This window comes from Leptodactylus fuscus, unplaced genomic scaffold, assembly GCF_031893055.1.
Source record: "Leptodactylus fuscus isolate aLepFus1 unplaced genomic scaffold, aLepFus1.hap2 HAP2_SCAFFOLD_124, whole genome shotgun sequence".
In the NCBI taxonomy this organism is placed as follows: domain Eukaryota; kingdom Metazoa; phylum Chordata; class Amphibia; order Anura; family Leptodactylidae; genus Leptodactylus; species Leptodactylus fuscus.
Window position 1 is genome coordinate 96,507 of NW_027440077.1, and position 144,179 is coordinate 240,685.

Below are 144,179 nucleotides of genomic sequence, written 5' to 3' on the forward strand. Positions count from 1 at the left end.
GGTCTAGTCTGGAGAAGAGTATATAGTGGACTAGTCTGGAGCACAGTATATAGAATTATAGGAGAGGACTAGTCTGGGGCACAATATATAGAATTATAGGAGAGGACTAGTCTGGGGCACAGTATATAGAATTATAGGAGAGGACTAGTCTGGAGCACAGTATATAGAATTATAGGAGAGGACTAGTCTGGGGCACAATATATAGAATTATAGGAGAGGAATAGTCTGGAGCACAGTATATAGTATTATAGGAGAGGACTAGTCTGGAGCACAGTATATAGAATTATAGGAGAGGACTAGTCTGGGGCACAATATATAGAATTATAGGAGAGGACTAGTCTGGAGCACAGTATATAGAATTATAGGAGAAGATTAGTCTGGAGCACAGTATATAGAATAATAGAAGAGGACTGGTCTGGAGCACAGTATATAGAATTATAGGAGAGGTCTAGTCTGGAGCACAGTATATAGAATTATAGCAGAGGACTAGTCTGCAGCACAGTATAGAATTATAGGAGAAGATTAGTCTGGAGCACAGTATATAGAATAATACAAGAGGACTAGTCTGGAGCACAGTATATAGAATTATAGGAGAGGACTAGTCTGGAGCACAGTATATAGAATTATAGGAGAGGACTAGTCTGGAGCAAAGTATATAGAATTATAGGAGAGGACTAGTCTGGAGCACAGTATATAGAATTATAGGAGAGGACTAGTCTGGAGCACAGTATATAGAATTATAGGAGAGGTTTAGAATGGAGCACAGTATATAGAATTATAGGAGAGGACTAGTCTGGAGCACAGTATATAGAATTATAGGAGAGGACTAGTCTGGAGCACAGTATATAGAATTATAGGAGAGGACTAGTCTGGAGCACAGAATATAGAATTATAGGAGAGGACTAGTCTGGAGCACAGTATATAGAATTATAGGAGAGGACTAGTCTGGAGCACAGTATATAGAATTATAGGAGAGGTCTAGTCTGGAGCACAGTATATAGAATTGTAGGAGAGTTCTTGTTTGGAGCACAGTATATAGAATTATAGGAGAGGTCTAGTCTGGAGCACAGCACATAGAATTATAGGAGAGGACTAGTCTGGAGTACAGTATATAGAATTATAGGAGAGGTCTAGTCTGGAGTAGAGTATATAGTGGACTAGTCTGGAGCACAGTATAAAGAATTATAGGAGAGGACTAGTCTGGAGCACAGTATATAGTATTATAGGAGAGGACTAGTCTGGAGCACAGTATAGAATTATAGGAGAAGATTAGTCTGGAGCACAGTATATAGAATTATAGGAGAGGTCTAGTCTGGAGCACAGTATATAAAATTGTAGGAGAGGACTAATCTGGAGCACAGTATATAGAATTATAGCAAAGGACTAGTCTGGAGCACAGTATATAGAATTGTAGGAGAGTTCTTGTTTGGAGCACAGTATATAGAATTATGGGAGAGGTCTAGTCTGGAGCACAGTACATAGAATTATAGGAGAGGACTAGTCTGGAGCACAGTATACAGAATTATAGGAGAGGTCTCGTCTGGAGCACAGTATATAGAATTATAGGAGAGGACTAGTCTGGAGTACAGTATTTAGAATTACAGGAGAGGACTAGTCTGGAGCACAGTATATAGTATTATAGGAGGGAACTAGTCTGGGGCACAGTATATAGTATTATAGGAGAGGACTAGTCTGGAGTACAGTATTTAGAATTACAGGAGAGGACTAGTCTGGAGCACAGTATATAGTATTATAGGAGGGAACTAGTCTGGGGCACAGTATATAGTATTATAGGAGAGGACTACTCTGGAGCACAGTATTTAGAATTACAGGAGAGGACTAGTCTGGAGCACAGTATATAGTATTATAGGAGAGGACTAGTCTGGAGCACAGTATATAGAATTATAGGAGAGGACTAGTCTGGAGCACAGTATATAGAATTATAGGAGAGGTTTAGTCTGGAGCACAGTATATAGAATTATAGGAGAGGACTAGTCTGGAGCACAGTATATAGAATTATAGGAGAGGTCTAGTCTGGAGCACAGTATATAGAATTATAGGAGAGGACTAGTCTGGGGCACAATATATAGAATTATAGGAGAGGACTAGTCTGGAGCACAGTATATAGTATTATAGGAGAGGACTAGTCTGGGGCACAATATATAGAATTATAGGAGAAGATTAGTCTGGAGCACAGTATATAGAATAATAGAAGAGGACTAGTCTGGAGCACAGTATATAGAATTATAGGAGAGGACTAGTCTGGAGCACAGTATATAGAATTGTAGGAGAGTTCTTGTTTGGAGCACAGTATATAGAATTATAGGAGAGGTCTAGTCTTGAGCACTGTATATAGTATTATAGGAGAGGACTAGTCTGGAGCACAGTATATAAAATTGTAGGAGAGGACTAATCTGGAGCACAGTATATAGAATTATAGGAGAGGTCTAGTCTGGAGCACAGTATATAGAATTGTAGGAGAGTTCTTGTTTGGAGCACAGTATATAGTATTATAGGAGAGGACTAGTCTGGAGCACAGTATATAGAATTGTAGGAGAGTTCTTGTTTGGAGCACAGTATATAGTATTATAGGAGAGGACTAGTCTGGAGCACAGTATATAGAATTATAGGAGAGGACTAGTCTGGGGCACAGTATATAGAATTATAGGAGAGGACTAGTCTGGAGCACAGTATATAGTATTATAGGAGAGGACTAGTTTGAGCACAGTATATAGAATTATAGGAGAGGACTAGTTTGAGCACAGTATATAGTATTATAGGAGAGGACTAGTCTGGAGCACAGTATATAGTATTATAGGAGGGAACTAGTCTGGAGCACAGTATATAAAATTGTAGGAGAGGACTAATCTGGAGCACAGTATATAGAATTATAGGAGAGGTCTAGTCTGGAGCACAGTATATAGAATTATAGGAGAGGACTAGTCTGGAGCACAGTATATAGTATTATAGGAGAGGACTAGTCTGGAGCACAGTATATAGAATTATAGGAGAGGACTAGTCTGGAGCACAGTATATAGAATTGTAGGAGAGTTCTTGTTTGGAGCACAGTATATAGAATTATAGGAGAGGACTAGTCTGGGGCACAGTATATAGAATTATAGGAGAGGACTAGTCTGGAGCACAGTATATAGTATTAAAGGAGAGGAATAGTTTGAGCACAGTATATAGAATTATAGGAGAGGACTAGTTTGAGCACAGTATATAGAATTATAGGAGAGGACTAGTCTGGAGCACAGTATAAAGAATTATAGGAGAGGACTAGTCTGGAGCACAGTATATAAAATTATAGGAGAGGTTTAGAATGGAGCACAGTATATAGAATTATAGGAGAGGACTAGTCTGGAGCACAGTATATAGAATTATAGGAGAGGTCTAGTCTGCAGCACAGTATAGAATTATAGGAGAGGTCTAGTCTGGAGCACAGTATATAGAATTATAGGAGAGGACTAGTCTGGAGCACAGTATATAGAATTATAGGAGAGGTCTAGTCTGGAGCACAGTATATAGAATTATAGGAGAGGACTAGTCTGGAGCACAGTATATAGAATTATAGGAGAGGACTAGTCTGGAGCACAGTATATAGAATTATAGGAGAGGACTAGTCTTGAGCACAGTATATAGAATTATAGGAGAGGTTTAGAATAGAGCACAGTATATAGAATTATATGAGAGGATAAGTCTGGAGCACAGTATATAGTATTATAGGAGAGGACTAGTCTGGAGCACAGTATATAGAATTATAGGAGAGGACTAGTCTGGAGCACAGTATATAGAATTATAGTAGAGGACTAGTCTGGAGCACAGTATATAGAATTATAGGAGAGGACTAGTCTGGAGCACAGTATATAGAATTATAGGAGAGGTCTAGTCTGGAGCACAGTATATAAAATTGTAGGAGAGGACTAATCTGGAGCACAGTATGTAGAATTATAGGAGAGGTCTAGTCTGGAGCACAGTATATAGAATTGTAGGAGAGTTCTTGTTTGGAGCACAGTATATAGAATTATAGGAGAGGTCTAGTCTGGAGCACAGTATATAGAATTATAGGAGAGGACTAGTCTGGAGCACAGTATATAGAATTATAGGAGAGGACTAGTCTGGAGCACAGTATATAGTATTATAGGAGAGGACTAGTCTGGAGCACAGTATATAGTATTATAGGAGAGGACTAGTCTGGAGCACAGTATAGAATTATAGGAGAAGATTAGTCTGGAGCACAGTATATAGAATAATAGAAGAGGACTAGTCTGGAGCACAGTATATAGAATTATAGGAGAGGTCTAGTCTGGAGCACAGTATATAAAATTGTAGGAGAGGACTAATCTGGAGCACAGTATATAGAATTGTAGGAGAGGATTAATCTGGAGCACAGTATATAGAATTATAGGAGAGGACTAGTCTGGAGCACAGTATATAGAATTATAGGAGAGGTCTAGTCTGGAGCACAGTATATAAAATTGTAGGAGAGGACTAATCTGGAGCACAGTATATAGAATTGTAGGAGAGGACTAATCTGGAGCACAGTATATAGAATTGTAGGAGAGTTCTTGTTTGGAGCACAGTATATAGAATTATAGGAGAGGTCTAGTCTGGAGCACAGTACATAGAATTATAGGAGAGGACTAGTCTGGAGCACAGTATAGAATTATAGGAGAGGGCTAGTCTGGAGCACAGTATATAGAATTATAGGAAAGGACTAGTCTGGAGCAAAGTATATAGAATTATAGGAGGGAACTAGTCTGGGGCACAGTATAGAATTATAGGAGAAGATTAGTCTGGAGCACAGTATATAGAATTATAGGAGAGGACTAGTCTGGAGCACAGTATATAGAATTATAGGAGGGAACTAGTCTGGGGCACAGTATAGAATTATAGGAGAAGATTAGTCTGGAGCACAGTATATAGAATTATAGGAGAGGACTAGTCTGGAGCACAGTATATAGAATTATAGGAGAGGACTAGTCTGGAGCAAAGTATATAGAATTATAGGAGGGAACTAGTCTGGGGCACAGTATAGAATTATAGGAGAAGATTAGTCTGGAGCACAGTATATAGAATTATAGGAGAGGACTAGTCTGGAGCACAGTATATAGAATTATAGGAGAGGACTAGTCTGGAGCACAGTATATAGAATTATAGGAGAGGACTAGTCTGGAGCACAGTATATAGAATTATAGAAGAGGACTAGTCTGGAGCACAGTATATAGAATAATAGAAGAGGACTAGTCTGGAGCACAGTATATAGAATTATAGGAGAGGACTAGTCTGGAGCACAGTATATAAAATTGTAGGAGAGGACTAATCTGGAGCACAGTATATAGTATTATAGGAGAGGACTAGTCTGGAGCACAGTATATAGAATTATAGGAGAGGACTAGTCTGGAGCACAGTATATAGAATTGTAGGAGAGTTCTTGTTTGGAGCACAGTATATAGAATTATAGGAGAGGACTAGTCTGGAGCACAGTATATACAATTATAGGAGAGGACTAGTCTGGAGCACAGTATATACAATTATAGGAGAGGACTAGTCTGGAGCACAGTATATACAATTATAGGAGAGGTCTAGTCTGGAGCACAGTATATAGAATTATAGGAGAGGTTTAGTCTGGAGCACAGTATATAGAATTATAGGAGAGGACTAGTCTGGAGCACAGTATATAGAATTATAGGAGAGGACTAGTCTGCTGCACAGTATAGAATTATAGGAGAAGATTAGTCTGGAGCACAGTATATAGAATAATAGAAGAGGACTAGTCTGGAGCACAGTATATAGAATTATAGGAGAGGTCTAGTCTGGAGCACAGTATATAGAATTATAGGAGAGGACTAGTCTGGAGCACAGTATATAGAATTATAGGAGAGGACTAGTCTGGAGCACAGTATATAGAATTATAGGAGAGGTCTAGTCTAGAGCACAGTATATAGAATTATAGGAGAGGACTAGTCTGGAGCACAGTATATAGTATTATAGGAGAGGACTAGTTTGAGCACAGTATATAGAATTATAGAAGAGGACTAGTTTGAGCACAGTATATAGTATTATAGGAGGGAACTAGTCTGGGGCACAGTATATAGTATTATAGGAGAGGACTAGTCTGGAGCACAGTATATAGAATTATAGGAGAGGACTAGTCTGGAGCACAGTATATAGAATTATAGGAGAGGTCTAGTCTGGAGCACAGTATATAGAATTATAGGAGAGGACTAGTCTGGAGCACAGTATATAGTATTATAGGAGAGGACTAGTTTGAGCACAGTATATAGAATTATAGGAGAGGACTAGTCTGGAGCACAGTATATAGTATTATAGGAGAGGACTAGTCTGGGGCACAGTATATAGTATTATAGGAGAGGACTAGTCTGGAGCACAGTATATAGAATTATAGGAGAGGACTAGTCTGGAGCACAGTATATAGTATTATAGGAGAGGACTAGTCTGGGGCACAGAATATAGAATTATAGGAGAGGACTAGTCTGCAGCACAGTATATAGAATTATAGGAGAGGACTAGTCTGGAGCACAGAATATAGAATTATAGGAGAGGACTAGTCTGCAGCACAGTATAGAATTATAATGGAAGATTAGTCTGGAGCACAGTATATAGAATAATAGAAGAGGACTAGTCTGGAGCACAGTATATAGAATTATAGGAGAGGACTAGTTTGAGCACAGTATATAGTATTATAGGAGGGAACTAGTCTGGGGCACAGTATATAGTATTATAGGAGAGGACTAGTCTGGAGCACAGTATATAGAATTATAGGAGAGGACTAGTCTGGAGCACAGTATATAAAATTATAGGAGAGGTTTAGAATGGAGCACAGTATATAGAATTATAGGAGAGGACTAGTCTGGGGCTCAGTATATAGAATTATAGGAGAGGACTAGTCTGGAGCACAGTATATAGAATTATAGGAGAGGACTAGTCTGGAGCACAGTATATAGAATTATAGGAGAGGACTAGTCTGGAGCACAGTATATAGAATTATAGTAGAGGACTAGTCTTGAGCACAGTATATAGAATTATAGGAGAGGTTTAGAATGGAGCACAGTATATAGAATTATATGAGAGGACTAGTCTGGAGCACAGTATATAGTATTATAGGAGAGTTCTAGTCTGGAGCACAGTATATAGAATTATAGGAGAGGACTAGTCTGGAGCACAGAATATAGAATTATAGGAGAGGACTAGTCTGGAGCACAGTATATAAAATTGTAGGAGAGGACTAATCTGGAGCACAGTATGTAGAATTATAGGAGAGGTCTAGTCTGGAGCACAGTATATAGAATTGTAGGAGAGTTCTTGTTTGGAGCACAGTATATAGAATTATAGGAGAGGTCTAGTCTGGAGCACAGTATATAGAATTATAGGAGAGGACTAGTCTGGAGCACAGTATATAGAATTATAGGAGAGGACTAGTCTGGAGCACAGTATATAGTATTATAGGAGAGGACTAGTCTGGAGCACAGTATATAGTATTATAGGAGAGGTCTAGTCTGGAGTAGAGTATATAGTGGACTAGTCTGGAGCACAGTATATAGAATTATAGGAGAGGACTAGTCTGGGGCACAGTATATAGAATTATAGGAGAGGACTAGTCTGGAGCACAGTATATAGTATTATAGGAGAGGACTAGTCTGGAGCACAGTATAGAATTATAGGAGAAGATTAGTCTGGAGCACAGTATATAGAATAATAGAAGAGGACTAGTCTGGAGCACAGTATATAGAATTATAGGAGAGGTCTAGTCTGGAGAACAGTATATAAAATTGTAGGAGAGGACTAATCTGGAGCACAGTATATAGAATTGTAGGAGAGGACTAGTCTGGAGCACAGTATAGAATTATAGGAGAGGGCTAGTCTGGAGCACAGTATATAGAATTATAGGAGAGGACTAGTCTGGAGCAAAGTATATAGAATTATAGGAGGGAACTAGTCTGGGGCACAGTATAGAATTATAGGAGAAGATTAGTCTGGAGCACAGTATATAGAATTATAGGAGAGGACTAGTCTGGAGCACAGTACATAGAATTATAGGAGAGGACTAGTCTGGAGCACAGTATAGAATTATAGGAGAGGGCTAGTCTGGAGCACAGTATATAGAATTATAGGAGAGGACTAGTCTGGAGCAAAGTATATAGAATTATAGGAGGGAACTAGTCTGGGGCACAGTATAGAATTATAGGAGAAGATTAGTCTGGAGCACAGTATATAGAATTATAGGAGAGGACTAGTCTGGGGCACAATATATAGAATTATAGGAGAGGACTAGTCTGGAGCACAGTATATAGTATTATAGGAGAGGACTAGTCTGGAGCACAGTATAGAATTATAGGAGATGATTAGTCTGGAGCACAGTATATAGAATAATAGAAGAGGACTAGTCTGGAGCACAGTATATAGAATTATAGGAGAGGTCTAGTCTGGAGCACAGTATATAAAATTGTAGGAGAGGACTAATCTGGAGCACAGTATATAGAATTATAGGAGAGGACTAGTCTGGAGCACAGTATATAGAATTATAGGAGAGGACTAGTCTGGAGCACAGTATATAGAATTATAGGAGAGGTTTAGAATGGAGCACAGTATATAGAATTATAGGAGAGGACTAGTCTGGAGCACAGTATATAGTATTATAGGAGAAGATTAGTCTGGAGCACAGTATATAGAATAATAGAAGAGGACTAGTCTGGAGCACAGTATATAGAATAATAGAAGAGGACTAGTCTGGAGCACAGTATATAGAATTATAGGAGAGGACTAGTCTGGGGCACAGTATATAGAATTATAGGAGAGGTCTAGTCTGGAGTAGAGTATATAGTGGACTAGTCTGGAGCACAGTATATAGAATTATAGGAGAGGACTAGTCTGGGGCACAGTATATAGAATTATAGGAGAGGACTAGTCTGGAGCACAGTATATAGTATTATAGGAGAGGACTAGTCTGGAGCACAGTATAGAATTATAGGAGAAGATTAGTCTGGAGCACAGTATATAGAATAATAGAAGAGGACTAGTCTGGAGCACAGTATATAGTGTTATAGGAGGGAACTAGTCTGGGGCACAGTATATAGTATAATAGGAGAGGTCTCGTCTGGAGCACAGTATATAGAATTATAGGAGAGGACTAGTCTGGAGCACAGTATATAGAATTATAGGAGAGGACTAGTCTGGAGCACAGTATATAGAATTATAGGAGAGGACTAGTCTTGAGCACAGTATATAGAATTATAGGAGAGGTTTAGAATGGAGCACAGTATATAGAATTGTAGGAGAGGACTAGTCTGGAGCACAGTATATTGAATTATAGGAGAGGTCTAGTCTGGAGCACAGTATATAGAATTATAGGAGAGGACTAGTCTGGGGCACAATATATAGAATTATAGGAGAGGACTAGTCTGGAGCACAGTATATAGTATTATAGGAGAGGTCTAGTCCGAAGCACAGTATATAGAATTATAGGAGAGGACTAGTCTGGAGCACAGTATATAGAATTATAGGAGAGGACTAGTCTGGAGCACAGTATATAGAATTATAGGAGAGGTCTAGTCCGAAGCACAGTATATAGAATTATAGGAGAGGACTAGTCTGCAGCACAGTATAGAATTATAGGAGAAGATTAGTCTGGAGCACAGTATATAGAATAATAGAAGAGGACTAGTCTGGAGCACAGTATATAGAATTATAGGAGAGGACTAGTCTGGAGCACAGTATATAGAATTATAGGAGAGGACTAGTCTGGAGCAAAGTATATAGAATTATAGGAGGGAACTAGTCTGGGGCACAGTATAGAATTATAGGAGAAGATTAGTCTGGGGCACAATATATAGAATTATAGGAGAGGACTAGTCTGGAGCACAGTATATAGAATTATAGGAGAGGACTAGTCTGGGGCACAATATATAGAATTATAGGAGAGGACTAGTCTGGAGCACAGTATATAGTATTATAGGAGAGGACTAGTCTGGAGCACAGTATAGAATTATAGGAGAAGATTAGTCTGGAGCACAGTATATAGAATAATAGAAGAGGACTAGTCTGGAGCACAGTATATAGAATTATAGGAGAGGTCTAGTCTGGAGCACAGTATATAAAATTGTAGGAGAGGACTAATCTGGAGCACAGTATATAGAATTATAGGAGAGGACTAGTCTGGAGCACAGTATATAGAATTGTAGGAGAGGACTAGTCTGGAGCACAGTATATAGTATTATAGGAGAGGACTAGTCTGGAGCACAGTATATAGAATTATAGGAGAGGTTTAGAATGGAGCACAGTATATAGAATTATAGGAGAGGACTAGTCTGGAGCACAGTATATAGAATTATAGGAGAAGATTAGTCTGGAGCACAGTATATAGAATAATAGAAGAGGACTAGTCTGGAGCACAGTATATAGAATAATAGAAGAGGACTAGTCTGGAGCACAGTATATAGAATTATAGGAGAGGACTAGTCTGGGGCACAGTATATAGAATTATAGGAGAGGTCTAGTCTGGAGTAGAGTATATAGTGGACTAGTCTGGAGCACAGTATATAGAATTATAGGAGAGGACTAGTCTGGAGCACAGTATATAGTATTATAGGAGAGGACTAGTCTGGAGCACAGTATAGAATTATAGGAGAAGATTAGTCTGGAGCACAGTATATAGAATAATAGAAGAGGACTAGTCTGGAGCACAGTATATAGAATTATAGGAGAGGTCTCGTCTGGAGCACAGTATATAGAATTATAGGAGAGGACTAGTCTGGGGCACAATATATAGAATTATAGGAGAGGACTAGTCTGGAGCACAGTATATAGAATTATAGGAGAGGACTAGTCTGGAGCACAGTATATAGAATTATAGGAGAGGACTAGTCTGGAGCACAGTATATAGAATTATAGGAGAGGACTAGTCTGGGGCACAATATATAGAATTATAGGAGAGGACTAGTCTGGAGCACAGTATATAGAATTATAGGAGAGGTCTCGTCTGGAGCACAGTATATAGAATTATAGGAGAGGACTAGTCTGGGGCACAATATATAGAATTATAGGAGAGGACTAGTCTGGAGCACAGTATATAGAATTATAGGAGAGGACTAGTCTGGAGCACAGTATATAGAATAATAGAAGAGGACTAGTCTGGAGCACAGTATATAGAATAATAGAAGAGGACTAGTCTGGAGCACAGTATATAGAATTATAGGAGAGGACTAGTCTGGGGCACAGTATGTAGAATTATAGGAGAGGACTAGTCTGGGGCACAGTATATAGAATTATAGGAGAGGACTAGTCTGGGGCACAGTATATAGAATTATAGGAGAGGACTAGTCTGGGGCACAGTATATAGAATTATAGGAGAGGTCTAGTCTGGAGTAGAGTATATAGTGGACTAGTCTGGAGCACAGTATATAGAATTATAGGAGAGGACTAGTCTGGGGCACAGTATATAGAATTATAGGAGAGGACTAGTCTGGAGCACAGTATATAGTATTATAGGAGAGGACTAGTCTGGAGCACAGTATATAGAATTATAGGAGAGGTCTCGTCTGGAGCACAGTATATAGAATTATAGGAGAGGACTAGTCCGGGGCACAGTATATAGAATTATAGGAGAGGACTAGTCTGGGGCACAGTATATAGTATTATAGGAGAGGACTAGTCTGGAGCACAGTATATAGAATTATAGGAGAAGATTAGTCTGGAGCACAGTATATAGAATAATAGAAGAGGACTAGTCTGGAGCAGAGTATATAGAATTATAGGAGAGGACTAATCTGGAGCACAGTATATAGAATTATAGGAGAGGACTAGTCTGGAGCACAGTATATCGAATTATAGGAGAGGACTAGTCTGGAGCACAGTATATAGAATTATAGGAGAGGACTAGTCTGGAGCACAGTATATAGAATTGTAGGAGAGTTCTTGTTTGGAGCACAGTATATAGAATTATAGGAGAGGTCTAGTCTGGAGCACAGTATATAGAATTATAGGAGAGGACTAGTCTGGAGCACAGTATATAGAATTATAGGAGAGGACTAGTCTGGAGCACAGTATATAGAATTATAGGAGAGGACTAGTCTGGAGCACAGTATATAGAATTATAGGAGAGGACTAGTCTGGAGCACAGTATATAGAATTATAGGAGAGGACTAGTCTGGAGCACAGTATATAGAATTATAGGAGAGGTTTAGAATGGAGCACAGTATATAGAATTATAGGAGAGGACTAGTCTGGTTGTTGTTGGTTCTTCTCTAGAGATGAGCGAACAGTGTTCTATGGAACTCATGTTCGATCGGATATTAGGCTGTTCGGCATGTTCGAATCGAATCGAACACCGCGTGGTAAAGTGCGCCATTACTCGATTCCCCTCCCACCTTCCCTGGCGCCTTTTTTGCTCCAATAACAGCGCAGGGTAGGTGGGACAGGAACTACGACACCGGTGACGTTGAAAAAAGTAGGCAAAACCCATTGGCTGCCGAAAACATGTGACCTCTAATTTAAAAGAACAGCGCCGCCCAGGTTCGCGTCATTCTGAGCTTGCAATTCACCGAGGACGGAGGTTTCCGTCCAGCTAGCTAGGGCTTAGATTCTGGGTAGGCAGGGACAGGCTAGGATAGGAAGGAGAAGACAACCAACAGCTCTTATAAGAGCTAAATTCCAGGGAGAAGCTTGTCAGTGTAACGTGGTACTGACGGGCTCAATCGCCGCAACCCAGCTTTCCCAGGATCCTGAATGGAATACACTGTCAGTGTATTCCCGTATACCCGATATATACCCCCGATACCCGTTCCAACGGTGTGCCCCCCCACCTTCACCCCAGAAATACCCTGCAAGTCCCCTAGCAATAGAATTGGGGCTATATACACCCACTATTTTTGCTACTGCCATATAGTGCCATTGTCTGACTGGGAATTCAAAGAATATATTGGGCTTACATATAACTTCAATTCCAGGGAGAAGCTTGTCAGTGTAACGTGGCACTGACGGGCTCAATCGCCGCAACCCAGCTTTCCCAGGATCCTGAATGGAACACACTGACAGTGTATTCCCGTATACCCCATATATACACCCCAAATCCCCGTTCCAACGGTGTGCCCCCCCACCTTCACCTCAGAAATACCCTGCAAGTCCCCTAGCAATAGAATTGGGGCTATATACACCCACTATTTTTGCTACTGGTATATAGTGCCATTGTCTGACTTGGAATTCAAAGAATATATTGGGGTTATGTGCACCAGTGGCGTAACTACCACCATAGCAGCGGTAGCAGCTGCCACAGGGCCCGGGACATTAGGGGCCCGGTGACAGCTGCTACCGCTGCTATCATTATTCTCTGAGGTCTTTTCGGACCCCCGAGTATAATGATCGGGGCCCCCTGTTGGTGGAATACTTTCCACCAACAGGGGGCCCCGAAGCTGCAGCAACGGCTGCGACACAGGAGCTGCAGCTCGGGCTCCTGTCAGCGCTGCAGGACGCTCCCCCTCTCTCCCCCCTCCCTTTCTCTGCTGTCCTCTGCCCACCAATGAGAGGAGGAGGCGGGGCTTATCGTCCAGCACAGAAGAGAAGAGGAAGAAGCTGCTCCAGGAAAATGACACTGAAGCTACACAGGTACGTACTGGGGTTACTTATTACTGTCAGGCATATGGGGGGATTACTTGTGTTTTAGTAACTCCATGTGCCTCATAGTAATAGCAGTTAACCCCATCATCTCCCTCATATTAACCCCTGTGTGCCTCACCATAAGAGTTACTGATATGTGAGACATATGGGGGTAATAGTAATGAAGATACTTTATTATTACCTCCATGTCTCTCACATATCAGTAACTCTAATGGTGAGGCACACAGGGGTTAATGTGAGGGAGATGATGGGGTTAACTGCTATTAATATGAGGCACATGGAGTTACTAAATTGTAATGCACAGGACCAGATTTTTTTTTATCCACAATTTGTCCTGGTATAGCGGTCAGCGGTGACAGTATTTAGTCCTGTAGGGGCCACTAAGGGACATAATACTGTGTGCAGGGGCCACTATGGGACATAATACTGTGTGCGGGGGCCACTATGGGACATAATACTGTGTGCAGGGGCCACTATGGGGTATAATACTGTGTGCAGGGGCCACTATGGGACATAATACTGTGTGCAGGGGTCACTATGGGACATAATACTGTGTGCAGGGGCCACTATGGGGGATAATACTGTGTGCAGGGGTCACTATTGGGTATAATACTGTGTGCAGGAGCCACTATGGGACATAATACTGTGTGCAGGGGCCACTATGGGGGATAATACTGTGTGCAGGGGCCACTATGGGACATAATACTGTGTGCAGGGGACACTATGGGACATAATACTGTGTGCAGGGGCCACTATGGGGTATAATACTGTGTGCGGGGGCCACTATGGGACATAATACTGTGTGCAGGGGTCACTATGGGACATAATACTGTGTGCAGGGGCCACTATGGGACATAATACTGTGTACAGGGGCCACTATGGGGCATAATACTGTGTGCAGGGGCCACTATGGGGTATAATACTGTGTGCGGGGGCCACTATGGGACATAATACTGTGTGCAGGGGCCACTATGGGGTATAATACTGTGTGCGGGGGCCACTATGGGACATAATACTGTGTGCAGGGGTCACTATTGGACATAATACTGTGTGCAGGGGCCACTATGGGACATAATACTGTGTGCAGGGGCCACTATGGGACATAATACTGTGCGCAGGGGCCACTATGGGACATAATACTGTGTGCAGGGGCCACTATGGGACATAATACTGTGTGCAGGGGCCACTAAGGGACATAATACTGTGTGCAGGGGCCACTATTGGGTATAATACTGTGTGCAGGGGCCACTAAGGGACATAATACTGTGTGCAGGGGCCACTATTGGGTATAATACTGTGTGCAGGGGCCACTAAGGGACATAATACTGTGTGCAGGGGCCACTATGGGACATAATACTGTGTGCAGGGGCCACTAAGGGACATAATACTGTGTGCAGGGGTCACTATGGGGGATAATACTGTGTGCAGGGGTCACTATGGGGGATAATACTGTGTGCAGGGGTCACTATGGGGGATAATACTGTGTGCAGGGGCCACTATGGGACATAATACTGTGTGAAGGGGCCACTATGGGGGATAATACTGTGCGTAGGGGTCACTATGGGGGATAATACTGTGTGCAGGGGTCACTATGGGGGTTAATACTGTGCGCAGGGGCCACTATGGGGGATAATACTGTGTGCAGGGACCACTATGGGACATAATACTGTGTGCAGAGGTCACTATGGGACATAATACTGTGTGCAGGGGCCACTATGGGACATAATACTGTGTGCAGGGGCCACTATGGGACATAATACTGTGTGCAGGGGTCACTATGGGACATAATACTGTGTGCAGGGGCCACTATGGGACATAATACTGTGTGCAGGGGTCACTATGGGACATAGTACTGTGTGCAGGGGCCACTATGGGACATAATACTGTGTGCAGGGGCCACTATGGGACATAATACTGTGTGCAGGGGCCACTATGGGGGATAATACTGTGTGCAGGGGCCACTATGGGACATAATACTGTGTGCAGGGGCCACTAAGGGACATAATACTGTGTGCAGGGGCCACTATTGGGTATAATACTGTGTGCAGGGGCCACTATGGGACATAATACTGTGTGCAGGGGCCACTATGGGACATAATACTGTGTGCAGGGGCCACTATGGGGGATAATACTGTGTGCAGGGGCCACTATGGGACATAATACTGTGTGCAGGGGCCACTAAGGGACATAATACTGTGTGCAGGGGCCACTATTGGGTATAATACTGTGTGCAGGGGCCACTATGGGACATAATACTGTGTGCAGGGGCCACTATGGGACATAATACTGTGTGCAGGGGCCACTATGGGACATAATACTGTGTGCAGGGGCCACTATGGGACATAATACTGTGTGCAGGGGCCACTATGGGACATAATACTGTGTGCAGGGGCCACTATGGGACATAATACTGTGTGCAGGGGCCACTATGGGACATAATACTGTATGCAGGGGCCACTATGGGACATAATACTGTGTGCAGGGGCCACTATGGGACATAATACTGTGTGCAGGGGCCACTATGGGACATAATACTGTGTGCAGGGGCCACTATGGGACATAATACTGTGTGCAGGGGCCACTATGGGACATAATACTGTATGCAGGGGCCACTATGGGACATAATACTGTGTGCAGGGGCCACTATGGGACATAATACTGTGTGCAGGGGCCACTATGGGACATAATACTGTGTGCAGGGGCCACTAAGGGACATAATACTGTGTGCAGGGGCCACTATGGGACATAATACTGTGTGCAGGGGCCACTATGGGACATAATACTGTGTGCAGGGGCCACTAAGGGACATAATACTGTGTGCAGGGGCCACTATTGGGTATAATACTGTGTGCAGGGGCCACTAAGGGACATAATACTGTGTGCAGGGGCCACTATGGGACATAATACTGTGTGCAGGGGTCACTATGGGACATAATACTGTGTGCAGGGGTCACTATGGGACATAATACTGTGTGCAGGGGTCACTATGGGGGATAATACTGTGTGCAGGGGCCACTATGGGACATAATACTGTGTGCAGGGGCCACTATGGGGGATAATACTGTGTGCAGGGGCCACTATGGGACATAATACTGTGTGCAGGGGTCACTATGGGATATAATACTGTGTGCAGGGGTCACTATGGGACATAATACTGTGTACAGGGGCCACTATGGGGGATAATACTGTGTGCAGGGGCCACTATGGGGGATAATACTGTGTGCAGGGGCCACTATGGGGGATAATACTGTGTGCAGGGGCCACTATGGGACATAATACTGTGTGCAGGGGCCACTATGGGGTATAATACTGTGTGCAGGGGTCACTATGGAACATAATACTGTGTGCAGGGGCCACTATGGAACATAATACTGTGTGCAGGGGCCACTATGGAACATAATACTGTGTGCAGGGGCCACTATGGGGTATAATACTGTGTGCAGGGGCCACTATGGGGTATAATACTGTGTGCAGGGGCCACTATGGGGGATAATACTGTGTGCAGGGGTCACTATGGGGTATAATACTGTGTGCAGGGGCCACTATGGGGTATAATACTGTGTGCAGGGGCCACTATGGGACATAATACTGTATGCAGGGGCCACTATGGGACATAATACTGTGTGCAGGGGCCACTATGGGACATAATACTGTGTGCAGGGGCCACTATGGGACATAATACTGTGTGCAGGGGCCACTAAGGGACATAATACTGTGTGCAGGGGCCACTATGGGACATAATACTGTGTGCAGGGGCCACTATGGGACATAATACTGTGTGCAGGGGCCACTAAGGGACATAATACTGTGTGCAGGGGCCACTATTGGGTATAATACTGTGTGCAGGGGCCACTAAGGGACATAATACTGTGTGCAGGGGCCACTATGGGACATAATACTGTGTGCAGGGGTCACTATGGGACATAATACTGTGTGCAGGGGTCACTATGGGACATAATACTGTGTGCAGGGGTCACTATGGGGGATAATACTGTGTGCAGGGGCCACTATGGGACATAATACTGTGTGCAGGGGCCACTATGGGGGATAATACTGTGTGCAGGGGCCACTATGGGACATAATACTGTGTGCAGGGGTCACTATGGGATATAATACTGTGTGCAGGGGTCACTATGGGACATAATACTGTGTGCAGGGGCCACTATGGGGGATAATACTGTGTGCAGGGGCCACTATGGGGGATAATACTGTGTGCAGGGGCCACTATGGGACATAATACTGTGTGCAGGGGCCACTATGGGGTATAATACTGTGTGCAGGGGTCACTATGGAACATAATACTGTGTGCAGGGGCCACTATGGAACATAATACTGTGTGCAGGGGCCACTATGGAACATAATACTGTGTGCAGGGGCCACTATGGGGTATAATACTGTGTGCAGGGGCCACTATGGGGTATAATACTGTGTGCAGAGGCCACTATGGGACATAATACTGTGTGCAGGGGTCACTATGGGACATAATACTGTGTGCGGGGGCCACTATGGAACATAATACTGCGTGCGGGGGCCACTATGGGAGATAATACTGTGTGCAGGAGCCACTATGGGACATAATACTGTGTGCAGGGGCCACTATGGGGGATAATACTGTGTGCAGGGGCCACTATGGGGGATAATACTGTGTGCAGGGGCCACTATTGGGTATAATACTGTGTGCAGGGGCCACTATGGGACATAATACTGTGTGCAGGGGCCACTATGGGACATAATACTGTGTGCAGGGGTCACTATGGGACATAATACTGTGTGCAGGGGCCACTATGGGGGATAATACTGTGTGCAGGGGCCACTATTGGGTATAATACTGTGTGCAGGGGCCACTATGGGACATAATACTGTGTGCAGGGGCCACTATGGGACATAATACTGTGTGCAGGGGCCACTAAGGGACATAATACTGTGTGCAGGGGCCACTATTGGGTATAATACTGTGTGCAGGGGCCACTATGGGACATAATACTGTGTGCAGGGGCCACTATGGGACATAATACTGTGTGCAGGGGCCACTATGGGGGATAATACTGTGTGCAGGGGCCACTATGGGACATAATACTGTGTGCAGGGGCCACTAAGGGACATAATACTGTGTGCAGGGGCCACTATTGGGTATAATACTGTGTGCAGGGGCCACTATGGGACATAATACTGTGTGCAGGGGCCACTATGGGACATAATACTGTGTGCAGGGGCCACTATGGGACATAATACTGTGTGCAGGGGCCACTATGGGACATAATACTGTGTGCAGGGGCCACTATGGGACATAATACTGTATGCAGGGGCCACTATGGGACATAATACTGTGTGCAGGGGCCACTATGGGACATAATACTGTGTGCAGGGGCCACTATGGGACATAATACTGTGTGCAGGGGCCACTATGGGACATAATACTGTGTGCAGGGGCCACTATGGGACATAATACTGTATGCAGGGGCCACTATGGGACATAATACTGTGTGCAGGGGCCACTATGGGACATAATACTGTGTGCAGGGGCCACTAAGGGACATAATACTGTGTGCAGGGGCCACTATGGGACATAATACTGTGTGCAGGGGCCACTATGGGACATAATACTGTGTGCAGGGGCCACTAAGGGACATAATACTGTGTGCAGGGGCCACTATTGGGTATAATACTGTGTGCAGGGGCCACTAAGGGACATAATACTGTGTGCAGGGGCCACTATGGGACATAATACTGTGTGCAGGGGTCACTATGGGACATAATACTGTGTGCAGGGGTCACTATGGGGGATAATACTGTGTGCAGGGGCCACTATGGGACATAATACTGTGTGCAGGGGCCACTATGGGGGATAATACTGTGTGCAGGGGCCACTATGGGGGATAATACTGTGTGCAGGGGCCACTATGGGACATAATACTGTGTGCAGGGGTCACTATGGGGGATAATACTGTGTGCAGGGGCCACTATGGGACATAATACTGTGTGCAGGGGTCACTATGGGATATAATACTGTGTGCAGGGGTCACTATGGGACATAATACTGTGTGCAGGGGTCACTATGGGATATAATACTGTGTGCAGGGGTCACTATGGGACATAATACTGTGTACAGGGGCCACTATGGGGGATAATACTGTGTGCAGGGGCCACTATGGGACATAATACTGTGTGCAGGGGCCACTATGGGACATAATACTGTGTGCAGGGGTCACTATGGGATATAATACTGTGTGCAGGGGTCACTATGGGACATAATACTGTGTACAGGGGCCACTATGGGGGATAATACTGTGTGCAGGGGTCACTATGGGGGATAATACTGTGTGCAGGGGCCACTATGGGGGATAATACTGTGTGCAGGGGCCACTATGGGGGATAATACTGTGTGCAGGGGCCACTATGGGACATAATACTGTGTGCAGGGGCCACTATGGGGTATAATACTGTGTGCAGGGGTCACTATGGAACATAATACTGTGTGCAGGGGCCACTATGGAACATAATACTGTGTGCAGGGGCCACTATGGAACATAATACTGTGTGCAGGGGCCACTATGGGGTATAATACTGTGTGCAGGGGCCACTATGGGGTATAATACTGTGTGCAGAGGCCACTATGGGACATAATACTGTGTGCAGGGGTCACTATGGGACATAATACTGTGTGCGGGGGCCACTATGGAACATAATACTGCGTGCGGGGGCCACTATGGGAGATAATACTGTGTGCAGGAGCCACTATGGGACATAATACTGTGTGCAGGGGCCACTATGGGGGATAATACTGTGTGCAGGGGTCACTATGGGACATAATACTGTGTGCAGGGGTCACTATGGGACATAATACTGTGTGCAGGGGCCACTATGGGACATAATACTGTGTGCACGGGCCACTATGGGGGATAATACTGTGTGCAGGGGCCACTATGGGGGATAATACTGTGTGCAGGGGCCACTATTGGGTATAATACTGTGTGCAGGGGCCACTATGGGACATAATACTGTGTGCAGGGGCCACTATGGGACATAATACTGTGTGCAGGGGTCACTATGGGACATAATACTGTGTGCAGGGGCCACTATGGGGGATAATACTGTGTGCAGGGGCCACTATTGGGTATAATACTGTGTGCAGGGGCCACTATGGGACATAATACTGTGTGCAGGGGCCACTATGGGACATAATACTGTGTGCAGGGGTCACTATGGGGGTTAATACTGTGTGCAGGGGTCACTATGGGGGATAATACTGTGTGCAGGGGTCACTATGGGGGTTAATACTGTGTGCAGGGGACACTATGGGACATAATACTGTGTGCAGGGACCACTATGGGACATAATACTGTGTGAAGGGGCCACTATGGGGGATAATACTGTGCGTAGGGGTCACTATGGGGGATAATACTGTGCGCAGGGGTCACTATGGGGGTTAATACTGTGTGCAGGGGAAACTATGGGACATAATACTGCGTGCAGGGGCCACTATGGGACATAATACTGTGTGAAGGGGCCACTATGGGGAATATACTGTGTGCAGGGGCCACTATGGGACATAATACTGTGTGCAGGGGCCACTATGGGACATAATACTGTGTGCAGGGGCCACTATGAGACATAATAATGTGTGCAGGGGCCACTATGGGACATAATACTGTGTGCAGGGGCCACTATGGGACATAATACTGTGTGCAGGGGCCACTATGGGACATAATACTGTGTGCAGGGACCACTATGGGACATAATACTGTGTGCAGGGGCCACTATGGGACATAATACTGTGTGCAGGGGCCACTATGGGACATAATACTGTGTGCAGGGGCCACTATGGGACATAGTACTGTGTGCAGGGGTCACTATGGGGGATAATACTGTGTGCAGGGGTCACTATGGGGGTTAATACTGTGTGCAGGGGCCACTATGGGACATAATACTGTGTGCAGGGGCCACTATGGGACATAATACTGTGTGCAGGGGTCACTATGGGGGATAATACTGTGTGCAGGGGTCACTATGGGGGTTAATACTGTGTGCAGGGGTCACTATGGGGGATAATACTGTGTGCAGGGGTCACTATGGGGGTTAATACTGTGTGCAGGGGCCACTATGGGACATAATACTGTGTGCAGGGGTCACTATGGGGGATAATACTGTGTGCAGGGGTCACTATGGGGGATAATACTGTGTGCAGGGGCCACTATGGGACATAATACTGTGTGAAGGGGCCACTATGGGGGATAATACTGTGCGTAGGGGTCACTATGGGGGATAATACTGTGTGCAGGGGCCACTATGGGACATAATACTGTGTGCAGGGGTCACTATGGGGGATAATACTGTGTGCAGGGGCCACTATGGGACATAATACTGTGTGCAGGGGTCACTATGGGGGTTAATACTGTGTGCAGGGGTCACTATGGGACATAATACTGTGTGCAGGGGTCACTATGGGACATAATACTGTGTGCAGGGGCCACTATGGGACATAATACTGTGTGCAGGGGCCACTATGGGACATAATACTGTATGCAGGGGCCACTATGGGACATAATACTGTGTGCAGGGGCCACTATGGGACATAATACTGTGTGCAGGGGCCACTATGGGGGATAATACTGTGTGCAGGGGCCACTATGGGACATAATACTGTGTGCAGGGGCCACTATGGGGGATAATACTGTGTGCAGGGGCCACTATGGGACATAATACTGTGTGCAGGGACCACTATGGGACATAATACTGTGTGCAGGGGCCACTATGGGACATAATACTGTGTGCAGGGGCCATTATGGGACATAATACTGTGTGCAGGGGCCACTATGGGACATAATACTGTGTGCAGGGGCCACTATGGGACATAATACTGTGTGCAGGGGCCACTATGGGGCATAATACTGTGTGCAGGGGCCACTATGGGGGATAATACTGTGTGTAGGGGTCACTATGGGACATAATACTGTGTGCAGGGACCACTATGGGGGATAATACTGTGTGCAGGGGCCACTATGGGGGATAATACTGTGTGCAGGGGCCACTATGGGGCATAATACTGTGTGCAGGGGCCACTATGGGACATAATACTGTGTGCAGGGATCACTATGGGGGATAATACTGTGTGCAGGGGCCACTATGGGACATAATACTGTGTGCAGGGGCCACTATGGGACATAATACTGTGTGCAGGGGCCACTATGGGACATAATACTGTGTGCAGGGGCCACTATGGGACATAATACTGTGTGCAGGGGCCACTATGGGACATAATACTGTGTGCAGGGGCCACTATGGGACATAATACTGTGTGCAGGGGCCACTATGGGACATAATACTGTGTGCAGGGACCACTATGGGACATAATACTGTGTGCAGGGGCCACTATGGGACATAATACTGTGTGCAGGGGCCACTATGGGACATAATACTGTGTGCAGGGGCCACTTTGGGACATAATACTGTGTGCAGGGGCCACTATGGGACATAATACTGTGTGCAGGGGCCACTATGGGGGATAATACTGTGTGCAGGGGCCACTATGGGACATAATACTGTGTGCAGGGGCCACTATGGGACATAATACTGTGTGCAGGGGTCACTATGGGACATAATACTGTGTGCAGGGGTCACTATGGGGGATAATACTGTGTGCAGGGGCCACTATGGGACATAATACTGTGTGCAGGGTCCACTATGGGGAATATACTGTGTGCAGGGGCCACTATGGGGGATAATACTGTGTGCAGGGGCCACTATGGGACATAATACTGTGTGCAGGGTCCACTATGGGGAATATACTGTGTGCAGGGGCCACTATGGGGTATAATACTGTGTGCAGGGGCCACTATGGGACATAATACTGTGTGCAGGGGCCACTATGGGACATAATACTGTGTGCAGGGGCCACTATGGGACATAATACTGTGTGCAGGGGCCACTATTGGGTATAATACTGTGTGCAGGGTCCACTATGGGGAATATACTGTGTGCAGGGGCCACTATGGGACATAATACTGTGTGCAGGGGCCACTATGGGGTATAATACTGTGTGCAGGGGCCATTATTGGTCATAATAGAGCGCGCAGGAATGCGTAGGAGGGACTCGGTCAAGATCTTCGGTGTCGGGGGGCCCCATGTCAAAAGTTCGCCACGGGGCCCCGCCATTCCTAGTTACGCCACTGATGTGCACCCACAATTTTTAATACTGCTATACAGTGCCATTGTCTCACTGGTAATTCAAAGAATATATGGGGGTTACGTGCACCCACAATTTTTGCTACTGGTATATAGTGCCATTGTCTCACTGGGAATTCAAAGAATATATTGGGGTTATGTGCACCCACAATTTTTGCTACTGGTATATAGTGCCATTGTCTGACTGGGAATTCAAAGAATATATTGGGGTTATGTGCACCCACAATTTTTGCTACTGGTAGATAGTGCCATTGTCTCACTGGGAATTCCACAAATAATTTGGGGATTCATTCACCCTACATCTCAGGCTCTTGCCATATTCACCCAGGTTGTCAGTGCTGCACCAGCTCGTTCCCAGACAGCTCGGCCCGAAAAACACGTTACCTATATAGAGGATTTGGACAATGAAGACAACATGTTCTAAATCTAATGTCTGCACCTTCTCCAGAATTAAAATAAAGGCAGCGTTTAACTTTCAAATAGCACTGCACAAAGGAAGAGCTTATCAGCTTGTCTCATGACATGCTACTAAAAAGTGTCATTTGTGTATCTTAATGTAAATATAGTTGTATAAGCTTGTTGGGTTTTAGGCACTGCCAAGTTATTTATTACCACCCGCTCCCTTATAATGATGATGACGCCAAAGTCACTGTGGGTGTTCAGAGCTCACAGCTTTGGGTGACATTTGTCTTGCTCTCTGTCGGTACCAGCTGTCTTTTTGGATACTGTAAAGTTATGTTGACTTTATTAACAGCTATAGAAGCTTTAGCCAGGTTGTGACGGTGTGTAACCCTAACAACACTAAGTGGGATACACATTAATAGTCAGTCTATGTACGCTAAACGTATCACTGAAGTAATTTTTTTTCCCTCTCCCCTAATATAAGAAAGGAACAGACATTAGACCTAGACCGGGGTTCGAGGCTTGTAAAAATCCAGTATTATTTGTTCTTCATGATGTGAAATATGTGTTGAAAAGCAACCCAAGATGAAGTCAGCCATGTGTGCCAGTGTGTTACTTGGCATGCCTTTGCTGTCCCCAACTGTAAGGGTCACTCTCCATTTCCTCCATTTTCCACTCCCCTTCACACCATCTGTGGTGAAGCAATGGGATGCACTGAAGTGCACCCTCTAGCCTCGTGTGGGACAGGGACATCAGATGCCACTCCAACCCCCTCGTCTTCCTCCGCCAGCCAACGGTGCGAAGATGAGAGGAGTGTGCTCTGAATGTTTTCTGCCTAGCAGAGGCTAGTTCTCACTTACGAAAATGGCCCCACTTTGACCTGTATATCAGGCACAATGGTGTAGGTTTCAAAGAAACATGGCACCAACAAGTTGGAAAACGTGGGCCATGCGTGGACCGTGTTTGAGTCTGGCAAGCTCCAGATCTGCTACCACGTTCCGGCCATTATCACAGGCGCAAAAATGCCAGGCCCCAGGTGTAGCAGGGGAAAAAAAATGCCATCTCAGCCAGGATGGCATCCCTGACCTCGGAGGCACTGTGCTGTCTGTCCCCCAAGCTGATCAGTTTCAGCACGGCCTGCTGACATCTCCCCATGCCAGTGTTACAGTGTTTTCCGCTAGTAGCTGGGGTGGAGGTTGCAGCATCGTAGGGTTTCAGTCTACTCCTGCCATGAATTTTGGCCTGGGAGAGGAGATAGGCCACCCCAGTTTGCACCCGGGGACCAGACTCCACCACATTCACCCTGCCTGTCATTAAAGATAAGCACTGCAGCATCCCTGACCACAGGCGCTTGTCCATGTGTCGGTGGTCAAGTGGACCTTGCAGCAAAGCGCAGAGCTCTGGGCCCGACTGATGTTATGGGACACATGCAGGCGCAAGGCAGAGACAGCACACCAAGAGAAGTAGTAACGGCTAGGCCCAGCATAGGGAGGTGCCCCAGCTGCCATCTGCTGACGGAAGGCCTGGGTCTCCAGAAGCATAAACAAACACCAACATCTCCAGGGCCAGCAGTTTATCGATGAGGCTGTTACAGGCTTGGGCATGGGGGTGGGTTGTATTGTACTTCTGCCTGCAATGAAAAGCTTGGGAAATGTGGAGTGGCTGGGAAGAGGCGCATGATGGTGCAGGCCAAAAGGGGGCATGAGGGTGAACTCCCCAATGTGTCAGAGATAGGTGTGTAGGTGTCCTTGCATCATATACTTGCACCATATTTGGCTTTGGAAGTTAATTTTGTGCCAAAAAGTGGTTAAGACAGCGATCCCTCAGCTACTCCCGTTACACTGTCTAGTGAAATTACCATCTTTGGAAGTGGACCACCACTTGTAAGATCCCAAAGGAAGCAGGCAAGAGATGTGCAGTGCAGAAAAAAAGATGAGAAAATAAGTTTAGGCTGTAGAGCACAGAGGGATTGGAGAGGACAGAGCTGGTGTCGGCCAGGTATTCCCACAACATGCGCCTATACTTGTCCCTCCTGGTGACACTAGGCCCCTGAGTGGCAGTAATTTGTCCAGGGGGGCCATTAACGTGTTCCAGACCTAGGAATAAGTCTTCCAACAGGGTAGAGTTTTGCATGCCTTTGCTTCTACCCACTGTTTTTGCTGCTTAGCTTCCCTCCACATCTATTCTGCTTTCACCCCTAAACATCACCCCAGTTTATGCCTTTGCTTCTACCCTGTTTTTTTTGTTGAATTAGCTTCCCTCCACATCTACACTGCTTTCACCCCTAAACATCACCCCAGTTTATGCCTTTGCTTCTACCCTGTTTTTTTTTTTTGTTGAATTAGCTTCCCTCCACATCTACACTGCTTTAGCCCCTAAACATCACCCCAGTTTATGCCTTTGCTTCTACCCTTTTTTTTCTGTTGAATTAGCTTCCCTCCACATCTACACTGCTTTAGCCCCTAAACATCACCCCAGTTTATGCCTTTGCTTCTACCCTTTTTTTCCCTGTTGAATTAGCTTCCCTCCACATCTACACTGCTTTAGCCCCTAAACATCACCCCAGTTTATGCCTTTGCTTCTACCCTGTTTTTTTGTTGAATTAGCTTCCCTCCACATCTACACTGCTTTCGCCCCTAAACATCACCCCAGTTTATGCCTTTGCTTCTACCCTGTTTTTTTGTTGATTTAGCTTCCCTCTACATCTACACTGCTTTAGCCCCTAGACATCACCCCTGTCCATGTGGGGTCGGTGGCCTCGTCATCCACCAACTCCTCTTCCAATTGCGCACTGCCCCCTTACTGCAAACTGCACATGACCACAGCTTGCCTTGATGGCAACTGTGTCTCATGATCCCCACTTAGGTCCAGACAAGTCGGTGGCGGGTCCAAAACCCCAAAATTGGAAGGAAATGGCAGATGCTGCAGTATTTCTAACACCTGTTCCTGGTGCTCGGGCCTGGTCTGTGTTGTACCCTGCACCCTGCTTAACGCAGCTGCCATATCCGGAGTTGTGCTGAGCGCATGCTAATGTTTCGTGTCCAGTGCAATGGATGGGATGGGATTTCACATAAGTCTGCCACCCATGGCCACTCATGGTTGAGCAACTGAGGGAGTTGACTTTGACGAACCCGAGGGTTTTGGAGTTGGAACTACATCAAAGGTCTGTGCTGCTCACACACTCTGCTCAACACATGATATGTTTAGTGCCAGCAGTGTGGAGACGTCGCACAACAGCCGTTGTTCCAGCAGGTACAGGCGTTGTAGGAGTGCATAGAGGCTAGCAGCGGCAACTATACACTTTAAAAACTATCCGCACAAGCGCCACACTTTCACCAGTAGCTCAGGAACATTGGGGTACCTTTTTCAAAAGATTAGCAGCAATGAGTTAAAAACGTGGCCCAGGCATGGAATATGTTGCCGGCTGCCAAGCTACAGAGCCAATCCCAGGTTACGGCCATTATCACACATGACAACATGCCTGGGCCCAGGTGCAGTGGCAAAAACCACATTGCCGTCTCATCGAGGATGGCATGACTCACTTTGTAGGCAGTGTGCTGTCTGGTCCCCAAGCTGATGAGCTTCAGCACGGCCCGCTGACGTCTCCCCACACCAGTGTTGCAGCGTTTCCAGCTCGTAGCTGGGGTCAATTTAACAGCGGAGGAGGGTGGTGTTTCAGCCCTCCTCCCAGGAATGTTGTGTGGGGAGACAAGTCAGGCCACCACATTTTGCGACCCGGTCCACGCCTCAACTACATTCAACCACTGTGCCCAAATTGAAAGGTAGCGTCCCTGTCCGCATGCACTTGTCCATTCGTAACTGGTCACATGGAACTTTAGGGCTAAGCGCTGAATTTAGGGACCGCCTCATGTTTGGGGGAAAGTGCTGGTGTGGACGGCACAGTGCGGTGGCGCAGTAGACACTCTGCCCAAAAAGGGCAGAGTGTCCCCCAGCCGGGATTCCAACATCTCCTGGGCCAGATTTCTTGAGACGAGGCCGTTGAAGCCTTGGGCATGTGGGTGGGTTGCGCTGTACTTTAGCATGAAATGAAAGGCTTGGGAGATGGGGAGTTGCTGGGAAGAGGCGCATGATGGCGCGGGCAAAAGGAGAAATGGCAGGAAAAGGTGAGGATAAGGGTGAACTCCCCAAAGTGTCAGAGGCAGATGTGGAGGTGTCCTGGCTGCTGGTCTGGACTGCAGCGCCAGCCCTGTCAACAGTGGAAGAGGCAGTGGCCGCCAGGCCAAACGACGATTATCCTGCGCTTGCTCTCACCCACTGAGCCCAGGGCTTGCCTTCCAAATGATGGCACCCACAAGAGGTGGTGAGATTCCTCTCCGCAGATCTCCAAACCATCTTGGACTTGCAAATTGCACTAAATTTGTCATGTAACTGACATGTATATGATGAGTCTATCCATTGTCTGTTCATTTTGGTGAAAGTCAGCCTGTCAGCTGACAGACAGCTGTGCTTGTCAGTGATGATGCCACCGGCTGCTTGTACCCCCAGTTTTTGCTGCTTAGCTTGCCTCCACATCCACACTGCTTTTGCCCCTACACATCACCCCTATCCATGCCTGTGCCTCTAGCCATAAGTCTGCCACCCCTGGAAACTCATGGTGCAGAAAGTGAGGGAGCTGACTCTGAGGAACCCTTGGGTTTTGTAGCTGGTACTCCATCAAAGGTCTCTGCTGCTCACACACCCTGCTCAACATACGGTATCTAGGGTTAGAGCGTGTGGTGACCTCGCACAACAGTAGGTGCTTCAGGCAGATGTAGGCCTTGCTGGAGTGTATTGCGGCTAGCTCCAGGTACTGTAGACTTGGGAAAGTGGATGTCCAAGTGCCGCACTTTCACCCTTAGCTCAGCTAATTTGGGGTATGTTTTTAAAAATCATTGCACCACTACATTGAACACGTGGGCCAGGCATGGAACGTGTTGGAGGCTGGCAAGCTCCAGAGCCCTCCAACAAGACAAAAAAGCCTGGCCCCAGGGGCAGCGGGGATAAACAAATTGCCATCTCATCCAGGATGGCATCCCTGACCTCAGAGGCAGTGTGCTGTCCGTCTCCCAAGCTGATGAGCTTCAGCCCGGCCTGCTGACGTCTCCCCACACCAGTGTTGCAGCGTTTTCAGCTCGTAGCTGGGGTCAATCTAACAGCGGAGGAGGAGGAGGGTGGTGTTTTGCCTCTAGCCACCATTTTCCCTGCTTTGCTTGCCTCCACATCCACACTGCTTTTGCCCCTAGACATCACCCCAGTCCATGCCTTAGCTTGTACTCCCAGTTTTTCCTGCTTAGCTTGCCTCCACATCCACACTGCTTTTGCCCCTAGACATCACCCCAGTCCATGCCTTAGCTTGTACCCCCAGTTTTTCCTGCTTAGCTTGCCTCCACATCCACACTGCTTTTGCCCCTAGACATCACCCCAGTCCATGCCTTAGCTTGTACCCCCAGTTTTTCCTGCTTAGCTTGCCTCCACATCCACACTGCTTTTGCCCCTAGACATCACCCCAGTCCATGCCTTAGCTTGTACCCCCAGTTTTTCCTGCTTAGCTTGCCTCCACATCCACACTGCTTTTGCCCCTAGACATCACCCCAGTCCATGCCTTAGCTTGTACCCCCAGTTTTTCCTGCTTAGCTTGCCTCCACATCCACACTGCTTTTGCCCCTAGACATCACCCCAGTCCATGCCTTAGCTTGTACCCCCAGTTTTTCCTGCTTAGCTTGCCTCCACATCCACACTGCTTTTGCCCCTAGACATCACCCCAGTCCATGCCTTAGCTTGTACCCCCAGTTTTTCCTGCTTAGCTTGCCTCCACATCCACACTGCTTTTGCCCCTAGACATCACCCCAGTCCATGCCTTAGCTTGTACCCCCAGTTTTTCCTGCTTAGCTTGCCTCCACATCCACACTGTTTTTGCCCCTAGACATCACCCTAGTCCATGCCTTAGCTTGTACCCCCAGTTTTTCCTGCTTAGCTTGCCTCCACATCCACACTGCTTTTGCCCCTAGACATCATCCCTATCCATGCCTCTGCCCCTAGCCATAACTCTGCCACCCCTGGAAACTCATGGTGCAGAAACTTTGGTTGCTGACTTTGAGGAACCCTTGGGTTTTGTAGATGGAACTCCATCAAAGGTCTGTGCAGCTCACACACCCTGCTCAAGATATGGTATTGTAGGGTTTCAGCGTGTGTGAATGACGGACAACAGCCTGTGTTTGGACAGATGTAGGCCTTGCTAGAGTGTTTTTAGGCTAGCAGCGACTCCTGTGCACTTGCAAAAGTGGGCGCACAAGCGCCGCATTTTCAACAGTAGCTTCGGTACATTTGGGTATGTTTTTAAAAAACTTTGCACCACTAGGTTAGACGTGGGCCAAACATGGAACGTGTTGGAGGCTGGCAAGCTCCAGAGCCGCTACCAGGTTCCAGCCATTATCACAGGCGTAAAAATGCCAGGCCCCAGGTGTAGCAGGGAAAAAAAAATGCCATCTCAGCCAGGATGGCATCCCTGACCTCGGAGGCACTGTGCTGTCTGTCCCCCAAGCTGATGAGCTTCAGCACCGCCTGCTGACGTCTCCCCACACCAGTGTTTTAGCGTTTGCCGCTAGTAGCTGTGGTGGAGGTTGCAGCGTCGTAGGGTTTCAGTCTACTCCTGCCATGAATTTTGGCCTGGGAGAGGAGATAGGCCACCCCAGTTTGCACCCGGGGAACAGACTCCACCACATTCACCCTGCCTGTCATTAAAGATAAGCACTGCAGCATCCCTGACCACAGGCGCTTGTCCAAGTGTCGGTGGTCAAGTGGACCTTGCAGCAAAGCACGTAACTAAGGGCCCACCTGATGTTGAGTGACACGTGCTGGTGCAAGGCGGGGACGCCACACCGGGAGAAGTTGAGACGGCTAGGGACGGCATAGTGAGGTGCCACAGTTGCCATCAGGTCCGGGAAGGCGGGAGTTTCAACAAGCCGGAACGCCAACCTCTCCTGGGCCAGCAGTTTAGCGATGTTGGCGTTCTAGGCTTGCGTGGGTGGGTGGTTAGCGGTGTATTTCTGCCGGCGCTCCAATGTATGAGAGATGGTGGGTTGTTGTAAAGAAGCGCCTGATGGTGCCTTTGATGGTGCAGGAGAAGGAGATAAGACAGAAACAGGGGAGGATGAAGGAGAAGTCAACAAAGTGGCGGAGGCAGATGAAGTGATGTCCTGGCTCGTCCTCTGGAGTGCATCGCCAGCACTGTGAGCAGTGGCAGTGGCGTGAACGGCAGGCGGCCTTTGTCCTGCCGTTGCTGCCTGCCACTGATTCAATTGCTTGGATTCCAAATGACGGTGCATTGAAGTGGTGGACAGGTTGCTCTTCTCAGGGCCCCTACTCGATTTTGAGAGGCAAATTGTGTAGACGACACTTTATCTGTCCTCGGCGCATTCCTTGAAAAAACTCTACACCTTCAAGAAACGTGCCCTCGGTGGGGGAGTTTTTCTGGGCTGGGTACGAAATGGAACATCTTCGGACATTCCGGGTCTGGCCTGGCTTCGGCAAAGCAGCTGACCTCTGCCTCTGGACATGTCTCTGCCTCTAGCTACCCTTTTTGGTGCTGCACCTGCCTCAACATCCACACTACTTTCCCAGCTTGACATCCGCCTTGTCCAGGTGGGGTCGGTGTCCTCGTCGTCCACCACCTCCTCTTCCAACTCCTGTCTCGCTTCCTCCTCCTGCACAATGCGCATGTCAACTGGCTTCCCTGACAGCAACTGCGTCTCATCGTCGTCGATGAGGGTGGGTTGCTGGTCATCCACCACCAAATCGACCGGAGATGGAATGGAGGAGACTCTAGTGTTTGAGCATCTGGACACAGATACTCGTCTGTTAGGTCCGTGGAATCGCGAAATGGAGGGGCAGGTTGCGGTACAGTCAAAGGAAGGGAGAACAGTTCTGGGGAGCAGGGACAGTTGGGGTTATTGTTCTGGGAAGATTGGGAATTTTGGGTGGAAGGAGGACAAGACTGTTGGGTAAGAGGAGGTAGAGGCTGACTGGCTGGTGGACAATGTGCTTTAAGCGTTATCCGACAGCCATTGCAAGACCTGTTCCTGGTTCTCGGGCCTACTAATCTTTGTACCATTCAGCCTAGTTAATGTGGAACTTTTGTGCAAAGCGCAGAACTTAGGGCCCGCCTGATGTTAAGGGACACACGCTGGTACAAGGCTCAACTCACCCTAAGTGCCAAAAACACTGCTGGAGCAAGGCTCTACTCATGCCAAGGGCCTCAATCTCTGCTGGTAGCTCAGCTTAAGGTCATGTAACTTTGTTTGGAAGGGCTCATGTTAAGGGCTAGAAAAGTGAATTTTGGAAGGTCTTACCACATCACACACACACACACACACACACACACACACACACACACACACACACACACACTCAAAATGACAGTTAAGGGTGAGGGCTTTTGGATTTCCCATTGCCTATTCCATCCGTGGTTGTCATGGGGAACGTGATTTAAAGGGGTGGTTGTTACTGTTTGTTGAGCTTAAATTGGGGTTTGTGTCCCTCCATTTGGGGAGTAAAGAAGGTTTCCAGGTATTTTCCCACTTTGATAGAGGTTGTAGTGAGTGTGTAAAGTGTGTAGTTGTTAGGCTGTGATGTTGGGGTAATAGAGGGTCTTTGGTGTGTTAGATGCCCCCAGACATGCGCCCCCTGCTGTCCCAGTGTCATTCCAGAGGTGTTGGCATCATTTCCTGGGGTGTCATAGTGGACTTGGTGACCCTCCAGACACGGATTTGGGTTTCCCCCTTAACGAGTATCTGTTCCCCATAGACTATAATGGGGTTCGAAACCCGTTCAAACACACGAACATTGAGCGGCTGATCGAATCGAATTTCGAACCTCGAACATTTTAGTGTTCGCTCATCTCTATTCTTCTCCTATACACATATGGCCTGGGATGGTTGTAGATTGTCAGCTCTGGTGGTTGTTGGCTCTTCTCCTATACACATATGGCCTAGGATGGTTGTAGATTGTCAGCTCTGGTGGTTGTTGGTTCTCCTATACACATATGGCCTGGGATGGTTGTAGATTGTCAGCTCTGGTGGTTGTTGGCTCTTCTCCTATACACATATGGCCTAGGATGGTTGTAGATTGTCAGCTCTGGTGGTTGTTGGTTCTCCTATACACATATGGCCTGGGATGGTTGTAGATTGTCAGCTCTGGTGGTTGTTGGCTCTTCTCCTATACACATATGGCCTAGGATGGTTGTAGATTGTCAGCTCTGGTGGTTGTTGGCTCTTCTCCTATACACATATGGCCTAGGATGGTTGTAGATTGTCAGCTCTGGTGGTTGTTGGTTCTTCTCCTATACACATATGGCCTGGGATGGTTGTAGATTGTCAGCTCTGGTGGTTGTTGGCTCTTCTCCTATACACATATGGCCTGGGATGGTTGTAGATTGTCAGCTCTGGTGGTTGTTGGCTCTTCTCCTATACACATATGGCCTGGGATGGCTGTAGATTGTCAGCTCTGGTGGTTGTTGGCTCTTCTCCTATACACATATGGCCTGGGATGGTTGTAGATTGTCAGCTCTGGTGGTTGTTGGCTCTTCTCCTATACACATATGGCCTAGGATGGTTGTAGATTGTCAGCTCTGGTGGTTGTTGGCTCTTCTCCTATACACATATGGCCTGGGATGGCTGTAGATTGTCAGCTCTGGTGGTTGTGGGTTCTTCTCCTATACACATATGGCCTGGGATGGTTGTAGATTGTCAGCTCTGGTGGTTGTTGGCTCTTCTCCTATACACATATGGCCTGGGATGGCTGTAGATTGTCAGCTCTGGTGGTTGTGGGTTCTTCTCCTATACACATATGGCCTAGGATGGTTGTAGATTGTCAGCTCTGGTGGTTGTTGGCTCCTCCTATACACATATGGCCTGGGGTGGTTGTAGATTGTCAGCTCTGGTGGTTGTTGGTTCTTCTCCTATACACATATGGCCTGGGATGGTTGTAGATTGTCAGCTCTGGTGGTTGTTGGCTCCTCCTATACACATATGGCCTAGGATGGTTGTAGATTGTCAGCTCTGGTGGTTGTTGGTTCTTCTCCTATACACATATGGCCTAGGATGGTTGTAGATTGCCAGCTCTGGTGGTTGTTGGCTCTTCTCCTATACACATATGGCCTGGGGTGGTTGTAGATTGTCAGCTCTGGTGGTTGTTGGTTCTCCTATACACATATGGCCTGGGATGGTTGTAGATTGTCAGCTCTGGTGGTTGTTGGCTCTTCTCCTATACACATATGGCCTAGGATGGTTGTAGATTGTCAGCTCTGGTGGTTGTTGGCTCTTCTCCTATACACATATGGCCTGGGATGGCTGTAGATTGTCAGCTCTGGTGGTTGTTGGCTCTTCTCCTATACACATATGGCCTGGGATGGCTGTAGATTGTCAGCTCTGGTGGTTGTGGGTTCTTCTCCTATACACATATGGCCTAGGATGGTTGTAGATTGTCAGCTCTGGTGGTTGTTGGCTCCTCCTATACACATATGGCCTGGGGTGGTTGTAGATTGTCAGCTCTGGTGGTTGTTGGTTCTTCTCCTATACACATATGGCCTGGGATGGTTGTAGATTGTCAGCTCTGGTGGTTGTTGGCAATTCTCCTATACACATATGGCCTGGGATGGTTGTAGATTGTCAGCTCTGGTGGTTGTTGGTTCTTCTTTGTACACATATGTCCTGGGATGGTTGTAGATTGTCAGCTCTGGTGGTTGTTGGTTCTTCTCCTATACACATATGGCCTGGGATGGTTGTAGATTGTCAGCTCTGGTGGTTATTGGTTCTTCTTTGTACACATATGGCCTAGGATGGTTGTAGATTGTCAGCTCTGGTGGTTGTTGGCTCTTCTCCTATACACATATGGCCTGGGGTGGTTGTAGATTGTCAGCTCTGGAGGTTGTTGGCTCTTCTCCTATACACATATGGCCTAGGATGGTTGTAGATTGTCAGCTCTGGTGGTTGTTGGCTCTTCTCCTATACACATATGGCCTAGGATGGTTGTAGATTGTCAGCTCTGGTGGTTGTTGGTTCTCCTATACACATATGGCCTGGGATGGTTGTAGATTGTCAGCTCTGGTGGTTGTTGGCTCTTCTCCTGTACACATATGGCCTGGGATGGTTGTAGATTGTCAGCTCTGGTGGTTGTTGGCTCTTCTCCTATACACATATGGCCTGGGATGGTTGTAGATTGTCAGCTCTGGTGGTTGTTGGCTCTTCTCCTATACACATATGGCCTGGGATGGTTGTAGATTGTCAGCTCTGGTGGTTGTTGGCTCTTCTCCTATACACATATGGCCTGGGATGGTTGTAGATTGTCAGCTCTGGTGGTTATTGGTTCTTCTTTGTACACATATGGCCTGGGATGGTTGTAGATTGTCAGCTCTGGTGGTTGTTGGCTCTTCTCCTATACACATATGGCCTGGGGTGGTTGTAGATTGTCAGCTCTGGTGGTTGTTGGCTCTTCTCCTATACACATATGGCCTGGGATGGTTGTAGATTGTCAGCTCTGGTGGTTGTTGGCTCTTCTCCTATACACATATGGCCTGGGATGGTTGTAGATTGTCAGCTCTGGTGGTTGTTGGTTCTTCTCCTATACACATATGGCCTGGGGTGGTTGTAGATTGTCAGCTCTGGTGGTTGTTGGCTCTTCTCCTATACACATATGGCCTGGGATGGTTGTAGATTGTCAGCTCTGGTGGTTGTTGGCTCTTCTCCTATACACATATGGCCTGGGATGGTTGTAGATTGTCAGCTCTGGTGGTTGTTGGTTCTTCTCCTATACACATATGGCCTGGGATGGTTGTAGATTGTCAGCTCTGGTGGTTGTTGGCTCTTCTCCTATACACATATGGCCTGGGATGGTTGTAGATTGTCAGCTCTGGTGGTTGTTGGCTCTTCTCCTATACACATATGGCCTGGGGTGGTTGTAGATTGTCAGCTCTGGTGGTTGTTGGTTCTCCTATACACATATGGCCTGGGATGGTTGTAGATTGTCAGCTCTGGTGGTTGTTGGTTCTCCTATACACATATGGCCTGGGATGGTTGTAGATTGTCAGCTCTGGTGGTTGTTGGTTCTTCTCCTATACACATATGGCCTGGGATGGCTGTAGATTGTCAGCTCTGGTGGTTGTTGGTTCTCCTATATATATATGGCCTGGGATGGTTGTAGATTGTCAGCTCTGGTGGTTGTTGGCTCTTCTCCTGTACACATATGGCCTGGGATGGTTGTAGATTGTCAGCTCTGGTGGTTGTTGGCTCTTCTCCTGTACACATATGGCCTGGGATGGTTGTAGATTGTCAGCTCTGGTGGTTGTTGGCTCTTCTCCTATACACATATGGCCTGGGATGGTTGTAGATTGTCAGCTCTGGTGGTTGTTGGTTCTTCTCCTATACACATATGGCCTGGGATGGTTGTAGATTGTCAGCTCTGGTGGTTGTTGGCTCTTCTCCTATACACATATGGCCTGGGATGGTTGTAGATTGTCAGCTCTGGTGGTTGTTGGCTCTTCTCCTATACACATATGGCCTGGGGTGGTTGTAGATTGTCAGCTCTGGTGGTTGTTGGTTCTCCTATACACATATGGCCTGGGATGGTTGTAGATTGTCAGCTCTGGTGGTTGTTGGTTCTTCTCCTATACACATATGGCCTGGGATGGCTGTAGATTGTCAGCTCTGGTGGTTGTTGGTTCTCCTATATATATATGGCCTGGGATGGTTGTAGATTGTCAGCTCTGGTGGTTGTTGGTTCTTCTCCTATATACATATGGCCTGGGATGGTTGTAGATTGTCAGCTCTGGTGGTTGTTGGCTCTTCTCCTATACACATATGGCCTGGGATGGTTGTAGATTGTCAGCTCTGGTGGTTGTTGGCTCTTCTCCTATACACATATGGCCTGGGGTGGTTGTAGATTGTCAGCTCTGGTGGTTGTTGGCTCTTCTCCTATACACATATGGCCTGGGATGGTTGTAGATTGTCAGCTCTGGTGGTTGTTGGCTCTTCTCCTATACACATATGGCCTGGGATGGTTGTAGATTGTCAGCTCTGGTGGTTGTTGGTTCTTCTCCTATACACATATGGCCTGGGGTGGTTGTAGATTGTCAGCTCTGGTGGTTGTTGGCTCTTCTCCTATACACATATGGCCTGGGATGGTTGTAGATTGTCAGCTCTGGTGGTTGTTGGCTCTTCTCCTATACACATATGGCCTGGGATGGTTGTAGATTGTCAGCTCTGGTGGTTGTTGGTTCTTCTCCTATACACATATGGCCTGGGATGGTTGTAGATTGTCAGCTCTGGTGGTTGTTGGCTCTTCTCCTATACACATATGGCCTGGGATGGTTGTAGATTGTCAGCTCTGGTGGTTGTTGGCTCTTCTCCTATACACATATGGCCTGGGGTGGTTGTAGATTGTCAGCTCTGGTGGTTGTTGGTTCTTCTCCTATACACATATGGCCTGGGGTGGTTGTAGATTGTCAGCTCTGGTGGTTGTTGGTTCTTCTCCTATACACATATGGCCTGGGATGGCTGTAGATTGTCAGCTCTGGTGGTTGTTGGTTCTCCTATATATATATATGGCCTGGGATGGTTGTAGATTGTCAGCTCTGGTGGTTGTTGGCTCTTCTATACACATATGTCCTGGGATGGTTGTAGATTGTCAGCTCTGGTGGTTGTTGGTTCTCCTATACACATATAGCCTAGGATGGTTGTAGATTGTCAGCTCTGGTGGTTGTTGGCTCTTCTATACACATATGTCCTGGGATGGTTGTAGATTGTCAGCTCTGGTGGTTGTTGGTTCTCCTATACACATATAGCCTAGGATGGTTGTAGATTGTCAGCTCTGGTGGTTGTTGGTTCTCCTATACACATATAGCCTAGGATGGTTGTAGATTGCCAGCTCTGGTGGTTGTTGGTTCTCCTATACACATATGGCCTGGGATGGTTGTAGATTGTCAGCTCTGGTGGTTGTTGGTTCTCCTATACACATATGGCCTGGGATGGCTGTAGATTGTCAGCTCTGGTGGTTGTTGGCTCTTCTCCTATATATATATGGCCTGGGATGGTTGTAGATTGTCAGCTCTGGTGGTTGTTGGCTCTTCTCCTATACACATATGGCCTGGGGTGGTTGTAGATTGTCAGCTCTGGTGGTTGTTGGCTCTTCTCCTATACACATATGGCCTAGGATGGTTGTAGATTGTCAGCTCTGGTGGTTGTTGGTTCTTCTCCTATATACATATGGCCTGGGATGGTTGTAGATTGTCAGCTCTGGTGGTTGTTGGCTCTTCTCCTATACACATATGGCCTGGGATGGTTGTAGATTGTCAGCTCTGGTGGTTGTTGGCTCTTCTCCTATACACATATGGCCTGGGATGGTTGTAGATTGTCAGCTCTGGTGGTTGTTGGCTCTTCTCCTATACACATATGGCCTGGGATGGTTGTAGATTGTCAGCTCTGGTGGTTGTTGGTTCTTCTCCTATACACATATGGCCTGGGATGGCTGTAGATTGTCAGCTCTGGTGGTTGTTGGCTCTTCTCCTATACACATATGGCCTGGGATGGTTGTAGATTGTCAGCTCTGGTGGTTGTTGGTTCTTCTCCTATATACATATGGCCTGGGATGGTTGTAGATTGTCAGCTCTGGTGGTTGTTGGTTCTTCTCCTATATACATATGGCCTGGGATGGTTGTAGATTGTCAGCTCTGGTGGTTGTTGGCTCTTCTCCTATACACATATGGCCTGGGGTGGTTGTAGATTGTCAGCTCTGGTGGTTGTTGGCTCTTCTCCTATACACATATGGCCTGGGATGGTTGTAGATTGTCAGCTCTGGTGGTTGTTGGCTCTTCTCCTATACACATATGGCCTGGGGTGGTTGTAGATTGTCAGCTCTGGTGGTTGTTGGCTCTTCTCCTATACACATATGGCCTGGGATGGTTGTAGATTGTCAGCTCTGGTGGTTGTTGGTTCTTCTCCTATACACATATGGCCTGGGGTGGTTGTAGATTGTCAGCTCTGGTGGTTGTTGGTTCTTCTCCTATACACATATGGCCTGGGGTGGTTGTAGATTGTCAGCTCTGGTGGTTGTTGGCTCCTCCTATACACATATGGCCTGGGATGGTTGTAGATTGTCAGCTCTGGTGGTTGTTGGTTCTTCTCCTATACACATATGGCCTGGGATGGCTGTAGATTGTCAGCTCTGGTGGTTGTTGGTTCTCCTATATATATATATGGCCTGGGATGGTTGTAGATTGTCAGCTCTGGTGGTTGTTGGCTCTTCTATACACATATGTCCTGGGATGGTTGTAGATTGTCAGCTCTGGTGGTTGTTGGTTCTCCTATACACATATAGCCTAGGATGGTTGTAGATTGTCAGCTCTGGTGGTTGTTGGCTCTTCTATACACATATGTCCTGGGATGGTTGTAGATTGTCAGCTCTGGTGGTTGTTGGTTCTCCTATACACATATAGCCTAGGATGGTTGTAGATTGTCAGCTCTGGTGGTTGTTGGTTCTCCTATACACATATAGCCTAGGATGGTTGTAGATTGCCAGCTCTGGTGGTTGTTGGTTCTCCTATACACATATGGCCTGGGATGGTTGTAGATTGTCAGCTCTGGTGGTTGTTGGTTCTCCTATACACATATGGCCTGGGATGGCTGTAGATTGTCAGCTCTGGTGGTTGTTGGCTCTTCTCCTATATATATATGGCCTGGGATGGTTGTAGATTGTCAGCTCTGGTGGTTGTTGGCTCTTCTCCTATACACATATGGCCTGGGGTGGTTGTAGATTGTCAGCTCTGGTGGTTGTTGGCTCTTCTCCTATACACATATGGCCTAGGATGGTTGTAGATTGTCAGCTCTGGTGGTTGTTGGTTCTTCTCCTATATACATATGGCCTGGGATGGTTGTAGATTGTCAGCTCTGGTGGTTGTTGGCTCTTCTCCTATACACATATGGCCTGGGATGGTTGTAGATTGTCAGCTCTGGTGGTTGTTGGCTCTTCTCCTATACACATATGGCCTGGGATGGTTGTAGATTGTCAGCTCTGGTGGTTGTTGGTTCTTCTCCTATACACATATGGCCTGGGATGGCTGTAGATTGTCAGCTCTGGTGGTTGTTGGCTCTTCTCCTATACACATATGGCCTGGGATGGTTGTAGATTGTCAGCTCTGGTGGTTGTTGGTTCTTCTCCTATATACATATGGCCTGGGATGGTTGTAGATTGTCAGCTCTGGTGGTTGTTGGTTCTTCTCCTATATACATATGGCCTGGGATGGTTGTAGATTGTCAGCTCTGGTGGTTGTTGGCTCTTCTCCTATACACATATGGCCTGGGGTGGTTGTAGATTGTCAGCTCTGGTGGTTGTTGGTTCTTCTCCTATACACATATGGCCTAGGATGGTTGTAGATTGTCAGCTCTGGTGGTTGTTGGCTCTTCTCCTATACACATATGGCCTGGGATGGTTGTAGATTGTCAGCTCTGGTGGTTGTTGGCTCTTCTCCTATACACATATGGCCTGGGATGGCTGTAGATTGTCAGCTCTGGTGGTTGTTGGCTCTTCTCCTATACACATATGGCCTGGGATGGTTGTAGATTGTCAGCTCTGGTGGTTGTTGGCTCTTCTCCTATACACATATGGCCTGGGATGGCTGTAGATTGTCAGCTCTGGTGGTTGTTGGCTCTTCTCCTATATATATATGGCCTGGGATGGTTGTAGATTGTCAGCTCTGGTGGTTGTTGGCTCTTCTCCTATACACATATGGCCTAGGATGGTTGTAGATTGTCAGCTCTGGTGGTTGTTGGCTCTTCTATACACATATGGCCTAGGATGGTTGTAGATTGTCAGCTCTGGTGGTTGTTGGCTCTTCTCCTATACACATATGGCCTAGGATGGTTGTAGATTGCCAGCTCTGGTGGTTGTTGGCTCTTCTCCTATACACATATGGCCTAGGATGGTTGTAGATTGTCAGCTCTGGTGGTTGTTGGTTCTTCTCCTATACACATATGGCCTGGGATGGCTGTAGATTGTCAGCTCTGGTGGTTGTTGGCTCTTCTCCTATACACATATAGCCTAGGATGGTTGTAGATTGTCAGCTCTGGTGGTTGTTGGTTCTCCTATACACATATGGCCTGGGATGGCTGTAGATTGTCAGCTCTGGTGGTTGTTGGCTCTTCTCCTATACACATATGGCCTGGGATGGTTGTAGATTGTCAGCTCTGGTGGTTGTTGGCTCTTCTCCTATACACATATGGCCTGGGATGGTTGTAGATTGTCAGCTCTGTGGGACAGGTCACTGGCCTGAGCAGAGGTGCGGTGAGGGTTCCTCAGGACGGGTGCCAGCCCCAGGACGGACCCCCTCAGAGGGGCACTGAATCACTTTTTCACACCTTGTTAAACACAAGAGACGCCTTCATCACAGTTTGTTTTTTTGCCTTTCAAATCAGGAAATGAGTTTTATGGGATTTCCAGGTTCTGGCCCCGAACGGCAACAACATGATATAAATATCCGAGGCGCAAGAGCAGCGAAAAAAAACTCCCAAAGCAGCCAGAGAGTCGGAGAGCCGTCCGCACAGCAGCGCAGTCATGGTGCCCTCCGCCCGGGCTCTGCCCCTCCTGGCCCTGCTCCTGTGCCTGCTGCCCACATCTGCCCAGACTCGCTGCTACTTCCAAGCTAAAGGTGAGTGCACTGCAGAGCTGGAGCCGGAACGTGCCTGGCCTCGGCTGTATACAACTGCAACGGCCTTAGGGTGCATTCACACTACTGATACGCTGCCTGATATACAGTCATTATCAGCACATATACAGCAGATCCCATTCAATACGGAGCGCTCGTATGCCGGCTCTCATAGAAGTGAAAGGGAACTGCAGTATACGCCGCTGATTCTGACCGTGTTGTAACATTCAGAATCAGGCAGCGTATCCGTAGTGTGAGATATATACAGTCAGCAGTAATAGTGACAGCCATTACTCTATAGAGAAGTGTATTGTCACCGCTTGTATATACAGCCTGAAATCACTGAGATATATACAGTCAGCAGTAATAGTGACAGCCATTACTCTATAGATTAGTATATTGTGACCTGTCACCGCCTGTATATACAGCCTGAAATCACTGAGATATATACAGTCAGCAGTAACAGTGACAGCCATTACTCTATAGAGAAGTATATTGTCACCTGTCACCGCCTGTATATACAGCCTGAAATCACTGAGATATATACAGTCAGCAGTAATAGTGACAGCCATTACTCTATAGAGAAGTATATTGTCACCTGTCACCGCCTGTATATACAGCCTGAAATCACTGAGATATATACAGTCAGCAGTAATAGTGACAGCCATTACTCTATAGAGAAGTATATTGTCACCTGTCACCGCCTGTATATACAGCCTGAAATCACTGAGATATATACAGTCAGCAGTAATAGTGACAGCCATTACTCTATAGAGAAGTATAGTCACCTGTCACCGCTTGTATATACAGCCTGAAATCACCGAGATATATACAGTCAGCAGTAATAGTGACAGCCATTACTCTATAGAGAAGTATATTGTCACCTGTCACCGCCTGTATATACAGCCTGAAATCACTGAGATATATACAGTCAGCAGTAATAGTGACAGCCATTACTCTATAGAGAAGTATATTGTCACCTGTCACCGCTTGTATATACAGCCTGAAATCACTGAGATATATACAGTCAGCAGTAATAGTGACAGCCATTACTCTATAAAGAAGTATATTGTCACCTGTCACCGCCTGTATATACAGCCTGAAATCACTGAGATATATACAGTCAGCAGTAATAGTGACAGCCATTACTCTATAGAGAAGTATATTGTCACCTGTCACCGCCTGTATATACAGCCTGAAATCACTGAGATATATACAGTCAGCAGTAATAGTGACAGCCATTACTCTATAGAGAAGTATATTGTCACCTGTCACCGCTTGTATATACAGCCTGAAATCACTGAGATATATACAGTCAGCAGTAATAGTGACAGCCATTACTCTATAGAGAAGTATATTGTCACCTGTCACCGCTTGTATATACAGCCTGAAATCACTGAGATATATACAGTCAGCAGTAATAGTGACAGCCATTACTCTATAAAGAAGTATATTGTCACCTGTCACCGCCTGTATATACAGCCTGAAATCACTGAGATATATACAGTCAGCAGTAATAGTGACAGCCATTACTCTATAGAGAAGTATATTGTCACCTGTCACCGCCTGTATATACAGCCTGAAATCACTGAGATATATACAGTCAGCAGTAACAGTGACAGCCATTACTCTATAGAGAAGTATATTGTCACTTGTCACTGCCTGTATATACAGCCTGAAATCACTGAGATATATACAGTCAGCAGTAACAGTGACAGCCATTAATCTATAGAGAAGTATATTGTCACCTGTCACCGCCTGTATATACAGCCTGAAATCACTGAGATATATACAGTCAGCAGTAATAGTGACAGCCATTACTCTACAGAGAAGTGTATTGTCACCGCTTGTATATACAGCCTGAAATCACTGAGATATATACAGTCAGCAGTAATAGTGACAGCCATTACTCTATAGAGAAGTATATTGTCACCTGTCACCGCTTGTATATACAGCCTGAAATCACTGAGATATATACAGTCAGCAGTAATAGTGACAGCCATTACTCTATAGAGAAGTATATTGTCACCTGTCACCGCCTGTATATACAGCCTGAAATCACTGAGATATATACAGTCAGCAGTAATAGTGACAGCCATTACTCTATAGAGAAGTATAGTCACCTGTCACCGCCTGTATATACAGCCTGAAATCACTGAGATATATACAGTCAGCAGTAATAGTGACAGCCATTACTCTACAGAGAAGTGTATTGTCACCGCTTGTATATACAGCCTGAAATCACTGAGATATATACAGTCAGCAGTAATAGTGACAGCCATTACTCTATAGAGAAGTATATTGTCACCTGTCACCGCTTGTATATACAGCCTGAAATCACTGAGATATATACAGTCAGCAGTAATAGTGACAGCCATTACTCTATAGAGAAGTATATTGTCACCTGTCACCGCTTGTATATACAGCCTGAAATCACTGAGATATATACAGTCAGCAGTAATAGTGACAGCCATTACTCTATAAAGAAGTATATTGTCACCTGTCACCGCCTGTATATACAGCCTGAAATCACTGAGATATATACAGTCAGCAGTGACAGCCATTACTCTATAGAGAAGTATATTGTCACTTGTCACTGCCTGTATATACAGCCTGAAATCACTGAGATATATACAGTCAGCAGTAATAGTGACAGCCATTACTCTATAGAGAAGTATAGTCACCTGTCACCGCTTGTATATACAGCCTGAAATCACTGAGATATATACAGTCAGCAGTAATAGTGACAGCCATTACTCTATAGAGAAGTATATTGTCACCTGTCACCGCTTGTATATACAGCCTGAAATCACTGAGATATATACAGTCAGCAGTAACAGTGACAGCCATTACTCTATAGAGAAGTATAGTCACCTGTCACCGCCTGTATATACAGCCTGAAATCACAGATATATACAGTCAGCAGTAACAGTGACAGCCATTACTCTATAGAGAAGTATAGTCACCTGTCACCGCTTGTATATACAGCCTGAAATCACTGAGATATATACAGTCAGCAGTAATAGTGACAGCCATTACTCTACAGAGAAGTATATTGTCACTTGTCACTGCCTGTATATACAGCCTGAAATCACTGAGATATATACAGTCAGCAGTAATAGTGACAGCCATTACTCTATAGAGAAGTATATTGTCACCTGTCACCGCCTGTATATACAGCCTGAAATCAGAGATATATACAGTCAGCAGTAACAGTGACAGCCATTACTCTATAGAGAAGTATATTGTCACCTGTCACCGCCTGTATATACAGCCTGAAATCACTGAGATACATACAGTCAGCAGTAATAGTGACAGCCATTACTCTACAGAGAAGTATATTGTCACTTGTCACCGCCTGTATATACAGCCTGAAATCACTGAGATATATACAGTCAGCAGTAATAGTGACAGCCATTACTCTATAGAGAAGTATAGTCACCTGTCACCGCCTGTATATACAGCCTGAAATCACTGAGATATATACAGTCAGCAGTAATAGTGACAGCCATTACTCTACAGAGAAGTATATTGTCACTTGTCACCGCCTGTATATACAGCCTGAAATCACTGAGATATATACAGTCAGCAGTAATAGTGACAGCCATTACTCTATAGAGAAGTATATTGTCACCTGTCACCGCCTGTATATACAGCCTGAAATCACTGAGATATATACAGTCAGCAGTAATAGTGACAGCCATTACTCTATAGAGAAGTATATTGTCACCTGTCACCGCCTGTATATACAGCCTGAAATCACTGAGATATATACAGTCAGCAGTAATAGTGACAGCCATTACTCTATAGAGAAGTATATTGTCACCTGTCACCGCTTGTATATACAGCCTGAAATCACTGAGATATATACAGTCAGCAGTAATAGTGACAGCCATTACTCTACAGAGAAGTATATTGTCACCTGTCACCGCTTGTATATACAGCCTGAAATCACTGAGATATATACAGTCAGCAGTAATAGTGACAGCCATTACTCTATAGAGAAGTATATTGTCACCGCCTGTATATACAGCCTGAAATCACTGAGATATATACAGTCAGCAGTAATAGTGACAGCCATTACTCTATAGAGAAGTATATTGTCACCTGTCACCGCTTGTATATACAGCCTGAAATCACTGAGATATATACAGTCAGCAGTAACAGTGACAGCCATTAATCTATAGAGAAGTATATTGTCACCTGTCACCGCTTGTATATACAGCCTGAAATCACTGAGATATATACAGTCAGCAGTAACAGTGACAGCCATTAATCTATAGAGAAGTATATTGTCACCTGTCACCGCTTGTATATACAGCCTGAAATCACTGAGATATATACAGTCAGCAGTAATAGTGACAGCCATTACTCTATAGAGAAGTATATTGTCACCTGTCACCGCCTGTATATACAGCCTGAAATCACTGAGATATATACAGTCAGCAGTAACAGTGACAGCCATTACTCTATAGAGAAGTGTATTGTCACCGCCTGTATATACAGCCTGAAATCACCGAGATATATACAGTCAGCAGTAATAGTGACAGCCATTACTCTATAGAGAAGTATATTGTCACCTGTCACCGCCTGTATATACAGCCTGAAATCACTGAGATATATACAGTCAGCAGTAATAGTGACAGCCATTACTCTATAGAGAAGTATATTGTCACCTGTCACCGCCTGTATATACAGCCTGAAATCACTGAGATATATACAGTCAGCAGTAATAGTGACAGCCATTACTCTATAGAGAAGTATATTGTCACCTGTCACCGCCTGTATATACAGCCTGAAATCACTGAGATATATACAGTCAGCAGTAATAGTGACAGCCATTACTCTACAGAGAAGTATAGTCACCTGTCACCGCCTGTATATACAGCCTGAAATCACTGAGATATATACAGTCAGCAGTAACAGCCATTACTCTATAGAGAAGTATATTGTCACCTGTCACCGCCTGTATATACAGCCTGAAATCACAGAGATATATACAGTCAGCAGTAATAGTGACAGCCATTACTCTACAGAGAAGTGTATTGTCACCGCTTGTATATACAGCCTGAAATCACTGAGATATATACAGTCAGCAGTAATAGTGACAGCCATTACTCTATAGAGAAGTATATTGTCACCGCCTGTATATACATTCTGAAATCACTGAGATATATACAGTCAGCAGTAAGGGTGCATGCACACTGAGTAACGCCGGGCGTGTATGAGAGCCGTACACGCCGGCATTACAGCAGACTGCCGAACACTTCCCATTCACTTCAATGGGAGCGCTCGTAACAGCGGCGTTTACGAGCGCTCCCATTGAAGTGAATGGGAAGTGTTCGGCTGTCTGCTGTAATGCCGGCGTGTACGGCTCTCATACACGCCCGGCGTTACTCAGTGTGCATGCACCCTTATAGTGACAGCCATTACTCTATAATATACAGAGCACCATGGGATTAATATAATAATGTACAGAGCACCATGGGATTAATATAATAATGTACAGCACCATGGGATTAATATAATAATGTACAGCACCATGGGATTAATATAATAATGTACAGAGCACCATGGGATTAATATAATAATGTACAGAGCACCATGGGATTAATATAATAATGTACAGAGCACCATGGGAGTATTATAATAATGTACAGCACCATGGGATTAATATAATAATGTACAGAGCACCATGGGATTAATATAATAATGTACAGAGCACCATGGGATTAATATAATAATGTACAGAGCACCATGGGATTAATATAATAATGTACAGAGCACCATGGGATTAATATAATAATGTACAGAGCACCATGGGAGTAATATAATAATGTACAGAGCACCATGGGATTAATATAATAATGTACAGAGCACCCTGGGATTAATATAATAATGTACAGGGCATCATGGGATTAATATAATAATGTACAGAGCACCATGGGATTAATATAATAATGTACAGAGCACCATGGGATTAATATAATAATGTACAGCACCATGGGATTAATATAATAATGTACAGAGCACCATGGGATTAATATAATAATGTACAGAGCACCATGGGATTAATATAATAATGTACAGAGCACCATGGGAGTATTATAATAATGTACAGCACCATGGGATTAATATAATAATGTACAGAGCACCATGGGATTAATATAATAATGTACAGAGCACCATGGGATTAATATAATAATGTACAGAGCACCATGGGATTAATATAATAATGTACAGAGCACCATGGGATTAATATAATAATGTACAGAGCACCATGGGAGTAATATAATAATGTACAGCACCATGGGATTAATATAATAATGTACAGAGCACCATGGGATTAATATAATAATGTACAGAGCATCATGGGATTAATATAATAATGTACAGAGCACCATGGGATTAATATAATAATGTACAGAGCACCATGGGATTAATATAATAATGTACAGAGCACCATGGGAGTAATATAATAATGTACAGCACCATGGGATTAATATAATAATGTACAGAGCACCATGGGAGTAATATAATAATGTACAGAGCACCATGGGATTAATATAATAATGTACAGAGCACCATGGGATTAATATAATAATGTACAGCACCATGGGATTAATATAATAATGTACAGAGCACCATGGGATTAATATAATAATGTACAGAGCACCATGGGATTAATATAATAATGTACAGAGCACCATGGGAGTATTATAATAATGTACAGCACCATGGGATTAATATAATAATGTACAGAGCACCATGGGATTAATATAATAATGTACAGCACCATGGGATTAATATAATAATGTACAGCGCACCATGGGAGTAATATAATAATGTACAGAGCACCATGGGAGTAATATAATAATGTACAGAGCACCATGGGAGTAATATAATAATGTACAGAGCACCATGGGAGTAATATAATAATGTACAGCACCATGGGAGTAATGGTGCTATATAAATAATAAATAATACCCTCCTCGCGCTTCTTCTGTGTTTATTGTCACACCTTTGTCTTCCAGCCCTGTGCCGAAACGCTGGGAAGAGTTTCAAGCTCGGAGAATCATGGCTGGGGCCGGACTGCCAGCTCTGCACCTGTCTGCACCCCGTGGGGGTAGGATGTTGTGAAATGTGAGTGCGCCACTACTGTATCTTATACTACATGACTGGCTCAGAGCCTGCACTACTGCGATGTCCCACACACCAATACAATGGTAGAGCAGGTGTCTCTCATCACTGCACCCTCCCTCACAAGCTCTCAGTAGTGCAGCCTCCTGCTCCGGCCCTGACCTTTACAGTCAATTGTCTTATTGGGGCGGCGGTAATATCTAACATTAACTATTTACATACTGCAGTGGCGGCTTTAAGGGTCTCTCTGGTGAAGTCAACGTACACACAGCAGGCGGTATAGCGACGTACTCTGCATCTAGATATATACACACAGCACAGCAGGCGGTATAGCGATATACACACAGCAGGCGGTATAGCGACGTACTCTGCATCTAGATATATAGACAGCACAGCAGGCGGTATAGCGATATACACACAGCAGGCGGTATAGCGGCATACTCTGCATATAGATATATAGACAGCACAGCAGGCGGTATAGCGGCATACTCTGCATATAGATATATAGACAGCACAGCAGGCGGTATAGCGATATACACACAGCAGGCGGTATAGCGACGTACACACAGCAGGCGGTATAGCGATATACACACTGCAGGCGGTATAGCGACGTACTCTGCATCTAGATATATACACAGCACAGCAGGCGGTATAGCGACGTACACACAGCAGGCGGTATAGCAACGTACTCTGCATCTAGATATATACACACAGCACAGCAGGCGGTATAGCGACGTACACACAGCAGGCGGTATAGCAACGTACTCTGCATCTAGATATATACACACAGCACAGCAGGCGGTATAGCGACGTACTCTGCATCTAGATATATACACACAGCACAGCAGGCGGTATAGCGACGTACACACAGCAGGCGGTATAGCAACGTACTCTGCATCTAGATATATACACACAGCACAGCAGGCGGTATAGCGACGTACACACAGCAGGCGGTATAGCGACGTACTCTGCATCTAGATATATACACAGCACAGCAGGCGGTATAGCGACGTACACACAGCAGGCGGTATAGCAACGTACTCTGCATCTAGATATATACACACAGCACAGCAGGCGGTATAGCGACGTACACACAGCAGGCGGTATAGCAACGTACTCTGCATCTAGATATATACACACAGCACAGCAGGCGGTATAGCGACGTACACACAGCAGGCGGTATAGCGACGTACTCTGCATCTAGATATATACACACAGCACAGCAGGCGGTATAGCGATATACACACTGCAGGCGGTATAGCGATGTACTCTGCATATAGATATATACACAGCGCAGCAGGCGGTATACTCTGTGTATATATATATATATATATATATATATATATATATATATATATATATATATATATATATACGCAGGCAGTATAGCGATATACACACTGCAGGCGGTATAGCGATGTACACACAGCAGGCGGTATAGCGATGTACTCTGCTTCTAGATATATACACAGCGCAGCAGGCGGTATACTCTGCATATATATATATATATATATATATATATATATATATATATATATATATATATATATATATACACACACACACAGCACAGCAGGCGGTATAGCGACGTACTCTGCTTCTAGATACATACACAGCACAGCAGGCGGTATAGCGATATACTCTGCATATAGATATATACACAGCACAGCAGGCGGTATAGCGACGGACTCTGCTTCTAGATATATACACAGCACAGCAGGCTGTATACTCTGCATATATATACACAGCACAGCAGGTGGTATAGCGGCGTACTCTGCCTCTAGATATATACACAGCACAGCAGGCGGTATAGCGATGTACACACTGCAGGCGGTATAGCGACGTACTCTGCCTCTAGATATATACACAGCACAGCAGGCGGTATAGCGATATACACACTGCAGGCGGTATAGCGACGTACTCTGCATATAGATATATACACAGCACAGCAGGCGGTATAGCGATGTACACACTGCAGGCGGTATAGCGACGTACACACAGCAGGCGGTACAGCGGCGTACTCTGCTTCTAGATATATACACAGCACAGCAGGCGGTATAGCGATATACACACAGCAGGCGGTATAGCGATGTACTCTGCATATAGATATATACACAGCACAGCAGGTGGTATAGCAATGTACACACAGCAGGCGGTATAGCGGCATACTCTGCCTCTAGATATATACACAGCACAGCAGGCGGTATAGCGATGTACTCTGCTTCTAGATATATACACAGCACAGCAGGAGGTATAGCGATATACACACTGCAGGCGGTATAGCGGCATACTCTGCCTCTAGATATATACACAGCACAGCAGGCGGTATAGCGATGTACTCTGCTTCTAGATATATACACAGCACAGCAGGCAGTATAGCGATGTACACACAGCAGGCGGTATAGCGATGTACACACAGCAGGCGGTATAGCAATGTACACACAGCAGGCGGTATAGCAATGTACACACAGCAGGCGGTATAGCAATGTACACACAGCAGGCGGTATAGCAATGTACACACAGCAGGCGGTATAGCGATGTACACACAGCAGGCGGTATAGCGATGTACACACAGCAGGCGGTATAGCGATGTACACACAGCAGGCGGTATAGCAATGTACACACAGCAGGCGGTATAGCGATGTACACACAGCAGGCGGTATAGCGATGTACACACAGCAGGCGGTATAGCGATGTACACACAGCAGGCGGTATAGCAATGTACACACAGCAGGCGGTATAGCGATGTACTCTGCTTCTAGATATATACACAGCACAGCAGGCGGTATAGCAATGTACACACAGCAGGCGGTATAGCGGTATACTCTGTCTCTAGATATATACACACAGCACAGCAGGCGGTATAGCGATGTACACACAGCAGGCGGTATAGCGATGTACACACAGCAGGCGGTATAGCGATGTACACACAGCAGGCGGTATAGCGATGTACACACAGCAGGCGGTATAGCGATGTACACACAGCAGGCGGTATAGCGATGTACACACAGCAGGCGGTATAGCGATGTACTCTGCTTCTAGATATATACACAGCACAGCAGGCGGTATAGCAATGTACACACAGCAGGCGGTATAGCGATGTACTCTGCTTCTAGATATATACACAGCACAGCAGGCGGTATAGCAATGTACACACAGCAGGCGGTATAGCGATGTACTCTGCTTCTAGATATATACACAGCACAGCAGGCGGTATAGCAATGTACACACAGCAGGCGGTATAGCGGTATACTCTGTCTCTAGATATATACACAGCACAGCAGGCGGTATAGCAATGTACACACAGCAGGTGGTATAGCGATGTACTCTGCCTCTAGATATATACACAGCACAGCAGGCGGTATAGCAATGTACACACAGCAGGCGGTATAGCAATGTACTCTGCTTCTAGATATATACACAGCACAGCAGGCAGTATAGCGATGTACACACAGCAGGTGGTATAGCGGTATACTCTGCCTCTAGATATATAGACAGAACATTAGACAGTATAGCGGCCCCAGCATCCCGTCCTCTGTGCTGCAGTTACGGCCCCACCTCAGGGGCCCGGCCTCCTGGTCACCACTTGGCCTTATAACCTGCCGGTCTCCGCTGTCTTCGTACTGTCAGGGCTGCACAATGAAGCGATGACCAAAACGCTGAACATTTTTATTAAACCCTTACATTACAGTGACATTCTGTGTACAAGTCCTGGCAGTGTGAACGCGGTCCTACAGAGCAGGCGGCCATTGCTGGTAGAGGTTACTCAGGGTCTCCCCGCTTTATTTCTTCCAGAACGCAGCACCCCATCGACTTTCCATCATGGTGTGAAGCTCGCTACGACCCTCAGACGTGTCAGATCTCCGTGGTGCAGAAAGCCAATCCGCAGCTACCGTGTGTGCACAGCGCAGACTATGAATGGGGGTCGGCAGGAACGCCCGAACCGGCCACGCAGACCATCTATCCCACCCCTCTGGGCAGGTAGAGGGGCCGCAGCCCGGGCGTCCATCACTACTCTGACTGCATCGCCTTCCTCTCTAAAAACCACTTCATGTGTGTCCAGAGTGACTGCTGTAGAGAGAGCCCCAGCCACCGGGGCAGACGTGAGCAAGGCCGGGGCCACCAGGCCTGGAGCCCCTATAGCCCAATCCCATGTACGACCACTGAGCACCGCCGGCTGTAGTCTTATGCTTCCAAATAAAGTCTCCCATACTACACCCGAGTGGTTTCATGTGCCGAGGGGCCGCACGGGATCTATAGGGTAAAGAAACAGACTCTGCCAGGGCCACCAAAGACAAACCTAAGGAGAGCAGCCATGACCCACGTGTTGTCAACCCACCACACCGACACTACAACGTGAGGAGGAACACAAGGCAGCAAGCTCCTCCCACTGCAGGGTGACATAGGAAGCTCCTCCCACATATGGGCCTAAGTGCCCCTCAGTCCCCAGCACATGGGAGGACACCACCATGTTAGATACAGATGGAGTGGGAGGAGGAGAATGGAGACACGTAGGAGGCCAGCAAGGGATTGGTGGGCAGCACTCGGATAGGCAGGTCCCAGCTGAAGGTGTCCACATCAATGTGCTCTGCCCCCGTCCACGTTATGATCTCCACCTGGTTCTCAGGCACAGTGGGGGCTTCCACGGGCTCACGGGCCGTCACAAACTCAAAGTGAAGACGCCACTTGAGAGAAACTGTAGAGAAGAACAGGAGAGATCAGCAATGAGAGGTGAACCATAAGATCTTCTAGGTCAGAGGCAGCTGAATACACCCCTATTCACACTACAGGTGACTGCGTCCACAGAGCACAGGACCACGCCATATTAATACTAAAGACTCCAGCAAGTAAGCTACAGCTGTAAATATCACCTCTCGCACCATGTCCCCTCCAGCCAGCGTGGTGTACCACCATTATATTACACCTTCATAGCGTATCCCCGCCAGCCAGCGTGGTCTACCACCAATATATTACACCTTCATAGCGTGTCCCCTCCAGCCAGCGTGGTCTGCCACTAATATATTACACCTTCATAGCGTGTCCCCTCCAGCCAGTGTGGTCTGCCACCAATATATTACACCTTCATAGCGTGTCCCCTCCAGCCAGCGTGGTCTGCCACCAATATATTACACCTTCATAACACGTGTCCCCTCCAGCCAGCGTGGTCTGCCACCAATATATTACACCTTCATAGCGTGTCCCCTCCAGCCAGTGTGGTCTGCCACCAATATATTACACCTTCATAGCGTGTCCCCTCCAGCCAGCGTGGTCTGCCACCAATATATTACACCTTCATAGCGTGTCCCCTCCAGCCAGCGTGGTCTGCCACCAATATATTACACCTTCATAACACGTGTCCCCTCCAGCCAGCGTGGTCTGCCACCAATATATTACACCTTCATAGCGTGTCCCCTCCAGCCAGCGTGGTCTGCCACTAATATATTACACCTTCATAGCGTGTCCCCTCCAGCCAGCGTGGTCTGCCACTAATATATTACACCTTCATAGCGTGTCCCCTCCAGCCAGCGTGGTCTGCCACTAATATATTACACCTTCATAGCGTATCCCCGCCAGCCAGCGTGGTCTACCACCAATATATTACACCTTCATAGCGTGTCCCCTCCAGCCAGCGTGGTCTACCACCAATATATTACACCTTCATAGCGTGTCCCCTCCAGCCAGCGTGGTCTACCACCAATATATTACACCTTCATAGCGTATCCCCGCCAGCCAGCGTGGTCTACCACCAATATATTACACCTTCATAACGTGTCCCCTCCAGCCAGCGTGGTCTACCACCAATATATTACACCTTCATAGCGTGTCCCCTCCAGCCAGTGTGGTCTGCCACCAATATATTACACCTTCATAGCGTGTCCCCTCCAGCCAGTGTGGTCTGCCACTAATATATTACACCTTCATAACGTGTCCCCTCCAGCCAGCGTGGTCTGCCACCAATATATTACACCTTCATAACGTATCCCCGCCAGCCAGCGTGGTCTGCCACCAATATATTACACCTTCATAACGTGTCCCCTCCAGCCAGCGTGGTCTACCACCAATATATTACACCTTCATAACGTGTCCCCTCCAGCCAGTGTGGTCTGCCACCAATATATTACACCTTCATAGCGTGTCCCCTCCAGCCAGCGTGGTCTGCCACTAATATATTACACCTTCATAGCGTGTCCCCTCCAGCCAGCGTGGTCTACCACCAATATATTACACCTTCATAACACGTGTCCCCTCCAGCCAGTGTGGTCTGCCACTAATATATTACACCTTCATAGCGTGTCCCCTCCAGCCAGCGTGGTCTACCACCAATATATTACACCTTCATAACACGTGTCCCCTCCAGCCAGTGTGGTCTGCCACCAATATATTACACCTCCATAACACGTGTCCCCTCCAGCCAGCGTGGTCTACCACCAATATATTACACCTTCATAACACGTGTCCCCTCCAGCCAGTGTGGTCTGCCACCAATATATTACACCTCCATAACGTGTCCCCTCCAGCCAGCGTGGTCTGCCACCAATATATTACACCTTCATAACACGTGTCCCCTCCAGCCAGTGTGGTCTGCCACCAATATATTACACCTCCATAACATGCCCTCTCCAGCCAGCGTGGTCTGCCACCAATATATTACACCTACATAACGTGTCCCCTCCAGCCAGCGTGGTCTGCCACCAATATATTACACCTCCATATCCTCTGCAGACAGTGTGATATATCAGCTACACCCGTACACTATATGATCCCCATCACCAGGCCCTTCTGTATATCAGTAGGGGGGGCCCGTACACTATATGATCCCCATCACCAGGCCCTTCTGTATATCAGTAGGGGGGGCCCGTACACTATATGATCCCCATCACCAGGCCCTTCTGTATATCAGTAGGGGGGACCCGTACACTATATGATCCCCATCACCAGGCCCTTCTGTAAATCAGTAGGGGGGCCCGTACACTATATGATCCCCATCACCAGGCCCTTCTGTATATCAGTAGGGGGGGCCCGTACACTATATGATCCCCATCACCAGGCCCTTCTGTATATCAGTAGGGGGGCCCGTACACTATATGATCCCCATCATCAGGCCCTTCTGTATATCAGTAGGGGGGGACCGTACACTATATGATCCCCATCACCAGGCCCTTCTGTATATCAGTAGGGGGGCCCGTACACTATAGGATCCCCATCACCAGGCCCTTCTGTAAATCAGTAGGGGGGCCCGTACACTATATGATCCCTATCATCAGGCCCTTCTGTATATCAGTAGGGGGGGCCCGTACACTATATGATCCCCATCACCAGGCCCTTCTGTATATCAGTAGGGGGGGCCGTACACTATATGATCCCCATCACCAGGCCCTTCTGTATATCAGTAGGGGGGCCCGTACACTATAGGAGCCCCATCATCAGGCCCTTCTGTATATCAGTAGGGGGGGCCCGTACACTATATGATCCCCATCATCAGGCCCTTCTGTATATCAGTAGGGGGGCCCGTACACTATATGATCCCCAACACCAGGCCCTTCTGTATATCAGTAGGGGGGGCCCGTACACTATATGATCCCCATCACCAGGCCCTTCCGTATATCAGTAAGGGGGGCCCGTACACTATAGGATCCCCATCACCAGGCCCTTCTGTATATCAGTAGGGGGGGCCCGTACACTATAGGAGCCCCATCACCAGGCCCTTCTGTATATCAGTAGGGGGGCCCGTACACTATATGATCCCCATCACCAGGCCCTTCTGTATATCAGTAGGGGGGGCCCGTACACTATATGATCCCCATCATCAGGCCCTTCTGTATATCAGGAGAGGGGCCCGTACACTATATGATCCCCATCACCAGGCCCTTCCGTATATATCAGTAGGGGGGGCCCGTACACTATAGGATCCCCATCACCAGGCCCTTCTGTATATCAGGAGAGGGGCCCGTACACTATATGATCCCCATCACCAGGCCCTTCCGTATATCAGTAAGGGGGGCCCGTACACTATATGATCCCCATCACCAGGCCCTTCTGTATATCTGTAGGGGGGCCCGTACACTATATGATCCCCATCACCAGGCCCTTCCGTATATCAGTAAGGGGGGCCCGTACACTATATGATCCCCATCACCAGGCCCTTCCGTATATCAGTAAGGGGGGCCCGTACACTATATGATCCCCATCACCAGGCCCTTCCGTATATCTGTAGGGGGGCCCGTACACTATAGGATCCCCATCACCAGGCCCTTCTGTATATCAGTAGGGGGGCCCGTACACTATATGATCCCCATCACCAGGCCCTTCTGTATATCAGTAGGGGGGGCCCGTACTCTATAAGATCCCCATCACCAGGCCCTTCTGTATATCAGTAGGGGGGGCCCGTACACTATATGATCCCCATCATCAGGCCCTTCTGTATATCAGGAGAGGGGCCCGTACACTATATGATCCCCATCACCAGGCCCTTCCGTATATATCAGTAGGGGGGGCCCGTACACTATAGGATCCCCATCACCAGGCCCTTCTGTATATCAGGAGAGGGGCCCGTACACTATATGATCCCCATCACCAGGCCCTTCCGTATATCAGTAAGGGGGGCCCGTACACTATATGATCCCCATCACCAGGCCCTTCTGTATATCTGTAGGGGGGCCCGTACACTATATGATCCCCATCACCAGGCCCTTCCGTATATCAGTAAGGGGGGCCCGTACACTATATGATCCCCATCACCAGGCCCTTCCGTATATCAGTAAGGGGGGCCCGTACACTATATGATCCCCATCACCAGGCCCTTCCGTATATCTGTAGGGGGGCCCGTACACTATAGGATCCCCATCACCAGGCCCTTCCGTATATCAGTAGGGGGGGCCCGTACACTATATGATCCCCATCACCAGGCCCTTCTGTATATCTGTAGGGGGGGCCCGTACACTATAGGATCCCCATCACCAGGCCCTTCCGTATATCAGTAAGGGGGGCCGTACACTATATGATCCCCATCACCAGGCCCTTCCGTATATCAGTAGGGGGGGCCCGTACACTATAGGATCCCCATCACCAGGCCCTTCCGTATATCAGTAGGGGGGGCCCGTACACTATATGATCCCCATCACCAGGCCCTTCTGTATATCTGTAGGGGGGGCCCGTACACTATATGATCCCCATCACCAGGCCCTTCTGTATATCTGTAGGGGGGGCCCGTACACTATAGGATCCCCATCACCAGGCCCTTCTGTATATCTGTAGGGGGGGCCCGTACACTATAGGATCCCCATCACCAGGCCCTTCTGTATATCAGGAGAGGGGCCCGTACACTATATGATCCCCATCACCAGGCCCTTCCGTATATCAGTAGGGGGGGCCCGTACACTATATGATCCCCATCACCAGGCCCTTCTGTATATCAGGAGAGGGGCCCGTACACTATATGATCCCCATCACCAGGCCCTTCCGTATATCAGTAAGGGGGGCCCGTACACTATAGGATCCCCATCACCAGGCCCTTCTGTATATCTGTAGGGGGGGCCCGTACACTATATGATCCCCATCACCAGGCCCTTCCGTATATCAGTAGGGGGGGCCCGTACACTATATGATCCCCATCACCAGGCCCTTCTGTATATCAGGAGAGGGGCCCGTACACTATATGATCCCCATCACCAGGCCCTTCCGTATATCAGTAAGGGGGGCCCGTACACTATAGGATCCCCATCACCAGGCCCTTCTGTATATCTGTAGGGGGGCCCGTACACTATAGGATCCCCATCACCAGGCCCTTCCGTATATCAGTAAGGGGGGCCCGTACACTATAGGATCCCCATCACCAGGCCCTTCTGTATATCAGGAGGGGGGGCCCGTACTCTATAGGAGTTTCGTCATCAGTGCGCCACTAACCAATATTGGTGCTGAAGCCGGGGCAGGAGCTGAGGGGCACTGGCAGGCTGAAGTGACTGCAGGCCGTGTGCAGGCAGGACTCGTGGTGCTGAGCGTGGGTACTGATGGAGAGCGGCTGTGCACGAGAACGCCTGTACTCCTCTTGAACACTCTCCTCAGTCTGAAGAGACACCGAATACTGCAAAGAGAGGAAGAGCCGAGAGTCAACCGCAATACCGGAGGAAGGGGAAAGCCAAAATGTGTGGAAGGCTGAGCCCTGGGGGCCCAAGGTACAGAACTATCAGGAACTGTGACAAGGGGGAGGATGATGGTTTGACCTCTCACCTGTAGACACGGGATCTCGCCTTCCGTGAAGTTGAAGGTTCCGATCACGTCTTCACCGATCTTATACACAGTCTTAAATATACAGAAGGTTCCGACGCGGCCGCGAGCGTTACTGATGTTGTACTGGTCTGCAGAGGGAGAAGAAACGTTGTACTGACCACAGGAACTACTGAGGGCCATTACACCTACAAACTGTGCTCTCCACTCACGTAGAGTCCTCCGCGAGGTGATGCTCATCAGGATTTCTACGGCAGAGTCCAAGAGTCGCGAATCTTTCTTACAGATATCGTCATCATCCAGGAATGGGTTGGAAGGAGCAAAATCATCCTCGTGTAACGGCTGAAAACCCTGCAGAGCTGAGACAGAGACAAGCGGGACAGTGTGAACAGGACCCGAGTGAGGAGACAACCACCTGCCGGACAGTGTAAACAGGACCCGAGTGAGGAGACAACCACCTGCCGGACAGTGTGAACAGGACCCGAGTGAGGAGACAACCACCTGCCGGACAGTGTGAACAGGACCCGAGTGAGGAGACAACCACCTGCCGGACAGTGTGAACAGGACCCGAGTGAGGAGACAACCACCTGCCGGACAGTGTGAAAAGGACCCAGGTGAGGAGACAACCACCGGCGGGACAGTGTGAAAAGGACCCAGGTGAGGAGACAACCACCGGCGGGACAGTGTGAAAAGGACCCAGGTGAGGAGACAACCACCGGCGGGACAGTGTGAAAAGGACCCGAGTGTGCAGACAGAGACCGGCGGGACAGTGTGAACAGGACCCAGGTGAGGAGACAACCACCTGCCGGACAGTGTGAAAAGGACCCGAGTGAGGAGACAACCACCTGCCGGACAGTGTGAACAGGACCCGAGTGAGGAGACAACCACCTGCCGGACAGTGTGAAAAGGACCCGAGTGTGCAGACAGAGACAAGCGGGACAGTGTGAACAGGACCCGAGTGAGGAGACAACCACCTGCCGGACAGTGTGAACAGGACCCGAGTGAGGAGACAACCACCTGCCGGACAGTGTGAACAGGACCCGAGTGAGGAGACAACCACCTGCCGGACAGTGTGAACAGGACCCGAGTGAGGAGACAACCACCTGCCGGACAGTGTGAACAGGACCCGAGTGAGGAGACAACCACCTGCCGGACAGTGTGAACAGGACCCGAGTGAGGAGACAACCGCCTGCCGGACAGTGTGAACAGGACCCGAGTGAGGAGACAACCACCTGCCGGACAGTGTGAACAGGACCCGAGTGAGGAGACAACCACCTGCCGGACACTGTGAACAGGACCCGAGTGAGGAGACAACCACCTGCCGGACAGTGTGAAAAGGACCCGAGTGAGGAGACAACCACCTGCCGGACAGTGTGAAAAGGACCCGAGTGAGGAGACAACCACCTGCCGGACAGTGTGAACAGGACCCGAGTGAGGAGACAACCACCTGCCGGACAGTGTGAACAGGATCCGAGTGAGGAGACAACCACCGGCGGGACAGTGTGAACAGGACCCGAGTGAGGAGACAACCACCGGCGGGACAGTGTGAACAGGACCCGAGTGAGGAGACAACCACCTGCCGGACAGTGTGAACAGGACCCGAGTGAGGAGACAACCACCTGCCGGACAGTGTGAACAGGACCCAAGAGGGGTAATACTCTCAATGCAAGGGGGGTAGAGGGGGCACACGAGAGGGGTCATACTCCTAGTATAAGGGGGATAGAGGGGGCCCACGAGAGGGGTCATACTCCTAGTATAAGGGGGATAGAGGGGGGCACACAAGAGGGGTCATACTCCTAGTATAAGGGGGATAGAGGGGGCACACGAGATGGGTCATACTCCTAGTATAAGGGGGATAGAGAGGTCACACGAGAGGGGTCATACTCCTAGTATAAGGGGGATAGAGGGGTCACACGAGAGGGGTCATACTCCTAGTATAAGGGGATAGAGGGGGCCCACGAGAGGGGTCATACTCCTAGTATAAGGGGGATAGAGGGGGCACATGAGATGGGTCATACTCCTAGTATAAGGGGGATAGAGGGGGCACACGAGAGGGGTCATACTCCTAGTATAAGGGGATAGAGGGGGCACACGAGAGGGGTCATACTCCTAGTATAAGGGGGATAGAGGGGGCACATGAGAGGGGTCATACTCCTAGTATAAGGGGATAGAGGGGGCACACGAGAGGGGTCATACTCCTAGTATAAGGGGGATAGAGGGGTCACACGAGAGGGGTCATACTCCTAGTATAAGGGGATAGAGGGGGCCCACGAGAGGGGTCATACTCCTAGTATAAGGGGGATAGAGGGGGCACATGAGATGGGTCATACTCCTAGTATAAGGGGGATAGAGGGGGCACACGAGAGGGGTCATACTCCTAGTATAAGGGGATAGAGGGGGCACACGAGAGGGGTCATACTCCTAGTATAAGGGGGATAGAGGGGGCACATGAGATGGGTCATACTCCTAGTATAAGGGGGATAGAGGGGGCACACGAGAGGGGTCATACTCCTAGTATAAGGGGATAGAGGGGGCACACGAGAGGGGTCATACTCCTAGTATAAGGGGGATAGAGAGGTCACACGAGAGGGGTCATACTCCTAGTATAAGGGGGATAGAGGGGGCCCACGAGAGAGGTCATACTCCTAGTATAAGGGGGATAGAGGGGGCCCACGAGAGGGGTCATACTCCTAGTATAAGGGGGATAGAGGGGGCACACGAGAGGGGTCATACTCCTAGTATAAGGGGGATAGAGGGGGCACACGAGAGGGGTCATACTCCTAGTATAAGGGGGATAGAGGGGGCACACGAGAGGGGTCATACTCCTAGTATAAGGGGGATAGAGGGGGCACACGAGAGGGGTCATACTCCTAGTATAAGGGGGATAGAGGGGGCCCACGAGAGGGGTCATACTCCTAGTATAAGGGGGATAGAGGGGGCCCACGAGAGGGGTCATACTCCTAGTATAAGGGGGATAGAGGGGGCCCACGAGAGGGGTCATACTCCTAGTATAAGGGGGATAGAGGGGGCACATGAGAGGGGTCATACTCCTAGTATAAGGGGGATAGAGGGGGCACATGAGAGGGGTCATACTCCTAGTATAAGGGGGATAGAGGGGGCACATGAGAGGGGTCATACTCCTAGTATAAGGGGGATAGCGGGGGCACATGAGAGGGGTCATACTCCTAGTATAAGGGGGATAGAGGGGGCACATGAGAGGGGTCATACTCCCTGTAATTCTCACCATTCAACAACAGGACACGAAACGGCAGGCGTAGCAGCTGGATGGGGCAGTTCACCCTCTGACAGCCAATGGTCAGCTTGTAAACGTATTTAACCGACTGGCCCCTAAAAGATGGGGGAGCCGTGAGGGGCAGCGTCTCACTGTAGGAATCTGAAATGAGAAAATCCACGTCACCTACAGGGGGCGGCAATGAGCAGTGACACCACATCATCACCGCCTCCCCCACACATACTTACATGACTTGGTCTCTCCGGGGTCCAGGCGCAGGTCACAAAATAAGATCTTGGGCGGAGTAGAAAGTATGCACTGCCCCCGCTCACCTATAGGAGGAAAGGGGAAGATCAGAAGGAGCAGCAGGCGGGGGTGAGGACCAGCAGCAGGGGGTGGCAGGAGGAGCACAGTAGGGGGGCCCAGGAGGAGGAGGAGGAGCAGGCGGGGGTGAGGACCAGCAGCAGGGGGTGGCAGGAGGAGCACAGCAGGGAGGCCCAGGAGGAAGAGGAGGAGCAGGCGGGGGTGAGGACCAGCAGCAAGGGGGTAGTAGAAGGAGCACAGCAGGGGGGCCCAGGAGGAGCACAGCAGGGGGGCCCAGGAGGAGCACAGCAGGGGGGCCCAGGAGGAGGAGGAGGAGCAGCAGCAAGGGAGTAGTAGAAGGAGCACAGCAGGGGGGCCCAGGAGGAGGAGGAGGAGCAGGCGGGGGTGAGGACCAGCAGCAAGGGGGTAGTAGAAGTAGCACAGCAGGGAGGCCCAGGAGGAGCACAGCAGGGGGGCCCAGGAGGAGGAGCACAGCAGGGGAGTAGTAGAAGGAGCACAGCAGGGGGGCCCAGGAGGAGGAGGAGCAGCAGCAAGGGGGTAGTAGAAGGAGCACAGCAGGGGAGTAGTAGAAGGAGCACAGCAGGGGGGCCCAGGAGGAGGAGGAGCAGCAGCAAGGGGGTAGTAGAAGGAGCACAGCAGGGGGGCCCAGGAGGAGGAGGAGCAGCAGCAAGGGGGTAGTAGAAGGAGCACAGCAGGGGGGCCCAGGAGGAGGAGGAGCAGCAGCAAGGGGGTAGTAGAAGGAGCACAGCAGGGGGGCCCAGGAGGAGGAGGAGCAGCAGCAAGGGGGTAGTAGAAGGAGCACAGCAGGGGGGCCCAGGAGGAGGAGGAGCAGCAGCAAGGGGGTAGTAGAAGGAGCACAGCAGGGGGGCCCAGGAAAAGCACAGCAGGGGGGCCCAGGAGGAGGAGCAGGCGGGGATGAGGACCAGCAGCAAGGGGGTAGTAGAAGGAGCACAGCAGGGGGGCCCAGGAAAAGCACAGCAGGGGGGCCCAGGAGGAGCAGCAGCAAGGGGGTAGTAGAAGGAGCACAGCAGGAGGGCCCAGGAGGAGGAGGAGCAGCAGCAGGGGGGCCCAGGAGGAGCACAGCAGGGGGGCCCAGGAGGAGGAGCAGCAGCAGCAAGGGGGTAGTAGAAGGAGCACAGCAGGGGGGGCCCAGGAGGAGGAGCACAGCAGGGGGGGCCCAGGAGGAGGAGCACAGCAGGGGGGCCCAGGAGGAGGAGCACAGCAGGGGGGCCCAGGAGGAGGAGCAGCAGCAAGGGGGTAGTAGAAGGAGCACAGCAGGGGGGCCCAGCAGGAGGGCCCAGGAGGAGCACAGCAGGGGGGCCCAGGAGGAGGAGGAGCAGCAGCAAGGGGGTAGTAGAAGGAGCACAGCAGGGGGGCCCAGGAGGAGCACAGCAGGGGGGCCCAGGAGAAAGAGGAACATGAGCAGCAGGTGGGGGTGAGGACCAGCAGCAAGGGGGTAGTAGAAGGAGCACAGGAGGAGGAGGAGGGCCCAGGACTAGCAGCAGGCAGGGGTGAGGACCAGCAGAAGCAGGTGGTAGAAGAAGCACGGCAGGGGGGCCCAGGAGGAGCACGGCAGGGGGGCCCAGGAGGAGAAGCAGGCAGGAGTGAGGACCAGCAGCAGGAGGCAGTAGGAGAAGCACAGCAGGGGGGCCCAGAAGGAGAAGCAGCAGCAGCAGGGGGTGGAAGGAGGAGCAGCAGGAGAAGCAAGGGGGCGCCATGCTCACCTCTGTTAGGGATGAACACGGTCTCGTTCTCAGCCTGCACGTCTTGCTGCGGCTCCTCACTGGCCGGTAGTTGCACTCTGCTGTCACTAGCGTGAAACTGGCAATGTATCTGAGCGCTGGCCCAGGCCAAGGTCTCACTGCAAGAGACGGACGACTACACTCAGCAGAGAGGTCTATAGCGTGTGCGTGCAGCCATGTATGTAGTATGTAGGGTAGGCGGGCGGAAGGGGAGGAGAAGTGGGTGGGGCACTAATGAATACAGGGAAGAGGGGGTGAAATAATGCCCCACACTCAGTATAATGCCCCACCCGTGCCCCCACACAGTATAATGCCCCACCCATGCCGCCACACTCAGTACAATGCCCCACCAGTGTCCCCACACTCAGTATAACGCCCCACCAGTGTCCCCACACTCAGTATAACGCCCCACCAGTGCCCCCACACTCAGTACAATGCCCCACCCGTGCCCCCACACAGTATAATGCCCCACCCGTGCCCCCACACAGTATAATGCCCCACCCGTGCCGCCACACACAGTACAATGCCCCACCCGTGCCCCCACACTCAGTATAATGCCCCACCAGTGCCCCCACACTCAGTACAATGCCCCACCAGTGCCCCCACACTCAGTATAATGCCCCACCAGTGCCCCCACACTCAGTATAATGCCCCACCAGTGCCCCCACACTCAGTACAATGCCCCACCAGTGCCCCCACACTCAGTATAATGCCCCACCAGTGCCCCCACACTCAGTACAATGCCCCACACGTGCCCCCACACTCAGTACAATGCCCCACACGTGCCCCCACACTCAGTACAATGCCCCACCAGTGCCCCCACACTCAGTACAATGCCCCACCAGTGCCCCCACACTCAGTATAATGCCCCACCAGTGCCCCCACACTCAGTACAATGCCCCACACGTGCCCCCACACTCAGTACAATGCCCCACACGTGCCCCCACACTCAGTACAATGCCCCACCCGTGCCCCCACACTCAGTACAATGCCCCACCCGTGCCCCCACACTCAGTACAATGCCCCACCAGTGCCCCCACACTCAGTACAATGCCCCACCAGTGCCCCCACACTCAGTACAATGCCCCACCAGTGCCCCCACACTCAGTACAATGCCCCACCAGTGCCCCCACACTCAGTATAATGCCCCACCAGTGCCCCCACACTCAGTATAATGCCCCACCAGTGTCCCCACACTCAGTATAATGCCCCACCAGTGCCCCCACACTCAGTACAATGCCCCACCAGTGCCCCCACACTCAGTACAATGCCCCACCAGTGCCCCCACACTCAGTACAATGCCCCACCAGTGCCCCCACACTCAGTATAATGCCCCACCAGTGTCCCCACACTCAGTATAATGCCCCACCAGTGCCCCCACACTCAGTATAATGCCCCACCAGTGCCCCCACACTCAGTATAATGCCCCACCAGTGCCCCCACACTCAGTACAATGCCCCACCAGTGCCCCCACACTCAGTACAATGCCCCACCAGTGCCCCCACACTCAGTATAATGCCCCACCAGTGCCCCCACACTCAGTATAATGCCCCACCAGTGCCCCCACACTCAGTATAATGCCCCACCAGTGCCCCCACACTCAGTATAATGCCCCACACGTGCCCCCTCCGCTCTATTAGACCGGCAGAGAAAGGTAAATCACTATAAACTGTTTTTCTGTGTTTTTCTCATCTTATAGCCCAGAATATAGCGGTAAGTCCTGGGAGCGCAGGGGGCGGAGCGTCTGATATATAGGAGGAGGGGGCAGGGAGATATGCTATTAACCTGTCAGTGCCCACAGCACAAGAGACTTCACTGACCCTTACACCATATTTGGGGGAGGGGCTGCACTTACCTGCTGGCGGAGGTCGAGAGCGCTGACAATGGGTTAGTGAAGGTGACAACACACTCCAGGACCTCCCCGGCCAAGAAGACCGGACCCCGCAGCAGCTTAGCCACAACCTCAATCATCCTGGAGAAGACCTGAAGAGAGAGAGGAGAATGCCTGACCCAGGAGCTGACAATCTAATCTCTATATCACACACAATGTATCACTCCCATCATCCCTGACCCCAGGAGCTGACACTCTAATCTCTATATCACACACACAATGTATCACTCCCATCATCCCTGACCCCAGGAGCTGACAATCTAATCTCTATATCACACACAATGTATCACCCCCATCATCCCTGACCCCAGGAGCTGACACTCTAATCTCTATATCACACACAATGTATCACCCCCATCATCCCTGACCCCAGGAGCTGACAATCTAATCTCTATATCACACACAATGTATCACTCCCATCATCCCTGACCCCAGGAGCTGACAATCTAATCTCTATATCACACACACAATGTATCACTCCCATCATCCCTGAGCCCAGGAGCTGACACTCTAATCTCTATATCACACACAATGTATCACTCCCATCATCCCTGACCCCAGGAGCTGACACTCTAATCTCTATATCACACACAATGTATCACTCCCATCATCCCTGACCCCAGGAGCTGACAATCTAATCTCTATATCACACACAATGTATCACTCCCATCATCCCTGACCCCAGGAGCTGACAATCTAATCTCTATATCACACACAATGTATCACTCCCATCATCCCTGACCCCAGGAGCTGACACTCTAATCTCTATATCACACAATGTATCACTCCCATCATTCCTGACCCCAGGAGCTGACAATCTAATCTCTATATCACACACAATGTATCACTCCCATCATCCCTGACCCCAGGAGCTGACAATCCAATCTCTATATCACACACAATGTATCACTCCCATCATCCCTGACCCCAGGAGCTGACAATCTAATCTCTATATCACACACACAATGTATCACTCCCATCATCCCTGACCCCAGGAGCTGACACTCTAATCTCTATATCACACATAATGTATCACTCCCATCATCCCTGACCCCAGGAGCTGACAATCTAATCTCTATATCACACAATGTATCACTCCCATCATCCCTGACCCCAGGAGCTGACAATCTAATCTCTATATCACACAATGTATCACTCCCATCATCCCTGACCCCAGGAGCTGACAATCTAATCTCTATATCACACACAATGTATCACTCCCATCATCCCTGACCCCAGGAGCTGACAATCTAATCTCTATATCACACAATGTATCACTCCCATCATCCCTGACCCAGGAGCTGACAATCTAATCTCTATATCACACACAATGTATCACTCCCATCATCCCTGACCCCAGGAGCTGACAATCTAATCTCTATATCACACACACAATGTATCACTCCCATCATTCCTGACCCCAGGAGCTGACAATCTAATCTCTATATCACACACAATGTATCACTCCCATCATCCCTGACCCCAGGAGCTGACACTCTAATCTCTATATCACACACAATGTATCACTCCCATCATTCCTGACCCCAGGAGCTGACACTCTAATCTCTATATCACACACAATGTATCACTCCCATCATTCCTGACCCCAGGAGCTGACACTCTAATCTCTATATCACACACAATGTATCACTCCCATCATTCCTGACCCCAGGAGCTGACACTCTAATCTCTATATCACACACAATGTATCACTCCCATCATCCCTGACCCCAGGAGCTGACACTCTAATCTCTATATCACACACAATGTATCACTCCCATCATCCCTGACCCCAGGAGATGACACTCTAATCTCTATATCACACAATGTATCACTCCCATCATCCCTGACCCCAGGAGCTGACACTCTAATCTCTATATCACACACAATGTATCACTCCCATCATCCCTGACCCCAGGAGCTGACAATCTAATCTCTATATCACACACACAATGTATCACTCCCATCATCCCTGACCCCAGGAGCTGACAATCTAATCTCTATATCACACATAATGTATCACTCCCATCATCCCTGACCCCAGGAGCTGACACTCTAATCTCTATATCACACATAATGTATCACTCCCATCATCCCTGACCCCAGGAGCTGACAATCTAATCTCTATATCACACACAATGTATCACCCCCATCATCCCTGACCCCAGGAGCTGACAATCTAATCTCTATATCACACAATGTATCACCCCCATCATCCCTGACCCCAGGAGCTGACACTCTAATCTCTATATCACACACAATGTATCACTCCCATCATCCCTGACCCCAGGAGCTGACAATCTAATCTCTATATCACACACAATGTATCACCCCCATCATCCCTGACCCCAGGAGCTGACAATCTAATCTCTATATCACACAATGTATCACCCCCATCATCCCTGACCCCAGGAGCTGACACTCTAATCTCTATATCACACACAATGTATCACTCCCATCATCCCTGACCCCAGGAGCTGACAATCTAATCTCTATATCACACACAATGTATCACCCCCATCATCCCTGACCCCAGGAGCTGACAATCTAATCTCTATATCACACAATGTATCACCCCCATCATCCCTGACCCCAGGAGCTGACACTCTAATCTCTATATCACACATAATGTATCACTCCCATCATCCCTGACCCCAGGAGCTGACAATCTAATCTCTATATCACACACAATGTATCACTCCCATCATCCCTGACCCCAGGAGCTGACAATCTAATCTCTATATCACACACACAATGTATCACTCCCATCATCCCTGACCCCAGGAGCTGACAATCTAATCTCTATATCACACACACAATGTATCACTCCCATCATCCCTGACCCCAGGAGCTGACAATCTAATCTGTATATCACACAATGTATCACTCCCATCATCCCTGACCCCAGGAGCTGACAATCTAATCTCTATATCACACAATGTATCACTCCCATCATCCCTGACCCCAGGAGCTGACAATCTAATCTCTATATCACACAATGTATCACTCCCATCATCCCTGACCCCAGGAGCTGACACTCTAATCTCTATATCACACACAATGTATCACTCCCATCATCCCTGACCCCAGGAGCTGACAATCTAATCTCTATATCACACACAATGTATCACTCCCATCATCCATGACCCAGGAGCTGACACTCTAATCTCTATATCACACAATGTATCACTCCCATCATCCCTGACCCCAGGAGCTGACAATCTAATCTCTATATCACACAATGTATCACTCCCATCATCCCTGACCCCAGGAGCTGACACTCTAATCTCTATATCACACACAATGTATCACTCCCATCATCCCTGACCCCAGGAGCTGACAATCTAATCTCTATATCACACATAATGTATCACTCCCATCATCCCTGACCCCAGGAGCTGACACTCTAATCTCTATATCACACACAATGTATCACTCCCATCATCCCTGACCCCAGGAGCTGACAATCTAATCTCTATATCACACACACAATGTATCACTCCCATCATCCCTGACCCAGGAGCTGACACTCTAATCTCTATATCACACAATGTATCACTCCCATCATCCCTGACCCCAGGAGCTGACACTCTAATCTCTATATCACACACAATGTATCACTCCCATCATCCCTGACCCCAGGAGCTGACAATCTAATCTCTATATCACACACAATGTATCACTCCCATCATCCCTGACCCCAGGAGCTGACACTCTAATCTCTATATCACACACACAATGTATCACTCCCATCATCCCTGACCCCAGGAGCTGACAATCTAATCTCTATATCACACACAATGTATCACTCCCATCATCCCTGACCCCAGGAGCTGACAATCTAATCTCTATATCACACACAATGTATCACTCCCATCATCCCTGACCCCAGGAGCTGACAATCTAATCTCTATATCACACACAATGTATCACTCCCATCATCCCTGACCCCAGGAGCTGACAATCTAATCTCTATATCACACACAATGTATCACCCCCATCATCCCTGACCCCAGGAGCTGACAATCTAATCTCTATATCACACAATGTATCACTCCCATCATCCCTGACCCCAGGAGCTGACAATCTAATCTCTATATCACACACAATGTATCACTCCCATCATCCCTGACCCCAGGAGCTGACAATCTAATCTCTATATCACACACAATGTATCACTCCCATCATCCCTGACCCCAGGAGCTGACACTCTAATCTCTATATCACACACAATGTATCACCCCCATCATCCCTGACCCCAGGAGCTGACAATCTAATCTCTATATCACACAATGTATCACTCCCATCATCCCTGACCCCAGGAGCTGACAATCTAATCTCTATATCACACACACAATGTATCACTCCCATCATTCCTGACCCCAGGAGCTGACACTCTAATCTCTATATCACACACAATGTATCACTCCCATCATCCCTGACCCCAGGAGCTGACACTCTAATCTCTATATCACACACACAATGTATCACTCCCATCATCCCTGACCCCAGGAGATGACACTCTAATCTCTATATCACACAATGTATCACTCCCATCATCCCTGACCCCAGGAGCTGACACTCTAATCTCTATATCACACACAATGTATCACTCCCATCATCGCTGACCCCAGGAGCTGACAATCTAATCTCTATATCACACACAATGTATCACTCCCATCATCCCTGACCCCAGGAGCTGACACTCTAATCTCTATATCACACACAATGTATCACTCCCATCATCCCTGACCTCAGGAGCTGACACTCTAATCTCTATATCACACACAATGTATCACTCCCATCATCCCTGACCCCAGGAGCTGACACTCTAATCTCTATATCACACACAATGTATCACTCCCATCATCGCTGACCCCAGGAGCTGACAATCTAATCTCTATATCACACACAATGTATCACTCCCATCATCCCTGACCCCAGGAGCTGACAATCTAATCTCTATATCACACAATGTATCACTCCCATCATCCCTGACCCCAGGAGCTGACAATCTAATCTCTATATCACACAATGTATCACTCCCATCATCCCTGACCCCAGGAGCTGACAATCTAATCTCTATATCACACACAATGTATCACTCCCATCATCCCTGACCCCAGGAGCTGACAATCTAATCTCTATATCACACACACAATGTATCACTCCCATCATCCCTGACCCCAGGAGCTGACAATCTAATCTCTATATCACACACACAATGTATCACTCCCATCATCCCTGACCCCAGGAGCTGACAATCTAATCTCTATATCACACACACAATGTATCACTCCCATCATCCCTGACCCCAGGAGCTGACAATCTAATCTGTATATCACACAATGTATCACTCCCATCATCCCTGACCCCAGGAGCTGACACTCTAATCTCTATATCACACACAATGTATCACTCCCATCATCCCTGACCCCAGGAGCTGACAATCTAATCTGTATATCACACACACAATGTATCACTCCCATCATCCCTGACCCCAGGAGCTGACAATCTAATCTCTATATCACACACAATGTATCACTCCCATCATCCCTGACCCCAGGAGCTGACAATCTAATCTCTATATCACACAATGTATCACTCCCATCATCCCTGACCCCAGGAGCTGACAATCTAATCTCTATATCACACAATGTATCACTCCCATCATCCCTGACCCCAGGAGCTGACACTCTAATCTCTATATCACACACAATGTATCACTCCCATCATCCCTGACCCCAGGAGCTGACAATCTAATCTCTATATCACACATAATGTATCACTCCCATCATCCCTGACCCCAGGAGCTGACACTCTAATCTCTATATCACACACAATGTATCACTCCCATCATCCCTGACCCCAGGAGCTGACAATCTAATCTCTATATCACACACAATGTATCACTCCCATCATCCCTGACCCCAGGAGCTGACACTCTAATCTCTATATCACACACAATGTATCACTCCCATCATCCCTGACCCCAGGAGCTGACAATCTAATCTCTATATCACACACAATGTATCACCCCCATCATCCCTGACCCCAGGAGCTGACAATCTAATCTCTATATCACACACAATGTATCACCCCCATCATCCCTGACCCCAGGAGCTGACAATCTAATCTCTATATCACACAATGTATCACTCCCATCATCCCTGACCCCAGGAGCTGACACTCTAATCTCTATATCACACACAATGTATCACTCCCATCATCCCTGACCCCAGGAGCTGACACTCTAATCTCTATATCACACACACAATGTATCACTCCCATCATCCCTGACCCCAGGAGCTGACACTCTAATCTCTATATCACACAATGTATCACTCCCATCATCCCTGACCCCAGGAGCTGACAATCTAATCTCTATATCACACATAATGTATCACTCCCATCATCCCTGACCCCAGGAGCTGACACTCTAATCTCTATATCACACACAATGTATCACTCCCATCATCCCTGACCCCAGGAGCTGACAATCTAATCTCTATATCACACACAATGTATCACTCCCATCATCCCTGACCCCAGGAGCTGACAATCTAATCTCTATATCACACACAATGTATCACTCCCATCATCCCTGACCCCAGGAGCTGACAATCTAATCTCTATATCACACACACAATGTATCACTCCCATCATCCCTGACCCCAGGAGCTGACACTCTAATCTCTATATCACACACACAATGTATCACTCCCATCACCCCTGACCCCAGGAGCTGACACTCTAATCTCTATATCACACAATGTATCACTCCCATCATCCCTGACCCCAGGAGCTGACAATCTAATCTCTATATCACACACAATGTATCACTCCCATCATCCCTGACCCCAGGAGCTGACAATCTAATCTCTATATCACACACAATGTATCACTCCCATCATCCCTGACCCCAGGAGCTGACACTCTAGCCCCTATATACTCTTCGGCCTGTGTATATACTATACTGATATCGGGCCGGTATAACTCACGATCAGCCGCGTCCTCTGTATTACACCACAGCGCCCCCCGCTCTTCCCGGAAGTGGTACGCTCCAGTCAGACACTTGCCGCCTTTGTCACGCCCATCCAATGATTTAGGCCTGTAAGCCCCGCCTTTTGAACGCATTTGTTCCCGCCCACTTCTACACTCTCTCCTCCCTACAGTCAGTTAAAAATCCACTTGTACGCAGGCGCAGTGCAGTGCAGGCGTCTGTCCGTGCGCGGAGTCTCTGGCCGCCATGTCTCTGAAGACCAGGCCTTCGTTCTTTTTAACCTCAGAATCGCAAACAACATGGCTGTGAGTGGGAGACATTTATACCTCACAGCTATGGCTCTAGGTTTGAGTGGAGATTTGGTTTCTCCTTACGCCGGTAACTGAGAGCTAGGAAAAGGCTTAGACATCCCAAGAAGAAAGAGACAGCCTGACAAGAGACAGCTGGGAAGAGGTAAGGAGTGTGGAGAGAGACTGTGCTGCAAGAGAAGGAGACCGCTGAGGGAAAGAGACAGACCGGAGAGGAAGAGACACCTGAGGGAAAGAGACAGACCGGAGAGGAAGAGACACCTGAGGGAAAGAGACAGACTGGAGAGGAAGAGACACCTGAGGGAAAGAGACAGACTGGAGAGGAAGAGAGTCCTGAGGGAAAGAGACACCTGAGGGAAAGAGACAGACTGGAGAGGAAGAGACACCTGAGGGAAAGAGAAAAACTGGAGAGGAAGAGAGTCCTGAGGGAAAGAGACAGACTGGAGAGGAAGAGACACCTGAGGGAAAGAGACAGACCGGAGAGGAAGAGAGTCCTGAGGGAAAGAGACAGACTGGAGAGGAAGAGACACCTGAGGGAAAGAGACAGACCGGAGAGGAAGAGACACCTGAGGGAAAGAGACAGACCAGAGAGGAAGAGACACCTGAGGGAAAGAGACAGACTGGAGAGGAAGAGAGTCCTGAGGGAAAGAGACAGACCGGAGAGGAAGAGAGTCCTGAGGGAAAGAGACAGACCGGAGAGGAAGAGAGTCCTGAGGGAAAGAGACAGACCGGAGAGGAAGAGACACCTGAGGGAAAGAGACAGACCAGAGAGGAAGAGACACCTGAGGGAAAGAGACAGACCGGAGAGGAAGAGACACCTGAGAGAAAGAGACAGACCGGAGAGGAAGAGACACCTGAGGGAAAGAGACAGACCGGAGAGGAAGAGACACCTGAGGGGAAGAGACAGACTGGAGAGGAAGAGAGTCCTGAGGGAAAGAGACACCTGAGGGAAAGAGACAGACTGGAGAGGAAGAGACACCTGAGGGAAAGAGAAAAACTGGAGAGGAAGAGAGTCCTGAGGGAAAGAGACAGACTGGAGAGGAAGAGACACCTGAGGGAAAGAGACAGACCGGAGAGGAAGAGACACCTGAGGGAAAGAGACAGACCAGAGAGGAAGAGACACCTGAGGGAAAGAGACAGACTGGAGAGGAAGAGAGTCCTGAGGGAAAGAGACAGACCGGAGAGGAAGAGAGTCCTGAGGGAAAGAGACAGACCGGAGAGGAAGAGACACCTGAGGGAAAGAGACAGACTGGAGAGGAAGAGACACCTGAGGGAAAGAGACAGACCGGAGAGGAAGAGACACCTGAGGGAAAGAGACAGACCGGAGAGGAAGAGACACCTGAGGGAAAGAGACAGACCGGAGAGGAAGAGACACCTGAGGGAAAGAGACAGACTGGAGAGGAAGAGACACCTGAGGGAAAGAGACAGACTGGAGAGGAAGAGAGTCCTGAGGGAAAGAGACACCTGAGGGAAAGAGACAGACTGGAGAGGAAGAGACACCTGAGGGAAAGAGAAAAACTGGAGAGGAAGAGAGTCCTGAGGGAAAGAGACAGACTGGAGAGGAAGAGACACCTGAGGGAAAGAGACAGACCGGAGAGGAAGAGACACCTGAGGGAAAGAGACAGACCGGAGAGGAAGAGACACCTGAGGGAAAGAGACAGACCGGAGAGGAAGAGACACCTGAGGGAAAGAGACAGACCGGAGAGGAAGAGACACCTGAGGGAAAGAGAAAAACTGGAGAGGAAGAGAGTCCTGAGGGAAAGAGACAGACTGGAGAGGAAGAGACACCTGAGGGAAAGAGACAGACCGGAGAGGAAGAGACACCTGAGGGAAAGAGACAGACCGGAGAGGAAGAGACACCTGAGGGAAAGAGACAGACCGGAGAGGAAGAGACACCTGAGGGAAAGAGACAGACCGGAGAGGAAGAGACACCTGAGGGAAAGAGACAGACTGGAGAGGAAGAGACACCTGAGGGAAAGAGACAGACTGGAGAGGAAGAGAGTCCTGAGGGAAAGAGACACCTGAGGGAAAGAGACAGACTGGAGAGGAAGAGACACCTGAGGGAAAGAGAAAAACTGGAGAGGAAGAGAGTCCTGAGGGAAAGAGACAGACTGGAGAGGAAGAGACACCTGAGGGAAAGAGACAGACCGGAGAGGAAGAGACACCTGAGGGAAAGAGACAGACCAGAGAGGAAGAGACACCTGAGGGAAAGAGACAGACTGGAGAGGAAGAGAGTCCTGAGGGAAAGAGACAGACCGGAGAGGAAGAGAGTCCTGAGGGAAAGAGACAGACCGGAGAGGAAGAGACACCTGAGGGAAAGAGACAGACCAGAGAGGAAGAGACACCTGAGGGAAAGAGACAGACCGGAGAGGAAGAGACACCTGAGGGAAAGAGACAGACCGGAGAGGAAGAGACACCTGAGGGAAAGAGACAGACCGGAGAGGAAGAGACACCTGAGGGGAAGAGACAGACTGGAGAGGAAGAGAGTCCTGAGGGAAAGAGACACCTGAGGGAAAGAGACAGACTGGAGAGGAAGAGACACCTGAGGGAAAGAGAAAAACTGGAGAGGAAGAGAGTCCTGAGGGAAAGAGACAGACTGGAGAGGAAGAGACACCTGAGGGAAAGAGACAGACCGGAGAGGAAGAGACACCTGAGGGAAAGAGACAGACCAGAGAGGAAGAGACACCTGAGGGAAAGAGACAGACTGGAGAGGAAGAGAGTCCTGAGGGAAAGAGACAGACCGGAGAGGAAGAGAGTCCTGAGGGAAAGAGACAGACCGGAGAGGAAGAGACACCTGAGGGAAAGAGACAGACTGGAGAGGAAGAGACACCTGAGGGAAAGAGACAGACCGGAGAGGAAGAGACACCTGAGGGAAAGAGACAGACCGGAGAGGAAGAGACACCTGAGGGAAAGAGACAGACCAGAGAGGAAGAGACACCTGAGGGGAAGAGACAGACTGGAGAGGAAGAGACATCTGAGGGAAAGAGACAGACCGGAGAGGAAGAGAGTCCTGAGGGAAAGAGACAGACTGGAGAGGAAGAGACACCTGAGGGAAAGAGACAGACTGGAGAGGAAGAGACACCTGAGGGAAAGAGACAGACCGGAGAGGAAGAGACACCTGAGGGAAAGAGACAGACCGGAGAGGAAGAGACACCTGAGGGAAAGAGACAGACCGGAGAGGAAGAGACACCTGAGGGAAAGAGACAGACTGGAGAGGAAGAGACACCTGAGGGAAAGAGACAGACTGGAGAGGAAGAGACACCTGAGGGAAAGAGACAGACCGGAGAGGAAGAGAGAGTCCTGAGGGAAAGAGACAGACCGGAGAGGAAGAGACACCTGAGGGAAAGAGACAGACTGGAGAGGAAGAGACACCTGAGGGAAAGAGACAGACCGGAGAGGAAGAGAGTCCTGAGGGAAAGAGACAGACCGGAGAGGAAGAGACACCTGAGGGAAAGAGACAGACCGGAGAGGAAGAGACACCTGAGGGAAAGAGACAGACTGGAGAGGAAGAGACACCTGAGGGAAAGAGACAGACTGGAGAGGAAGAGACACCTGAGGGAAAGAGACAGACTGGAGAGGAAGAGACACCTGAGGGAAAGAGACAGACCGGAGAGGAAGAGAGTCCTGAGGGAAAGAGACAGACCGGAGAGGAAGAGAGTCCTGAGGGAAAGAGACAGACTGGAGAGGAAGAGAGAGTCCTGAGGGAAAGAGACAGACTGGAGAGGAAGAGACACCTGAGGGAAAGAGACAGACCGGAGAGGAAGAGACACCTGAGGGAAAGAGACAGACTGGAGAGGAAGAGACACCTGAGGGAAAGAGACAGACCGGAGAGGAAGAGAGTCCTGAGGGAAAGAGACAGACCGGAGAGGAAGAGACACCTGAGGGAAAGAGACAGACTGGAGAGGAAGAGACACCTGAGGGAAAGAGACAGACCGGAGAGGAAGAGACACCTGAGGGAAAGAGACAGACCGGAGAGGAAGAGAGTCCTGAGGGAAAGAGACAGACCGGAGAGGAAGAGACACCTGAGGGAAAGAGACAGACCGGAGAGGAAGAGACAGACCGGAGAGGAAGAGAGTCCTGAGGGAAAGAGACAGACCGGAGAGGAAGAGACACCTGAGGGAAAGAGACAGACCGGAGAGGAAGAGACACCTGAGGGAAAGAGACAGACCGGAGAGGAAGAGACACCTGAGGGAAAGAGACAGACTGGAGAGGAAGAGACACCTGAGGGAAAGAGACAGACCGGAGAGGAAGAGAGTCCTGAGGGAAAGAGACAGACCGGAGAGGAAGAGACACCTGAGGGAAAGAGACAGACCGGAGAGGAAGAGACACCTGAGGGAAAGAGACAGACTGGAGAGGAAGAGACAGACCGGAGAGGAAGAGACAGACTGGAGAGGAAGAGACACCTGAGGGAAAGAGACAGACTGGAGAGGAAGAGACACCTGAGGGAAAGAGACAGACTGGAGAGGAAGAGACACCTGAGGGAAAGAGACAGACTGGAGAGGAAGAGACACCTGAGGGAAAGAGACAGACCGGAGAGGAAGAGAGTCCTGAGGGAAAGAGACAGACCGGAGAGGAAGAGAGTCCTGAGGGAAAGAGACAGACTGGAGAGGAAGAGAGAGTCCTGAGGGAAAGAGACAGACTGGAGAGGAAGAGACACCTGAGGGAAAGAGACAGACCGGAGAGGAAGAGACACCTGAGGGAAAGAGACACCTGAGGGAAAGAGACAGACCGGAGAGGAAGAGAGTCCTGAGGGAAAGAGACAGACCGGAGAGGAAGAGACACCTGAGGGAAAGAGACAGACTGGAGAGGAAGAGACACCTGAGGGAAAGAGACAGACCGGAGAGGAAGAGACATCTGAGGGAAAGAGACAGACCGGAGAGGAAGAGAGTCCTGAGGGAAAGAGACAGACCGGAGAGGAAGAGACACCTGAGGGAAAGAGACAGACCGGAGAGGAAGAGACAGACCGGAGAGGAAGAGAGTCCTGAGGGAAAGAGACAGACCGGAGAGGAAGAGAGTCCTGAGGGAAAGAGACAGACCGGAGAGGAAGAGACACCTGAGGGAAAGAGACAGACTGGAGAGGAAGAGACACCTGAGGGAAAGAGACAGACCGGAGAGGAAAAGACACCTGAGGGAAAGAGACAGACCGGAGAGGAAGAGAGTCCTGAGGGAAAGAGACAGACTGGAGAGGAAGAGAGTCCTGAGGGAAAGAGACAGACCGGAGAGGAAGAGACACCTGAGGGAAAGAGAAAGACTGGAGAGGAAGAGACACCTGAGGGAAAGAGACAGACCGGAGAGGAAGAGACACCTGAGGGAAAGAGACAGACCGGAGAGGAAGAGACACCTGAGGGAAAGAGACAGACCGGAAAGGAAGAGACACCTGAGGGAAAGAGACAGACCGGAGAGGAAGAGACACCTGAGGGAAAGAGACAGACCGGAGAGGAAGAGACACCTGAGGGAAAGAGACAGACCGGAGAGGAAGAGACACCTGAGGGAAAGAGACAGACCGGAGAGGAAGAGTGTCACGGGATGGTTAGAGTCTATACTATAGGCAATGTGTAATATATATTTCATGTGGAATGTATTCTCTAACCTGTTGTATACATCAATGTGTAGTTGGCTGATTGGGGTCTAGTGTGTTAGCACATTGTATGCAAATACCTCTAACTAGTGAGGACCAGTGAGGACAATGGGTGGAGATAATCTGATCAGTGTCTCCAAGAAGATGTTGGACGGTGCATTGTCCACAGGAGACAGGGAGTCTGCTCTCCTTGGTATAGGTGAGGGGGGAAGGATCTGTGACTCAGCCCTCCCCACCCACAGATAGAGGAAGTAACAGTCTTAGTATATAGTTGTAGCTGGAGTTAGTATGTGTTAGCCGGCCTGTGCACAGCTCTGCAGAGAGCCAGAATTTAGTTACAGGACCAAGGAACCAAAGTTATCATTGGATTGTGACTTCTGTGGACTTATTGTTATTACGGTTGATGTGACCGCCGCCGGCTACTAACTTTGTGGATTACAATAAATTGCTGTTGTCTCCCGACCTCTTGCGTCCGTGTTGATTCAAAAGACCTTCCGGAGGAAGACGTATACCTTTGCTCCGTGACAACTGGTTGGCAGCGGTGGGATCAACAGCGGATAGCGAGATGGACTACAGCAGCCCAGCGATTAATGGAGCCACAACCTCAGAATACAGGAACTGGACTATGGCAAGTCTACAAGTAAGGGCCCGGGAACTAAACCTGAGTTACCAGGGAAGAACGAAAGAGCAACTGATCGAGGCACTGGAGGAGATGACCCTGCAAAGCGACCATGAGGAGGGCTGCCCCCAGGAGACAGTAGAGATACAGGAGTGGCAGGTACAGACCCAAAAGAGCAGATGGGTTGTTTTGTATGAGGAGGAATTGGCAGTGCTGGGGCTAGGAGCAACTGCAGAGCAAAGGAGTAGAGCATTACAGAGGGCTCAGGAAACGGAGAAGGAGGAACAGAGAATGGCGCATGAAAAGGAAAGAATGGCGCATGAAATGCGAATGGCTGAGATAACTATGAGGAATTATAATCAAACGTCGGCCCCCAGCCCAACAGTGAGAGAACCACCATATGTCTCCCATAAACACTTCAAGACCTTTGAGGAAGCGGCTGGGGATGTTGATGGATATTTTCAGGACTTCGAACACCAGTGCCACCTGATGGAAGTCCCAGAGAAGGATTGGGTCCGGTATCTGGTGGGGCACCTACGAGATGGGGCTGCGGAAGCTCTCAGAGCCATGGACCCTAGTGATCAGCGGGACTATGAGGCCATTAAAAGAGCGGTGCAGAAGTATTATGCCGTCACTCCAGAGACCTACCGAGTTCAGTTCCGCTCTTTGTCTTACAATGGGGGAAGCTCCTTCCACATGTTCGCCCACAAGTTGAAGCAAGCATGCAAGCGCTGGCTAGAAGGAGAGGAGGCTGTCACAGTCGATAAGATCCTCCAAGTCATACTTAAGGAACAGTTCTTTTCCCAGTGCCCCGCTGAGATCCGTGAGTGGGTGCTGGAACGGAACCCAGCCACAGTGGAGCAAGCTGCTTCCCTTGCAGATGAGGGCCTGACCATCAAGCCGCAGTGGAAGAGGTTGTTTGCAGAGGAGCGGAAAACTACCACAGTCCGCCAGACACCCTTCATCCAGCCACCCACCTTTCGTGCCCGGCCTCAGGATTACAATTCCCCCTCTACCCCTGCCCCAGCCCATCGGCCTCCAGCTATGAACAACCCTGTCCCTAGACAACGACCTACTGGAAGAATGCTAGAGCGCAGATGTTTTGGGTGCGGGCGGCCTGGACATTTGCAAGCTAGTTGCCCTGTTAACATGGGGGCACGGGCCACCGTGGCATCCCGGCCTATTCACTACCTGGGAACCACTCCTAGGACAGAAAGTTTGGCCCCATTTCCAGATGACTCCATGAATGACCCATCTGTTCCACCTCCAGGGGTCTATGGGATTCAGCCCTCCGCCACACATCCCGCAAACCCTCAGCGGAAGCACTTGCAGGAGGTCCTACTGGATGGCCGAACAGTTGTTGGATTCCGGGACTCGGGAGCTTTCCTAACGGTAGCGGACCCCCGAGTTGTGCGACCCGAGGCCCTAGAGGAGGGCCCTGGCATTTCTATCAAGTTGGCAGGGGGTACTCAAAGACGTATTCCTAAAGCTACCGTGGAACTCGACTATGGTTATGGACCAAAACGATGCACAATTGGTGTGATGAGCGGGCTGCCGGCCGATGTTTTGTTAGGCAACGATGTTGGAAATCTACAGTGCCACTTTGTGGGAGCAGTGACCCGAAGCCAAGCTCAGAGAGACGCCAACATGGATCGACCGGATTTTCTGACAGATGCCAGCCCTTCAACCCTACAACTTTACCATTCAGTACCGCCGAGGGAACCAACACCAGAACGCAGATGGGTTATCCCTGCAGGAGGACATATGAGCTATAGAGACTGATGTGCATTCCCCAATTTACCTGTGTAGGCCAATTGTGTCATGCACATGTTTTGAGAGGGGGAGGGGTTGTCACGGGATGGTTAGAGTCCGGCAATAGGCAATGTGTAATATATATTTCATGTGGAATGTATTCTCTAACCTGTTGTATACATCAATGTGTAGTTGGCTGATTGGGGTCTAGTGTGTTAGCACATTGTATGCAAATACCTCTAACTAGTGAGGACCAGTGAGGACAATGGGTGGAGATAATCTGATCAGTGTCTCCAAGAAGATGTTGGACGGTGCATTGTCCACAGGAGACAGGGAGTCTGCTCTCCTTGGTATAGGTGAGGGGGGAAGGATCTGTGACTCAGCCCTCCCCACCCACAGATAGAGGAAGTAACAGTCTTAGTATATAGTTGTAGCTGGAGTTAGTATGTGTTAGCCGGCCTGTGCACAGCTCTGCAGAGAGCCAGAATTTAGTTACAGGACCAAGGAACCAAAGTTATCATTGGATTGTGACTTCTGTGGACTTATTGTTATTACGGTTGATGTGACCGCCGCCGGCTACTAACTTTGTGGATTACAATAAATTGCTGTTGTCTCCCGACCTCTTGCGTCCGTGTTGATTCAAAAGACCTTCCGGAGGAAGACGTATACCTTTGCTCCGTGACAAAGAGACACCTGAGGGAAAGAGACAGACCGGAGAGGAAGAGAGTCCTGAGGGAAAGAGACAGACCGGAGAGGAAGAGACACCTGAGGGAAAGAGACAGACCGGAGAGGAATAGACACCTGAGGGAAAGAGACAGACCGGAGAGGAAGAGACACCTGAGGGAAAGAGACAGACCGGAGAGGAAGAGACACCTGAGGGAAAGAGACAGACCGCAGAGGAAGAGACAGACAGGAGAGGAAGAGAGTCCTGAGGGAAAGAGACAGACTGGAGAGAAAGAGAGTCCTGAGGGAAAGAGACAGACCAGAGAGGAAGAGACAGACCGGAGAGGAAGAGACACCTGAGGGAAAGAGACAGACTGGAGAGGAAGAGACACCTGAGGGAAAGAGACAGACTGGAGAGGAAGAGACACCTGAGGGAAAGAGACAGACCGGAGAGGAAGAGACACCTGAGGGAAAGAGACAGACCGGAGAGGAAGAGACACCTGAGGGAAAGAGACAGACCGGAGAGGAAGAGAGTCCTGAGGGAAAGAGACAGACCGGAGAGGAAGAGAGTCCTGAGGGAAAGAGACAGACTGGAGAGGAAGAGAGAGTCCTGAGGGAAAGAGACAGACCGGAGAGGAAGAGACACCTGAGGGAAAGAGACAGACCGGAGAGGAAGAGAGTCCTGAGGGAAAGAGACAGACCGGAGAGGAAGAGACACCTGAGGGAAAGAGACAGACCGGAGAGGAAGAGACAGACCGGAGAGGAAGAGAGTCCTGAGGGAAAGAGACAGACCGGAGAGGAAGAGAGTCCTGAGGGAAAGAGACAGACCGGAGAGGAAGAGACACCTGAGGGAAAGAGACAGACTGGAGAGGAAGAGACACCTGAGGGAAAGAGACAGACCGGAGAGGAAGAGAGTCCTGAGGGAAAGAGACAGACCGGAGAGGAAGAGACACCTGAGGGAAAGAGACAGACTGGAGAGGAAGAGACACCTGAGGGAAAGAGACAGACTGGAGAGGAAGAGACACCTGAGGGAAAGAGACAGACCGGAGAGGAAGAGAGTCCTGAGGGAAAGAGACAGACCGGAGAGGAAGAGACACCTGAGGGAAAGAGACAGACTGGAGAGGAAGAGACACCTGAGGGAAAGAGACAGACCGGAGAGGAAGAGACACCTGAGGGAAAGAGACAGACCGGAGAGGAAGAGAGTCCTGAGGGAAAGAGACAGACTGGAGAGGAAGAGAGTCCTGAGGGAAAGAGACAGACCGGAGAGGAAGAGACACCTGAGGGAAAGAGAAAGACCGGAGAGGAAGAGACACCTGAGGGAAAGAGAAAGACCGGAGAGGAAGAGACACCTGAAGGAAAGAGACAGACCGGAGAGGAAGAGACACCTGAGGGAAAGAGACAGACCGGAGAGGAAGAGACACCTGAGGGAAAGAGAAAGACCGGAGAGGAAGAGACACCTGAGGGAAAGAGAAAGACCGGAGAGGAAGAGACAGACCGGAGAGGAAGAGAGTCCTGAGGGAAAGAGACAGACTGGAGAGAAAGAGAGTCCTGAGGGAAAGAGACAGACCAGAGAGGAAGAGACAGACCGGAGAGGAAGAGAGTCCTGAGGGAAAGAGACAGACCGGAGAGGAAGAGAGTTCTGAGGGAAAGAGACAGACTGGAGAGGAAGAGACACCTGAGGGAAAGAGACAGACCGGAGAGGAAGAGACACCTGAGGGAAAGAGACAGACCGGAGAGGAAGAGAGTCCTGAGGGAAAGAGACAGACTGGAGAGGAAGAGAGTCCTGAGGGAAAGAGACAGACTGGAGAGGAAGAGAGTCCTGAGGGAAAGAGACAGACTGGAGAGGAAGAGACACCTGAGGGAAAGAGACAGACCGGAGAGGAAGAGAGTCCTGAGGGAAAGAGACAGACTGGAGAGGAAGAGACACCTGAGGGAAAGAGACAGACCGGAGAGGAAGAGAGTCCTGAGGGAAAGAGACAGACCGGAGAGGAAGAGAGTTCTGAGGGAAAGAGACAGACTGGAGAGGAAGAGACACCTGAGGGAAAGAGACAGACCGGAGAGGAAGAGACACCTGAGGGAAAGAGACAGACCGGAGAGGAAGAGAGTCCTGAGGGAAAGAGACAGACTGGAGAGGAAGAGAGTCCTGAGGGAAAGAGACAGACTGGAGAGGAAGAGAGTCCTGAGGGAAAGAGACAGACTGGAGAGGAAGAGACACCTGAGCGAAAGAGACAGACCGGAGAGGAAGAGAGTCCTGAGGGAAAGAGACAGACTGGAGAGGAAGAGACACCTGAGGGAAAGAGACAGACCGGAGAGGAAGAGAGTCCTGAGGGAAAGAGACAGACCGGAGAGGAAGAGACACCTGAGGGAAAGAGACAGACCGGAGAGGAAGAGACACCTGAGGGAAAGAGACAGACCGCAGAGGAAGAGACAGACCGGAGAGGAAGAGAGTCCTGAGGGAAAGAGACAGACTGGAGAGAAAGAGAGTCCTGAGGGAAAGAGACAGACCAGAGAGGAAGAGAGTCCTGAGGGAAAGAGACAGACCGGAGAGGAAGAGAGTCCTGAGGGAAAGAGACAGACTGGAGAGGAAGAGAGTCCTGAGGGAAAGAGACAGACCGGAGAGGAAGAGACAGACTGGAGAGGAAGAGACACCTGAGGGAAAGAGACAGACTGGAGAGGAAGAGACACCTGAGGGAAAGAGACAGACTGGAGAGGAAGAGACACCTGAGGGAAAGAGACAGACCGGAGAGGAAGAGAGTCCTGAGGGAAAGAGACAGACCGGAGAGGAAGAGAGTCCTGAGGGAAAGAGACAGACCGGAGAGGAAGAGAGTCCTGAGGGAATGAGACAGAATGGAGAGGAAGAGAGTCCTGAGGGAATGAGACAGACTGGAGAGGAAGAGACACCTGAGTGAAAGAGACAGTCCGGAGAGGAAGAGACAGACTGGAGAGGAAGAGACACCTGAGGGAAAGAGACAGACCGGAGAGGAAGAGACACCTGAGGGAAAGAGACAGACTGGAGAGGAAGAGACACCTGAGGGAAAGAGACAGACCGGAGAGGAAGAGAGTCCTGAGGGAATGAGACAGAATGGAGAGGAAGAGAGTCCTGAGGGAAAGAGACAGACCGGAGAGGAAGAGACACCTGAGGGAAAGAGACAGACTGGAGAGGAAGAGACACCTGAGGGAAAGAGACAGACTGGAGAGGAAGAGACACCTGAGGGAAAGAGACAGACCGGAGAGGAAGAGAGTCCTGAGGGAAAGAGACAGACCGGCGAGGAAGAGACAGACCGGAGAAGAAGAGAGTCCTGAGGGAAAGAGACAGACTGGAGAGGAAGAGACACCTGAGGGAAAGAGACAGACTGGTGAAGAAGAGACACCTGAGGGAAAGAGACAGACCGTAGAGGAAGAGACACCTGAGGGAAAGAGACAGACCGGAGAGGAAGAGAGTCCTTAGGGAAAGAGACAGACCGGAGAGGAAGAGAGTCCTGAGGGAAAGAGACAGACCGGAGAGGAAGAGAGTCCTGAGGGAAAGAGACAGACCGGAGAGGAAAAGACACCTGAGGGAAAGAGACAGACCGGAGAGGAAGTGACACCTGAGGGAAAGAGACAGACCGGAGAGGAAGAGACACCTGAGGGAAAGAGACAGACCGGAGAGGAAGAGAGTCCTGAGGGAAAGAGACAGACTGGAGAGGAAGAGACACCTGAGGGAAAGAGACAGACTGGAGAGGAAGAGACACCTGAGGGAAAGAGACAGACTGGAGAGGAAGAGACACCTGAGGGAAAGAGACAGACCGGAGAGGAAGAGAGTCCTGAGGGAAAGAGACAGACCGGAGAGGAAGAGAGTCCTGAGGGAAAGAGACAGACTGGAGAGGAAGAGAGTCCTGAGGGAAAGAGACAGACCGGAGAGGAAGAGACAGACTGGAGAGGAAGAGACACCTGAGGGAAAGAGACAGACTGGAGAGGAAGAGACACCTGAGGGAAAGAGACAGACTGGAGAGGAAGAGACACCTGAGGGAAAGAGACAGACCGGAGAGGAAGAGAGTCCTGAGGGAAAGAGACAGACCGGAGAGGAAGAGAGTCCTGAGGGAAAGAGACAGACTGGAGAGGAAGAGACACCTGAGTGAAAGAGACAGTCCGGAGAGGAAGAGACAGACTGGAGAGGAAGAGACACCTGAGGGAAAGAGACAGACCGGAGAGGAAGAGACACCTGAGGGAAAGAGACAGACTGGAGAGGAAGAGACACCTGAGGGAAAGAGACAGACCGGAGAGGAAGAGAGTCCTGAGGGAATGAGACAGAATGGAGAGGAAGAGAGTCCTGAGGGAAAGAGACAGACCGGAGAGGAAGAGACACCTGAGGGAAAGAGACAGACTGGAGAGGAAGAGACACCTGAGGGAAAGAGACAGACTGGAGAGGAAGAGACACCTGAGGGAAAGAGACAGACCGGAGAGGAAGAGAGTCCTGAGGGAAAGAGACAGACCGGAGAGGAAGAGACAGACCGGAGAAGAAGAGAGTCCTGAGGGAAAGAGACAGACTGGAGAGGAAGAGACACCTGAGGGAAAGAGACAGACTGGTGAAGAAGAGACACCTGAGGGAAAGAGACAGACCGTAGAGGAAGAGACACCTGAGGGAAAGAGACAGACCGGAGAGGAAGAGAGTCCTTAGGGAAAGAGACAGACCGGAGAGGAAGAGAGTCCTGAGGGAAAGAGACAGACCGGAGAGGAAGAGAGTCCTGAGGGAAAGAGACAGACCGGAGAGGAAAAGACACCTGAGGGAAAGAGACAGACCGGAGAGGAAGTGACACCTGAGGGAAAGAGACAGACCGGAGAGGAAGAGACACCTGAGGGAAAGAGACAGACCGGAGAGGAAGAGAGTCCTGAGGGAAAGAGACAGACTGGAGAGGAAGAGACACCTGAGGGAAAGAGACAGCCTGGAGAGGAAGAGACACCTGAGGGAAAGAGACAGACTGGAGAGGAAGAGACACCTGAGGGAAAGAGACAGACCGGAGAGGAAGAAAGTCCTGAGGGAAAGAGACAGACCGGAGAGGAAGAGACAGACCGGAGAGGAAGAGAGTCCTGAGGGAAAGAGACAGACTGGAGAGGAAGAGACACCTGAGGGAAAGAGACAGACTGGAGAGGAAGAGACACCTGAGGGAAAGAGACAGACCGGAGAGGAAGAGACAGTTGGAGAGGAAGAGACAGACCGGAGAGGAAGAGAGTCCTGAGGGAAAGAGACAGACCGGAGAGGAAGAGACACCTGAGGGAAAGAGACAGACTGGAGAGGAAGAGACAGACTGGAGAGGAAGAGACAGACTGACAGACTGGAGAGGAAGAGACAGACCGGAGAGGAAGAGACACTTGAGGGAAAGAGACAGACCGGAGAGGAAGAGACAGACTGGAGAGGAAGAGAGTCCTGAGGGAAAGAGACAGACTGGAGAGGAAGAGACAGACTGGAGAGGAAGAGAGTCCTGAGGGAAAGAGACAGACTGGAGAGGAAGAGACACCTGAGGGAAAGAGACAGACTGGAGAGGAAGAGACACCTGAGGGAAAGAGACAGACTGGAGAGGAAGAGAGTCCTGAGGGAAAGAGACAGACCGGAGAGGAAGAGACACCTGAGGGAAAGAGACAGACCGGAGAGGAAGAGACACCTGAGGGAAAGAGACAGACCGGAGAGGAAGAGACACCTGAGGGAAAGAGACAGACCGGAGAGGAAGAGACACCTGAGGGAAAGAGACAGACCGGAGAGGAAGAGACACCTGAGGGAAAGAGACAGACCGGAGAGGAAGAGACAGACTGGAGAGGAAGAGAGTCCTGAGGGAAAGAGACAGACCGGAGAGGAAGAGACAGACCGGAGAGGAAGAGAGTTCTGAGGGAAAGAGACAGACCGGAGAGGAAGAGAGTCCTGAGGAAAGAGACAGACTGGAGAGGAAGAGAGTCCTGAGGAAAGAGACAGACTGGAGAGGAAGAGAGTCCTGAGGGAAAGATACAGACCGGAGAGGAAGAGAGTCCTGAGGGAAAGAGACAGACCGGAGAGGAAGAGAGTCCTGAGGGAAAGAGACAGACCGGAGAGGAAGAGAGTCCTGAGGGAAAGAGACAGAATGGAGAGGAAGAGAGTCCTGAGGGAATGAGACAGAATGGAGAGGAAGAGAGTCCTGAGGGAAAGAGACAGACCGGAGAGGAAGATAGTCCTGAGGGAAAGAGACAGAATGGAGAGGAAGAGAGTCCTTAGGGAAAGAGACAGACCGGAGAGGAAGAGAGTCCTGAGGGAAAGAGACAGACCGGAGAGGAAGAGAGTCCTGAGGGAAAGAGACAGACCGGAGAGGAAAAGACACCTGAGGGAAAGAGACAGACCGGAGAGGAAGTGACACCTGAGGGAAAGAGACAGACCGGAGAGGAAGAGACACCTGAGGGAAAGAGACAGACCGGAGAGGAAGAGAGTCCTGAGGGAAAGAGACAGACTGGAGAGGAAGAGACACCTGAGGGAAAGAGACAGCCTGGAGAGGAAGAGACACCTGAGGGAAAGAGACAGACTGGAGAGGAAGAGACACCTGAGGGAAAGAGACAGACCGGAGAGGAAGAAAGTCCTGAGGGAAAGAGACAGACCGGAGAGGAAGAGACAGACCGGAGAGGAAGAGAGTCCTGAGGGAAAGAGACAGACTGGAGAGGAAGAGACACCTGAGGGAAAGAGACAGACTGGAGAGGAAGAGACACCTGAGGGAAAGAGACAGACCGGAGAGGAAGAGACAGTTGGAGAGGAAGAGACAGACCGGAGAGGAAGAGAGTCCTGAGGGAAAGAGACAGACCGGAGAGGAAGAGACACCTGAGGGAAAGAGACAGACTGGAGAGGAAGAGACAGACTGGAGAGGAAGAGACAGACTGACAGACTGGAGAGGAAGAGACAGACCGGAGAGGAAGAGACACTTGAGGGAAAGAGACAGACCGGAGAGGAAGAGACAGACTGGAGAGGAAGAGAGTCCTGAGGGAAAGAGACAGACTGGAGAGGAAGAGACAGACTGGAGAGGAAGAGAGTCCTGAGGGAAAGAGACAGACTGGAGAGGAAGAGACACCTGAGGGAACGAGACAGACTGGAGAGGAAGAGACACCTGAGGGAAAGAGACAGACTGGAGAGGAAGAGAGTCCTGAGGGAAAGAGACAGACCGGAGAGGAAGAGACACCTGAGGGAAAGAGACAGACCGGAGAGGAAGAGACACCTGAGGGAAAGAGACAGACCGGAGAGGAAGAGACACCTGAGGGAAAGAGACAGACCGGAGAGGAAGAGACACCTGAGGGAAAGAGACAGACCGGAGAGGAAGAGACACCTGAGGGAAAGAGACAGACCGGAGAGGAAGAGACAGACTGGAGAGGAAGAGAGTCCTGAGGGAAAGAGACAGACCGGAGAGGAAGAGACAGACCGGAGAGGAAGAGAGTTCTGAGGGAAAGAGACAGACCGGAGAGGAAGAGAGTCCTGAGGAAAGAGACAGACTGGAGAGGAAGAGAGTCCTGAGGAAAGAGACAGACTGGAGAGGAAGAGAGTCCTGAGGGAAAGATACAGACCGGAGAGGAAGAGAGTCCTGAGGGAAAGAGACAGACCGGAGAGGAAGAGAGTCCTGAGGGAAAGAGACAGACCGGAGAGGAAGAGAGTCCTGAGGGAAAGAGACAGAATGGAGAGGAAGAGAGTCCTGAGGGAATGAGACAGAATGGAGAGGAAGAGAGTCCTGAGGGAATGAGACAGAATGGAGAGGAAGAGAGTCCTGAGGGAAAGAGACAGACCGGAGAGGAAGAGAGTCCTGAGGGAAAGAGACAGACCGGATAGGAAGAGAGTCCTGAGGGAAAGAGACAGACCGGAGAGGAAGAGAGTCCTGAGGGAAAGAGACAGACTGGAGAGGAAGAGAGTCCTGAGGGAAAGAGACAGACCGGAGAGGAAGAGACACCTGAGGGAAAGAGACAGACCGGAGAGGAAGAGACACCTGAGGGAAAGAGACAGACCGGAGAGGAAGAGACACCTGAGGGAAAGAGACAGACCGGAGAGGAAGAGACACCTGAGGGAAAGAGACAGACCGGAGCGGAAGAGACACCTGAGGGAAAGAGACAGACCGGAGAGGAAGAGACAGACTGGAGAGGAAGAGAGTCCTGAGGGAAAGAGACAGACCGGAGAGGAAGAGACAGACCGGAGAGGAAGAGAGTTCTGAGGGAAAGAGACAGACCGGAGAGGAAGAGAGTCCTGAGGAAAGAGACAGACTGGAGAGGAAGAGAGTCCTGAGGAAAGAGACAGACTGGAGAGGAAGAGAGTCCTGAGGGAAAGATACAGACCGGAGAGGAAGAGAGTCCTGAGGGAAAGAGACAGACCGGAGAGGAAGAGAGTCCTGAGGGAAAGAGACAGACCGGAGAGGAAGAGAGTCCTGAGGGAAAGAGACAGAATGGAGAGGAAGAGAGTCCTGAGGGAATGAGACAGAATGGAGAGGAAGAGAGTCCTGAGGGAAAGAGACAGACCGGAGAGGAAGATAGTCCTGAGGGAAAGAGACAGAATGGAGAGGAAGAGAGTCCTGAGGGAATGAGACAGAATGGAGAGGAAGAGAGTCCTGAGGGAAAGAGACAGACCGGAGAGGAAGAGAGTCCTGAGGGAAAGAGACAGACCGGATAGGAAGAGAGTCCTGAGGGAAAGAGACAGACCGGAGAGGAAGAGAGTCCTGAGGGAAAGAGACAGACTGGAGAGGAAGAGAGTCCTGAGGGAAAGAGACAGACCGGAGAGGAAGAGACTCCTGAGGGAAAGAGACAGACTGAAGGGAAAGAGACCACTGAGGTAAATAGAGGAAGAGAGTAGTAATGTAAAAAGAGACTTGAGCGGATGAAATTATTTAGGTAAAGAGACAGACAGAAGGCTAAGAGATTCCTGAGGTGAAATCACAGAATGGAGATAAAAGAGACTCCTGAGACTGAAGAGGAAGAGGAGACATTTACCATATAGATCTGATGGGGATAAGAGACCCCCCCCCCACAACATCCAGTCATATAGAGAGAGTCAGAGACCCCTGGAGTAAAGGAATCCCAGTGAGACAACACCTGGGACAGGCAAAAACTGACTTAGGGGAGGAATGAAAGCAGTTCTAAGGGTAAAGAGACAGGCCGGACACCAAGAGACCTCTGAAGTAAGAGACAGATGTAGACATATTGTGTTTGACGTGTCAGTGGATGGGCATTAAACAGCAGCCATTGGCAGACAGAGACAGTCAGAGAATGAGATGTAAAGAGATGACAGGATAAGAGACAGCTGTGACTAGATGGAAGAGAGTGCATGGAATAGGAAGAGACTGAATGTTGCCCTTCTACATCTCTAGAAGATTCTCTGACGGTGCTGCTGGCGAGACGTATCTGGTGAAGGAGACTCCAGCATCCATGAAGCATGAAGCATATCGGCTTCCTTCTACACTGCTCCTGCAACGTCCTGCCTGTCACATGAGAGAGCGCTACAGCCTGAGGACGTCTCTGGGGAGACTACACATGTGCCAAAGACGACGTCCATCATATGTGCCAAACAGTAAGCGTGAAAATCTCTTATTATATGTCATTATAAGGAAGAGAGTGGCACAAACTACAGAAAGGAGCTGACCGAGAAGGGGCTGAGCGGAGGTGACCGAGAGAGGGAGCTGAGCGGAGGTGACCGAGAGAGTGAGCTGAGCGGAGGTGACCGAGAGAGGGAGCTGAGCGGAGGTGACCGAGAGAGGGCTGAGCGGAGGTGACCGAGAGAGAGAGCTGAGCGGAGGTGACTGAGAGAGGGAAATGAGCGGAGGTGACCGAGAGAGGGAGCTGAGCGGAGGTGACCGAGAGAGGGAAATGAGCGGAGGTGACCGAGAGAGGGAGCTGAGCGGAGGTGACCGAGAGGGGGCTGAGCAAAGGTGACCGAGAGAGGGAGCTGAGCGGAGGTGACCGAGAGAGGGAGCTGAGCGGAGGTGACCGAGAGAGGGCTGAGCGGAGGTGACCGAGAGAGAGAGCTGAGCGGAGGTGACTGAGAGAGGGAAATGAGCGGAGGTGACCGAGAGAGGGAGCTGAGCGGAGGTGACCGAGAGAGGGAAATGAGCGGAGGTGACCGAGAGAGGGAGCTGAGCGGAGGTGACCGAGAGGGGGCTGAGCAAAGGTGACCGAGAGAGGGAGCTGAGCGGAGGTGACCGAGAGGGGGCTGAGCAAAGGTGACCGAGAGAGGTAGCTGAGCGGAGGTGACCGAGAGAGGGAGCTGAGTGGAGGTGACCGAGAGGGGGCTGAGCGGAGGTGACTGAGAGGGAGCTGAGAGGAGGTGACCGAGATGGGGCTGGGGAGGAGGTGACCGAGAGGGAGATGAGCGGAGGTGACTGAGAGAGGGAGCTGAGCGGAGGTGACCGAGAGAGGTAGCTGAGCGGAGGTGACCGAGAGAGGGAGCTGAGCGGAGGTGACCGAGAGAGGTAGCTGAGCGGAGGTGACCGAGAGAGGTAGCTGAGCGGAGGTGACCGAGAGAGGGAGCTGAGCGGAGGTGACCGAGAGAGGTAGCTGAGCGGAGGTGACCGAGAGAGGTAGCTGAGCGGAGGTGACCGAGAGAGGGAGCTGAGTGGAGGTGACCGAGAGGGGGCTGAGCGGAGGTGACTGAGAGGGAGCTGAGAGGAGGTGACCGAGAGGGGGCTGGGGAGGAGGTGACCGAGAGGGAGATGAGCGGAGGTGACCGAGAGAGGGAGCTGAGCGGAGGTGACCGAGAGAGGGAGCTGAGCGGAGGTGACTGAGAGAGGGAACTGAGCGGAGGTGACCGAGAGAGGTAGCTGAGCGGAGGTGACCGAGAGAGGGAGCTGAGTGGAGGTGACCGAGAGGGGGCTGAGCGGAGGTGACCGAGAGAGGGAGCTGAGCGGAGGTGACCGAGAGGGGGCTGGAGCAGAGCTGACCGAGAGGGGGAGCTGAGCGGAGGTGACCGAGAGAGGGAGCTGAGCGGAGGTGACCGAGAGAGGGAGCTGAGCGGAGGTGACCGAGAGAGGGCTGAGCGGAGGTGACCGAGAGAGAGAGCTGAGCGGAGGTGACTGAGAGAGGGAAATGAGCGGAGGTGACCGAGAGAGGGAGCTGAGCGGAGGTGACCGAGAGAGGGAAATGAGCGGAGGTGACTGAGAGAGGGAGCTGAGCGGAGGTGACTGAGAGAGGGAGCTGAGCGGAGGTGACCGAGAGGGGGCTGAGCGGAGGTGACCGAGAGAGGGAGCTGAGCGGAGGTGACTGAGAGGGGGAGCTGAGCGGAGGTGACTGAGAGGGAGCTGAGAGGAGGTGACCGAGAGGGGGCTGGGGAGGAGGTGACCGAGAGGGAGATGAGCGGAGGTGACCGAGAGAGGGAGCTGAGCGGAGGTGACCGAGAGAGGGAGCTGAGCGGAGGTGACTGAGAGAGGGAACTGAGCGGAGGTGACCGAGAGAGGTAGCTGAGCGGAGGTGACCGAGAGAGGGAGCTGAGTGGAGGTGACCGAGAGGGGGCTGAGCGGAGGTGACCGAGAGGGGGCTGAGCGGAGGTGACCGAGAGAGGGAGCTGAGCGGAGGTGACCGAGAGGGGGCTGGAGCAGAGCTGACCGAGAGGGGGAGCTGAGCGGAGGTGACCGAGAGAGGGAGCTGAGCGGAGGTGACCGAGGGAGGGAGCTGAGCGGAGGTGACCGAGAGAGGGAGCTGAGCGGAGGTGACCGAGAGAGGGCTGAGCGGAGGTGACCGAGAGAGAGAGCTGAGCGGAGGTGACTGAGAGAGGGAAATGAGCGGAGGTGACCGAGAGAGGGAGCTGAGCGGAGGTGACCGAGAGAGGGAAATGAGCGGAGGTGACTGAGAGAGGGAGCTGAGCGGAGGTGACTGAGAGAGGGAGCTGAGCGGAGGTGACCGAGAGGGGGCTGAGCGGAGGTGACCGAGAGAGGGAGCTGAGCGGAGGTGACTGAGAGGGGGAGCTGAGCGGAGGTGACCGAGAGAGGGGGCTGAGCGGAGGTGACCGAGAGAGGGAGCTGAGCGGAGGTGACTGAGAGGGGGAGCTGAGCGGAGGTGACCGAGAGAGGGAGCTGAGCGGAGGTGACCGAGAGAGGGAGCTGAGCGGAGGTGACCGAGAGAGGGAGCTGAGCGGAGGTGACCGAGAGAGGGAGCTGAGCGGAGGTGACCGAGAGAGGGAACTGAGCGGAGGTGACCGAGAGAGGTAGCTGAGTGGAGGTGACCAAGAGAGGGAGCTGAGTGGAGGTGACCGAGAGGGGGCTGAGCGGAGGTGACCGAGAGAGGGAGCTGAGCGGAGGTGACCGAGAGGGGGCTGGAGCAGAGCTGACCGAGAGAGGGAGCTGAGCGGAGGTGACTGAGAGAGGGAGCTGAGCGGAGGTGACTGAGAGAGGGAGCTGAGCGGAGGTGACTGAGAGAGGGAGATGAGCGGAGGTGACCGAGAGAGAGAGCTGAGCGGAGGTGACTGAGAGGGGGCTGGAGCAGAGGTGACTGAGAGGGAGCTGAGAGGAGGTGACCGAGAGGGGGCTGGAGCAGAGGTGACTGAGAGAGGGTCCGGAGAACATAGCATATATAGTATATATAGCGTATACTGGATGGAGTCTAGAGTACTCAGGCTATCAAACAGTGGGCTAAGAAGAAGAGAGCACTATCTTATAGATATGACGGCCCCCACCCATCTAATGTGTGTGAGGAGGGGTCCCAGAAAGGCTCTGCTGAGGTCAATCACAATAGACAAAACAGAGGTGATCCCACATGAGAGAGAGATTATTTGTAAAGAAGTCCTACTGCCATGCAAAGAGGGAGAGCGTGGAGTGGGGAGAGCGTGGAGGAGAGAGACACTGTCAGGACTCCTAGGACTATATATATATATAATACATAGTGTATGACACTGTCAGGACTGCTAGGACTATATATATCTATAATACATAGTGTATGACACTGTCAGGACTCCTAGGACTATATATATCTATAATACATAGTGTATGACACTGTCAGGACTCCTAGGACTATATATATCTATAATACATAGTGTATGACACTGTCAGGGCTCCTAGGATTATATCTATCTATAATACATAGTGTATGACACTGTCAGGACTCTAGGACTATATATATCTATAATACATAGTGTATGACACTGTCAGGGCTCCCAGGACTATATATATATCTATAATACATAGTGTATGACACTGTCAGGGCTCCCAGGACTATATATATATCTATAATACATAGTGTATGACACTGTCAGGACTCCTAGGACTATACACTCATCGACCACTTTATTAGGTACACCTGTCCAACTGCTCGTTAACACTTAATTTCTAATCAGCCAATCACATGGCGGCAACTCAGTGCATTTCGGCAAGTAGACATGGTCAAGACAATCTCCTGCAGTTCAAACCGAGCATCAGTATGGGGGGGAAGAAAGGTGATTTGAGTGCCTTTGAACGTGGCATGGTTGTTGGTGCCAGAAGGGCTGGTCTGAGTATTTCAGAAACTGCTGATCTACTGGGATTTTCACGCACAACCATCTCTAGGGTTTACAGAGAATGGTCCGAAAAAGAAAAAACATCCAGTGAGCGGCAGTTCTGTGGGGGGCGGAAATGCGTTGTTGATGCCAGAGGTCAGAGGAGAATGGCCGGACTGGTTCCAGCTGATAGAAAGGCAACAGTGACTCAAATAGCCACCCGTTACACCAAGGTAGCCAGAAGAGCATCTCTGAACGCCGCACAGTACGTCCAACTTTGAGGCTACAGATGGGCTACAGCAGCAGAAGACCACACCGGGTGCCACTCCTTTCAGCTAAGAGCAGGAAACTGAGGCTACAATTTGCACAAGCTCATCGAAATTGGACAATTGAAGATTGGAAAAACGTTGCCTGGTCTGATGAGTCTCGATTTCTGCTGCGACATTCGGATGGTAGGGTCAGAATTTGGCGTCAACAACATGAAAGCATGGATCCATCCTGCCTTGTATCGGTAACGGTTCAGGCTGGTGGTGGTGGTGTCATGGTGTGGGGAATATTTTCTTGGCACTCTTTGGGCCCCTTGGTACCAATTGAGCATCGTTGCAACGCCAAAGCCTACCTGAGTATTGTTGCTGACCATGTCCATCCCTTTATGACCACAATGTCCCCAACATCTGATGGCTACTTTCAGCAGGATAATGCAATGCCATGTCATAAAGCTGGAATCATCTCAGACTGGTTTCTTGAACATGACAATGAGTTCACTGTACTCCAATGGCCTCCACAGTCACCAGATCTCAATCCAATAGAGGAGCATCTTTGGGATGTGGTGGAACGGGAGATTCGCATCATGGATGTGCAGCCGACAAATCTGCGACTGCAACTGTGTGATGTCATCATGTCAATATGGAGCAAAATCTCTGAGGAATGCTTCCAGCACCTTGTTGAATCTATGCCACGAAGAATTGAGGCAGTTCTGAAGGCAAAAGGGGGTCCAACCCGTTACTAGCATGGTGTACCTAATAAAGTGGCCGGTGAGTGTATAGTACATAGTGTATGACACTGTCAGGGCTCCTAGGACTATATATATATATATATATCTATAATACATAGTGTATGACACTGTCAGGACTCCTAGGACTATATATCTATAATACATAGTGTATGACACTGTCAGGACTCCTAGGACTATATATATCTATAATACATAGTGTATGACACTGTCAGGACTCCTAGGACTATATATATCTATAATACATAGTGTATGACACTGTCAGGGCTCCTAGGACTATATATATCTATAATACATAGTGTATGACACTGTCAGGACTCCTAGGACTATATATATCTATAATACATAGTGTATGACACTGTCAGGACTCCTAGGACTATATATATCTATAATACATAGTGTATGACACTGTCAGGGCTCCTAGGACTATATATATCTATAATACATAGTGTATGACACTGTCAGGACTCCTAGGACTATATATATCTATAATACATAGTGTATGACACTGTCAGGGCTCCTAGGACTATATATATATCTATAATACATAGTGTATGACACTGTCAGGGCTCCTAGGACTATATATATATCTATAATACATAGTGTATGACACTGTCAGGGCTCCTAGGACTATATATATCTATAATACATAGTGTATGACACTGTCAGGGCTCCTAGGACTATATATATCTATAATACATAGTGTATGACACTGTCAGGACTCCTAGGACTATATATATCTATAATACATAGTGTATGACACTGTCAGGACTCCTAGGACTATATATATCTATAATACATAGTGTATGACACTGTCAGGGCTCCTAGGACTATATATATCTATAATACATAGTGTATGACACTGTCAGGGCTCCTAGGACTATATATATCTATAATACATAGTGTATGACACTGTCAGGGCTCCTAGGACTATATATATATCTATAATACATAGTGTATGACACTGTCAGGGCTCCTAGGACTATATATATATCTATAATACATAGTGTATGACACTGTCAGGGCTCCTAGGACTATATATATCTATAATACATAGTGTATGACACTGTCAGGTCTCCTAGGACTATATATATCTATAATACATAGTGTATGACACTGTCAGGACTCTAGGACTATATATATCTATAATACATAGTGTATGACACTGTCAGGGCTCCCAGGACTATATATATATCTATAATACATAGTGTATGACACTGTCAGGACTCCTAGGACTATATATATCTATAATACATAGTGTATGACACTGTCAGGACTCCTAGGACTATACACTCATCGACCACTTTATTAGGTACACCTGTCCAACTGCTCGTTAACACTTAATTTCTAATCAGCCAATCACATGGCGGCAACTCAGTGCATTTCGGCAAGTAGACATGGTCAAGACAATCTCCTGCAGGTCAAACCGAGCATCAGTATGGGGGGGAAGAAAGGTGATTTGAGTGCCTTTGAACGTGGCATGGTTGTTGGTGCCAGAAGGGCTGGTCTGAGTATTTCAGAAACTGCTGATCTACTGGGATTTTCACGCACAACCATCTCTAGGGTTTACAGAGAATGGTCCGAAAAAGAAAAAACATCCAGTGAGCGGCAGTTCTGTGGGGGGCGGAAATGCGTTGTTGAGGTCAGAGGAGAATGGCCAGACTGGTTCGAGCTGATAGAAAGGCAACAGTGACTCAAATAGCCACCCGTTACACCAAGGTAGCCAGAAGAGCATCTCTGAACGCCGCACAGTACGTCCAACTTTGAGGCTACAGATGGGCTACAGCAGCAGAAGACCACACCGGGTGCCACTCCTTTCAGCTAAGAGCAGGAAACTGAGGCTACAATTTGCACAAGCTCATCGAAATTGGACAATTGAAGATTGGAAAAACGTTGCCTGGTCTGATGAGTCTCGATTTCTGCTGCGACATTCGGATGGTAGGGTCAGAATTTGGCGTCAACAACATGAAAGCATGGATCCATCCTGCCTTGTATCGGTAACGCTTCAGGCTGGTGGTGGTGGTGTCATGGTGTGGGGAATATTTTCTTGGCACTCTTTGGGCCCCTTGGTACCAATTGAGCATCGTTGCAACGCCAAAGCCTACCTGAGTATTGTTGCTGACCATGTCCATCCCTTTATGACCACAATGTCCCCAACATCTGATGGCTACTTTCAGCAGGATAATGCAATGCCATGTCATAAAGCTGGAATCATCTCAGACTGGTTTCTTGAACATGACAATGAGTTCACTGTACTCCAATGGCCTCCACAGTCACCAGATCTCAATCCAATAGAGGAGCATCTTTGGGATGTGGTGGAACGGGAGATTCACATCATGGATGTGCAGCCGACAAATCTGCGACTGCAACTGTGTGATGCCATCATGTCAATATGGACCAAAATCTCTGAGGAATGCTTCCAGCACCTTGTTGAATCTATGCCACGAAGAATTGAGGCAGTTCTGAAGGCAAAAGGGGGTCCAACCCGTTACTAGCATGGTGTACCTAATAAAGTGGCCGGTGAGTGTATAGTACATAGTGTATGACACTGTCAGGGCTCCTAGGACTATATATATATATCTATAACACATAGTGTATGACACTGTCAGGGCTCCTAGGACTATATATATATATATATATATATATATATATATATATATATATATATATATATATATATATAATACATAGTGTATGACACTGTCAGGACTCCTAGGACTATATATATCTATAATACATAGTGTATGACACTGTCAGGGCTCCTAGGACTATATATATATCTATAATACATAGTGTATGACACTGTCAGGGCTCCTAGGACTATATATATCTATAATACATAGTGTATGACACTGTCAGGACTCCTAGGACTATATATATCTATAATACATAGTGTATGACACTGTCAGGGCTCCTAGGACTATATATATATCTATAATACATAGTGTATGACACTGTCAGGGCTCCTAGGACTATATATATATCTATAATACATAGTGTATGACACTGTCAGGGCTCCTAGGACTATATATATCTATAATACATAGTGTATGACACTGTCAGGACTCCTAGGACTATATATATCTATAATACATAGTGTATGACACTGTCAGGGCTCCTAGGACTATATATATATATAGCTATAATACATAGTGTATGACACTGTCAGGGCTCCTAGGACTATATATATCTATAATACATAGTGTATGACACTGTCAGGGCTCCTAGGACTATATATATATCTATAATACATAGTGTATGACACTGTCAGGACTCCTAGGACTATATATATATCTATAGTACATAGTGTATGACAGTGTCAGGGCTCCTAGGACTATATATATATATATCTATAATTCATGGTGTATGACACTGTCAGGGCTCCTAGGACTATATATATCTATAATACATAGTGTATGACACTGTCAGGGCTCCTAGGACTATATATATCTATAATACATAGTGTATGACACTGTCAGGGCTCCTAGGTCTATATATATATATATATATATATATAATCTATAATACATAGTGTATGACACTGTCAGGGCTCCTAGGACTATATATATCTATAATACATAGTGTATGACACTGTCAGGGCTCCTAGGACTATATATATCTATAATACATGGTGTATGACACTGTCAGGGCTCCTAGGACTATATATATCTATAATACATAGTGTATGACACTGTCAGGACTCCTAGGACTATATATATATCTATAGTACATAGTGTATGACAGTGTCAGGGCTCCTAGGACTATATATATATATATATCTATAATACATGGTGTATGACACTGTCAGGGCTCCTAGGACTATATATATCTATAATACATAGTGTATGACACTGTCAGGGCTCCTAGGACTATATATATATCTATAATACATAGTGTATGACACTGTCAGGGCTCCTAGGACTATATATATATCTATAATACATAGTGTATGACACTGTCAGGGCTCCTAGGACTATATATATCTATAATACATAGTGTATGACACTGTCAGGGCTCCTAGGTCTATATATATATATATATATATATATATATATATATATATATATATATATATATATATATATATATACATAGTGTATGACACTGTCAGGGCTCCTAGGACTATATATATATCTATAATACATAGTGTATGACACTGTCAGGGCTCCTAGGACTATATATATATCTATAATACATAGTGTATGACACTGTCAGGGCTCCTAGGACTATATATATCTATAATACATAGTGTATGACACTGTCAGGGCTCCTAGGACTATATATCTATAATACATAGTGTATGACACTGTCAGGGCTCCTACGACTATATATATCTATAATACATAGTGTATGACACTGCCAGGGCTCCTAGGTCTATATATATATATATATATATATATATATATATATATATATATATATATATATATATATATATATACACTCACCGGCCACTTTATTAGGTCCACCATGCTAGTAACGGGTTGGACCCCCTTTTGCCTTCAGAACTGCCTCAATTCTTGGTGGCATAGATACAACAAGGTGCTGGAAGCATTCCTCAGAGATTTTGGTCCATATTGACATGATGGCGGCATCACACAGTTGCAGTCGCAGATTTGTCGGCTGCACATCCATGATGCGAATCTCCCGTTCCACCACATCCCAAAGATGCTCCTCTATTGGATTGAGATCTGGTGACTGTGGAGGCCATTGGAGTACAGTGAACTCATTGTCATGTTCAAGAAACCAGTCTGAGATGATTCCAGCTTTATGACATGGCATTGCATTATCCTGCTGAAAGTAGCCATCAGATGTTGGGGACATTGTGGTCATAAAGGGATGGACATGGTCAGCAACAATACTCAGGTAGGCTTTGGCGTTGCAACGATGCTCAATTGGTACCAAGGGGCCCAAAGAGTGCCAAGAAAATATTCCCCACACCATGACACCACCACCACCAGCCTGAACCGTTACCGATACAAGGCAGGATGGATCCATGCTTTCATGTTGTTGACGCCAAATTCTGACCCTACCATCCGAATGTCGCAGCAGAAATCGAGACTCATCAGACCAGGCAACGTTTTTCCAATCTTCAATTGTCCAATTTCGATGAGCTTGTGCAAATTGTAGCCTCAGTTTCCTGTTCTTAGCTGAAAGGAGTGGCCCCCGGTGTGGTCTTCTGCTGCTGTAGCCCATCTGTAGCCTCAAAGTTGGACGTACTGTGCGGCGTTCAGAGATGCTCTTCTGGCTACCTTGGTGTAACGGGTGGCTATTTGAGTCACTGTTGCCTTTCTATCAGCTCGAACCAGTCTGGCCATTCTCCTCTGACCTCTGGCATCAACAACGCATTTCCGCCCCCCACAGAACTGCCGCTCACTGGATGTTTTTTCTTTTTCGGACCATTCTCTGTAAACCCTAGAGATGGTTGTGCGTGAAAATCCCAGTAGATCAGCAGTTTCTGAAATACTCAGACCAGCCCTTCTGGCACCAACAACCATGCCACGTTCAAAGGCACTCAAATCACCTTTCTTCCCCATACTGATGCTCGGTTTGAACTGCAGGAGATTGTCTTGACCATGTCTACATGCCGAAATGCACTGAGTTGCCGCCATGTGATTGGCTGATTAGAAATTAAGTGTTAACGAGCAGTTGGACAGGTGTACCTAATAAAGTGGCCGGTGAGTGTATATCTTTAATACATAGTGTATGACACTGTCAGGACTCCTAGGACTATATATATCTATAATACATAGTGTATGACACTGCCAGGACTCCTAGGACTATATATATCTATAATACATAGTGTATGACACTGTCAGGGCTCCTAGGACTATATATATCTATAATACATAGTGTATGACACTGTCAGGACTCCTAGGACTATATATATCTATAATACATAGTGTATGACACTGTCAGGGCTCCTAGGACTATATATATATCTATAATACATAGTGTATGACACTGTCAGGGCTCCTAGGACTATATATATCTATAATACATAGTGTATGACACAGCCAGGACTCCTAGGACTATATATATCTATAATACATAGTGTATGACACTGTCAGGGCTCCTAGGACTATATATATATATCTATAATACATAGTGTATGACACTGTCAGGGCTCCTAGGACTATATATATCTATAATACATAGTGTATGACACTGTCAGGACTACTAGGACTATATATATATCTATAATACATAGTGTATGACACTGTCAGGGCTCCTAGGACTATATATATATCTATAATACATAGTGTATGACACTGTCAGGGCTCCTAGGACTATATATATCTATAATACATAGTGTATGACACTGTCAGGACTCCTAGGACTATATATATCTATAATACATAGTGTATGACACTGTCAGGGCTCCTAGGACTATATATATAGCTATAATACATAGTGTCTGTTATAGTGACCTGTATATAGGGGTAGGTATATACCTGTGTGTCGGTGTATGATACACCTGGTGCTTATATCGGTCTTATATAGGGTTTTGAGGCTTTTCCTACAGACTTATTATTGTGGTTGACTAGCGGTGGGAGATAAAGCCCCGACCCCGATCCCTGTATGAGAACAGAGTGGCAGCTGCTCTCCTAGGTGTTCTTCATGGTGCGCTGCCATCAGCTGGTGAATTTCGGTGGATTCCAGGTAGTGACACGGCAGCGAAAGCTCCACCAATAACTGAACAAGATGGGAGTTGTCCTGGACACACATTCCTTTATGGCTGATGACCTGGATGAGGAGATGACATGACCATGACCACCATGTCCTCACTGTGGATGTGGCTCGTCTACAAAGATGATCATGGGGAGAAGGGATAGAATGGTCTCACTCACTTGGTGCTATTTTATACCAAATCTGCTGGTGGTGCCATTTCATGTTCGTACAGAGTGACCTAGTTCCTATAGGTGTGCCGCCACACCGTGCACAATTATCTGTCTGCCATGTACTTGGTATTTATCCTATATAAGAGATGACTACATGTAGCTGCAGTGTCGGCCTCCTGTACCCGCACCTCACCTTGCCATTCATCTTCCCAGGCAAGGTGTTTGGATGTTGGGGCCAATCACAGGATGGAATTGTTACTATCGCCACCCTGTGGTGTCACCCTGACCTTGTTACCAGGTCTTATCTGGAATAGAATCAGTGTCCCCACTTTTTTGAGACTCCTCATGGCTTTGGGATTCCTGTAGGCCCTCCCAGATTTCTCCCTAATTCCCCTAGCAGCAGTATTACACCCCGCCACTACTACCTCCAGCCCACCTGGCTTCCCCTCTACCTTCAGACAACGTAACCTATTCTTATGTTATTGTCTTATAAACAAGAACACTGAACCCTGACTCAACGTTTCTCCTTCACTGCTGTCAGATCTCATGTCCGGCTGAAAACTAGAACATTCATCAGAAACTCAAGTACAATGACCGTGAGGCTAGCGGTGTGGCCTCCAAATCAAAAGCAGTGTTGCTGTTTCCACCCACATTTTTATTGTTAGCATTAGTAATTGCACTGGTAGATGTCATCGCATGAGTACAAGTCTTTCCTCTCCTCCTTTACCTCAGCCCTTGCCCTGTTCTTTTTTTTTTTTTTTTTTTTACGTTACGTTGTATATAATACTGACTGGTAACAATCTGACACTTTATGTACAGTATTATAGCAGAAATGGAAAGCGGTTCTGTGACAACAGCTTGGTATAATCCATCAGTTCTAGATCCACAGAATTCTGACAGTGGGAACCCCGCAGATCAGATTATACTAGAGATATATATATATTCTTGTACATAGGAGGTAGTATTATAGTAGTTATATTCTTGTACATAGGAGGTAGTATTATAGTAGTTATATTCTTGTACATAGGAGGTAGTATTATAGTAGTTATATTCTTGTACATAGGAGTAGTATTATAGTAGTTATATTCTTGTACATAGGAGCAGTATTATAGTAGTTATATTCTTGTATATAGGAGTAGTATTATAGTAGTTATATTCTTGTACATAGGAGGTAGTATTATAGTAGTTATATTCTTGTACATAGGAGGTAGTATTATAGTAGTTATATTCTTGTACATAGGAGGTAGTATTATAGTAGTTATATTCTTGTACATAGGAGTAGTATTATAGTAGTTATATTCTTGTACATAGGAGTAGTATTATAGTAGTTATATTCTTGTACATAGGAGGTAGTATTATAGTAGTTATATTCTTGTACATAGGAGGTAGTATTATAGTAGTTATATTCTTGTACATAGGAGGTAGTATTATAGTAGTTATATTCTTGTACATAGGAGGTAGTATTATAGTAGTTATATTCTTGTACATAGGAGCAGTATTATAGTAGTTATATTCTTGTACATAGGAGTAGTATTATAGTAGTTATATTCTTGTACATAGGAGGTAGTATTATAGTAGTTATATTCTTGTACATGGGAGCAGTATATAGTAGTTATATTCTTGTACATAGAGGGCAGTATTATAGTAGTTATATTCTTGTACATAGGAGCAGTATTATAGTAGTTATATTCTTGTATATAGGAGGTAGTATTATAGTAGTTATATTCTTGTACATAGGAGGTAGTATTATAGTAGTTATATTCTTGTACATAGGAGGTAGTATTATAGTAGTTATATTCTTGTACATAGGAGTAGTATTATAGTAGTTATATTCTTGTACATAGAGGGCAGTATTATAGTAGTTATATTCTTGTACATAGGAGTAGTATTATAGTAGTTATATTCTTGTATATAGGAGGTAGTATTATAGTAGTTATATTCTTGTACATAGGAGTAGTATTATAGTAGTTATATTCTTGTACATAGGAGGTAGTATTATAGTAGTTATATTCTTGTACATAGGAGGTAGTATTATAGTAGTTATATTCTTGTACATAGGAGGTAGTATTATAGTAGTTATATTCTTGTACATAGGAGTAGTATTATAGTAGTTATATTCTTGTACATAGCAGTATTATAGTAGTTATATTCTTGTACGTAGGAGCAGTATTATAGTAGTTATATTCTTGTACATAGGAGCAGTATTATAGTAGTTATATTCTTGTACATAGGAAGTAGTATTATAGTAGTTATATTCTTGTACATAGCAGTATTATAGTAGTTATATTCTTGTACATAGAGGTAGTATTATAGTAGTTATATTCTTGTACATAGGAAGTAGTATTATAGTAGTTATATTCTTGTACATAGCAGTATTATAGTAGTTATATTCTTGTACATAGAGTAGTATTATAGTAGTTATATTCTTGTACATAGGAGTAGTATTATAGTAGTTATATTCTTGTACATAGGAAGTAGTATTATAGTAGTTATATTCTTGTACATAGCAGTATTATAGTAGTTATATTCTTGTACATAGAGGTAGTATTATAGTAGTTATATTCTTGTACATAGCAGTATTATAGTAGTTATATTCTTGTACATAGGAGTAGTATTATAGTAGTTATATTCTTGTACATAGGAGTAGTATTATAGTAGTTATATTCTTGTATATAGGAGTAGTATTATAGTAGTTATATTCTTGTACATAGGAGGTAGTATTATAGTAGTTATATTCTTGTACATAGGAGGTAGTATTATAGTAGTTATATTCTTGTACATAGGAGGTAGTATTATAGTAGTTATATTCTTGTACATAGGAGTAGTATTATAGTAGTTATATTCTTGTACATAGGAGCAGTATTATAGTAGTTATATTCTTGTATATAGGAGCAGTATTATAGTAGTTATATTCTTGTATATAGGAGTAGTATTATAGTAGTTATATTCTGTACATAGGAGGTAGTATTATAGTAGTTATATTCTTGTACATAGGAGGTAGTATTATAGTAGTTATATTCTTGTACATAGGAGTAGTATTATAGTAGTTATATTCTTGTACATAGGAGCAGTATTATAGTAGTTATATTCTTGTATATAGGAGGTAGTATTATAGTAGCTTATATTCTTGTACATAGGAAGTAGTATTATAGTAGTTATATTCTTGTACATAGGAGGTAGTATTATAGTAGTTATATTCTTGTACATAGCAGTATTATAGTAGTTATATTCTTGTACATAGAGGTAGTATTATAGTAGTTATATTCTTGTATATAGGAGGTAGTATTATAGTAGTTATATTCTTGTACATAGGAGGTAGTATTATAGTAGTTATATTCTTGTACATAGGAAGTAGTATTATAGTAGTTATATTCTTGTACATAGGAGGTAGTATTATAGTAGTTATATTCTTGTACATAGGAAGTAGTATTATAGTAGTTATATTCTTGTACATAGCAGTATTATAGTAGTTATATTCTTGTATATAGGAGTAGTATTATAGTAGTTATATTCTTGTACATAGGAGCAGTATTATAGTAGTTATATTCTTGTACATAGGAGTAGTATTATAGTAGTTATATTCTTGTACATAGGAGCAGTATTATAGTAGTTATATTCTTGTACATAGGAGCAGTATTATAGTAGTTATATTCTTGTACATAGGAGGTAGTATTATAGTAGTTATATTCTTGTATATAGGAGTAGTATTATAGTAGTTATATTCTTGTACATAGGAGTAGTATTATAGTAGTTATATTCTTGTACATAGGAGCAGTATTATAGTAGTTATATTCTTGTACATAGGAGTAGTATTATAGTAGTTATATTCTTGTACATAGGAGGTAGTATTATAGTAGTTATATTCTTGTACATAGGAGTAGTATTATAGTAGTTATATTCTTGTACATAGGAGTAGTATTATAGTAGTTATATTCTTGTACATAGGAGTAGTATTATAGTAGTTATATTCTTGTACATAGGAGGTAGTATTATAGTAGTTATATTCTTGTACATAGGAGGTAGTATTATAGTAGTTATATTCTTGTACATAGTAGTATTATAGTAGTTATATTCTTGTACATAGGAGTAGTATTATAGCAGTTATATTCTTGTACATAGGAGGTAGTATTATAGTAGTTATATTCTTGTACATAGTAGTATTATAGTAGTTATATTCTTGTACATAGTAGTATTATAGTAGTTATATTCTTGTATATAGGAGTAGTATTATAGTAGTTATATTCTTGTACATAGGAGTAGTATTATAGTAGTTATATCTGTGTACATAGGAGCAGTATTATAGTAGTTATACTCTTGTACATACAGTCCTATGAAAAAGTTTGGGCACCCCTATTAATCTTAATCATTTTTAGTTCTAAATATTTTGGTGTTTGCAGCAGCCATTTCAGTTTGATATATCTTGTCACGGGATGGTTAGAGTCTATACTATAGGCAATGTGTAATATATATTTCATGTGGAATGTATTCTCTAACCTGTTATATACATCAATGTGTAGTTGGCTGATTGGGGTCTAGTGTGTTAGCACATTGTATGCAAATACCTCTAACTAGTGAGGACCAGTGAGGACAATGGGTGGAGATAATCTGATCAGTGTCTCCAAGAAGATGTTGGATGGTGCATTGTCCATAGTAGACAGGGAGTCTGCTCTCCTTGGTATAGGTGAGGGGGGAAGGATCTGTGACTCAGCCCTTCCCCCCACAGATATAGGTGTAACAGTCTTAGTATATAGTATGTAGCTAGCAGTTAGTATGTGTTAGCCGGCCTGTGCACAGCTCTGTAGAGAGCCAGGATTTAGTTACAGGACCAAGGAACCAAAGCTATCATTGGATTGTGACTTCTGTGGACTTATTGTTATTACGGTTGATGTGACCGCCGCCGGCTACTAACTTTGTGGATTACAATAAATTGCTGTTGTCTCTCGACCTCTTGCGTCCGTGTTGATTCAAAAGACCATCCGGAGGAAGACGTATACCTTTGCTCCGTGACAACTGGTTGGCAGCAGTGGGATCAACAGCGGACAGCGAGATGGACTACAGCAGCCCAGCGATTAATGGAGCCACAACCTCAGAATACAGGAACTGGACTATGGCAAGTCTACAAGTAAGGGCCCGGGAACTAAACCTGAGTTACCAGGGAAGAACGAAAGAGCAACTGATCGAGGCACTGGAGGAGATGACCCTGCAAAGCGACCATGAGGAGGGCTGCCCCCAGGAGACTGGAGAGATACGGGAGTGGCAGGTACAGACCCAAAAGAGCAGATGGGTTGTTTTGTATGAGGAGGAATTGGCAGTGCTGGGGCTAGAAGCAACTGCAGAGCAAAGGAGTAGAGCGTTACAGAGGGCTCAGGAAACGGAGAAGGAGGAACAGAGAATGGCGCATGAAAAGGAAAGAATGGCGCATGAAATGCGAATGGCTGAGATAACTACGCGGAATTATAATCAAACGTCGACCCCCAGCCCAACAGTGAGAGAACCACCATATGTCTCCCATAAACACTTCAAGACCTTTGAGGAAGCGGCTGGGGATGTTGATGGATATTTTCAGGACTTCGAACACCAGTGCCGCCTGATGGAAGTCCCAGAGAAGGATTGGGTCCGGTATCTGGTGGGGCACCTACGAGATGGGGCTGCGGAAGCTCTCAGAGCCATGGACCCTAGTGATCAGCGGGACTATGAGGCCATTAAAAGAGCGGTGCAGAAGTATTATGCAGTCACTCCAGAGACCTACCGAGTTCAGTTCCGCTCTTTGTCTTACAATGGGGGAAGCTCCTTCCACATGTTCGCCCACAAGTTGAAGCAAGCATGCAAGCGCTGGCTAGAAGGAGAGGAGGCTGTCACAGTCGATAAGATCCTCCAAGTCATACTTAAGGAACAGTTTTTTTCCCAGTGCCCCGCTGAGATCCGTGAGTGGGTGCTGGAACGGAACCCAGCCACAGTGGAGCAAGCTGCTTCCCTTGCAGATGAGGGCCTGACCATCAAGCCGCAGTGGAAGAGGTTGTTTGCAGAGGAGCGGAAAACTACCACAGTCCGCCAGACACCCTTCAGCCAGCCACCCACCTTTCGTGCCCGGCCTCAGGATTACAATTCCCCCTCTACCCCTGCCCCAGCCCATCGGCCTCCAGCTATGAACAACCCTGTCCCTAGACAACGACCTGCTGGAAGAACTCTAGAGCGCAGATGTTTTGGGTGCGGGCGGCCTGGACATTTGCAAGCTAGTTGCCCTGTTAACATGGGGGCACAGGCCACCGTGGCATCCCGGCCTATTCACTACCTGGGAACCACCCCTAGGACAGAAAGTTTGGCCCCATTTCCAGATGACTCCATGAATGACCCATCTGTTCCACCTCCAGGGGTCTATGGGATTCAGCCTTCCGCCACACATCCCGCAAACCTTCAGCGGAAGCACTTGCAGGAGGTCCTACTGGATGGCCGAACAGTTGTTGGATTCCGGGACTCGGGAGCTTTCCTAACGGTAGCGGACCCCGAGTGGTTCGACCTGAGGCCCTAGAGGAGGGCCCTGGCCTTTCTATCGAGTTGGCAGGAGGTACTCGGAAACGTATTCTAAAGCTACCGTGGAACTCGACTATGGTTATGGACCAAAACGATGCACAATTGGTGTGATGAGCGGGCTGCCGGCCGATGTTCTGTTAGGCAACGATGTTGGAAATCTACAGTGCCACTTTGTGGGAGCAGTGACCCGAAGCCAAGCTCAGAGAGACGCCAACATGGATCGACCGGATTTTCTGCCAGATGCCAGCCCTTCAACCCTACAACTTTACCATTCAGTACCGCCGAGGGAACCAACACCAGAACGCAGATGGGTTATCCCGGCAGGAGGACATATGAGCTATAGAGACTGATGTGCATTCCCCAATTTACCTGTGTAGGCCAATTGTGTCATGCACATGTTTGAGAGGGGGAGGGGTTGTCACGGGATGGTTAGAGTCTATACTATAGGCAATGTGTAATATATATTTCATGTGGAATGTATTCTCTAACCTGTTATATACATCAATGTGTAGTTGGCTGATTAGGGTCTAGTGTGTTAGCACATTGTATGCAAATCCCTCTAACTAGTGAGGACCAGTGAGGACAATGGGTGGAGATAATCTGATCAGTGTCTCCAAGAAGATGTTGGATGGTGCATTGTCCATAGTAGACAGGGAGTCTGCTCTCCTTGGTATAGGTGAGGGGGGAAGGATCTGTGACTCAGCCCTTCCCACCCACAGATATAGGTGTAACAGTCTTAGTATATAGTTGTAGCTGCAGTTAGTATGTGTTAGCCGGCCTGTGCACAGCTCTGCAGAGAGCCAGGATTTAGTTACAGGACCAAGGAACCAAAGTTATCATTGGATTGTGACTTCTGTGGACTTATTGTTATTACGGTTGATGTGACCGCCGCCGGCTACTAACCTTTGTGGATTACAATAAATTGCTGTTGTCTCCCGACCTCTTGCGTCCGTGTTGATTCAAAAGACCATCCGGAGGAGGCCGTATACCTTTGCTCCGTGACATATCTAATAACTGATGGACACAGTAATATTTCAGGATTGAAATGAGGTTTATTGTACTAACAGAAAATGCGCAATATGCATTAAACCAAAATTTGACTGGTGCAAAAATATGGCACCTCAACAGAAAAGTGACATTAATATTTAGTAGATCCTCCTTTTGCAGAGATAACAGCCTCTAGTCGCTTCCTGTAGCTTTTAATCAGTTCCTGGATCCTGGATAAAGGTATTTTGGACCATTTCTTTCTACAAAACAATTCAAGTTCAGTTCAGTTTGATGGTCGCCGAGCATGGACAGCCCGCTCTCAAATGATCTGAAAACAAAGATTGTTCAACATAGTTGTTCAGGGGAAGGATACAAAACGTTGTCTCAGAGATTTACCTGTCAGTTTCCACTGTGAGGAACATAGTAAGGAGATGGAAGACCACAGGGACAGTTCTTGTTAAGCCCAGAAGTGGCAGGCCAAGAAAAATATCAGAAAGGCAGAGAAGAAGAATGGTGAGAACAGTCAAGGACAATCCACAGACACCTCCAAAGAGCTGCAGCATCATCTTGCTGCAGATGGTGTCACTGTGCATCGGTCAACTATACAGCGCACTTTGCACAAATAGAAGCTGTATGGGAGAGTGATGAGAAAGAAGCCGTTTCTGCACGTACGCCACAAATAGAGTTGCCTGAGGTATGAAAAAGCACATTGGGACAAGGCAGCTTCATTTTGGAAACAAAAATTGAGTTGTTTGGTTATAAAAAAAGGCGTTATGCATGGCGTCCAAAAAAAACAGCATTCCAAGAAAAACACATGCTACCCACTGTAAAATTTGGTGGAGGTTCCATCATGCTTTGGGGCTGTGTGGCCAATGCCGGCATCGGAATCTTGTTAAAGTTGAGGGTCGCATGGATTCCACTCAGTATCAGCAGATTCTTGAGAATAATGTTCAAGAATCAGTGACGAAGTTGAAGTTACGCCGGGGATGGATATTTCAGCAAGACAATGATCCAAAACACCGCTCCAAATCCTCAGGCATTCATGCAGAGGAACAATTACAATGTTCTGGAATGGCCATCCCAGTCCCCAGACCTGAATATCATTGAACATCTGTGGGATGATTTGAAGCGGGCTGTCCATGCTCGGCGACCATCTAACTTAACTGAACTTGAATTGTTTGTCCAAAATACCTTTATCCAGGATCCAGGAACTGATTAAAAGCTACAGGAAGCGACTAGAGGCTGTTATCTTTGCAAAAGGAGGATCTACTAAATATTAATGTCACTTTTCTGTTGAGGTGCCCATACTTTTGCACCGGTCAAATTTTGGTTTAATGCATATTGCACATTTTCTGTTAGTACAGTAAATCTCATTTCAATCCTGAAATATTACTGTGTCCATCAGTTATTAGATATATCAAACTGAAATGGCTGCTGCAAATACCAAAATATTTAGAACTAAAAATGATTAAGATTAATAGGGGTGCCCAAACTTTTTCATAGGACTGTAGGAGTAGTATTATAGTAGTTATATTCTTGTACATAGGAGTAGTATTATAGTAGTTATATTCCTGTACATAGGAGTAGTATTATAGTAGTTATATTCTTGTACATAGTAGTATTATAGTAGTTATATTCTTGTACATAGGAGCAGTATTATAGTAGTTATATTCTTGTACATAGGAGGTAATATTATAGTAGTTATATTCTTGTACATAGGAGTAGTATTATAGTAGATATATTCTTGTACATAGGAGTAGTATTATAGTAGTTATATTCTTGTACATAGGAGTAGTATTATAGTAGTTATATTCTTGTACATAGGAGCAGTATTATAGTAGTTATATTCTTGTACATAGGAGGTAGTATTATAGTAGTTATATTCTTGTACATAGGAGTAGTATTATAGTAGTTATATTCTTGTACATAGGAGTAGTATTATAGTAGTTATATTCTTGTACATAGGAGGTAGTATTATAGTAGTTATATTCTTGTACATAGGGGGCAGTATTATAGTAGTTATATTCTTGTACATAGGAGGTAGTATTATAGTAGTTATATTCTTGTACATAGGAGTAGTATTATAGTAGATATATTCTTGTACATAGGAGTAGTATTATAGTAGTTATATTCTTGTACATAGGAGTAGTATTATAGTAGTTATATTCTTGTACATAGGGGGCAGTATTATAGTAGTTATATTCTTGTACATAGGAGGTAGTATTATAGTAGTTATATTCTTGTATATAGTAGTAGTATTATAGTAGATATATTCTTGTACATAGGAGTAGTATTATAGTAGTTATATTCTTGTATATACGAGTAGTATTATAGTAGTTATATTCTTGTACATAGGAGTAGTATTATAGTAGTTATATTCTTGTACATAGGAGGTAGTATTATAGTAGTTATATTCTTGTACATAGGAGTAGTATTATAGTAGTTATATTCTTGTATATAGGAGTAGTATTATAGTAGTTATATTCTTGTACATAGGAGGTAGTATTATAGTAGTTATATTCTTGTATATAGGAGTAGTATTATAGTAGTTATATTCTTGTACATAGGAGGTAGTATTATAGTAGTTATATTCTTGTACATAGGAGTAGTATTATAGTAGTTATATTCTTGTACATAGGAGTAGTATTATAGTAGTTATATTCTTGTACATAGGAGTAGTATTATAGTAGTTATATTCTTGTATATAAGAGTAGTATTATAGTAGTTATATTCTTGTACATAGGGGGCAGTATTATAGTAGTTATATTCTTGTACATAGGAGTAGTATTATAGTAGTTATATTCTTGTATATAAGAGTAGTATTATAGTAGTTATATTCTTGTACATAGGGGGCAGTATTATAGTAGTTATATTCTTGTACATAGGAGTAGTATTATAGTAGTTATATTCTTGTACATAGGAGTAGTATTATAGTAGTTATATTCTTGTACATAGGGGCAGTATTATAGTAGTTATATTCTTGTACATAGGAGGTAGTATTATAGTAGTTATATTCTTGTACATAGGAGTAGTATTATAGTAGTTATATTCTTGTACATAGGAGTAGTATTATAGTAGTTATATTCTTGTACATAGGAGTAGTATTATAGTAGTTATATTCTTGTACATAGGAGCAGTATTATAGTAGTTATATTCTTGTACATAGGAGTAGTATTATAGTAGTTATATTCTTGTACATAGGAGGTAGTATTATAGTAGTTATATTCTTGTACATAGGGGGCAGTATTATAGTAGTTATATTCTTGTACATAGGAGTAGTATTATAGTAGTTATATTCTTGTACATAGGAGTAGTATTATAGTAGTTATATTCTTGTACATAGGGGCAGTATTATAGTAGTTATATTCTTGTACATAGGAGTAGTATTATAGTAGTTATATTCTTGTACATAGGAGTAGTATTATAGTAGTTATATTCTTGTACATAGGAGTAGTATTATAGTAGTTATATTCTTGTACATAGGAGTAGTATTATAGTAGTTATATTCTTGTACATAGGAGCAGTATTATAGTAGTTATATTCTTGTACATAGGAGTAGTATTATAGTAGTTATATTCTTGTACATAGGAGGTAGTATTATAGTAGTTATATTCTTGTACATTGGGGGCAGTATTACAGTAGTTATAGTCTTGTACATAGGATACACACGTATCACATTGAAAGCTATAGGTATAAAAGCCTCCCATTGAGTTTAATGGGTCGCGCACGTAAGACTGAACCCCTTGAAGTCAGTGGGATTCTGTTTTACTTTGCTCACTATGACTTGTGTTTGTGTCAGAATGAGCGGAGCGTTAGTCCGTGTGAATGTAGCCTTGTATTGTAGTAATATTTAGTCAGTGTTCTTGCCAGTATATGTCTGTTCAGTAATATATAGGATAGTTGTGGCTATATATAGATGTAATTATACGGTATACATACGCCTTCGGTGTCTGCTGTTCCTGTCCTTGCTTCATACACACGGTATTTGCCTCTCCTTGCAGTCTCTGACGTGTGCACTTCGTTCATCTAATAAATGACATACTATGAGCCGGTTCACCCAGTACTTATTAGTCTACAAGATGTGCCCTGAAATGCCCCTGATGGAAATGTAACTTTACACATAAGTATATGTAAGTACAGGGCAGCAGCACAGAGTATTACAGGACATGAGCATGTGGATCTTGTGTGAAAATGGACAAAATTAGGACAAAGAAGAAATTGTCAGCAGCCCCTTTAAGATGGTGTAGTAAGGAGATACCTACCATTCTTATACTGATGGTCTGACCTTAGTAGAATCCATCAGTGGGGACCCCACAGATCAGCCGGTCCTGGACAACGTAGCTCTGGATACTGTTTACAGGGCCTGTACAAAGCATAGACCTCGCTGCGCTACCTCCCCCTCACTCTTTCACTCACTTTCACTCCCTCCCTCCCCCTCACTCTCTCACTCCCTCTCACTCACTCACTCCCTCCCTCACTCACACACTCACTCCCCCTCACTCACACACTCACTCCCCACTCACACTCCCTCCCCCTCACTCTCTCGCTCACTCCCCCTCACTCTCTCGCCACTCCCCCTCACTCCCCCTCACTCTCTCACTCCCTCTCACTCCCTCCCCCTCAATCTCCCACTCACTCACTCCCCCTCACTCCCTCCCCATCATTCACTCACTCACTCCCTCCCCCTCACTCTCACTCACTCCCTCCCTCCACGCTCACCCTCCCTCTCACGCTCTCCCTCCCTCCCCTTCACTCTCTCACTCCCTCCTCCCCTCACCTCTCCCTCCCTCCCCCCCTTCACTCTCTCCCTCCCTCCCCCCCTTCACTCTCCCTCCCTCCCCCCTCACTCTCTCCCTCCCTCCCCCTCACTCCTCCCCCTCACTCTCTCCCCCTCACTCTCTCCCCCTCACTCTCTCCCCCTCACTCTCTCCCCCCTCACTCTCCCTCCCTCCCCCTCTCCCTCCCCCCCCCTCACTCACTCCCTCCCTCCCCCCCTCACTCTCTCCCTCCCGACCCCCCCTCCCTCCCCCTCACTCTCTCCCTCCCCCTCACTCTCTCCCTCCCCCTCACTCTCTCCCTCCCGACCCCCCCTCCCCTCCCCCCCTCACACTCCTCCCTCCCCCCCTTCCTCCACCCCTCCCTCCCCCTCACTCTCTCACTCCCCTCTCTCCCCCTCACTCTCTCCCTCCCTCCCCCTCACTCTCTCACTCCCTCCCTCCCCCTCACTTTCTCACTCCCTCCCTCCCCCTCACTTTCTCACTCACTCCCTCCTCCTCACTTTCTCACTCACTCCCTCCCTCTCACGCTCTCCCTCCCTCTCACGCTCTCCCTCCCTCTCACGCTCTCCCTCCCTCCCCTTCACTCTCTCACTCCCTCCCCCCCCCTTCACTCTCTCCCTCCCTCCCCCTCACTCTCTCCCCCTCACTCCCTCCCCCTCACTCTCTCCCTCCCCCTCACACTCTCTCCCTCCCCCTCACTCTCTCCCTCCCCCTCACTCTCTCCCTCCCCCCCCTCACTCTCTCCCTCCCGACCCCCCCTCCCTCCCCCTCACTCTCTCCCTCCCGACCCCCCCCTCCCTCCCCACTCACACTCTCCCTCCCGACCCCCCCTCCCTCCCCCTCACTCTCTCCCCCCCCTCCCCCTCACTCTCTCCCCCCCCTCCCCCTCACTCTCTCTCTCCCCCTCACTCTCTCCCTCCCTCCCCCTCACCTCTCACTCCCACCCTCCCCCTCACCTCACTCCCTCCCCCTCACTCACTCCCTCCCTCTCACTTCCTCCCTCCCCCTCCCTCTCTCTCCCACCCTCCACTCCTCCCCCTCCCTCACTCACTCTCTCCCTCCCCCCTCACTCTCTCCCTCCCCCTCACTCTCACACTCCCTCCCCCCCCTCATTCTCTCACTCCCTCCCCCTCACTCTCTCCCTCCCTCCCTCCCCCTCACTCTCTCCCTCCCTCCCCCTCACTCTCTCCCTCCCTCCCCTCACTCTCTCACTCCTTCCCTCCCTCCCCCTCACTCTCTCACACCCTCTCACTCCCTCTAACTCACTCCCTCCCTCTCAATCTCCCACTCACTCACTCCCCCTCACTCCCTCCCCATCATTCACTCACTCACTCCCCCTCACTCTCTCACTCACTCTCTCCCCTCCCTCCCCCTCACTCTCTCACTCCCTCCCTCCCCCCTCACTCACTCACTCCCTCCCCCCTCACTCTCTCACTCCCTCCCTCCCCCTCACTCTCTCACTCCCTCCCTCCCCCCTCACTCTCTCACTCCCTCCCTCCCCCTCACTTTCTCACTCCCTCCCTCCCCCTCACTCTCTCACTCCCTCCCTCCCCCTCACTCTCTCACTCCCTCCTTCCCCCTCACTTCTCACTCCCTCCCTCCCCCTCACTTCTCACTCCCTCCCTCCCCCCTCACTCTCTCACTCCCTCCCTCCCCCTCACTTTCTCACTCACTCCCTCCCCCTCACTTTCTCACTCCCTCCCTCCCTCTCACGCTCTCCCTCCCTCTCACGCTCTCCCTCCCTCTCACGCTCTCCCTCCCTCCCCCTCACTCTCTCACTCCCTCACTCTCTCCCTCCCTCCCCCCCCTTCACTCTCTCCCTCCCTCCCCCCTCACTCTCTCCCTCCCTCCCCCCTCACTCTCTCCCCCCCCTCCCCCCTCACTCTCTCCCCCTCACTCTCTCCCCTCACTCTCCCCCTCACTCTCTCCCTCTCACGCTCTCTCCCTCCCTCTCACGCTCTCCCTCCCTCCCCCTCACTCTCTCACTCCCTCACTCTCTCCCTCCCTCCCCCTCACTCACTCTCTCCCTCCCTCCCCCCCTCACTCTCTCCCCCTCACTCTCTCACTCTCTCACCCTCCCTCCCCCTCACCTCACTCTCTCCCTCCCTCCCCCCTCACTCTCTCCCCCTCACTCACTCTCTCCCCCTCACTCTCTCCCTTCCTCCCTCCCCCTCACTCTCTCCCTTCCTCCCTCCCCCTCACTCTCTCCCTTCCTCCCTCCCCCTCACTCTCTCCCTTCCTCCCTCCCCCTCACTCTCTCCCTTCCTCCCTCCCCCTCACTCTCTCCCTTCCTCCCTCCCCCTCACTCTCTCCCTTCCTCCCTCCCCCTCACTCACTCTCTCCCTTCCTCCCTCCCCCTCCGCTCTCTCCCTCCCTCCCCCCCCTTCGCTCTCTCCCTCCCTCCCCCCCTTCACTCTCTCCCTCCCTCCCCCCCCTTCACTCTCTCCCTCCCTCCCCCCCTTCACTCTCTCCCTCCCTCCCCCCCTTCACTCTCCCCCTCCCTCCCCCCTCACTCTCTCCCCCTCACTCTCTCCCTCTCACGCTCTCTCCCTCCCTCTCACGCTCTCCCTCCCTCCCCCTCACTCTCTCACTCCCTCACTCTCTCCCTCCCTCCCCCCTCACTCTCTCCCCCTCACTCTCTCACTCCCTCACTCTCTCCCTCCCTCCCCCTCACTCTCTCCCTCCCTCCCCCCTCACTCTCTCCCTCCCTCCCCCCTCACTCTCTCCCCCTCACTCACTCTCTCCCCCTCACTCTCTCCCTTCCTCCCTCCCCCTCACTCTCTCCCTTCCTCCCCCTCACTCACTCTCTCCCCCTCACTCTCTCCCTTCCTCCCTCCCCCTCACTCTCTCCCTTCCTCCCTCCCCCTCACTCTCTCCCTTCCTCCCCCTCACTCACTCTCTCCCTCCCTCCCCCCTCACTCTCTCCCCCTCACTCACTCTCTCCCCCTCACTCTCTCCCTCCCTCCCCCCCCTTCACTCTCTCCCTCCCTCCCCCCCCTTCACTCTCTCCCTCCCTCCCCCCTCACTCTCCCCCCCCTCCCCCCTCACTCTCTCCCCCTCACTCTCTCCCCCTCACTCTCTCCCTCTCACGCTCTCTCCCTCCCTCTCACGCTCTCCCTCCCTCCCCCTCACTCTCTCACTCCCTCACTCTCTCCCTCCCTCCCCCTCACTCACTCTCTCCCTCCCTCCCCCCTCACTCTCTCCCCCTCACTCACTCTCTCCCCCTCACTCTCTCCCTTCCTCCCTCCCCCTCACTCTCTCCCTTCCTCCCTCCCCCTCACTCTCTCCCTTCCTCCCCCTCACTCACTCTCTCCCCCTCACTCTCTCCCTTCCTCCCTCCCCCTCACTCTCTCCCTTCCTCCCCCTCACTCACTCTCTCCCTCCCTCCCCCCTCACTCTCTCCCCCTCACTCACTCTCTCCCCCTCACTCTCTCCCTTCCTCCCTCCCCCCTCACTCTCTCCCTTCCTCCCTCTCCCTCCCTTCCTCCCCCTCACTCTGTCACTCCTTCCCTCCCCCTTACTCTCTCACTTTCTCACTCCCTTTCTCACGCACACCCCCCTCCCTTTTTCCCTATCTAGCCCTTCCTAACTAACCCCCCTGCCCACCCAATCCTACTCGCTCGCTTCCCCCGCCACTGCAGAATAGTCAGCATTTTTATCTTGCCTATTACAGATCAGGGCTGTGACTATGGATTATAGGACTGGGGTGATGGATTATGGGCCTAGGCTGTGACTATGGATTATACAGACAGTGAGTACATAGTTTACATGGGCACATGGTATACACCCCGTATACAGACAGTGAGTACATAGCTTACATGGCACATGGTATACACCCCGTATACAGACAGTGAGTACATAGCTTACATGGCACATGGTATACACCCCGTATACAGACAGTGAGTACATAGCTTACATGGGCACATGGTATACACCCCGTATACAGACAGTGAGTACATAGCTTACATGGCACATGGTATACACCCCGTATACAGACAGTGAGTACATAGCTTACATGGCACATGGTATACACCCCGTATACAGACAGTGAGTACATAGCTTACATGGGCACATGGTATACACCCCGTATACAGACAGTGAGTACATAGCTTACATGGGCACATGGTATACACCCCGTATACAGTGAGTACATAGCTTACATGGGCACATGGTATACACCCCGTATACAGACAGTGAGTACATAGCTTACATGGGCACATGGTATACACCCCGTATACAGACAGTGAGTACGTAGCTTACATGGGCACATGGTATACACCCCGTATACAGACAGTGAGTACATAGCTTACATGGGCACATGGTATACACCCCGTATACAGACAGTGAGTACATAGCTTACATGGCACATGGTATACACCCCGTATACAGACAGTGAGTACATAGCTTACATGGGCACATGGTATACACCCCGTATACAGACAGTGAGTACATAGCTTACATGGCACATGGTATACACCCCGTATACAGACAGTGAGTACATAGCTTACATGGCACATGGTATACACCCCGTATACAGACAGTGAGTACATAGCTTACATGGGCACATGGTATACACCCCGTATACAGACAGCGAGTACATAGCTTACATGGGCACATGGTATACACCCCGTATACAGACAGTGAGTACATGGCTTACATGGGCACATGGTATACACCCCGTATACAGACAGTGAGTACATGGCTTACATGGGCACATGGTATACACCCCGTATACAGACAGTGAGTACATAGCTTACATGGGCACATGGTATACACCCTGTATACAGACAGTGAGTACATAGCTTACATGGCACATGGTATACACCCCGTATACAGACAGTGAGTACATGGCTTACATGGCACATGGTATACACCCCGTATACAGACAGTGAGTACATAGCTTACATGGGCACATGGTATACACCCCGTATACAGACAGTGAGTACATAGCTTACATGGGCACATGGTATACACCCCGTATACAGACAGTGAGTACATAGTTTACATGGGCACATGGTATACACCCCGTATACAGACAGTGAGTACATAGCTTACATGGCACATGGTATACACCCCGTATACAGACAGTGAGTACATAGCTTACATGGGCACATGGTATACACCCCGTATACAGACAGTGAGTACATAGCTTACATGGGCACATGGTATACACCCCGTATACAGACAGTGAGTACATAGTTTACATGGGCACATGGTATACACCCCGTATACAGACAGTGAGTACATAGCTTACATGGCACATGGTATACACCCCGTATACAGACAGTGAGTACATAGCTTACATGGGCACATGGTATACACCCCGTATACAGACAGTGAGTACATAGCTTACATGGGCACATGGTATACACCCTGTATACAGACAGTGAGTACATAGCTTACATGGGCACATGGTATACACCCTGTATACAGACAGTGAGTACATAGCTTACATGGGCACATGGTATACACCCCGTATACAGACAGTGAGTACATAGCTTACATGGCACATGGTATACACCCCGTATACAGACAGTGAGTACATAGCTTACATGGGCACATGGTATACACCCCGTATACAGACAGTGAGTACATAGCTTACATGGGCACATGGTATACACCCCGTATACAGACAGCGAGTACATAGCTTACATGGGCACATGGTATACACCCCGTATACAGACAGTGAGTACATAGCTTACATGGGCACATGGTATACACCCCGTATACAGACAGTGAGTACATGGCTTACATGGGCACATGGTATACACCCCGTATACAGACAGTGAGTACATAGCTTACATGGGCACATGGTATACACCCCGTATACAGACAGTGAGTACATAGCTTACATGGGCACATGGTATACACCCCGTATACAGACAGTGAGTACATAGCTTACATGGGCACATGGTATACACCCCGTATACAGACAGTGAGTACATAGCTTACATGGGCACATGGTATACACCCCGTATACAGACAGTGAGTACATAGCTTACATGGGCACATGGTATACACCCCGTATACAGACAGTGAGTACATAGCTTACATGGGCACATGGTATACACCCCGTATACAGACAGTGAGTACATAGCTTACATGGGCACATGGTATACACCCCGTATACAGACAGTGAGTACATAGCTTACATGGGCACATGGTATACACCCCGTATACAGACAGTGAGTACACATGGTATACACCCCGTATACAGACAGTGAGTACATAGCTTACATGGGCACATGGTATACACCCCGTATACAGACAGTGAGTACATGGCTTACATGGGCACATGGTATACACCCCGTATACAGACAGTGAGTACATAGCTTACATGGGCACATGGTATACACCCCGTATACAGACAGTGAGTACATGGCTTACATGGGCACATGGTATACACCCCGTATACAGACAGTGAGTACATAGCTTACATGGGCACATGGTATACACCCTGTATACAGACAGTGAGTACATAGCTTACATGGCACATGGTATACACCCCGTATACAGACAGTGAGTACATGGCTTACATGGCACATGGTATACACCCCGTATACAGACAGTGAGTACATAGCTTACATGGGCACATGGTATACACCCCGTATACAGACAGTGAGTACATAGCTTACATGGGCACATGGTATACACCCCGTATACAGACAGTGAGTACATAGCTTACATGGGCACATGGTATACACCCCGTATACAGACAGTGAGTACATAGCTTACATGGGCACATGGTATACACCCTGTATACAGACAGTGAGTACATAGCTTACATGGGCACATGGTATACACCCCGTATACAGACAGTGAGTACATAGCTTACATGGGCACATGGTATACACCCCGTATACAGACAGTGAGTACATAGCTTATATGGGCACATGGTATACACCCCGTATACAGACAGTGAGTACATAGCTTACATGGGCACATGGTATACACCCCGTATACAGACAGTGAGTACATAGCTTACATGGCACATGGTATACACCCCGTATACAGACAGTGAGTACATAGCTTACATGGGCACATGGTATACACCCCGTATACAGACAGTGAGTACATAGCTTACATGGGCACATGGTATACACCCCGTATACAGACAGCGAGTACATAGCTTACATGGCACATGGTATACACCCCGTATACAGACAGCGAGTACATAGCTTACATGGGAACATGGTATACACCCCGTATACAGACAGTGAGTACATAGCTTACATGGCACATGGTATACACCCCGTATACAGACAGTGAGTACATAGCTTACATGGGCACATGGTATACACCCCGTATACAGACAGTGAGTACATAGCTTACATGGGCACATGGTATACACCCCGTATACAGACAGTGAGTACATAGCTTACATGGGCACATGGTATACACCCCGTATACAGACAGTGAGTACATAGCTTACATGGGCACATGGTATACACCCCGTATACAGACAGTGAGTACATAGCTTACATGGGCACATGGTATACACCCCGTATACAGACAGCGAGTACATAGCTTACATGGCACATGGTATACACCCTGTATACAGACAGTGAGTACATAGCTTACATGGGCACATGGTATACACCCCGTATACAGACAGTGAGTACATAGCTTACATGGGCACATGGTATACACCCCGTATACAGACAGCGAGTACATAGCTTACATGGCACATGGTATACACCCTGTATACAGACAGTGAGTACATAGCTTACATGGGCACATGGTATACACCCCGTATACAGACAGTGAGTACATAGCTTACATGGGCACATGGTATACACCCCGTATACAGACAGTGAGTACATAGCTTACATGGGCACATGGTATACACCCTGTATACAGACAGTGAGTACATGGCACATGGTATACACCCCGTATACAGACAGTGAGTACATAGCTTACATGGGCACATGGTATACACCCTGTATACAGACAGTGAGTACATAGCTTACATGGGCACATGGTATACACCCCGTATACAGACAGTGAGTACATAGCTTACATGGGCACATGGTATACACCCCGTATACAGAGAGTGAGTACATAGCTTACATGGGCACATGGTATACACCCCGTATACAGACAGTGAGTACATAGCTTACATGGCACATGGTATACACCCCGTATACAGACAGTGAGTACATAGCTTACATGGGCACATGGTATACACCCCGTATACAGACAAGTGAGTACATAGCTTACATGGGCACATGGTATACACCCCGTATACAGACAGTGAGTACATAGCTTACATGGGCACATGGTATACACCCCGTATACAGACAGTGAGTACATAGCTTACATGGGCACATGGTATACACCCTGTATACAGACAGTGAGTACATAGCTTACATGGGCACATGGTATACACCCTGTATACAGACAGTGAGTACATGGCTTACATGGGCACATGGTATACACCCCGTATACAGACAGTGAGTACATAGCTTACATGGGCACATGGTATACACCCCGTATACAGACAGTGAGTACATAGCTTACATGGGCACATGGTATACACCCCGTATACAGACAGTGAGTACATAGCTTACATGGGCACATGGTATACACCCTGTATACAGACAGTGAGTACATGGCTTACATGGCACATGGTATACACCCCGTATACAGACAGTGAGTACATAGCTTACATGGGCACATGGTATACACCCTGTATACAGACAGTGAGTACATAGCTTACATGGGCACATGGTATACACCCCGTATACAGACAGTGAGTACATAGCTTACATGGGCACATGGTATACACCCTGTATACAGACAGTGAGTACATAGCTTACATGGGCACATGGTATACACCCTGTATACAGACAGTGAGTACATAGCTTACATGGGCACATGGTATACACCCCGTATACAGACAGTGAGTACATAGCTTACATGGGCACATGGTATACACCCCGTATACAGACAGTGAGTACATAGCTTACATGGGCACATGGTATACACCCCGTATACAGACAGTGAGTACATAGCTTACATGGGCACATGGTATACACCCCGTATACAGACAGTGAGTACATAGCTTACATGGGCACATGGTATACACCCCGTATACAGACAGTGAGTACATAGCTTACATGGGCACATGGTATACACCCCGTATACAGACAGTGAGTACATAGCTTACATGGGCACATGGTATACACCCCGTATACAGACATGAGTACATAGCTTACATGGGCACATGGTATACACCCCGTATACAGACAGCGAGTACATAGCTTACATGGGCACATGGTATACACCCCGTATACAGACAGTGAGTACATAGCTTACATGGGCACATGGTATACACCCCGTATACAGACAGCGAGTACATAGCTTACATGGGCACATGGTATACACCCCGTATACAGACAGTGAGTACATAGCTTACATGGGCACATGGTATACACCCCGTATACAGACAGTGAGTACATGGCTTACATGGCACATGGTATACACCCTGTATACAGACAGTGAGTACATAGCTTACATGGGCACATGGTATACACCCCGTATACAGACAGCGAGTACATAGCTTACATGGGCACATGGTATACACCCTGTATACAGACAGTGAGTACATAGCTTACATGGGCACATGGTATACACCCCGTATACAGACAGCGAGTACATAGCTTACATGGGCACATGGTATACACCCCGTATACAGACAGTGAGTACATAGCTTACATGGGCACATGGTATACACCCCGTATACAGACAGTGAGTACATAGCTTACATGGGCACATGGTATACACCCCGTATACAGACAGTGAGTACATAGCTTACATGGCACATGGTATACACCCCGTATACAGACAGTGAGTACACAGCTTACATGGCACATGGTATACACCCCGTATACAGACAGTGAGTACATAGCTTACATGGGCACATGGTATACACCCCGTATACAGACATGAGTACATAGCTTACATGGGCACATGGTATACACCCTGTATACAGACAGTGAGTACATAGCTTACATGGGCACATGGTATACACCCTGTATACAGACAGTGAGCACATAGCTTACATGGGCACATGGTATACACCCCGTATACAGACAGTGAGTACATAGCTTACATGGCACATGGTATACACCCCGTATACAGACAGTGAGTACATAGCTTACATGGGCACATGGTATACACCCCGTATACAGACAGTGAGTACATAGCTTACATGGGCACATGGTATACACCCCGTATACAGACAGTGAGTACATAGCTTACATGGGCACATGGTATACACCCTGTATACAGACAGTGAGTACGTAGCTTACATGGGCACATGGTATACACCCCGTATACAGACAGTGAGTACATAGCTTACATGGGCACATGGTATACACCCCGTATACAGACAGTGAGTACATAGCTTACATGGGCACATGGTATACACCCCGTATACAGACAGTGAGTACATAGTTTACATGGGCACATGGTATACACCCTGTATACAGACAGTGAGTACATAGCTTACATGGGCACATGGTATACACCCTGTATACAGACAGTGAGTACATAGCTTACATGGGCACATGGTATACACCCCGTATACAGACAGTGAGTACATAGTTTACATGGGCACATGGTATACACCCCGTATACAGACAGTGAGTACATAGCTTACATGGGCACATGGTATACACCCTGTATACAGACAGTGAGTACATAGCTTACATGGGCACATGGTATACACCCCTGTATACAGACAGTGAGTACATAGTTTACATGGGCACATGGTATACACCCCGTATACAGACAGTGAGTACATAGCTTACATGGCACATGGTATACACCCTGTATACAGACAGTGAGTACATAGCTTACATGGGCACATGGTATACACCCTGTATACAGACAGTGAGTACATAGCTTACATGGGCACATGGTATACACCCCGTATACAGACAGTGAGTACATAGCTTACATGGGCACATGGTATACACCCCGTATACAGACAGTGAGTACATAGCTTACATGGGCACATGGTATACACCCCGTATACAGACAGTGAGTACATAGCTTACATGGGCACATGGTATACACCCCGTATACAGACAGTGAGTACATAGCTTACATGGGCACATGGTATACACCCCGTATACAGACAGTGAGTACATAGCTTACATGGGCACATGGTATACACCCCGTATACAGACAGCGAGTACATAGCTTACATGGCACATGGTATACACCCCGTATACAGACATGAGTACATAGCTTACATGGCACATGGTATACACCCTGTATACAGACAGTGAGTACATAGCTTACATGGGCACATGGTATACACCCTGTATACAGACAGTGAGTACATAGCTTACATGGGCACATGGTATACACCCTGTATACAGACAGTGAGTACATGGCTTACATGGGCACATGGTATACACCCCGTATACAGACAGTGAGTACATAGCTTACATGGGCACATGGTATACACCCCGTATACAGACAGTGAGTACATAGCTTACATGGGCACATGGTATACACCCCGTATACAGACAGCGAGTGCATAGCTTACATGGGCACATGGTATACACCCCGTATACAGACAGTGAGTACATAGCTTACATGGGCACATGGTATACACCCCGTATACAGACAGTGAGTACATAGCTTACATGGGCACATGGTATACACCCCGTATACAGACAGTGAGTACATAGCTTACATGGGCACATGGTATACACCCCGTATACAGACAGTGAGTACATGGCTTACATGGTATACACCCCGTATACAGACAGTGAGTACATAGCTTACATGGGCACATGGTATACACCCCGTATACAGACAGTGAGTACATAGCTTACATGGGCACATGGTATACACCCCGTATACAGACAGTGAGTACATAGCTTACATGGGCACATGGTATACACCCCGTATACAGACAGTGAGTACATAGCTTACATGGGCACATGGTATACACCCCGTATACAGACAGTGAGTACATAGCTTACATGGGCACATGGTATACACCCCGTATACAGACAGTGAGTACATAGCTTACATGGGCACATGGTATACACCCTGTATACAGACAGTGAGTACATGGCTTACATGGCACATGGTATACACCCCGTATACAGACAGTGAGTACATAGCTTACATGGGCACATGGTATACACCCCGTATACAGACAGTGAGTACATAGCTTACATGGGCACATGGTATACACCCCGTATACAGACAGTGAGTACATAGCTTACATGGGCACATGGTATACACCCCGTATACAGACAGTGAGTACATAGTTTACATGGGCACATGGTATACACCCCGTATACAGACAGTGAGTACATAGCTTACATGGGCACATGGTATACACCCTGTATACAGACAGTGAGTACATAGCTTACATGGGCACATGGTATACACCCCGTATACAGACAGTGAGTACATAGCTTACATGGGCACATGGTATACACCCCGTATACAGACAGTGAGTACATAGCTTACATGGGCACATGGTATACACCCCGTATACAGACAGTGAGTACATAGCTTATATGGGCACATGGTATACACCCCGTATACAGACAGTGAGTACATAGCTTACATGGGCACATGGTATACACCCCGTATACAGACAGTGAGTACATAGCTTACATGGGCACATGGTATACACCCCGTATACAGACAGTGAGTACATAGCTTACATGGGCACATGGTATACACCCCGTATACAGACAGTGAGTACATAGCTTACATGGGCACATGGTATACACCCCGTATACAGACATGAGTACATAGCTTACATGGGCACATGGTATACACCCCGTATACAGACAGCGAGTACATAGCTTACATGGGCACATGGTATACACCCCGTATACAGACAGTGAGTACATAGCTTACATGGGCACATGGTATACACCCCGTATACAGACAGTGAGTACATAGCTTACATGGGCACATGGTATACACCCCGTATACAGACAGTGAGTACATAGCTTACATGGGCACATGGTATACACCCCGTATACAGACATGAGTACATAGCTTACATGGGCACATGGTATACACCCCGTATACAGACAGTGAGTACATAGCTTACATGGGCACATGGTATACACCCCGTATACAGACAGTGAGTACATGGCTTACATGGGCACATGGTATACACCCCGTATACAGACAGTGAGTACATGGCTTACATGGCACATGGTATACACCCTGTATACAGACAGTGAGTACATAGCTTACATGGGCACATGGTATACACCCCGTATACAGACAGCGAGTACATAGCTTACATGGGCACATGGTATACACCCCGTATACAGACAGTGAGTACATAGCTTACATGGGCACATGGTATACACCCCGTATACAGACAGCGAGTACATAGCTTACATGGGCACATGGTATACACCCCGTATACAGACAGCGAGTACATAGCTTACATGGGCACATGGTATACACCCCGTATACAGACAGTGAGTACATAGCTTACATGGGCACATGGTATACACCCCGTATACAGACAGTGAGTACATAGCTTACATGGGCACATGGTATACACCCCGTATACAGACAGCGAGTACATAGCTTACATGGGCACATGGTATACACCCCGTATACAGACAGTGAGTACATAGCTTACATGGGCACATGGTATACACCCCGTATACAGACAGTGAGTACATAGCTTACATGGGCACATGGTATACACCCCGTATACAGACAGTGAGTACATAGCTTACATGGCACATGGTATACACCCCGTATACAGACAGTGAGTACACAGCTTACATGGCACATGGTATACACCCCGTATACAGACAGTGAGTACATAGCTTACATGGGCACATGGTATACACCCCGTATACAGACATGAGTACATAGCTTACATGGGCACATGGTATACACCCCGTATACAGACAGTGAGTACATAGTTTACATGGGCACATGGTATACACCCTGTATACAGACAGTGAGTACATAGCTTACATGGGCACATGGTATACACCCTGTATACAGACAGTGAGTACATAGCTTACATGGGCACATGGTATACACCCCGTATACAGACAGTGAGTACATGGCTTACATGGGCACATGGTATACACCCCGTATACAGACAGTGAGTACATAGCTTACATGGGCACATGGTATACACCCTGTATACAGACAGTGAGTACATAGCTTACATGGGCACATGGTATACACCCCGTATACAGACAGTGAGTACATAGCTTACATGGGCACATGGTATACACCCCGTATACAGACAGTGAGTACATAGCTTACATGGGCACATGGTATACACCCTGTATACAGACAGTGAGTACATAGCTTACATGGCACATGGTATACACCCTGTATACAGACAGTGAGTACGTAGCTTACATGGGCACATGGTATACACCCCGTATACAGACAGTGAGTACGTAGCTTACATGGGCACATGGTATACACCCTGTATACAGACAGTGAGTACATAGCTTACATGGGCACATGGTATACACCCCGTATACAGACAGTGAGTACATAGCTTACATGGGCACATGGTATACACCCCGTATACAGACAGTGAGTACATAGCTTACATGGGCACATGGTATACACCCCGTATACAGACAGTGAGTACATAGCTTACATGGCACATGGTATACACCCCGTATACAGACAGTGAGTACATAGCTTACATGGCACATGGTATACACCCCGTATTCAGACAGTGAGTACATAGCTTACATGGCACATGGTATACACCCCGTATACAGACAGTGAGTACATAGCTTACATGGGCACATGGTATACACCCCGTATACAGACAGTGAGTACATAGCTTACATGGGCACATGGTATACACCCCGTATACAGACAGTGAGTACATGGCTTACATGGGCACATGGTATACACCCCGTATACAGACACTCATGCAGTATATACAGACAGTGAGCACATAGCTTACATGGGCACATGGTATACACCCCGTATACAGACACTCATGCAGTATATACAGACAGTGAGCACATAGCTTACATGGGCACATGGTATACACCCCGTATACAGACACTCATGCAGTGTATACAGACAGTGACCTGCTCTCTGATCTTTGCTGTCAGGAATCCAGGAAGAACTTTGCCCGCTGGGTGTGACAGCACCTGCCGACAGCACCTGGAAGCTTCCCCAGTGACAGACAGCTCTCAGACACAGCCATGGACGGTGCCCAGGGACTGATGGAGCGCTACCAGGCTGCCGTCCCGGGGTACAGAGTGCCCCCTTATGGCTGGAGGATCTGCCTGGCACACGAGTTTCAGGAGAAGAGGAAACCCTTCCAGCTGGAGCATGTGTCTGCCGCCAAAAAGCTGGCTTATCTCCCTATGGGCGTCCGGTAAGCAACATCTATATATAGTAGATTACACTCCGGGATCCAGTCTGTATATAGTAGATTACACTCCGGGATCCAGTCTGTATATAGTAGATTACACTGCTGAATCCAGTCTGTATATAGTAGATTACACTCTAGGATCCGGTCTGTATATAGTAGATTACACTGCTGAATCCAGTCTGTATTTAGTAGATTACACTCCGGGATCCAGTCTGTATATAGTAGATTACTCTCCGGGATCCAGTCTGTATATAGTAGATTACACTGCTGAATCCAGTCTGTATATAGTAGAGTACACTCCGGGATCCAGTCTGTATATAGTAGACTACACTCTAGGATCCAGTCTGTATATAGTAGATTACACTGCTGAATCCAGTCTGTATTTAGTAGATTACACTCCGGGATCCAGTCTGTATATAGTAGATTACTCTCCGGGATCCAGTCTGTATATAGTAGATTACACTGCTGAATCGAGTCTGTAAATAGTAATCTACTATATACAGACTGGATTCAGCAGTGTAGATTACACTCCGGGATCCAGTCAGTATATAGTAGATTACACTCCAGGATCCATTCTGTATTTAGTAGATTACACTCCGGGATCCAGTCTGTATATAGTAGATTACACTCCTGGATCCAGTCTGTATATAGTAGATTACACTCCTGGATCTAGTCTGTATATAGTAGATTACACTTCGGGATCCATTCTGTATATAGTAGATTACACTCCGGGATCCAGTCTGTATATAGTAGACTACACTCTAGGATCCAATCTGTATATAGTAGATTACACTGCTGAATCCAGTCTGTATTTAGTAGATTACACTCCGGGATCCAGTCTGTATATAGTAGATTACACTCTGGGATCCAATCTGTATATAGTAGATTACACTGCTGAATCCAGTCTGTATTTAGTAGATTACACTCCGGGATCCAGTCTGTATATAGTAGATTACACTCCAGGATCCATTCTGTATTTAGTAGATTACACTCCGGGATCCAGTCTGTATATAGTAGATTACACTCCTGGAACTAGTCTGTATATAGTAGATTACACTTCGGGATCCATTCTGTATATAGTAGATTACACTGCTTAATCCAGTCTTTATATAGTAGATTACACTCCGGGATCCAATCTGTATTTAGTAGATTACACTCTGGGATCCAGTCTGCATATAGTAGATTACACTCCTGGATCCAGTCTGTATATAGTAGATTACACTCCGGGATCCAATCTGTATTTAGTAGATTACACTCTAGGATCCAGTCTGTATATAGTACATTACACTCCGGGATCCAGTCTGTATATAGTAGGTTACACTGCTTAATCCAGTCTGTATTTAGTAGATTACACTCTAGGATCCAGTCTGTATTTAGTAGATTACACTCTAGGATCCAGTCTGTATATAGTAGATTACACTCCGGGATCCAGTCTGTATATAGTAGATTACACTCCTGCATCTAGTCTGTATATAGTAGATTACACTCCGGGATCCAGTCTGTATTTAGTAGATTACACTCTAGGATCCAGTCTGTATATAGTACATTACACTCCGGGATCCAGTCTGTATATAGTAGATTACACTCCTGGATCTAGTCTGTATATAGTAGATTACACTCCGGGATCCAGTCTGTATTTAGTAGATTACACTCTAGGATCCAGTCTGTATATAGTAGATTACACTGCTGAATCCAGTCTGTATTTATTAGATTCCTTCCGGGATCCAGTCTGTATATAGTAGATTACCCTCTGGCATCCAGTCTGTATATAGTAGATTACACCCCGGGATCCAGTCTGTATATAGTAGATTACACTCTGGGATCCAGTCTGTATATAGTAGATTACACTCCTGGTTCCAGTCTGTATATAATAGATTACACCCCGGGATGCAGTCTTTATATAGTAGATTACACTCCGGGATCCAGCCTGTATATAGTACATTACACTCTGGGATCCAGTCTGTATATAGTAGATTACACTCTGGGATCCAGTCTGTATATAGTAGATTACACTCCGGGATCCAGTCTGTATATAGTACATTACACTCCGGGATCCAGTCTGTATATAGTAGATTACACCCCGGGATCCAGTCTGTATATAGTAGATTACACTCCAGGATCCAGTCTGTATATAGTAGACATTTTTTCCTCTTTCTATAGGTATCTCATCTGGTGGCTCCGCAAGACCTATGTAGAGAAGAAAGCGCCATTTATAGACATGTTCAACTCGGTACCTCTGCGTCAGATCTATGGTAAGCTTCTTCTCACCTGACTGCTGTCCAACTCCGTGTCCCTTCTCTGCTGACTCCTCCGTGTCCCTTCTCTGCTGACTCCTCCGTGTCTCTTCTCTGCTGACTCCTCCTTGTCCCTTCCCTGCTGACCCCTCAGTGTCCCTTCCCTGCTGACCCCTCAGTGTCCCTTCTCTGCTGACTCCTCCTTGTCCCTTCCCTGCTGACCCCTCCGTGTCCCTTCTCTGCTGACCCCTCCGTGTCCCTTCTCTGCTGACTCCTCCTTGTCCCTTCCCTGCTGACCCCTCAGTGTCCCTTCCCTGCTGACCCCTCAGTGTCCCTTCTCTGCTGACTCCTCCTTGTCCCTTCTCTGCTGACCCCTCCGTGTCTCTTCTCTGCTGACTCCTCCTTGTCCCTTCCCTGCTGACCCCTCCGTGTCTCTTCTCTGCTGACCCCTCCGTGTCCCTTCCCTGCTGACCCCTCCGTGTCCCTTCCCTGCTGACCCCTCCGTGTCCCTTCCCTGCTGACCCCTCCGTGTCCCTTCCCTGCTGACCCCTCCATGTCCCTTCTCTGCTCACCCCTCCGTGTCTCTTCTGTGCTGACCCCTCCGTGTCCCTTCCCTGCTGAACCCTCAGTTTCCCTTCTCTGCTGACCCCTCCGTGTCCCTTCCCTGCTGACCCCTCCGTGTCTCTTCTCTGCTGACCCCTCCGTGTCTCTTCTGTGCTGACCCCTCCGTGTCCCTTCCCTGCTGAACCCTCAGTTTCCCTTCTCTGCTGACCCCTCCGTGTCTCTTCTCTGCTGACCCCTCCGTGTCCCTTCCCTGCTGACCCGTCTGTGTCTCTTCCCTGCTGACTCCTCCGTGTCCCTTCTCTGCTGACTCCTCCGTGTGCCTTCCCTGCTGACCCCTCCGTGTCCTTTCCCTGCTGACCCCTCAGTGTCCCTTCCCTGCTGACTCCTCCGTGTCCCTTCCCTGCTGACCCCTCCGTGTCCCTTCTCTGCTGACTCCTCCTTGTCCCTTCCCTGCTGACCCCTCCGTGTCCCTTCTCTGCTGACCCCTCCGTGTCCCTTCTCTGCTGACTCCTCCTTGTCCCTTCCCTGCTGACCCCTCAGTGTCCCTTCCCTGCTGACCCCTCAGTGTCCCTTCTCTGCTGACTCCTCCTTGTCCCTTCTCTGCTGACCCCTCCGTGTCTCTTCTCTGCTGACTCCTCCTTGTCCCTTCCCTGCTGACCCCTCCGTGTCTCTTCTCTGCTGACCCCTCCGTGTCCCTTCCCTGCTGACCCCTCCGTGTCCCTTCCCTGCTGACCCCTCCGTGTCCCTTCCCTGCTGACCCCTCCGTGTCCCTTCCCTGCTGACCCCTCCATGTCCCTTCTCTGCTCACCCCTCCGTGTCTCTTCTGTGCTGACCCCTCCGTGTCCCTTCCCTGCTGAACCCTCAGTTTCCCTTCTCTGCTGACCCCTCCGTGTCCCTTCCCTGCTGACCCCTCCGTGTCTCTTCTCTGCTGACCCCTCCGTGTCTCTTCTGTGCTGACCCCTCCGTGTCCCTTCCCTGCTGAACCCTCAGTTTCCCTTCTCTGCTGACCCCTCCGTGTCTCTTCTCTGCTGACCCCTCCGTGTCCCTTCCCTGCTGACCCGTCTGTGTCTCTTCCCTGCTGACTCCTCCGTGTCCCTTCTCTGCTGACTCCTCCGTGTGCCTTCCCTGCTGACCCCTCCGTGTCCTTTCCCTGCTGACCCCTCAGTGTCCCTTCCCTGCTGACTCCTCCGTGTCCCTTCTCTGCTGACCCCTCCGTGTCCCTTCCCTGCTGACCCCTCCGTGTCCCTTCCCTGCTGACCCCTCCGTGTCCCTTCCCTGCTGACCCCTCCGTGTCCCTTCTCTGCTGACCCCTCAGTGTCCCTTCCCTGCTGACTCCTCCGTGTCCCTTCTCTGCTGACCCCTCCGTGTCCCTTCTCTGCTGACCCCTCCGTGTCCCTTCCCTGCTGACCCCTCCGTGTCCCTTCCCTGCTGACCCCTCCGTGTCCCTTCTCTGCTCACCCCTCCGTGTCTCTTCTGTGCTGACCCCTCCGTGTCCCTTCCCTGCTGAACCCTCAGTTTCCCTTCTCTGCTGACCCCTCCGTGTCCCTTCCCTGCTGACCCCTCCGTGTCTCTTCTCTGCTGACCCCTCCGTGTCTCTTCTCTGCTGACCCCTCCGTGTCCCTTCCCTGCTGACCCCTCCGTGTCCCTTCCCTGCTGACCCCTCCGTGTCCCTTCTCTGCTGACCCCTCCGTGTCCCTTCCCTGCTGACCCCTCCGTGTCTCTTCTCTGCTGACCCCTCCGTGTCTCTTCTCTGCTGACCCCTCCGTGTCCCTTCCCTGCTGACCCCTCCGTGTCCCTTCCCTGCTGACCCCTCCGTGTCCCTTCTCTGCTGACCCCTCCGTGTCCCTTCTCTGCTGACCCCTCCGTGTCTCTTCTCTGCTGACCCCTCCGTGTCTCTTCTCTGCTGACCCCTCCGTGTCTCTTCTCTGCTGACCCCTCCGTGTCTCTTCTGTGCTGACCCCTCCATGTCCCTTCCCTGCTGAACCCTCAGTTTCCCTTCTCTGCTGACCCCTCCGTGTCTCTTCTGTGCTGACCCCTCCGTGTCCCTTCCCTGCTGACCCCTCCATGTCCCTTCCCTGCTGACCCCTCCGTGTCTCTTCTCTGCTGACCCCTCCGTGTCCCTTCTCTGCTCACCCCTCCGTGTCCCTTCTCTGCTCACCCCTCCGTATCTCTTCTGTGCTGACCCCTCCGTGTCCCTTCCCTGCTGAACCCTCAGTTTCCCTTCTCTGCTGACCCCTCCGTGTCTCTTCTCTGCTGACCCCTCCGTGTCCCTTCTCTGCTCACCCCTCCGTGTCCCTTCTCTGCTCACCCCTCCGTGTCTCTTCTGTGCTGACCCCTCCGTGTCCCTTCCCTGCTGAACCCTCAGTTTCCCTTCTCTGCTGACCCCTCCGTGTCCCTACTCTGCTAACTCCTCCGCTCCTCCATGTCTCTTCTCTGTGACTCCTCCTTGTCCCTTCTCTGCTGACCCCTCCGTGTCCCTTATCTACTGACTCCTCAGTGTCTCTTCTGTGCTGACCCCTCCGTGTCCCTTCCCTGCTGAACCCTCAGTTTCCCTTCTCTGCTGACCCCTCCGTGTCCCTTCCCTGCTGACCCCTCCGTGTCCCTTCTCTGCTCACCCCTCCGTGTCTCTTCTGTGCTGACCCCTCCGTGTCCCTTCCCTGCTGAACCCTCAGTTTCCCTTCTCTGCTGACCCCTCCGTGTCCCTTCCCTGCTGACCCGTCTGTGTCTCTTCCCTGCTGACTCCTCCGTGTCCCTTCTCTGCTGACTCCTCCGTGTCCCTTCCCTGCTGACCCCTCCGTGTCCTTTCCCTGCTGACCCCTCAGTGTCCCTTCCCTGCTGACTCCTCCGTGTCCCTTCCCTGCTGACCCCTCAGTGTCCCTTCTCTGCTGACCCCTCCGTGTCCCTTCTCTGCTGACCCCTCCGTGTCCCTTCCCTGCTGACCCCTCCGTGTCCCTTCCCTGCTGACCCCTCCGTGTCCCTTCTCTGCTCACCCCTCCGTGTCTCTTCTGTGCTGACCCCTCTGTGTCCCTTCCCTGCTGAACCCTCAGTTTCCCTTCTCTGCTGACCCCTCCGTGTCCCTTCCCTGCTGACCCCTCCGTGTCTCTTCTCTGCTGACCCCTCCGTGTCTCTTCTCTGCTGACCCCTCCGTGTCCCTTCCCTGCTGACCCCTCCGTGTCCCTTCCCTGCTGACCCCTCCGTGTCCCTTCTCTGCTGACCCCTCCGTGTCCCTTCCCTGCTGACCCCTCCGTGTCTCTTCTCTGCTGACCCCTCCGTGTCTCTTCTCTGCTGACCCCTCCGTGTCCCTTCCCTGCTGACCCCTCCGTGTCCCTTCCCTGCTGACCCCTCCGTGTCCCTTCTCTGCTGACCCCTCCGTGTCCCTTCCCTGCTGACCCCTCCGTGTCTCTTCTCTGCTGACCCCTCCGTGTCTCTTCTCTGCTGACCCCTCCGTGTCTCTTCTCTGCTGACCCCTCCGTGTCTCTTCTCTGCTGACCCCTCCGTGTCTCTTCTCTGCTGACCCCTCCGTGTCTCTTCTGTGCTGACCCCTCCATGTCCCTTCCCTGCTGAACCCTCAGTTTCCCTTCTCTGCTGACCCCTCCGTGTCTCTTCTGTGCTGACCCCTCCGTGTCCCTTCCCTGCTGACCCCTCCATGTCCCTTCCCTGCTGACCCCTCCATGTCCCTTCCCTGCTGACCCCTCCGTGTCTCTTCTCTGCTGACCCCTCCGTGTCCCTTCTCTGCTCACCCCTCCGTGTCCCTTCTCTGCTCACCCCTCCGTATCTCTTCTGTGCTGACCCCTCCGTGTCCCTTCCCTGCTGAACCCTCAGTTTCCCTTCTCTGCTGACCCCTCCGTGTCTCTTCTCTGCTGACCCCTCCGTGTCCCTTCTCTGCTCACCCCTCCGTGTCCCTTCTCTGCTCACCCCTCCGTGTCTCTTCTGTGCTGACCCCTCCGTGTCCCTTCCCTGCTGAACCCTCAGTTTCCCTTCTCTGCTGACCCCTCCGTGTCCCTACTCTGCTAACTCCTCCGCTCCTCCATGTCTCTTCTCTGTGACTCCTCCTTGTCCCTTCTCTGCTGACCCCTCCGTGTCCCTTATCTACTGACTCCTCAGTGTCTCTTCTCTGCTGACCCCTCCGTGTCCCTTCCCTGCTGACCCCTCCGTGTCTCTTCTCTGCTGACCCCTCCGTGTCTCTTCTGTGCTGACCCCTCCATGTCCCTTCCCTGCTGAACCCTCAGTTTCCCTTCTCTGCTGACCCCTCCGTGTCTCTTCTGTGCTGACCCCTCCGTGTCCCTTCCCTGCTGAACCCTCAGTTTCCCTTCTCTGCTGACCCCTCCGTGTCTCTTCTCTGCTGACCCCTCCGTGTCCCTTCTCTGCTCACCCCTCCGTGTCCCTTCTCTGCTCACCCCTCCGTGTCTCTTCTGTGCTGACCCCTCCGTGTCCCTTCCCTGCTGAACCCTCAGTTTCCCTTCTCTGCTGACCCCTCCGTGTCTCTTCTCTGCTGACCCCTCCGTGTCCCTTCCCTGCTGACCCGTCTGTGTCTCTTCCCTGCTGACTCCTCCGTGTCCCTTCTCTGCTGACTCCTCCGTGTCCCTTCCCTGCTGACCCCTCCGTGTCCTTTCCCTGCTGACCCCTCAGTGTCCCTTCCCTGCTGACCCCTCCGTGTCTCTTCTCTGCTGACCCCTCGGTGTCCCTTCCCTGCTGACCCCTCCGTGTCCCTTCCCTGCTGACCCCTCCGTGTCCCTTCCCTGCTGACCCCTCAGTGTCCCTTCCCTGCTGACCCCTCCGTGTCTCTTCTCTGCTGACCCCTCGGTGTCCCTTCCCTGCTGACCCCTCCGTGTCCCTTCTCTGCTGACTCCTCCGTGTCCCTTCCCTGCTGACCCCTCAGTGTCCCTTCTCTGCTGACCCCTCCGTGTCCCTTCTCTGCTGACCCCTCCGTGTCCCTTCCCTGCTGACCCCTCCGTGTCCCTTCCCTGCTGACCCCTCCGTGTCCCTTCCCTGCTGACCCCTCCGTGTCCCTTCCCTGCTGACCCCTCCGTGTCCCTTCTCTGCTCACCCCTCCGTGTCTCTTCTGTGCTGACCCCTCCGTGTCTCTTCTCTGCTGACCCCTCCGTGTCTCTTCTCTGCTGACCCCTCCGTGTCCCTTCCCTGCTGACCCCTCCGTGTCCCTTCCCTGCTGACCCCTCCGTGTCCCTTCTCTGCTGACCCCTCCGTGTCCCTTCCCTGCTGACCCCTCCGTGTCTCTTCTCTGCTGACCCCTCCGTGTCTCTTCTCTGCTGACCCCTCCGTGTCTCTTCTCTGCTGACCCCTCCGTGTCTCTTCTCTGCTGACCCCTCCGTGTCTCTTCTCTGCTGACCCCTCCGTGTCTCTTCTGTGCTGACCCCTCCATGTCCCTTCCCTGCTGAACCCTCAGTTTCCCTTCCCTGCTGACCCCTCCGTGTCTCTTCTGTGCTGACCCCTCCGTGTCCCTTCCCTGCTGACCCCTCCATGTCCCTTCCCTGCTGACCCCTCCGTGTCTCTTCTCTGCTGACCCCTCCGTGTCCCTTCTCTGCTCACCCCTCCGTGTCCCTTCTCTGCTCACCCCTCCGTATCTCTTCTGTGCTGACCCCTCCGTGTCCCTTCCCTGCTGAACCCTCAGTTTCCCTTCTCTGCTGACCCCTCCGTGTCTCTTCTCTGCTGACCCCTCCGTGTCCCTTCTCTGCTCACCCCTCCGTGTCCCTTCTCTGCTCACCCCTCCGTGTCTCTTCTGTGCTGACCCCTCCGTGTCCCTTCCCTGCTGAACCCTCAGTTTCCCTTCTCTGCTGACCCCTCCGTGTCCCTACTCTGCTAACTCCTCCGCTCCTCCATGTCTCTTCTCTGTGACTCCTCCTTGTCCCTTCTCTGCTGACCCCTCCGTGTCCCTTATCTACTGACTCCTCAGTGTCTCTTCTCTGCTGACCCCTCCGTGTCCCTTCCCTGCTGACCCCTCCGTGTCTCTTCTCTGCTGACCCCTCCGTGTCCCTTCCCTGCTGAACCCTCAGTTTCCCTTCTCTGCTGACCCCTCCGTGTCTCTTCTGTGCTGACCCCTCCGTGTCCCTTCCCTGCTGAACCCTCAGTTTCCCTTCTCTGCTGACCCCTCCGTGTCTCTTCTCTGCTGACCCCTCCGTGTCCCTTCCCTGCTGAACCCTCAGTTTCCCTTCTCTGCTCACCCCTCCGTGTCTCTTCTGTGCTGACCCCTCCGTGTCCCTTCCCTGCTGAACCCTCAGTTTCCCTTCTCTGCTGACCCCTCCGTGTCCCTACTCTGCTAACTCCTCCGCTCCTCCATGTCTCTTCTCTGTGACTCCTCCTTGTCCCTTCTCTGCTGACCCCTCCGTGTCCCTTATCTACTGACTCCTCAGTGTCTCTTCTCTGCTGACCCCTCCGTGTCCCTTCCCTGCTGACCCCTCCGTGTCTCTTCTCTGCTGACCCCTCCGTGTCTCTTCTCTGCTGACCCCTCCATGTCCCTTCCCTGCTGAACCCTCAGTTTCCCTTCTCTGCTGACCCCTCCGTGTCTCTTCTGTGCTGACCCCTCCGTGTCCCTTCCCTGCTGAACCCTCAGTTTCCCTTCTCTGCTGACCCCTCCGTGTCTCTTCTCTGCTGACCCCTCCGTGTCCCTTCTCTGCTCACCCCTCCGTGTCCCTTCTCTGCTCACCCCTCCGTGTCTCTTCTGTGCTGACCCCTCCGTGTCCCTTCCCTGCTGAACCCTCAGTTTCCCTTCTCTGCTGACCCCTCCGTGTCTCTTCTCTGCTGACCCCTCCGTGTCCCTTCCCTGCTGACCCGTCTGTGTCTCTTCCCTGCTGACTCCTCCGTGTCCCTTCTCTGCTGACTCCTCCGTGTCCCTTCTCTGCTGACTCCTCCGTGTCTCTTCTCTGCTGACCCCTCAGTGTCCCTTCCCTGCTGACCCCTCCGTGTCTCTTCTCTGCTGACCCCTCCGTGTCTCTTCTCCTGCTGACCCCTCCGTGTCTCTTCTCTGCTGACCCCTCCGTGTCTCTTCTCTGCTGACCCCTCCGTGTCTCTTCTCTGCTGACTCCTCCGTGTCTCTTCTCTGCTGACTCTTCCGTGTCTCTTCTCTGCTGACCCCTCGGTGTCCCTTCCCTGCTGACCCCTCCGTGTCTCTTCTCTGCTGACCCCTCCGTGTCTCTTCTCTGCTGACCCCTCCGTGTCTCTTCTCTGCTGACCCCTCCGTGTCTCTTCTCTGCTGACCCCTCAGTGTCTCTTCCCTGCTGACCCCTCCGTGTCTCTTCTCTGCTGACCCTTCCGTGTCTCTTCTCTGCTGACTCTTCCGTGTCTCTTCTCTGCTGACCCCTCCGTGTCTCTTCCCTGCTGACCCCTCGGTGTCCCTTCCCTGCTGACCCCTCTGTGTCCCTTCCCTGCTGACCCCTCCGTGTCCTTTCCCTGCTCACCTCTCGATGTCCCTTCTTAGAGCCCTTGCCCTCTGCTTGCGCTGGGTGTGTATTTGGGTAGCTATGTGCGGCACGCTGGGCACCTGTTTGGCGGCATTCCTCTCCTGCTGCCACTCTCCTGCACTCTCCTTGTCGTGCCACTTCTATTATTATTTTTACTGTTACTCCTTCAGTTCCACCTTAACCAGTTAAACCAGTTGCGGAGGCCTGCAGCCATGTATTATGTGCAGCGTGCCGGCGCCTCACGTGTCCTCCGCCCCACCGTAACCACATGTTCAATGTGCTGTAGTTTTATGATCAGTTTAGTCATGGCAGATTGGCAGCGGGTAATATGGGCCGCTAGGTCGGGTGTCCGTACTAGTCATGTGACCGCTCATCGGGATGGACCTTGACCCAGAGAAACGCTCGAAGTGCGGCTGCTCCAGATGGGATTATTGATCCAGAGGAAGCAAAATCCAACCCCTCCCCCTTCAGAGGGTTAGTCATGATTGGGGTCGGTGGCACAAGATGGGCAGTCACATACAGGGGCACAAGTGCGTAGAGCGTCAGTCAGACATGTCACCTGTGTATGGATGGTAGATGTGGCAGTATAGAGAGGAGACAGAGCAGTCTGGAGAATACTGAGGAATAGAGAGGAGACGGAGCAGTCTGGAGAGTACTGAGGAATAGAGAGGAGACGGAGCAGTCTGGAGAGTACTGAGGAATAGAGAGGAGACGGAGCAGTCTGGAGAATACTGAGGAATAGAGAGGAGACGGAGCAGTCTGGAGAGTACTGAGGAATAGAGAGGAGACGGAGCAGTCTGGAGAGTACTGAGGAATAGAGAGGAGACGGAGCAGTCTGGAGAGTACTGAGGAATAGAGAGGAGACGGAGCAGTCTGGAGAGTACTGAGGAATAGAGAGGAGACGGAGCAGTCTGGAGAATACTGAGGAATAGAGAGGAGACGGAGCAGTCTGGAGAGTACTGAGGAATAGAGAGGAGACAAAGCAGTCTGGAGAATACTGAGGAATAGAGAGGAGACGGAGCAGTCTGGAGAATACTGAGGAATAGAGAGGAGACGGAGCAGTCTGGAGAGTACTGAGGAATAGAGAGGAGACGGAGCAGTCTGGAGAGTACTGAGGAATAGAGAGGAGACGGAGCAGTCTGGAGAATACTGAGGAATAGAGAGGAGACGGAGCAGTCTGGAGAGTACTGAGGAATAGAGAGGAGACGGAGCAGTCTGGAGAGTACTGAGGAATAGAGAGGAGACGGAGCAGTCTGGAGAATACTGAGGAATAGAGAGGAGACGGAGCAGTCTGGAGAGTACTGAGGAATAGAGAGGAGACGGAGCAGTCTGGAGAATACTGAGGAATAGAGAGGAGACGGAGCAGTCTGGAGAGTACTGAGGAATAGAGAGGAGACGGAGCAGTCTGGAGAATACTGAGGAATAGAGAGGAGACGGAGCAGTCTGGAGAGTACTGAGGAATAGAGAGGAGACGGAGCAGTCTGGAGAGTACTGAGGAATAGAGAGGAGACGGAGCAGTCTGGAGAATACTGAGGAATAGAGAGGAGACGGAGCAGTCTGGAGAATACTGAGGAATAGAGAGGAGACGGAGCAGTCTGGAGAGTAATGAGGAATAGAGAGGAGACGGAGCAGTCTGGAGAGTACTGAGGAATAGAGAGGAGACGGAGCAGTCTGGAGAATACTGAGGAATAGAGAGGAGACGGAGCAGTCTGGAGAGTACTGAGGAATAGAGAGGAGACAAAGCAGTCTGGAGAATACTGAGGAATAGAGAGGAGACGGAGCAGTCTGGAGAATACTGAGGAATAGAGAGGAGACGGAGCAGTCTGGAGAGTACTGAGGAATAGAGAGGAGACGGAGCAGTCTGGAGAGTACTGAGGAATAGAGAGGAGACGGAGCAGTCTGGAGAATACTGAGGAATAGAGAGGAGACGGAGCAGTCTGGAGAGTAATGAGGAATAGAGAGGAGACTGAGCAGTCTGGAGAGTAATGAGGAATAGAGAGGAGACGGAGCAGTCTGGAGAGTACTGAGGAATAGAGAGGAGACGGAGCAGTCTGGAGAGTACTGAGGAATAGAGAGGAGACGGAGCAGTCTGGAGAATACTGAGGAATAGAGAGGAGACGGAGCAGTCTGGAGAGTACTGAGGAATAGAGAGGAGACGGAGCAGTCTGGAGAGTACTGAGGAATAGAGAGGAGACGGAGCAGTCTGGAGAGTACTGAGGAATAGAGAGGAGACGGAGCAGTCTGGAGAATACTGAGGAATAGAGAGGAGACGGAGCAGTCTGGAGAATACTGAGGAATAGAGAGGAGACGGAGCAGTCTGGAGAGTAATGAGGAATAGAGAGGAGACGGAGCAGTCTGGAGAGTACTGAGGAATAGAGAGGAGACGGAGCAGTCTGGAGAATACTGAGGAATAGAGAGGAGACGGAGCAGTCTGGAGAGTACTGAGGAATAGAGAGGAGACAAAGCAGTCTGGAGAATACTGAGGAATAGAGAGGAGACGGAGCAGTCTGGAGAATACTGAGGAATAGAGAGGAGACGGAGCAGTCTGGAGAGTACTGAGGAATAGAGAGGAGACGGAGCAGTCTGGAGAGTACTGAGGAATAGAGAGGAGACGGAGCAGTCTGGAGAATACTGAGGAA

At 48.6% G+C, this 144,179-nt stretch overlaps 3 protein-coding genes and 1 long non-coding RNA gene across 5 annotated transcripts in view; 2 read left to right on the plus strand and 2 right to left on the minus strand.

Moving 5' to 3' along the window:
- The first annotated feature begins 41,814 nt into the window (after positions 1 to 41,814).
- Positions 41,815 to 53,061, plus strand: MSMP (microseminoprotein, prostate associated). Its single transcript, XM_075261401.1, has 3 exons — positions 41,815 to 41,908; positions 48,940 to 49,048; positions 52,841 to 53,061. Exons 1-3 carry the CDS (start codon positions 41,815 to 41,817, stop codon positions 53,028 to 53,030), a joined length of 393 nt encoding a protein of 130 aa, XP_075117502.1. The 3' UTR covers positions 53,031 to 53,061.
- RGP1 (RGP1 partner of RAB6A GEF complex) lies at positions 53,027 to 115,126 on the minus strand. 2 transcript variants are annotated; one of them, XM_075261398.1, is made up of 9 exons: positions 115,107 to 115,126; positions 66,423 to 66,550; positions 64,550 to 64,686; positions 62,750 to 62,833; positions 62,514 to 62,663; positions 59,482 to 59,628; positions 59,273 to 59,400; positions 58,949 to 59,126; positions 53,027 to 53,741 (listed from the first exon to the last, which is right to left on the minus strand). In XM_075261398.1, exons 2-9 carry the CDS (start codon positions 66,536 to 66,538, stop codon positions 53,518 to 53,520), a joined length of 1,164 nt encoding a protein of 387 aa, XP_075117499.1. In that variant the 5' UTR covers positions 66,539 to 66,550; positions 115,107 to 115,126; the 3' UTR covers positions 53,027 to 53,517. The 2 variants fall into 2 exon arrangements, with proteins under 2 accessions (XP_075117499.1, XP_075117501.1); XM_075261400.1 differs by lacking the exon at positions 115,107 to 115,126 and adding an exon at positions 73,460 to 73,525.
- On the minus strand, positions 54,967 to 55,732 carry LOC142186980 (uncharacterized). Its single transcript, XR_012712438.1, has 4 exons — positions 55,700 to 55,732; positions 55,542 to 55,593; positions 55,328 to 55,487; positions 54,967 to 55,273 (listed from the first exon to the last, which is right to left on the minus strand). It is a non-coding gene; the product is annotated as an uncharacterized LOC142186980 (long non-coding RNA).
- Positions 115,127 to 119,623: 4,497 nt separating the features above from the next.
- Positions 119,624 to 144,179, plus strand: part of GBA2 (glucosylceramidase beta 2) — a gene marked incomplete at its 3' end in the record, with an annotated part of 73,219 nt that continues 48,663 nt past the window's right edge. The window contains exons 1-3 of the mRNA XM_075261397.1: positions 119,624 to 119,696; positions 131,062 to 131,330; positions 133,488 to 133,579. Coding sequence (XP_075117498.1) covers positions 131,155 to 131,330; positions 133,488 to 133,579 — 268 coding nt within the window. The remainder of the gene's footprint in view (positions 119,697 to 131,061; positions 131,331 to 133,487; positions 133,580 to 144,179) is intronic.

Excerpts from the sequence above, each read along its gene's own strand:
- MSMP (XM_075261401.1), top strand. The coding sequence starts at position 41,815 with ATGGTGCCCTCCGCCCGGGCTCTGCCCCTCCTGGCCCTGCTCCTGTGC. Across the intron at positions 41,909-48,939 it reads CTGCTACTTCCAAGCTAAAG|CCCTGTGCCGAAACGCTGGG; the intron begins GTGAGTGCACTG and ends TTTGTCTTCCAG. Across the intron at positions 49,049-52,840 it reads GGGGTAGGATGTTGTGAAAT|AACGCAGCACCCCATCGACT; the intron begins GTGAGTGCGCCA and ends TATTTCTTCCAG.
- RGP1 (XM_075261398.1), bottom strand. The coding sequence starts at position 66,538 with ATGATTGAGGTTGTGGCTAAGCTGCTGCGGGGTCCGGTCTTCTTGGCC. Across the intron at positions 64,687-66,422 it reads CTCTCGACCTCCGCCAGCAG|TGAGACCTTGGCCTGGGCCA; the intron begins GTAAGTGCAGCC and ends CGTCTCTTGCAG. Across the intron at positions 62,834-64,549 it reads CGTGTTCATCCCTAACAGAG|GTGAGCGGGGGCAGTGCATA; the intron begins GTGAGCATGGCG and ends TTCCTCCTATAG.